At 42.1% G+C, this 124,628-nt stretch overlaps 4 protein-coding genes and 1 pseudogene across 7 annotated transcripts in view; 1 reads left to right on the top strand and 4 right to left on the bottom strand.

Moving 5' to 3' along the window:
* Positions 1-8,769: 8,769 nt before the first annotated feature.
* On the bottom strand, positions 8,770-38,792 carry LOC308317664 (endoplasmic reticulum mannosyl-oligosaccharide 1,2-alpha-mannosidase-like). 3 transcript variants are annotated; one of them, XM_080766852.1, is made up of 15 exons: positions 38,522-38,792; positions 38,183-38,307; positions 36,874-37,003; positions 33,860-33,968; positions 33,266-33,429; positions 32,949-33,091; positions 31,467-31,594; positions 30,406-30,585; positions 29,736-29,884; positions 28,324-28,512; positions 27,328-27,518; positions 12,288-12,408; positions 11,432-11,626; positions 10,000-10,131; positions 8,770-9,181 (listed from the first exon to the last, which is right to left on the bottom strand). In XM_080766852.1, exons 3-15 carry the CDS (start codon positions 36,985-36,987, stop codon positions 8,969-8,971), a joined length of 2,028 nt encoding a protein of 675 aa, XP_080622978.1. In that variant the 5' UTR covers positions 36,988-37,003; positions 38,183-38,307; positions 38,522-38,792; the 3' UTR covers positions 8,770-8,968. The 3 variants fall into 3 exon arrangements, with proteins under 3 accessions (XP_080622978.1, XP_080622980.1, XP_080622979.1); XM_080766854.1 differs by having other exon boundaries at positions 30,406-30,582; XM_080766853.1 differs by having other exon boundaries at positions 36,874-36,999.
* Positions 38,793-41,044: 2,252 nt separating this feature from the next.
* Positions 41,045-67,470, bottom strand: LOC308317014 (uncharacterized protein; the record flags this gene model as incomplete). Its single annotated transcript, XM_080765804.1, has 35 exons — positions 41,045-42,869; positions 43,717-43,899; positions 44,269-44,349; positions 44,719-44,828; positions 47,073-47,238; positions 47,732-47,794; positions 48,143-48,196; positions 48,302-48,319; positions 51,957-52,010; positions 52,226-52,279; positions 53,644-53,697; positions 53,818-53,871; positions 54,087-54,140; positions 54,338-54,391; positions 54,484-54,537; positions 55,219-55,269; positions 55,401-55,454; positions 55,956-56,009; positions 56,651-56,758; positions 57,453-57,506; positions 57,610-57,663; positions 57,801-57,854; positions 58,035-58,088; positions 58,760-58,870; positions 60,539-60,592; positions 60,692-60,799; positions 61,497-61,550; positions 62,571-62,624; positions 63,542-63,595; positions 64,285-64,392; positions 64,707-64,751; positions 65,166-65,210; positions 65,722-65,775; positions 66,232-66,327; positions 67,459-67,470. The coding sequence occupies 35 exons, from the start codon at positions 67,468-67,470 to the stop codon at positions 42,714-42,716; spliced, it is 2,487 nt and encodes an 828-aa protein (XP_080621930.1). The 3' UTR covers positions 41,045-42,713.
* LOC308317013 (uncharacterized protein) lies at positions 67,466-101,203 on the bottom strand. The gene is made up of 26 exons (XM_080765803.1): positions 101,165-101,203; positions 99,370-99,423; positions 97,067-97,120; positions 96,793-96,900; positions 95,202-95,255; positions 92,938-92,991; positions 91,801-91,845; positions 89,580-89,633; positions 88,634-88,678; positions 86,338-86,391; positions 85,866-85,910; positions 85,684-85,737; positions 85,005-85,049; positions 84,853-84,906; positions 77,954-77,998; positions 76,454-76,507; positions 74,562-74,669; positions 73,764-73,817; positions 73,232-73,285; positions 73,021-73,142; positions 71,992-72,045; positions 71,774-71,818; positions 70,130-70,183; positions 69,377-69,430; positions 67,886-67,939; positions 67,466-67,512 (listed from the first exon to the last, which is right to left on the bottom strand). Exons 2-26 carry the CDS (start codon positions 99,421-99,423, stop codon positions 67,488-67,490), a joined length of 1,443 nt encoding a protein of 480 aa, XP_080621929.1. The 5' UTR covers positions 101,165-101,203; the 3' UTR covers positions 67,466-67,487.
* Positions 80,472-84,326, top strand: LOC308317779 (bifunctional UDP-N-acetylglucosamine 2-epimerase/N-acetylmannosamine kinase-like; annotated as a pseudogene). Its single transcript has 2 exons — positions 80,472-81,026; positions 82,741-84,326. The product of its transcript is annotated as a bifunctional UDP-N-acetylglucosamine 2-epimerase/N-acetylmannosamine kinase-like (transcript).
* A 7,144-nt stretch (positions 101,204-108,347) lies between the features above and the next one.
* The window catches only part of LOC308317012 (uncharacterized protein), a gene marked incomplete at its 3' end in the record, with an annotated part of 52,568 nt that continues 36,287 nt past the window's right edge, over positions 108,348-124,628 (bottom strand). Inside the window, exons 7-12 of the mRNA XM_080765802.1 lie at positions 115,847-116,383; positions 114,118-114,162; positions 112,804-112,923; positions 110,250-110,267; positions 109,358-109,415; positions 108,348-108,454 (exon numbers count right to left, since the gene is read on the bottom strand). Of these exons, the coding sequence (XP_080621928.1) occupies positions 108,348-108,454; positions 109,358-109,415; positions 110,250-110,267; positions 112,804-112,923; positions 114,118-114,162; positions 115,847-116,383 (885 nt within the window). The remainder of the gene's footprint in view (positions 108,455-109,357; positions 109,416-110,249; positions 110,268-112,803; positions 112,924-114,117; positions 114,163-115,846; positions 116,384-124,628) is intronic.

Raw genomic sequence — 124,628 nt, 5'->3', positions numbered from 1 at the left:
TGTCACCATTATTACACACATTCTAGGGCTATAATCTGCCTTGTGCAACCATTTCTTTTATGAAGCCTAAAAGCTAAAAAGTTCTGTATGTAATTACCATGGGGGGCCTTCCGTCGCTCGGTTGAAGATAGCCGGTATTAATAGAGCCGCGTAGGTTGTATGGCACAATACGTCCCGAGCACCGTACGCCTCGTAATCTCAGGGAGCGTTCGTTGACACCGTTATTCGTTTCAGCTCAGCCGAGTAGACACTCTATTATCAATACCAGCTATCTCCTGAAGACTGCAGCCAAGGTCACCGCATGACACCAAGGTCACATGATCAACCTGTAAGACACAAACATACACCAACATTACTCTTTATCCAGATATTATACATTGTAGAAAACACATCTTTAGGAAATTCTTGCATTTTTCTTTTGCAACCAGATCTTATTTTAATGATGTTAGAGACAAAAAACACTTTCCTGGGGTTTTTATGCGTTTAGATATTTCAGTATTTCAAAGAGTCCATGATGTCATCATGGACACTGGGCTCACTTCCTTCCTGGACTAAATGTTGTCTCAGTAAGACAGCCCTCCCCCCATCCACAAGGAGGAGCAGTGGCCCAAAGCATTGTGGGAATTGTAGTTCAGGAAGGAAGTGAGCCCGGTGTCCATGACATCATGGAGTCCATGGACACTTTGAAATACTAAAATATCTAAAAACACATAAAAACCCCAGGAAAGTGTGTCTCAAAAATCATTCAAATAAGATCTGGTTGCAAAAGGGGTGAAGTGTCTGAGCCACAGTTACAACTTGTTTTACCATTATGTACTAAAGTCAAAGGGTATGGCATCAAAATGCACTTAAAAAATGACCAAATGTAGCTCATTACACAGAAATGTCCCATATCAAATGTTTGAAAGAAAGATTAATCTGAAAATAGCAGAACTACAATCTCACAATGCATTGCATCACAATGCATTGTGAGATTGTAGATCAGCTACTTCCAAATGGCCAAAATGTGGTTGTAGCTAGCCCAGTGGTAAATGGTGTAGCCAATGTAGCCAAAGGGATATTTTTTTTAAATAATCCAAATCTACAAAACAACTAGTAGTGTCCAAATAAAATATAAAAGTACAATATATTGTCCACAGTACTTCAGTAGATGTAATTATTTACTTTCCACCTGTTTGTTTGTTTGTTTGTTTATTTGTTTGTGTCTCAAAAAGTACCAACACATTCCTCATATTGTTGTCCTTTTAGAGTCACAATAAACAACCAACAGTCCTTCTAACAACACTAATATTAAAAAAAACAACAGAGTTAATGTTGGCTAACAACCATGCGGTTCTAAAACAAACCTTACCTTGTTGCAGCTACGCCCCAAACACACTGCTACGGAACGCGTGCGGTTCCATTTTAAATCATAAGCCCCGACTACTGTATCCGGGTCTAGACCGTCGGTCATTGGTCCGTCAGAGTGTATGGATCACAGCTGTGTGGAAGGAAGCCGCACGCATGCGCGCGCACACACGCACGCACACACGACTGACAGACAGACAGACAGACAGACAGTTGATGGACAGTTCAACATAATTAATCGGTTCACATTGCTGTCGGTCGGAGGAGGAGGAGGAGGAGGAGGAGGAGGAGGAGGAGGAGGAGGATTTGCTGTGGTGAACGGAATGTTAGTCAAGTCAGTTACAGTTCCCACTGGGATTTCCTGACAGTGTGGGAGGGTGCCCCACTCCTGGGGAGGGAGTTGGCTGAGATCCAGGAAGGTGTTGCTGGCTGCAATGAATAAAGGTTGGGTTTTGGTTGGTATGTCTATCTATTAGTAAAGTAAATGAGGTGGTTGAATGGAGTTTTTTCATGATTTTTCTATTTTTTTTATCGTTGAAAATCATGAAAAACAACATAAGTATGTAGGCTATATTAAAAAAATGATGAAAATCTGTTTTTTCGGCGACATATACGTCGAACCAATCATGATCGACTTAATACTACTCATGTAGGCCTATAGCTTAATCGAGAAGCACATCTTTGGAGGTTATACATCAACGAAAATCACACCTGTGTGAACCAAGTGGTGCAATTCCCCCCCCCCCCCCCCTCTCTCTCTCTCTCATTAGAGACACAGCACTACCCCTCTCTCTGTTTCTGGCGCCACCTTCTGGTATAAATAAGTAACACGCACACACGACTGACAGACAGACAGACAGACAGTTGATGGACAGTTCAACATAATTAATCGGTTCACATTGCTGTCGGTCGGAGGAGGAGGAGGAGGAGGAGGAGGAGGAGGAGGATTTGCTGTGGTGAACGGAATGTTAGTCAAGTCAGTTACAGTTCCCACTGGGATTTCCTGACAGTGTGGGAGGGTGCCCCACTCCTGGGGAGGGAGTTGGCTGAGATCCAGGAAGGTGTTGCTGGCTGCAATGAATAAAGGTTGGGTTTTGGTTGGTATGTCTATCTATTAGTAAAGTAAATGAGGTGGTTGAATGGAGTGATAATAGTAGGCTATGTCTTCAGGTTTTTTCATGATTTTTCTATTTTTTTTATCGTTGAAAATCATGAAAAACAACATAAGTATGTAGGCTATATTAAAAAAATGATGAAAATCTGTTTTTTCGGCGACATATACGTCGAACCAATCATGATCGACTTAATACTACTCATGTAGGCCTATAGCTTAATCGAGAAGCACATCTTTGGAGGTTATACATCAACGAAAATCACACCTGTGTGAACCAAGTGGTGCAATTCCCCCCCCCCCCCCCCCTCTCTCTCTCTCTCTCTCTCTCTCTCTCTCATTAGAGACACAGCACTACCCCTCTCTCTGTTTCTGGCGCCACCTTCTGGTATAAATAAGTAACATACTCAGGCTCAAAGACACACACAGGTACACAGGTAGGTACATGGACAAAGCTGGATGTAGAAGTGGTTGCACCACTTAAAAAAAACAACAGAGTTAATGTTGGCTAACAACCATGCGGTTCTAAAACAAACCTTACCTTGTTGCAGCTACGCCCCAAACACACTGCTACGGAACGCGTGCAGTTCCATTTTAAATCATAAGCCCCGACTACTGTATCCGGGTCTAGACCGTCGGTCATTGGTCCGTCAGAGTGTATGGATCACAGCTGTGTGGAAGGAAGCCGCACGCATGCGCGCGCACACGCAAGTCAGTTACAGTTCCCACTGGGATTTCCTGACAGTGTGGGAGGGTGCCCCACTCCTGGGGAGGGAGTTGGCTGAGATCCAGGAAGGTGTTGCTGGCTGCAATGAATAAAGGTTGGGTTTTGGTTGGTATGTCTATCTATTAGTAAAGTAAATGAGGTGGTTGAATGGAGTGATAATAGTAGGCTATGTCTTCAGGTTTTTTCATGATTTTTCTATTTTTTTTATCGTTGAAAATCATGAAAAACAACATAAGTATGTAGGCTATATTAAAAAAATGATGAAAATCTGTTTTTTCGGCGACATATACGTCGAACCAATCATGATCGACTTAATACTACTCATGTAGGCCTATAGCTTAATCGAGAAGCACATCTTTGGAGGTTATACATCAACGAAAATCACACCTGTGTGAACCAAGTGGTGCAATTCCCCCCCCCCCCCCCCCTCTCTCTCTCTCTCATTAGAGACACAGCACTACCCCTCTCTCTGTTTCTGGCGCCACCTTCTGGTATAAATAAGTAACACGCACACACGACTGACAGACAGACAGACAGACAGTTGATGGACAGTTCAACATAATTAATCGGTTCACATTGCTGTCGGTCGGAGGAGGAGGAGGAGGAGGAGGAGGATTTGCTGTGGTGAACGGAATGTTAGTCAAGTCAGTTACAGTTCCCACTGGGATTTCCTGACAGTGTGGGAGGGTGCCCCACTCCTGGGGAGGGAGTTGGCTGAGATCCAGGAAGGTGTTGCTGGCTGCAATGAATAAAGGTTGGGTTTTGGTTGGTATGTCTATCTATTAGTAAAGTAAATGAGGTGGTTGAATGGAGTGATAATAGTAGGCTATGTCTTCAGGTTTTTTCATGATTTTTCTATTTTTTTTATCGTTGAAAATCATGAAAAACAACATAAGTATGTAGGCTATATTAAAAAAATGATGAAAATCTGTTTTTTCGGCGACATATACGTCGAACCAATCATGATCGACTTAATACTACTCATGTAGGCCTATAGCTTAATCGAGAAGCACATCTTTGGAGGTTATACATCAACGAAAATCACACCTGTGTGAACCAAGTGGTGCAATTCCCCCCCCCCCCCCCCCTCTCTCTCTCTCTCTCTCTCTCTCTCTCTCATTAGAGACACAGCACTACCCCTCTCTCTGTTTCTGGCGCCACCTTCTGGTATAAATAAGTAACATACTCAGGCTCAAAGACACACACAGGTACACAGGTAGGTACATGGACAAAGCTGGATGTAGAAGTGGTTGCACCACTTAAAAACTGCGCGCTATAGTATGCCGTACGATATGGGCTATAGCCCACGGTCCAAAATGATGAGAAACGAGGCTAACTTTTTTTTTCAAAATTTCAAAAAACATGGGCTATAACCCATCGTTTTTGTCATTTCGTCATTTTTTTCAAATCCTCAAAAATGATGAAAAACTGCGCGCTATAGTATGCCGTACGATATGGGCTATAGCCCACGGTCCAAAATGATGAGAAACGAGGCTAACTTCTTTTTTCAAAATTTCAAAAAACATGGGCTATAACCCATCGTTTGTCATTTCGTCATTTTTTTCAAATCCTCAAAAATGATGAAAAACTGCGCGCTATAGTATGCCGTACGATATGGGCTATAGCCCACGGTCCAAAATGATGAGAAACGAGGCTAACTTTTTTTTTCAAAATTTCAAAAAACATGGGCTATAACCCATCGTTTTTGTCATTTCGTCATTTTTTTCAAATCCTCAGAAATGATGAAAAACTGCGCGCTATAGTATGCCGTACGATATGGGCTATAGCCCACGGTCCAAAATGATGAGAAACGAGGCTAACTTTTTTTTTCAAAATTTCAAAAAACATGGGCTATAACCCATCGTTTTTGTCATTTTTTTCAAATCCTCAAAAATGATGAAAAACTGCGCGCTATAGTATGCCGTACGATATGGGCTATAGCCCACGGTCCAAAATGATGAGAAACGAGGCTAACTTTTTTTTTATTATCAATTTTTTTTGAGGATTTTCCATACAATGTAATATTTATTTAACAACTAATCACATGAAGGAAGCACGCACACACTACACACACACACACACACACTACAAACACGCACACACTACAAACACGCACACACTTGCACGCGTAGCACTTTCTTTTACTCAAGTGAAGTACTTTTAGCGCCCTTTGTTTTTGAGAAATATGTCGCTATGGTAACGGAAAACACCAAGAAAAGTACACAAGAAACAAGACTGCAATTTGTTTTTTCAAGTGTAATTAAGACCTGATCAACATTCAAAGAGTGCTGTGACCATTCAAAAGCTGAGACACAAAATCACGTTTTACTGTTTCACTATTTGCCACTGTTGGGCTAACCATACAATAAAACAATACAATTCACCAATTGCATTCTAAAACTACATTTTGACCATTTTGTTTTGTTATTGGGTTTGGTACAGGATATCAAAAGCGCTGAGATTTTCTCCTTGGAAATTTTTGGGAAAAATGGCTTTGGAAACATGGCTTTTCCATTCAACAATCCAAACTAAACCTAATTGTGCATGTTTATGGATTGTCAGCATATCTTTGGCTCAGGAATTATGCTGACAAAATAGTTACGAATTTCTGAGAAGCAAGCAAGGTATTAGTGTAAAAAAAGTTTGTGAGAAAAAGCCCTTGTTGGCAAGATATGTTGCTACATTGGTTGAGATGTGTAACCCAACGATTGTTACCAGGCATTATTGAATCCTCACGTCACCTCATGAATATGTAAAAATATGCATCTTTGCACATTAACCATAGAAACTTAAAAATAGCAAAGTATTGACAAAATAGCCTGAATGTATATAAATGGATGTCCATGTGGATAGTAAAAACATGTATGCATTTTATGTTGGCTGAAGCAACACTGAAGGCACACGTGACTTGAGTCAATGCCTAGAATAGTTCTGGTTCTCAACCTGGGGGATCGGGACTCTTCAGAGGGTCATGCTAATGAAATCTGAAAATATATGTAATATACAAATGTATTATCTTCATATCTGACTCAGATATACAGGTATGCCCTCGGACATTTTTTTGGGGGGGAAACAAAGCAGTTGTAGCTTCTACTGTAGGTGTCTTTCAGTTAATTCAAGCAACTTCGAAATGAGATCATTTAACGTCACAATTTCACTGTTCTGTTTATATAGCTATGCACAAGTAACACGGTTTTAAAAGTATGGCTTCATTTTTGAGAGGTGGGTTGCACGATTTAAAAAGTTTGAGAAGCGTTGCAACAGCGAGAAGAGTCAGACGTCCCAGGAGAGTTTACGGACCCCACCACATCATACACTTAGGATGGATAGTTTGGTCTCAGTATAAACATTACAAATAAAACTACTACAAATAGAGCTACTATAATGTTAACCAGTGATGTTCACAGGAATGATGATGATAGCGACATCTGCTCTCTGTGACTACACATTCAATCCTCAGTCTTAAATTAACACAAATTAATGAAAAGGGTCCGTTTTGGTGAATTTTCACAGTTACACAGTAACACTGAGGATTGTATTGTGTACTTAAATGTATGTAAGAAACCCCCACAATGGTATTTATCTTGACCGACATAATTATCTATAATTAATTACTAAAACGTCATATACACTACGAATTAAGTTTAAGTTACATTACATAAAAAATAATTGTGAAAGTAAATTTCTCTCACTATAAAAGGAACACAAAATGACAGTAAACAAACAAAAACAATGGAACATTCAATAAAGATAATAGCAGCTGATAATCCCCCCCACCCCACCCCTCCCCATTCAAGTGGGGAGGGAGGACACTTAAAGACCATACAAATCACAAAAAGCTTCACAGTATAGAAGTCAATCAGGCCGCTCCATGACCAATGAACCGGGACCCCTGCACGCCATTTGGTCCCAGCTGAAACACGAGACCTGAGGTGGCGAGGTGAGGGTGCATGGAGATAGGAAAGAGCTCCTCAAGGGCAGCTCAGAGAACAGCTGGTGCACATGGTTCGGGTATCGAGTGCCTTGCTCGAGGACACGTCTGATAGGGATGGACGAACTGGGCTGCATGATCTCTCTTGAGAGAACACGTCAGCCCCGTTTAATTCTTATAGGCGTGATTCAAACTCCAATTTTAGAGCTGAATAAAAGTCGGTTCGGCTCTGTAGAGCCTACAATGTGACGTCATTTGAGGTTCGGGGGGCTCTTCGGCTCTTCGGTGCTACTGAAAATTTCTGACGAGCCGAAATCATTTGGGCACTACAGCGGTAAAATAGGAGTATGAATCGGCCCCATGCCCCATGATGATGTGTGGCGAAAACAGACGAACTCCACGCTCGACGAACTCATCTCTAGCAACGGATGCAGATCTGCTGTGATTCGCTATTTTTTTAAGGATGAAAAAGTGGTTATACCTGGGACCACCATGCCACTCAACCTGGCTCCTGCCACTTTCCTCAACGACCGTTTAAGACAGGTTAGATTCAACCTAAAGCCCGCCACTTTCCTCAACCACCGTTTAAGTAGCCTGGGCAGCATTCCATTTCGGGTTTATGATCCGGTCGAGGGCGGATGATATAGTTACGTCACGTTGTAGTCATCGTTTTGTAGTCATAGTTTTGTAGTCATCAGGCTGGAACTTACTTTCCCTCAAACCGATTTTCCCCAATAAAAGCCGCAGTCTACGATAGAACGAGTCACGCCTTTAACAACATGACGTAACGATATCATCCACTCCTGACCGGATCACATGGAAATTTTGTAACACAGACCAGGCTTTCCTCCGAGGTGGAAAGCCTGGTGACGCGAGGTTACCGCTTAAGACAGGTTAGATTCAAGTCACATTCAGGCTAGAACTCGGCACTATACGGACCAAGCCAGGATGCGGATTAACCACTTACACCCCAGCATCCGTGTTGTGGGGAAAGCTTTAGCAGTAAATAGAAGATCGACAAGCACACATAAAGCAAAATACATTTGCACAACTGAAACATTGTGTCTTAAATTTGTAAAACAATTTGAGGAGCCACGCAAAGTAGCGCCCTTTCCTAAACAATTAAGACAATTATGTAAAAAAAAAGAAAAATGTTTTAGCATCATTCCTGCTGTTCTGGTTACTGCCAACCAGGTGAAGAAATCACAGATTGAGACTTTAATATGTCCAAAAAGTAACAGTTTTGGACATATGAGGTTTCCACCCGACAGACTGTATGCATGAGTTCGGCTCTGCTATTTTTACATCGTCACAATCATTTTCTTACCGAATTTTTTGTAAAAACAAAAACAAAAATAAAAAAAAAGTTTGTTCCAGTAAAGGTCAAAGAGTTGCAAACATTTCAGTCACTGAGGGCGACTAAAAGGAATTGTATTATTGCAAATAATATTTTGTCATCCAAGCCCTGTTCTTGGTGTCAGCCAAGCCCTGAGATGTACTCACACAGACACACTACTGTGTGTGTGTGTGTGTGTGTGTGTGTGTGTGTGTGTGTGTGTGTGTGTGACTGTGTGCGTGCGCCTGCAAATAGTAACTGGCAACATCCAGGTTTGCCACAGACGTGGCACTCTGCCCCTGCCCCCCCCCCCTTAGAACTGGTTCCGTTCTAGATTCTTGGAACCTTTGGTGTTTTCACGGAACCGGCGGCCATTTATTTGGTTCCAGTTCCAAACCAACTGTTAGGCCTCTGAACCAGTGGAGACACTCTGCACCGGTTCCATATTAGGCGGGGAAAGAATGACTGAACCAGTTCACCCCGCGAAGAAAAAGGGGTGAGTGATGTGCCTGTGTTTCAGTCGGTGGTAGTAGCAGGCCATATGGGCAGGGGGTGGGCCTCTGTGTTGAACACGTATTGGTCCAGGCTGAGGAGCTGGGGGTCGTCGGAGAAGAGCAGGTACAGGTACTTCAGGGTCTCTCCCAGGAAGAAGCTCTCCATCTTGTCTCGGGGACTGGGGTACTCCGGGTCACGCACGTTGTTGATGGACGTGTAACCGCCGGAGGATACCTGAGAGAGGGCAGAGAGACATGTCGCACACATTTAGGGCTGCAACAGTTAGACTGCTCAACATGCACGGTACAGCCCCCCTCCCCAGGCAGCGTACAATTTACAATTTAGGCATTTAGCAGACGCTAAATTTACAGTTAAGCAAGAACAACACATGGTAATACATCAAATACATAGAAATAGTTAAGGATCATAAACAAGAACATAACATCTGTCTAACATGTAGAATATCTGTACGATGAAACTGAGTATACACAGGATGCACACGCAGATCCGACACGCCAAAGGTCCGACGTGCGGAAATCACCCGTCGCTCCCGACAATGCGTTGGTCCGACATGCGTTGCGCCGTGCTTGCGGTTAGGGTTTTTATGTATAGGGTGTCTAATGACAGTCGGACCATTAGTATGTCGGAACTAAAGCCTGTAAAAAGTACCCACATTTTTGTAACAGAGTGAAAGTAGCAATACTGCAATGTAGGTAGAAGAACTATACTATAGAATGCTATATCTACATAATATCCTGTGTAAATGACATGATTTTGCCTTTGAATACGCCCGCAAGGTCGTCGAGACTAGGGCAAGTGCTGCAGGCTACGGTGGAGTCTGAACAGGTCGGTTTTCAGACTACAGCAGAAGATTGGGAGTGAGTCTGCAGTTCTGATTACAACGGGAGGTTCATTCAGCGTACAGAGAAGTTCAGGGGGTGATACTTGATTACTGACATATTGACCATGGTGGTATTGACACGATATTATACCGACATGATACTGTACTTACATGGTACTGACCACAATAGCCTACTGATCATGATACTCACCTTGGTGTACTTATTGAAGTTCTTCAGAATCTCCCAGCCCCAGTCTCTGTACTTCTCATCTTTAGTGAACCTGTACAGGTAGAACAGGCTTTCCACCGTCTCTGGGCGTAGCAGGTTGTGTCTGTCTGCAAGCTGAGACACAAAGCCACGAGACGAACAATAAAAGGTCAATATTACACGTCGGGTATAAAAGTAGAGCCCTGCACCGCGAGCGGGATCCTGCGGTACCCTCGGGTCCAATGCAGCTAATCTCGCGGCCGGTATTTAAATACCATTGGTCGGGGACAGGCGGTCAAAATAATAATGAGTGGTTGTACCACTCAAAAATTGCAGGCTCCTGCTCCGCCCGGCAATAAAACAGATATAGAGCACGTGGAGCATGTATCGCCATGCTTTACTTTACTTAAGCAACTTATAGCAAGGTATGAATGAATCTTATGGCTACATTCAGAGGAGAACATCATTTCCAATCCTGTGTCGTGGAATATCTCCAACTATCCCTGTTCGTTCAATATATAGAGCAATATAAAAAACCTCAAACAGACCCTCTCTCATTCTGTTATGTAATGCTTTTCAATCTCAATGGAGGATAGAGAAGGAGATCAGCCGGAGAAAAAGTTGAGCCAGAAGGCAAAGCTCTCTGTCTACCGAGCAATCTTCGTTTCTACTCTCACCTGTGGTCATGAAGTGTGGGTCATGACCGAAAGAATAAGGTCACGAATACAAGCGACAGGGTGGCTGCCATCTCCCTTAGAGATAGGGTGAGTTCATTCACACAAGAGAGACTCGAGTAGAGTCGCTGCTTCTTCGCCTGGAAAGCAGCCAGCTTAGGTGGTTTGGACATCTAGTTAGGATGCCTCTCGGGCGTCTCCCTAGGGAGGTCCTCAAGGCACGTCCCACTGGGAGGAAACACCAGGACGTCTCAGGATTCCCCAGGAGGAAGTCACTGAGCTCTCTGGTGGAGCTGTTGCCCATTCAATAAAACGGCCACGTATGTCAGAGCCACGGGTGAGTCTTAACACTTTGAGCGAATAACCCGCCATACGCGACATTTATTCCATTGTCTTTCCACGTGTAATATGCTAAACCCGCTATTTGTTTTATGTGTTTAATTTGCAGACATTGTGACGAGGCGTAATCGTAAATCAACCAACCGCCGGCTTGCAAGGGCTTCTGGGAAACTGACTCCAATGCAAAGTGAACAAGGTTTATAGACGATCTTAGCCCGCTTTGCTCTTTGTCTGTGACCCGGATCGCGGAAGTGGCTTATGTGTCGGCTCAATAACAGATCATGGGACTATTTTCAAGCGGATTTTCATGGATCAAAGGCATGTCAATTTTACTACGTACAGTGCCACGTACAGTATGTCGGATTATTGGTACGTTGGACTAACATATGACCCCCCCCCCCCCTATGTGGTCTCCAGCTTACCTTGACATCCACGTCACGCACACTGCCCTGATGCATGTTGAAGTGGACGATCTCCGGGCTGAGGCCCGTCTCCATCTGGGCATACATCTGGTAGCAGGTCTCCATCAGCTGCTTGGCCAGGTCCATGTGGTCAGCGGGCAGGCCGTTGTGGGCACCCAGGGCCAGGGTGCCAGGCAGGAAACACACCAAGTGGTCCTAACAAAAAAGAAAATAAAAGGGGCGGGAGTCAGCGGGAGCACTAGAGATGTTTGAGGGAAGGGTTCTATTACAAACATGCAACAGTAGGGGTGTCAAAAAAATCGATTCGAATTAGAAGTGCGATTCCCGTTATGAACGATTCAAAAATCGATTCATTATTTCCAAAAATCAAATTGTGATATGAAATGTAAGCTTACCCTAATCACAGTAAACATCATGTCTTCAGTCATTTTCAAGTTACTGTAGTATAGTCACTTCAGTTGGCTGGAGTAGATTGTGATGAAATCCTATGTATTGAATCGATAATCGTCTAGATTCTCCCGGCGGATCCTGCCAGGAGCTGCCTATGCCATAGAAAGCATAGGTGGACCCCAGGCTAGGGCATTAAGCAACTAGTTGACTATTCAACTAGACTAGTAAATCCACTAGTCGACCTTGTTGGTAGTAGTTGACTTCAGTACTAGAAAAAAAAGTTGTTTTTTCCCCCCGATTTTGTAGGTCTCAAGATCATGTATATTATAGTTATAGTCACCAATGTACATTTTTAAATGTAGTTTTTTTTTTTTACATAATAGGTACAGCAGTTAAACAACTAGTCGACTAGTAAACTAGGCAACTAGTGAATGCCCTACCCAGGCTAGCTACAGTGGATACATACCATTTTAGGGCTGAATTGACCATGGGAGACCTCCCCGACAAAGGTGAGGCCGTTAGGCGAGGACTTCTGCAAAAGGTTTTTCTTCACGCCCTCGATTGCCTGCAGGTAGTCGTCCCGAAACCTAAAGAACACACAGAGAATGGATGACACCAGGCTAGGAAATGTGATCTGCTTCACCAACGCCTTCCTGTACCTGAACAGGCAGGTTGGCTTCCAGGACCGAGAAGAAGACAAACGGTGTTTGATTTCCTACCAAAGTGACCTATTGAGTTGATCAATCTATTACCTAGCGATGGGTCCGATTAATTAATTAATTAATATTATTATTTATATAAAAAGAATATCTGTGCACTCGGAGTGCAATATAGTCATCAAGCATGTGTTTATTGTCATTATTGTAAGTTTCTTGGTTCGTTTGTTTTTCTTCTTTTTTTGGACGGTTTTGTTTTTTCTATATTCTTTCATCCGTTACATGCTTGATGAACGTTTTTGAAATGCCATGTCAATTTAAAAGAAAATCCTAAATAATAAACAGATGTTAAAATCAAAAAGAAAATCTGTTTGCAAAGGATATATTGTCATCCAAACCCTGTCCACAGTAACTACAATTTAGAAGATACCATACATTTTGTTAGTTTAGGCCATTTTGGACACTTTTACACATCCCTACTATTACCACCCACTGACAATAAGTACCAGCATATTGGAGGTAGGTGGTGTTAATTCCCAAAGTTCAATTCCAGAGCTTGTACAATAGCCAACAGCAAGCTCTTGCTTTGTCACAAGGAATCCAGTGCTGCTGCCAACTAAACTAATCTAAGCCAAGAACCTGAGGCAACGCAAAAACACAGACTCAACAAACACTTGAAACACTTATTGAAAGCAGCTTAAAACCCTGAGGCCAATTCTACAGATGCCTTCTAAATTCTCACACTTTCAAGATTTTCAAAAAATGTTTGTGCGGCGCTGTGAGGCGCTGTGAGCTTATATATCTTTCATTTTTGAATAGCCAACGCTGAAATCAGAAAATAATGATGATTCTTTCCCGGTTTTAATCCTGAGCCCAACCACTCCTCTTTCTTTCTGTCTGTCTGTCTGACTGCAAAATCAATCCGTCAAACAGTTTGACGCTGTTACGGAGTAGTCATACATCAATATGTCAAGGACGAATGCCTGTGGCTATTCCATTTGGAGAACAAAGTGATTTCTATCCTGAACTGAGATTGTTGCTCAATGTATGTTTCCCAGAGGAAAAAAGGACGCAAAATACAGTAATAAATGAGTAAAATAAGTGATGATGAAAGCAAGAGACATGGCAAATACTTCTTGAACTTGAACAAGAGTCTGTGTGCTGGCAAGTATAAGCATGCGGCAGAGTGAAAATAAAAGTGCAATAAAAAGCATTTATGTGTGTGAGTCAGAGACTGTTTGCGCGTGCGCATTGCGTGCATGTGTGTGTGTGTGGGTTTGTGTGTGCGCGTGTGCGTGCGCAAACAGACAGATCAAGCAATATGACTTTCAGCTATGACAGCATAGAATGGAATAAGCCAGCTGCATGACACCGTGGCTTGGCTGAAAACTTGGGACTGTGTGTTCCAGATTGACTATGGAACCCTAAGTATTAAGAGTCAGACTGTGTGTTCCAGATGGACTATGGAACCCTAAGTATTAAGAGTCAGACTGTGTGTTCCAGATGGACTATGGAACCCTAAGTATTAAGAGTCAGACTGTGTGTTCCAGATGGACTATGGAACCCTAAGTATTAAGAGTCAGACTGTGTGTTCCAGATGGACTATGGAACCCTAAGTATTAAGAGTCAGACTGTGTGTTCCAGATTGACTATGGAACCCTAAGTATTAAGAGTCAGACTGTGTGTTCCAGATTGACTATGGAACCCTAAGTATTAAGAGTCAGACTGTGTGTTCCAGATGGACTATGGAACCCTAAGTATTAAGAGTCAGACTGTGTGTTCCAGATTGACTATGGAACCCTAAGTATTAAGAGTCAGACTGTGTGTTCCAGATGGACTATGGAACCCTAAGTATTAAGAGTCAGACTGTGTGTTCCAGATGGACTATGGAACCCTAAGTATTAAGAGTCAGACTGTGTGTTCCAGATTGACTATGGAACCCTAAGTATTAAGAGTCAGACTGTGTGTTCCAGATGGACTATGGAACCCTAAGTATTAAGAGTCAGACTGTGTGTTCCAGATGGACTATGGAACCCTAAGTATTAAGAGTCAGACTGTGTGTTCCAGATTGACTATGGAACCCTAAGTATTAAGAGTCAGACTGTGTGTTCCAGATGGACTATGGAACCCTAAGTATTATGAGTCAGACTGTGTGTTCCAGATGGACTATGGAACCCTAAGTATTAAGAGTCAGACTGTGTGTTCCAGATTGACTATGGAACCCTAAGTATTAAGAGTCAGACTGTGTGTTCCAGATGGACTATGGAACCCTAAGTATTAAGAGTCAGACTGTGTGTTCCAGATGGACTATGGAACCCTAAGTATTAAGAGTCAGACTGTGTGTTCCAGATTGACTATGGAACCCTAAGTATTAAGAGTCAGACTGTGTGTTCCAGATGGACTATGGAACCCTAAGTATTAAGAGTCAGACTGTGTGTTCCAGATGGACTATGGAACCCTAAGTATTAAGAGTCAGACTGTGTGTTCCAGATTGACTATGGAACCCTAAGTATTAAGAGTCAGACTGTGTGTTCCAGATGGACTATGGAACCCTAAGTATTAAGAGTCAGACTGTGTGTTCCAGATGGACTATGGAACCCTAAGTATTAAGAGTCAGACTGTGTGTTCCAGATTGACTATGGAACCCTAAGTATTAAGAGTCAGACTGTGTGTCCCAGATTGACTATGGAACCCTAAATATTAAGAGTCAGACTGTGTGTTCCAGACGGACTATGGAACCCTAAGTATTAAGAGTCAGACTGTGTGTTCCAGATGGACTATGGAACCCTAAGTATTAAGAGTCAGACTGCGTGTTCCAGATTGACTATGGAACCCTAAGTATTAAGAGTCAGACTGTGTGTTCCAGATGGACTATGGAACCCTAAGTATTAAGAGTCAGACTGTGTGTTCCAGATTGACTATGGAACCCTAAGTATTAAGAGTCAGACTGTGTGTTCCAGATGGACTATGGAACCCTAAGTATTAACAGTCAGACTGTGTGTTCCAGATTGACTATGGAACCCTAAGTATTAAGAGTCAGACTGTGTGTTCCAGATGGACTATGGAACCCTAAGTATTAAGAGTCAGACTGTGTGTTCCAGATGGACTATGGAACCCTAAGTATTAAGAGTCAGACTGTGTGTTCCAGATGGACTATGGAACCCTAAGTATTAAGAGTCAGACTGTGTGTTCCAGATGGACTATGGAACCCTAAGTATTAAGAGTCAGACTGTGTTCCAGATGGACTATGGAACCCTAAGTATTAAGAGTCAGACTGTGTGTTCCAGATGGACTATGGAACCCTAAGTATTAAGAGTCAGACTGTGTGTTCCAGATGGACTATGGAACCCTAAGTATTAAGAGTCAGACTGTGTGTTCCAGATTGACTATGGAACCCTAAGTATTAAGAGTCAGACTGTGTGTTCCAGATTGACTATGGAAACCTAAGTATTAAGAGTCAGACTGTGTGTTCCAGATGGACTATGGAACCCTAAGTATTAAGAGTCAGACTGTGTGTTCCAGATGGACTATGGAACCCCAAGTATTAAGAGTCAGACTGTGTGTTCCAGATTGACTATGGAACCCTAAGTATTAAGAGTCAGACTGTGTGTTCCAGATGGACTATGGAACCCTAAGTATTAAGAGTCAGACTGTGTGTTCCAGATGGACTATGGAACCCTAAGTATTAAGAGTCAGACTGTGTGTTCCAGATTGACTATGGAACCCTAAGTATTAAGAGTCAGACTGTGTGTTCCAGATGGACTATGGAACCCTAAGTATTAAGACTATGGAACCCTAAGTATTAAGAGTCAGACTGTGTGTTCCAGATGGACTATGGAACCCTAAGTATTAAGAGTCAGACTGTGTTCCAGATTGACTATGGAACCCTAAGTATTAAGAGTCAGACTGTGTGTTCCAGATGGACTATGGAACCCTAAGTATTAAGAGTCAGACTGTGTGTTCCAGATGGACTATGGAACCCTAAGTATTAAGAGTCAGACTGTGTGTTCCAGATGGACTATGGAACCCTAAGTATTAAGAGTCAGACTGTGTGTTCCAGATTGACTATGGAACCCTAAGTATTAAGAGTCAGACTGTGTGTTCCAGATTGACTATGGAACCCTAAGTATTAAGAGTCAGACTGTGTGTTCCAGATGGACTATGGAACCCTAAGTATTAAGAGTCAGACTGTGTGTTCCAGATTGACTATGGAACCCTAAGTATTAAGAGTCAGACTGTGTGTTCCAGATGGACTATGGAACCCTAAGTATTAAGAGTCAGACTGTGTGTTCCAGATGGACTATGGAACCCTAAGTATTAAGAGTCAGACTGTGTGTTCCAGATTGACTATGGAACCCTAAGTATTAAGAGTCAGACTGTGTGTTCCAGATGGACTATGGAACCCTAAGTATTAAGAGTCAGACTGTGTGTTCCAGATGGACTATGGAACCCTAAGTATTAAGAGTCAGACTGTGTGTTCCAGATTGACTATGGAACCCTAAGTATTAAGAGTCAGACTGTGTGTTCCAGATGGACTATGGAACCCTAAGTATTATGAGTCAGACTGTGTGTTCCAGATGGACTATGGAACCCTAAGTATTAAGAGTCAGACTGTGTGTTCCAGATTGACTATGGAACCCTAAGTATTAAGAGTCAGACTGTGTGTTCCAGATGGACTATGGAACCCTAAGTATTAAGAGTCAGACTGTGTGTTCCAGATGGACTATGGAACCCTAAGTATTAAGAGTCAGACTGTGTGTTCCAGATTGACTATGGAACCCTAAGTATTAAGAGTCAGACTGTGTGTTCCAGATGGACTATGGAACCCTAAGTATTAAGAGTCAGACTGTGTGTTCCAGATGGACTATGGAACCCTAAGTATTAAGAGTCAGACTGTGTGTTCCAGATTGACTATGGAACCCTAAGTATTAAGAGTCAGACTGTGTGTTCCAGATGGACTATGGAACCCTAAGTATTAAGAGTCAGACTGTGTGTTCCAGATGGACTATGGAACCCTAAGTATTAAGAGTCAGACTGTGTGTTCCAGATTGACTATGGAACCCTAAGTATTAAGAGTCAGACTGTGTGTCCCAGATTGACTATGGAACCCTAAATATTAAGAGTCAGACTGTGTGTTCCAGACGGACTATGGAACCCTAAGTATTAAGAGTCAGACTGTGTGTTCCAGATGGACTATGGAACCCTAAGTATTAAGAGTCAGACTGCGTGTTCCAGATTGACTATGGAACCCTAAGTATTAAGAGTCAGACTGTGTGTTCCAGATGGACTATGGAACCCTAAGTATTAAGAGTCAGACTGTGTGTTCCAGATTGACTATGGAACCCTAAGTATTAAGAGTCAGACTGTGTGTTCCAGATGGACTATGGAACCCTAAGTATTAACAGTCAGACTGTGTGTTCCAGATTGACTATGGAACCCTAAGTATTAAGAGTCAGACTGTGTGTTCCAGATGGACTATGGAACCCTAAGTATTAAGAGTCAGACTGTGTGTTCCAGATGGACTATGGAACCCTAAGTATTAAGAGTCAGACTGTGTGTTCCAGATGGACTATGGAACCCTAAGTATTAAGAGTCAGACTGTGTGTTCCAGATGGACTATGGAACCCTAAGTATTAAGAGTCAGACTGTGTTCCAGATGGACTATGGAACCCTAAGTATTAAGAGTCAGACTGTGTGTTCCAGATGGACTATGGAACCCTAAGTATTAAGAGTCAGACTGTGTGTTCCAGATGGACTATGGAACCCTAAGTATTAAGAGTCAGACTGTGTGTTCCAGATTGACTATGGAACCCTAAGTATTAAGAGTCAGACTGTGTGTTCCAGATTGACTATGGAAACCTAAGTATTAAGAGTCAGACTGTGTGTTCCAGATGGACTATGGAACCCTAAGTATTAAGAGTCAGACTGTGTGTTCCAGATGGACTATGGAACCCCAAGTATTAAGAGTCAGACTGTGTGTTCCAGATTGACTATGGAACCCTAAGTATTAAGAGTCAGACTGTGTGTTCCAGATGGACTATGGAACCCTAAGTATTAAGAGTCAGACTGTGTGTTCCAGATGGACTATGGAACCCTAAGTATTAAGAGTCAGACTGTGTTCCAGATTGACTATGGAACCCTAAGTATTAAGAGTCAGACTGTGTGTTCCAGATGGACTATGGAACCCTAAGTATTAAGACTATGGAACCCTAAGTATTAAGAGTCAGACTGTGTGTTCCAGATGGACTATGGAACCCTAAGTATTAAGAGTCAGACTGTGTTCCAGATTGACTATGGAACCCTAAGTATTAAGAGTCAGACTGTGTGTTCCAGATGGACTATGGAACCCTAAGTATTAAGAGTCAGACTGTGTGTTCCAGATGGACTATGGAACCCTAAGTATTAAGAGTCAGACTGTGTGTTCCAGATGGACTATGGAACCCTAAGTATTAAGAGTCAGACTGTGTGTTCCAGATGGACTATGGAACCCTAAGTATTAAGAGTCAGACTGTGTGTTCCAGATTGACTATGGAACCCTAAGTATTAAGAGTCAGACTGTGTGTTCCAGATGGACTATGGAACCCTAAGTATTAAGAGTCAGACTGTGTGTTCCAGATGGACTATGGAACCCTAAGTATTAAGAGTCAGACTGTGTGTTCCAGATTGACTATGGAACCCTAAGTATTAAGAGTCAGACTGTGTGTTCCAGACGGACTATGGAACCCTAAGTATTAAGAGTCAGACTGTGTGTTCCAGATGGACTATGGAACCCTAAGTATTAAGAGTCAGACTGCGTGTTCCAGATTGACTATGGAACCCTAAGTATTAAGAGTCAGACTGTGTGTTCCAGATGGACTATGGAACCCTAAGTATTAAGAGTCAGACTGTGTGTTCCAGATTGACTATGGAACCCTAAGTATTAAGAGTCAGACTGTGTGTTCCAGATGGACTATGGAACCCTAAGTATTAACAGTCAGACTGTGTGTTCCAGATTGACTATGGAACCCTAAGTATTAAGAGTCAGACTGTGTGTTCCAGATGGACTATGGAACCCTAAGTATTAAGAGTCAGACTGTGTGTTCCAGATGGACTATGGAACCCTAAGTATTAAGAGTCAGACTGTGTGTTCCAGATGGACTATGGAACCCTAAGTATTAAGAGTCAGACTGTGTGTTCCAGATTGACTATGGAACCCTAAGTATTAAGAGTCAGACTGTGTGTTCCAGATGGACTATGGAACCCTAAGTATTAAGAGTCAGACTGTGTGTTCCAGATGGACTATGGAACCCTAAGTATTAAGAGTCAGACTGTGTGTTCCAGATTGACTATGGAACCCTAAGTATTAAGAGTCAGACTGTGTGTTCCAGATGGACTATGGAACCCTAAGTATTAAGAGTCAGACTGTGTGTTCCAGATGGACTATGGAACCCTAAGTATTAAGAGTCAGACTGTGTGTTCCAGATTGACTATGGAACCCTAAGTATTAAGAGTCAGACTGTGTGTTCCAGATGGACTATGGAACCCTAAGTATTAAGAGTCAGACTGTGTGTTCCAGATGGACTATGGAACCCTAAGTATTAAGAGTCAGACTGTGTGTTCCAGATTGACTATGGAACCCTAAGTATTAAGAGTCAGACTGTGTGTCCCAGATTGACTATGGAACCCTAAATATTAAGAGTCAGACTGTGTGTTCCAGACGGACTATGGAACCCTAAGTATTAAGAGTCAGACTGTGTGTTCCAGATGGACTATGGAACCCTAAGTATTAAGAGTCAGACTGCGTGTTCCAGATTGACTATGGAACCCTAAGTATTAAGAGTCAGACTGTGTGTTCCAGATGGACTATGGAACCCTAAGTATTAAGAGTCAGACTGTGTGTTCCAGATTGACTATGGAACCCTAAGTATTAAGAGTCAGACTGTGTGTTCCAGATGGACTATGGAACCCTAAGTATTAACAGTCAGACTGTGTGTTCCAGATTGACTATGGAACCCTAAGTATTAAGAGTCAGACTGTGTGTTCCAGATGGACTATGGAACCCTAAGTATTAAGAGTCAGACTGTGTGTTCCAGATGGACTATGGAACCCTAAGTATTAAGAGTCAGACTGTGTGTTCCAGATGGACTATGGAACCCTAAGTATTAAGAGTCAGACTGTGTGTTCCAGATGGACTATGGAACCCTAAGTATTAAGAGTCAGACTGTGTTCCAGATGGACTATGGAACCCTAAGTATTAAGAGTCAGACTGTGTGTTCCAGATGGACTATGGAACCCTAAGTATTAAGAGTCAGACTGTGTGTTCCAGATGGACTATGGAACCCTAAGTATTAAGAGTCAGACTGTGTGTTCCAGATTGACTATGGAACCCTAAGTATTAAGAGTCAGACTGTGTGTTCCAGATTGACTATGGAAACCTAAGTATTAAGAGTCAGACTGTGTGTTCCAGATGGACTATGGAACCCTAAGTATTAAGAGTCAGACTGTGTGTTCCAGATGGACTATGGATCCCCAAGTATTAAGAGTCAGACTGTGTGTTCCAGATTGACTATGGAACCCTAAGTATTAAGAGTCAGACTGTGTGTTCCAGATGGACTATGGAACCCTAAGTATTAAGAGTCAGACTGTGTGTTCCAGATGGACTATGGAACCCTAAGTATTAAGAGTCAGACTGTGTGTTCCAGATTGACTATGGAACCCTAAGTATTAAGAGTCAGACTGTGTGTTCCAGATGGACTATGGAACCCTAAGTATTAAGAGTCAGACTGTGTGTTCCAGATGGACTATGGAACCCTAAGTATTAAGAGTCAGACTGTGTGTTCCAGATGGACTATGGAACCCTAAGTATTAAGAGTCAGACTGTGTTCCAGATTGACTATGGAACCCTAAGTATTAAGAGTCAGACTGTGTGTTCCAGATTGACTATGGAACCCTAAGTATTAAGAGTCAGACTGTGTGTTCCAGATTGACTATGGAAACCTAAGTATTAAGAGTCAGACTGTGTGTTCCAGATGGACTATGGAACCCTAAGTATTAAGAGTCAGACTGTGTGTTCCAGATGGACTATGGATCCCCAAGTATTAAGAGTCAGACTGTGTGTTCCAGATTGACTATGGAACCCTAAGTATTAAGAGTCAGACTGTGTGTTCCAGATGGACTATGGAACCCTAAGTATTAAGAGTCAGACTGTGTGTTCCAGATGGACTATGGAACCCTAAGTATTAAGAGTCAGACTGTGTGTTCCAGATTGACTATGGAACCCTAAGTATTAAGAGTCAGACTGTGTGTTCCAGATGGACTATGGAACCCTAAGTATTAAGAGTCAGACTGTGTGTTCCAGATGGACTATGGAACCCTAAGTATTAAGAGTCAGACTGTGTGTTCCAGATGGACTATGGAACCCTAAGTATTAAGAGTCAGACTGTGTGTTCCAGATGGACTATGGAACCCTAAGTATTAAGAGTCAGACTGTGTGTTCCAGATGGACTATGGAACCCTAAGTATTAAGAGTCAGACTGTGTGTTCCAGATTGACTATGGAACCCTAAGTATTAAGAGTCAGACTGTGTGTTCCAGATGGACTATGGAACCCTAAGTATTAAGAGTCAGACTGTGTGTTCCAGATGGACTATGGAACCCTAAGTATTAAGAGTCAGACTGTGTGTTCCAGATTGACTATGGAACCCTAAGTATTAAGAGTCAGACTGTGTGTTCCAGATGGACTATGGAACCCTAAGTATTAAGAGTCAGACTGTGTGTTCCAGATGGACTATGGAACCCTAAGTATTAAGAGTCAGACTGTGTGTTCCAGATTGACTATGGAACCCTAAGTATTAAGAGTCAGACTGTGTGTTCCAGACGGACTATGGAACCCTAAGTATTAAGAGTCAGACTGTGTGTTCCAGATGGACTATGGAACCCTAAGTATTAAGAGTCAGACTGCGTGTTCCAGATTGACTATGGAACCCTAAGTATTAAGAGTCAGACTGTGTGTTCCAGATGGACTATGGAACCCTAAGTATTAAGAGTCAGACTGTGTGTTCCAGATTGACTATGGAACCCTAAGTATTAAGAGTCAGACTGTGTGTTCCAGATGGACTATGGAACCCTAAGTATTAACAGTCAGACTGTGTGTTCCAGATTGACTATGGAACCCTAAGTATTAAGAGTCAGACTGTGTGTTCCAGATGGACTATGGAACCCTAAGTATTAAGAGTCAGACTGTGTGTTCCAGATGGACTATGGAACCCTAAGTATTAAGAGTCAGACTGTGTGTTCCAGATGGACTATGGAACCCTAAGTATTAAGAGTCAGACTGTGTGTTCCAGATGGACTATGGAACCCTAAGTATTAAGAGTCAGACTGTGTTCCAGATGGACTATGGAACCCTAAGTATTAAGAGTCAGACTGTGTGTTCCAGATGGACTATGGAACCCTAAGTATTAAGAGTCAGACTGTGTGTTCCAGATGGACTATGGAACCCTAAGTATTAAGAGTCAGACTGTGTGTTCCAGATGGACTATGGAACCCTAAGTATTAAGAGTCAGACTGTGTGTTCCAGATTGACTATGGAACCCTAAGTATTAAGAGTCAGACTGTGTGTTCCAGATGGACTATGGAACCCTAAGTATTAAGAGTCAGACTGTGTGTTCCAGATGGACTATGGAACCCTAAGTATTAAGAGTCAGACTGTGTGTTCCAGATGGACTATGGAACACCAAGTATTAAGAGTCAGACTGTGTGTTCCAGATGGACTATGGAACCCTAAGTATTAAGAGTCAGACTGTGTGTTCCAGATGGACTATGGAACCCTAAGTATTAAGAGTCAGACTGTGTGTTCCAGATGGACTATGGAACCCTAAGTATTAAGAGTCAGACTGTGTGTTCCAGATTGACTATGGAACCCTAAGTATTAAGAGTCAGACTGTGTGTTCCAGATGGACTATGGAACCCTAAGTATTAAGAGTCAGACTGTGTGTTCCAGATGGACTATGGAACCCTAAGTATTAAGAGTCAGACTGTGTGTTCCAGATGGACTATGGAACCCTAAGTATTAAGAGTCAGACTGTGTGTTCCAGAAGGACTATGGAACCCTAAGTATTAAGAGTCAGACTGTGTGTTCCAGATGGACTATGGAACCCTAAGTATTAAGAGTCAGACTGTGTGTTCCAGATTGACTATGGAACCCTAAGTATTAAGAGTCAGACTGTGTGTTCCAGATGGACTATGGAACCCTAAGTATTAAGAGTCAGACTGTGTGTTCCAGATGGACTATGGAACCCTAAGTATTAAGAGTCAGACTGTGTGTTCCAGATTGACTATGGAACCCTAAGTATTAAGAGTCAGACTGTGTGTTCCAGATGGACTATGGAACCCTAAGTATTAAGAGTCAGACTGTGTGTTCCAGATGGACTATGGAACCCTAAGTATTAACTCATAGAATGCTGAAAGCGTTTTTAAACGTTTTATTATAGCCAAGCGCAAGAAGCGCATAACGTTTTTATACGTTTTATGGTCCAAAAAACGTTTTTTTATTGATTACTATAGTTCAACTATATTTGCGCCCGGACAACTCATAATGTAACACCGATCGGCTCTAAAAAGAGTTAAAACCCCCCCCTGCTGAAAAGAGGTGTTGGTCTGAGAAGCGTCTGGCACCGCCTATTGGTTGGTCTATGCGAGGACGTACGACGTAATGGATACGGCCGTCCGGCATAGACCAACGCAGATGTCAGGGGATCTAAAATGGATGGGACAATGCTCTTGTTTGTGTGAATACACTCGATTCCCCCTCCCCTCCTGTTTCTACATGGTTTCTCCCGAGGGAGAATGGTGGGGGGGGGGGTCTCTTCCTCTTGGATCGCATTGGCAGTTCCCCCCCCACTCCCGAGTCCCCACTGCTTTCAACTGCAAGGCTTGCGCTCTCATTCTCGGAACAAGATACAACGCGATTTGCTCTCTGCCCGTATATAAACCTGCAACGATCGGCATTTGATTTCATAACGTAACGTTTGCCAGACACATGTGGAGTTAGTCATGGACAGATTGCACATCATTATCGAGGGCCCGCCATGATACGTTGGTCGCTGATCGCAAGCCGTACTGCTGCTGCTGCTGCGCTGCTGCGCTGCTCGCATCCAACCATCCAATCCATCCCCCTTTCTCGTTACAACAGGCTATTATAAACTCACCGTCGAGCAGCCTGCCCTGCACCTAATGTGATAAAATGAACGGCAGGACAAAATCGGATCGATTATTATCTGTCTATCAGCAACATACGGGTGTTTGTCTTGCAACGACAGGTGGTGCTTTCTCGTTTTTTTTCTTCCAAATACGTTGACGTGCTGCTTCTGCTGCTGCCGCATCCATCTCGTTGTTTTTCTTGTTTTTTTTCCCAAACATGTCCAGACACAATCCGATCCAGTCTCGCGTCTCACCTTATAGATACGCGAGACTGGATCGATGAGGTTAGTGGTATGTCTGGACATGTTTGGAGCGGCACACGACAATCGACAATAATGTTGATTATGCAAGATCATTTCCTCAAAGCCTAGTTGCCCCCCCCCCCCCCCCCGTTACTGCGATTGTTTGTAGCTCGAATCACAGAATGAGTTCAATGAGCGTAGGGAGAGGGCACATATGGGGCTACGATTGAAGAAAGTTTCCAAGTCCGTTTTATGATCAGATAATGTGCATCAAGACTCTCTGCTTTCATAAGAAAAAAACTAATACTGTAATTGCGAATGCAATGAGCACTTACTATGAGACCTAGCAGATCACGTCTGTCTGTCTGTCTGTCTGTCTGTCTGTATATGTGGACCTGGCCCTTTTGTGCCCATATATGGAGCTGAGTGATTTGTGAGTCATGGTGACATGAGTGTGATGGCGTGGTCCTGCTTTGGGGACTCCTTATATGGTTATGGCTGAGTCATGGTGACATGAGTGTGATGGCGTCTTTTGTGACCATATATGGAGCTGGCGTGGTCCAAGCACTAACTATGACACCCTGCAGATCATGTCTGTAATTTATTCTAATTGTTATTGCAATTTACGATCTGCGTTCGCCTTCCGCGTTCGCGCGTCTTACTCGTAATAATAAAAATCACACCCCTGTGAAGTGAGCAGTGCAATGTTGTGAAGTGAGCAGTGCAACATTGCACTGCTCACTTCACTGGGGTGTGATTTCTATTATTATTACAGTATTAGTATTTTTCTTATGAAAGCAGAGAGTATTCTGTTTCATACGGTATATAGTATGTACATGTCGCTATAGGCCTTATTTTGTGAATATTTAGTTGTTAGGTCCATGCTCTCTAAAATTATCTTTTTCAGAGAACTTTAGAGATGGCATGGGCCTGAATAACTATTATTCACAAAATAAGGCCTATAGCGACATGTACATACTATATACCGTATGAAACAGTCGACTCTCTGCTTTCATAAGAAAAATACTAATACTGTAATAATAATAAAAATCACACCCCTGTGAAGTGAGCAGTGCAATTGCACTGCTCACTTCACAGGGGTGTGATTTTTCTGGGTGGTATTTTTCTTATGAAAGCAGAGAGTCTACTGTTTCATACGGTATATAGTATGTACATGTCGCTATAGGCCTTATTTTGTGAATAATAGTTCTTCGGGTCCATGCCTTCTCTAAAGTTCTCTGGTGGGCGCAAGCTGCATTCAATAGCCAATTAGTGACAAACTGTATATGTGTACAATGTGTACTGTTTTCCTCCTAAAAGTAGACATTCAGGGCTTTCATTCGGTATATGGTTTGTATAGGATATTATTTGTGCTCAATTTTATATCGGTCTTTTGAACTAAAAAAACTGAACTGAAATGTCTGTCAACTTCAGGCCTCCATATCTCTGTTGTTTTTTTTCACAAGCAGCGTGCAGGCAAAAGCAGGTGTTAGAAAAAGGTCAATATCTCCAGAATGGAAGATGGTAGAATCATAATTTTTTTTTAAATTGAAGTGGACAAGTTGGGCTTTCTTTTTATTTATGCGATTGTGATTCTCGCTATAAGAGGCCCCTCGCTGTGGGCCCCCCAAAAAGTTCAAAAAGCCCATGTTAAGCCTTCAGCACCAGTAAGCCAGGGTCCGCTAGAACCTGTAGCAGTCTATGTGTTAAGAGTCAGACTGTGTGTTCCAGATTGACTATGGAACCCTAAGTATTAGGAGTCAGACTGTGTGTTCCAGATTGACTATGGAACCCTAAGTATTAAGAGTCAGACTGTGTGTTCCAGATTGACTATGGAACCCTAAGTATTAAGAGTCAGACTGTGTGTTCCAGATTGACTATGGAACCCTAAGTATTAAGAGTCAGACTGTGTGTTCCAGATTGACTATGGAACCCTAAGTATTAAGAGTCAGACTGTGTGTTCCAGATTGACTATGGAACCCTAAGTATTAAGAGTCAGACTGTGTGTTCCAGATGGACTATGGAACCCTAAGTATTAAGAGTCAGACTGTGTGTTCCAGATGGACTATGGAACCCTAAGTATTAAGAGTCAGACTGTGTGTTCCAGATGGACTATGGAACCCTAAGTATTAAGAGTCAGACTGTGTGTTCCAGATGGACTATGGAACCCTAAGTATTAAGAGTCAGACTGTGTGTTCCAGATGGACTATGGAACCCTAAGTATTAAGAGTCAGACTGTGTGTTCCAGATGGACTATGGAACCCTAAGTATTAAGAGTCAGACTGCCAGTACTGTGGCAGCATTCACGGAGGAAGTTGAAAACGTGGAAAAACAAACAGGGAGGGTTGGAGAAGGGAAGCCGATAAAGAGAAGAGGAGCATTCTAGGCACATGAACGTTTCAGCAAACCAAAGTAAGAACCTTACTCACTGGCTCTCTTTCTTGCCTCCCTGGATCCACTGCTTGAGCAGGTATTCGTAGTAGCTGTCGGCCCTGGCGCCCAGCGTGTACATGCCCTGATGAGTGAACTGCCCACTGTTGGTGTTGATGAACATAGGAACCAGACCGTCCAACTTGGCGTCCAACTTGTGGACCTGATTCGAGACCTCCTCCACCGCCGCCTGTAGGAGAGAGAGAGAGAAGACAGACGTTGACTTTTATTGATTACCGCCAATATTAATTAACCCATTTAGACCCGATGTCTTCTAAATCCTGACAGTTTCCGGAAAAACCCCATGTTTCTATGTCAGTCGTTCTCAAACATTTTCATGTCAAGGACCCCCAGAACTGTATGTAATTGGCAGCCGACCCCCCCCCCCAGGTGAAATGATGTTGTTCCCAGGGAGCGACCCCTCAGAAGCAAAGATTTGAGTTAAAAACGTTCACCGTGAAAGAATATAATATTCAAAGATTTGCTCCACATTTTCACGACTTTTCAAAACAAATAGCAGATCTACAAGCTCCGAGTGCCACGCTACGAGCTTGTAGGTCTGCCATCTTTTCAATAGCTAAAGTATAACATAATGCTTTAAAACAACAAGAGGGGGAGTAGCAGCACATGGCTGCCTGAGTTTTCAGCTCCCTCCGGTAAAATACATAAACCTCTCTAAAATCGAATTTAAATGTTTTAATTGCAAATTTCCTTTTGGAATGAACGAGAGGAGACAAACAAGGAGTCATACAGTGAGAAATATACGGGAAATAACCACGGAAATCAACGAAATGGACGAAGAAAGACACGCGGGTCAAATGAGGGAGCAACAGGTGGCTTACTCCAGAAGGCCCCCAAAGAAATAAGATACTTTAAAAAGGACCTGACCAGTGAGTTAAGCTCTTTTAAAGAAGATTAAAAAAAACAACAAGAGGGGGTTCCCGGTGCCCAGAATGGATTAAGCAATAAGACAAGAAGAGTGTTGTTTTTCTGGCCTGGTACTGAGGGTCCTGCGTGAGTCGGCTGAGCTCTCGGAACTCCAGCTGGATGCTGGTGACCTCGGCCACCGTGCTGTCGGAGGTCCAGCGGGGAGGGTGGGCCGTGCCCTTCCCGATGTTCACGTCCGAGTAGGGGATCTTGGACGGCGTTTTGAACGCCGGCATCAACCGCGAGCCGATGTCTTTCTGTTGGACAGAGAGAGAAGAGAAGAGCCATTTTGACGAATGAAGCGTATATAGAGCAACAGGATTGGGGCAGTGGACAAATATAAACTAGGGTTGTCAGGATGCGATCACGTGATCGGGAATCGGATCGGGAGCACACAAAGAAAACGCGATCGGGACATCCCTAATAATCATATGTGACCAGATTTGACTGAGAGCCTGCCTTCGCGCAAACTCCAGCTAATAGCACAGGCAGACTCTTCACATACTAGAGCATGTCTGAAATAAGTGACATGTAAATAAGAAATAAATGCTTAAACATATAGCTAGGTGTAATGCTAGAGACCACAGAAGTGAACCTTTCAAGCCAGTTTTCTCAACTCGCTGTTTCTCTGCAAGACATTACTCTATAAGCCATATCTCCAAAACTGGTGGGTCAAACTGAACAACCAATGTCAATTTGAAGCTATGATTCCCTGCTTTGACAAAACGAAAATTCAAAATGGCAGTCACATATATCCATATTTCTGGAGACTGGATGTTGTCTGTGATTTTGGATATTATACACCATTGTGATGCGTAAGTGTTCTATGAAAATATAAATATCTAATCGGGAAAAATCGGTATTCAGCAGATACTCAAAATCAAATGATCGGAATTGGATCAGGAGCAAAAACACGTGATCGGGTCAGCCCTAATAAATACATGAAGAAAACAGACGCATTGAGTGGCAGATGCAGAAGGGGTGTTGCAGCTAAAGTCTCAGCAGAAACAACCGCAAGTGTGTGCATGCGTATGTGACTGTGCGTCCGTTTACATTCAATCAGCGCGTTCAGGTTTCGGTGTCCAGCATTAGAGAGTTATTGCGTGGGTGAAATAATCTCTCTCCGCCTCACACTGAGCTCACTCTCTCTCTCTCTCTCTCTCTCTCTCTCGGAGGGAGTTCTGGTCTGACATCATCGCACAAGTTGACACAACCTCCCTGTCTCTCTCTGAGAAAGGGGGAGGGAGATAAGAGTTGACACAACCTCCCCGTCTCTCTCTGAGAAAGGACAACCTCCCTGTCTCTCTCTGAGAAAGGGGGAGGGAGATAAGACTGTGCATGCATGTACAATGTACACAAATGTGATGATTGTGTTGTGTCATGTCTGTGTGTGCTTGCTCATGTGTTTTGATCTCATCGTGTATGTGCGTGTGCGTGCGTGCATTCATATTTTAATTCCGTGTCTGCATGTGTGACTCACCGCCTTGTCCAGGAACATGACATCTCCCGTCAGATGGTAGGTGCTCAACAGGCCTCCCAGGATACGTATGGTGCTCTCAAACAGGTTCACGTCCACATTCTTGTTGAAGGACAGCTCTGTGGACACCCATGTCTTTGCTTCCTCAAACTCTGATTGAATACGTCACAAATACCAAAATGATTCGAGTGGTTTAGCTACAGGGAAATTGTCAGCAAAAAAAGGAAAAGGGCCAACTTCTGATATTTACAAACTACGGCATAGCTGGCCCATTAAGACCTGGAACGCATCTGTGTCACCTAACCTTTTAATCACTTTAACCATTATTTTAAACTGTAGTTATTGAAAAATAGCAGATCTACAAGTTCAAAGTGCCGCATCGAGTGCCGCGATACCAGCTTGTAGATCTGCTTTTTTATTTTTTTAACTCATGAAAATGTGTGCAAATCTTTGAATATAGATTATTTCACAGCAAACGTTTTTGGAACTACATATTTCCGGATGGGGGAAGACATTTTGTAGAACCTCGACTCAGGTCTCAATGGGCTAGAGACAACATTTCTTTCAGTAAAAAATTGACTTTTTCAATATACACTATAATTTTCCACAGCCGAAAACAAATCAACACAGTCAAGCATCCATCCATTGAAGGAAAAGGTTGAATATAGTGCACCTTGTTTCAAGCCGAGGATCCACATGGTGTCCAGGGCATCGATGAGTGTCAAGCCCAGACCAAACCACTCCCCGAACGACTTGGAGACGGGCCTCAGCTCATCGTGGCCCCAGGCAAAGTCTTTGTAGCCTTTCCATGCATGTCTGAAAGCTTCCCGCACCGCCTCGAGCCTACTGACTTCTACAACGCACGCACGCACACACAGTCAAACACAGACACACACAGACACACACACAGTTGATTCCGTTGACTGAAACTAAGACTTTCATCGACTACCTTTTTCCACTGACAGAACCTAAACGGAAACTGAATGAAAACTAAGCTATGACTAAAACTAAGACTAAATATACTGACAATTTCGTCAACAAATAAAAACTAGACTAAAATGTTAGGAAGGGACTAGTGGACAAGAGATCCACTAGAAGTAATTTTACACTTGGTTGCATGCTGAAAATAGTAGATCTACAAGCAAAGCGTCGCAAAGTGTAAAATCTGTCATTACGACGGCATCAAGGCCCGCCAAAACACATTTTAGTTGACTAAATGAACTGTAGATTTAGTCGACTAAAATCTTATGACATTTAGTCGACTAAAACTAGACTAACACTAAAACATTCCAGGTGACTAAAATGTGACTAAAAGTAAATGAAAACTATTGACTATGACTAAAACTAAAATCTAATTTTGCTGACAAAAACAACACTGACAGGCACACACACAATTACAGTCTTACCCTGGTCTACAGAGCGATTCACTCATTTGTTTTGTTTTGTTTAGTTTCCTTTCTTTTTGTTACAGGAAGGAGTCAAATTAGATACAGTATATAATTGTGCTCCATGTCTGTGACATAAAAAACATATCGAATCATGTGGATCTTGAGATGGAACGGTTCGGCTCCAATATGGACATACGTTTGACGTACAGTACAGTATGACTCCAAATTTAGACACGATTTCAGCCCGATTAGAACCCCATTGACTTCCATCCATTAAAATGGAAAATCAAAATGTGCTGCCAAAAACAACACTGGTCACAGCACAGTAGAGGAGGAGAAGCGATACCTGACGCCGCGGTGGGTGGTTTGCGTTGTGGATCGGCAGGTGGATCGGCCGGCGGTTCCTCTCCGTTCTTCTCTCCATCCTTGGTGCCTTCGGAGGCCTGTTCAGCTTCAATCACTGCTCCACGCCAACTGCACACAAGCCAGGAGGACACTTCCTCGGTTAAAACAGTTTGACTGCATAACCCCTGAAATGTTCCACGCTATTTAACCCATTTAGACCCTGAGAACGATGCCTTCTAAACCCCGACAGTTTTCTGAAAAACCCTATGTTTCTATGTCAGTGGTTCTCAAACATTTTCATGTCAAGGACCTCCAAAAATATATGGATTTGGCCGTCGACCCCCATCTGAAAATGTTGTTCCAGGGACCCCGTCCCAGAAACAAAGATTTGAGTTAAAAATGTTCGCTCTGTGGCCTGGGCCGTGGCTCAGCGGTTTAGGCACCTTGGCCGGTAGACCAAGTCTGGCCAACTCAAGACCCAAGTCTTGAGTTTAAAAAAAAGAAACATCACACTCGTGTGAAGTGAGGGGCGCTCTTATCATCATACATCACATTCTGTGCTCAGCCAATCAAATCATCACAAATGTCATTCTGGCCAATCACTTTTGGCGTCTTCACTTTTTGAGGGGCGAGGTTTATTGTTTGTTTTATAAAATGTACGTCATATTGTCCCTCATTACATCATGTTGTCTCTTTATTGTTAACACATTTAGTACCGGAACTGCATCAAAATAAAGGCGCTGCTTGCGCCAGAGTAATCGCCAGAGTAGTGATCGCTTCTATTTTGAAAGCCATGAACCGGAAATACGTTCTTAAAAAAGTTGACTGACAAAGTGACCTCAAAATCTCCGATCATCTTAATATATTTATATACGCTTCAAAAAGAGTTCATATTTTGCGGGAGAGACGGATGAGGAGCAGAAACGCAGCGCCAGCATATCGATCCATTCATCACCACGGAGAGCGCCCTGGATCAGGAGATACGAGTCATTCTTTCCGCCGCGCTAACATGGGAGTCAATGACAAGCTAATATTTGCACAGAGCGTTAGCATACGGCAAGCGAAAAGCGAAATGCCAAAAAAAAAAAAAGGGAATAATTCTGAATATTATCATCTCGCCCCACGTCGTTTGGACGTCGCTAGGACGTCCACAGACGTCTAAGGCACCTCTCGGTTCCAATCCTTATGACGTTTCAGGACGTATTATGTACAAAATGTGTTAATGGCATTTAATGTTTGTGTCGGCACCGTTTGTTTTACATTACCATTACATCACCTAATCAACATGAGTTAGACTTTAACAGACAAAGCTGGGCATAGAAGGGGCTAGCGCCCCTCAAAAATGTTTAGACCTCGGGAATAAAAATATATATAAATGCACGACGCAACGCATCGCGACAGGTTTTGAGCCTTTAGAGCTGTGGACAAAAAAAAAAAGGTACTGTGCTGGTCTTTAGGGAATACTGTGAAATGTATCTCTCACCTGATCTCTCCACCTCCCTCCCCATCTTTCTTTCCCTCGGCTGCTCCCTTGGCCTCCTCCAGAGTTTCGGAGGCGTTGCCTTTCTTCTGCAGGCGATTCTGCAGCGCAGGCGGCCCTCGCTTGTGGGGCAATCTCTTCGGTTTCTACGAGAAGGCCAGATTAGATTACAAAAGTGCAAGTTGCCTGGCATTTGAACCACTTTTAACTCGGTGTCCCTGTTTTAGGCATGTCAATGTGTTAGTCGTTTTTCCAAATAATATATTGAAATAATTGTGAATTAGAGCCTATGTGGTTTAAGATTGGAATAAGGAACATACCGTATCAACATCTGAAGGAACCTCGAGCAATGGAGGTGGGGCTTCTTTCTCGGGAGGCGGGCCTTGGTCTTTCTCAAGCTCAGGTAATGCACCGGGTATAGCAGGCCTCGGGCCGGGGTCATTTCCTCCACCTCCATCTTTGTCCAGTTGTCCCCCACTATAGCCTGAATAGACATTCAGCAGGATAGAACGGTGTTTGAAAGGCTGAGATGCTTCTAAAGGTGCGTTCAGACTTGAATTTAAATATTCGCCTCGGGTTCGTCGCGTCGGCGCAGCACAAACTACTTTATATGACTTTATATGTAAGCCGCGCCGCTCAAACCTGTCTGGCACTGTTGACACTTGTCTTAACCGATTTTGGGCGGCAACCCCTTTTGGTGTTAGCATTATGTTATGCTTTAGCTATTGAAAAATAGCAGATCTACAAGCTCATAGCGCGCCACCGAGTGGCGCGCTAACGGGATGTTTGAAACATTGTTGCCCCACTGCCTTATGTTTACATTGTGATTCGCAGGACTTTCGCTTAGTAATTTGTGTCACAAGCCGAGTGATTGACATTGGGTCCAGTCTGGACTCACTGACCGGCTGCCTTACCTCGGAGGTATTCGGTGACATTGGCATGGGAAGAAACCCCACAGATCAACAGGAGAACCACCGTGAACAGGATGAGGCTGCGCTGCAACCTCGACAGCTGCTTCCATTTCTGAAGTCACACAGTAACAAACAAGCAGTCAACCGGGGGCATAGAATAGGGATGCTTGCTGTGGGTTCAAGTGGTTAACAAAAGTGTCCCTTTTAAGTTTTAATCCTATTTTGATTATCACAATAATATCATTAATCACAATATTTTTTGCCACAATTATCGTGACATGTCATTTCCATATCATCCCAACCCTAATTAAAGGACCACTTCACCACTTTTCAACCTATATTCATATAATAGGTCCTCACTAAAAACTTTTTTTCTACTCAAGTCTGTGTTTCATAGGAGGGCTGTGGGCAGTTCAGAAACGCTTCCACCAGTGACATCATCGATGGGGAATGCAAGCTAATAGAAACTGCAGGCTTTCTAGTCCTGACAAGTTGCAACGTCAAAGTGTTTAAAAAATATATCTGCCTAACAATGATGTCACTGGTGGACAGGTTTCTGAACTGCCCACAGCCCTCTTATGAGACACAGACTGAGTAGAAAAACTGTGCCATTTTATCATGATTATTAGTGAGGACCTATTATATGAAGAAGAAAAGTGGTGAAGTGGTCCTAAGGGTTACGACACATCAAGTTTGTGTTAGGTACATGAGAGTAAAACTTATTTTAGCTGGGCTTCCTTCAGACAATGCATCAGCATAGCATAGGCAACAACAACAACAACAACAACAACAACACATTCTACTAAATCAACAGCGTTCCACACAACAGTCTTCCCAGTTTCTTGCTTTAAAAAGTGCTTATTCAAATGTATTGCACACTGTAACATAGCACCATTAATGCATCTTTCTAAATGAAGGAGCTCCCTTTAAGTCATTTTGTCACCTGCGGTGAAGTCAACATGGTAACCAATACACTCCTTTCAAATGTTTTTCATATTTTCTCCACAGACAATTATTGCAGCTATAGCACAGTGTTCAATTTGATGCTCGGGGTGCACATGATCTACTTACTAATACACCATTAACTCTTACAGTAGTTACTGTATAGCAATACATGTATACTGCTAGATCTTACCTTACCCCTATAAACTTCTTTACACATTTTTGAAAAACCTTTTAAAATAGTTTAAATAGCCGAGCTTCCACCCCTGCGTGAACCCCTACTGCAAGCTCACAACGTGCCGGCATCGATCAGCTATAGTTGAACTATTTTAAAAAGGTTTTTCAAAATAGTAAAAAATGGTAAATACATTTAGGGATAAGGGGTGGCACAAGATGGGGCCCTGGCTTGCAGTCAAGAACTTTCTCCCTCAATGCATGTGGTCCTGTCTGTGCAGGCCGTGGTCTTTATTAGGCTGTGTTCCGGTTTGTCTGGTTGATTATTTTATTCACGTTATGCAGCTGATAATGAAGTACATCTGATCTCATGTGTGCAATTGTGCATGCAGTTGTATGTTTTGCAAGACATAAACTAAAAATTTAAATAAATTCTTAAACAATCAAAGAAATATCTCACTGTCCACTCAGCTCAGCTATATATGCAAACAATCGGAAAGCAACAAACGGAACGACATAATTCCGATTTGTAATTAAAGCCTTTTCCCACACTGCCGGGTTGTGAAAAGCCATTGATAGTCATACACAATGTTGTACCATATCACTTTACAGTGTGAATGGACTGGAGAATTATGACACCATTGAACTGCCCATATCGATATAGCAATATCTGTATCAGCTTTCTGCCTGATTCAAGAAAAGTTAAAGACACAATAAAAGGTTCCCAACTTCCTAGTTTTGCTCCAATATAGAAGAGCAGCTTAACTAACCTTTGACTGTACTGTATTACTACCTGTCCTATCATCATTTAGGCCTGAGTCCGATTCTAAACGCCTCTAAATCCTGACCTAGGTTTTCTGAAAAACTTCAAATATTTATATAGCAGCGTCATTTATTTTTTTAAATGAATACTGCACAGAACCCTAAAATGGGTTCCCGGCCTGAAGGGGTAAAACACCAAAAGGGGTTCCCGCCCAGAATGGGCGGGAACAATTCAATCAAGCAAACAAACAAGCTCATCGTCAGCACACCACTAGTTTCAGTGATCCAAGCATGACAACACTCAAAACAATTCATGGCATGATTGTACTAGTATGCAACAAACACCGTAGTGCGAACAGTGGGTCATGCGAGCTGCTGTCTGCCAGTCAGTGTCATCTTCTAGCAGCAGGTCTATCAGGTTGTGTCAGTGTGTATAGGAGGAGGAAACATGACCACAAATAATTAGGCACTGTTTTTTTTACAATAGGCTTAACCCATTCTGACCTGAGATCAGATTCATACAAGGTTTCCACTGGACACACACTGGTCTGATGAACCCATTCTGACCTGAGATCAGATTCTAAAAATGTCAGTCGCTCTTCGATTTTTCAAAAATAGCAGACCTACAAGCTCGTAGCGCGCCACTCGGTGGCGCGCTATGAGCTTGTAGATCTGCTATTTTTCAATAGCTAAAGCATAGCATGATGCTGACACCAAAATGGGTTCCCGTTCAGAATGGGTTAAATAATTAAGCCTATCATTTAACACATTCTGGACGGAACCCCTGCAGGTGTTTTAAGCATTATGTTATACTTATCTACAAGCTTGTAGCTTGTAGATCTGCTATTTTAGAAAAATCATGAAAATGTGGTGCAAATCTTTGAATATAATATTCTTTCAGAGCGAACGTTTTTAACTCAAATATTTGCTTCTGGGGGCGGGGGGTCCCTGGAATACCATATCTTGAGATTGGGGCCCGGGGGCCAATTACATATATAATTCTGGGGGTCCTTGACATGAGATAGTTTGAGAACCACTGACATATAGAAACATAGGGTTTTTCTGAAAACGGTCATGATTTATTAGACATTTGTAAACTCGTCCTCTCGGGCTAAAAGCTTTACTTAAGGTTTCCGTACCCTCCAGCACGACTGCCTCCTCCACTGCTTGCCATTGTTGTAATTATTAGGGCTGGCTGGCTCAGCGAAGGTGACTGCTACATAGTCCTTCCTGTTTGGTGGTGGTGGGTGCATGTCTCCGAGAGCCTGCCTGTCACACAAAATAACGCTCATTAAAGCATGCAGGCGAGGCGACAGACTGTTGACAGCAAAATAATGCACCAGTGGTGATGGTGGAGCCATGCATTTCAGAACAACAAAAACACCTGTGGTCTCCAAGGCAATGTATACATTTCCAGACCAACTACAGTTACATTATATCCATATCCCCAACCATAGCAGTTTTTAAAAAACATTTAACATTGTAGTCCGGCAGCCAAGATGGACGGGTGGGAAATTTGAGTCTTTTTATTTGCCTAGAATATTGTCTATATACATACATTCATGAATCCACTTGCTGACCGGCTGTTAGAATTGAGCAAATAAAATTAGGCCTATAGGGGTTTCTTGTGACCCTACCATTAACATCCTATGGCAGGCAAACATTTCAAAAATGTCAAACTTTCCTTTAAGTAGCATGTCAAACTAGAGGGTTTCCATGATTCTGAATCCATTCCAAGCATTAGTTTTGCACAAAATACACTTCCTGGGCTAAAAAACAGCCATAGCCACTTGCCCAAATGTGCCCAAACTGTGCTGACCTCATCACATTTGTCATGACGTCTAATGTCGTTTTTAGCCCAAGGAGTGTTTGCCTGGGCTTTTAACTGTGCTGTCACTTTCTATTATTTATTTTATCAAAAGGTGGGACTGTATTTATATGCTCCTTTATCTTATTTTAATTGTAGCTATATTCTCTGTTCAAGTGCATTATTTGTTTTTATTCTGTAAAGCACTTTGAATTACCTTTGTGTATGAAAGGTGGCATATTCATAAAATTGCCTAGCCTTGCAATGTCTTTTTTTGTTTATATATGTTGCTGACTTTGCTGTATTGATTGATCGGAAGTTCTATTTTTTTTACAGTATGCATAATGGATAGCCTACATTTCAAACGAAAGCACAGGTCAATGAAAAAACTGTTTGTGGACGAACCGTGCATTAAGCCTGACGCTTATTTTACAACAGGGTCCACCATTTTCAATTAATTAGAAAACATCTAAACATCTGCCCCTCTGGGAGGTATAAACTAAAGTGACCTCATTCATTCATCATCAACAGGCTTTTTTTTTCACCTTCGGTCACGGATTCGTGGGTCTGATTTGAAGCAAACACATCAACAAATACGAGTAAACAACAACAATCGTGAAATCAAGTTGGGTTTGTTTTACCTTTCACGCTAGTATCGAGCCTTTCGCACGTCCGCTCTGCTCTGACAGAAAAGTCCTCTCTCTGGCGATAGGCCTCTCGTTCCCCGGCTCACAGCGTGACTACAGACCGAGGCATGGCGTGAGGCCTATATAAACACACACACACACACACACACACACACACACACACACAACCGCTATAGTACTACCGTATATAAAAGTAACAGCTCGAGCTCTTTCTGGGAGGACACATGGGAGACATATTCCTCAATGGCAAAACATAATGTGTGTTGTTTTATTGGAATATCAATGTATAGCAGCATATCAAGCAGGGATCGCATCAAGAAAACGTTCATATACCTTATGGCGATTTTTTTTTAGTGAATAGCAACAGTCTTATCACTCGTTGATGGTGTCCATTCACTTCAACCGTCAGCCAGTACGTCCGCCGTAAGCCATATAAGCGATGCTGGAAACTGCACAATTGTGTGTTGTCATTCTGTAGATAGATCGTGTAAATATTACACGAATTATGAAGAAAAAAATATCGAAATAAGTCCACTTGTGGCTTAATGGGGATGCAAGGCTGTTTATGTCCCGATCGACTCCCGTGACATGTATGTTCAGTCAGTGTCTGAGTGTTGCTTGTAAGTAACTGACACACAGCTGGGTGGCTTGCTCGCTTACTACTGGTCCTGCCTCTAGACGACAACAAATGCGTCTATGGACAGTGGTTCTCAACCAGTGGTCCGGGGACCACCAGTGGTCATTGAGGGGGTTCCAGGTGGTCTCCAGCTAGATGAATTTACATGCAATGCAAACACAAACTATTTACATTACTTCGGTCATGGTGGACAGATGTTACGCTCAAGAGTTACATTATTGTTCATACTTCATTTGTTCATACTTCATTTACAAGTAGAATTGTTATTTTGATCGTTTGCCTGTTATGGTACCAACATCAACACAGCGTCAGCATATGGAATTGTAAAATAGTATCCAACGATAACAAAATATTCTTATAGTTTTGGGTCTGAGAGGCTGCTAAATCTCAAATGGTGGTCCACCGTGGCTCAAATGCAGAATAAATGGATCTTGATATGAAAGGGTGGATGGTGGCAACAATACACCCCACCCCTGCTTATACCCCCACCCCTTTCTGTCTTCTTTTGATGAATGGCTGCTACAGTTCTAAGTTCTAAGTATATTACACCCCGACAGTGTGCCATGGTAAAGAGCTGGAGTCATAATTTAATGTACAGTCCCTTCATTTATTTATTGATTAATTCTTGTGCAGCATCAGCAGGAAAGTAAAAAACACAGAGAAAGGATCGAGCATCTTGTCAAGTAAAAAAGTCAAATACACAACTTGGGCTCAAGACAGAAATGAACACCATTAGATACAAATACTTAAAGGTGTTGTATTAGTGATATTTTTGGTTAGAACAAGCGTTTGGTTAAAAAGTTTAAAGCTCTATATTCTGATAGATAGGCTAGTAGTACGTTTGCATCTTTGTTGTGTGTTCACCAATTTTATCAGGAGAGAGTTTGTTTTTATTTCATCACATCCAATTTCACGTATTTATCCTGTATGAACACGCATATGAGCGTCGCACCTGTCACAGACATGCCCAAAGCAAGTTCAGTCAGGAAACTCAGTGCAGTTGGGCCACCTCAGCATCACGTTCTCATTCACATGATTAACTTCATCCAATCACACACTCATTCCATCTTCATACCGGCTATTTAAACTGGAAGTTTGCACTGCTCATCATGCTCGCTTGCTTTGTGCTACTGCGCTGCTGTCTGCTTAAACTTCTGCTGCTCACCCTCCTCCACCCCAGCTACCACCTGTCGTTTTGGATCTGCCGTTTAGGTACGGGTGCGCTTGATCAGAGTACCTATAAAGCAGATCCAATTCATCGCCAAACCATAATATATATTGCTCATTTTATACTCAATAAATATACATTTCATCCATTCATGAGTTGTCCCGACTGAAATAGTAATGATTACAGAATCCAAAATATAGAGCTATTTAACAAATCAATGATCATATCAGTTACACCCCTTTTAACAGGGAAGCTAAGGAAAACTGGGCCAAATACAGGATTGGGATTCGAACCAGTGACGCGCTGTCAGGCTGGATTAGCACTAGCCTACGTGAGGTTTTGCCAGATAGCTGTCAAAACATTATTAAAATGTACATGCAATGCAAACACAAAATCAACAAAAAAAATATCTACAACAGCTGATCATCTTATGTATGTATTTAGGCTACTATTTACATTAGGTCATGGCGGACAGATGTTACACAAAGACATTTTAACTGTTGGTTTCTAACAGGCATGTAATGTAGGATAGTTATTACTTATATGCTTCTAGATGAGGTTGTGTCGCAGTGAGGTGTCCAAATAAGCACTGCTCGCCTATTTCGGGAAATGGGGGGAGCCCTTTGTATCCATAACTTTTGGTTACTCGTAATCTCAGCGATCTAGATTTTGACCTCAATATATAGTAAGGCTATATACTCGGGAAACAAGTGTGAGCTCACAGGCTTAATATTGTGTCTTTGTGGAACAGTTATCTGCTTTCCTTTCCTTTTGAAAGAGAAAACCCTTTGCCAAGGGTGTCCCAAAATCGCACAATTGATTGCACAATTGATTTACTGTATTAAGTGCTCTGGATGTAGACCAAAGTGAAAAATGAAATTGAGTAGGGCAACAACTATTGATTATTTCCATATCAAAGCGATTATCATATTTTTAACAATTTCTATATATATATATATATATATATATATATATATATATATATATATAATATATATCAATGAATTGACAGATTTGACTAAATTGATAAGTCGCATTAACCACTCACTGGTAAGCCTGTAGTCATACAACGGTGTCACCTAAAATAGCAGATCTACAAGCTCACACTGGTGTGGACCCTTCTCCATCGGGGTTGAACCGGTTCGGTTCTTTTACCCCGCCTAATATTGGAATGTTTCCACTGAGAATGAATCGTTTCAGAAACCGGAAAGAAATGGAGAAAAAATTATAATCAGTTCTAGAACCAAAGTTCTTTTGGTGGAAAAGGGGCCAATGAGTCTCACTGAGACGCGTTGTAGCTTCAGAAGAATCAGGTGAGGTACTAAACTGGATAACATTGTTGAGTGTGCCCAGTGACACATCTTGACACAATTAGTAGCAGTGTCCTTGGAGGCAGTAAGGTGGTCTGAAGAGGATATATATTAAATACATATTTCCCATTCAAACATGTTTCTAATTTCACTTATTTGTTTAAGGTAGGGTAAGTGGTTTTATTTGGCCTAAAATAAGTGTCTATATTGTGATAGTACTCATTACTATATAGTGTTTGTTCAGTAACAGGAGTCTCAATGTCTCTCCAGCTTTTTATTAAACAGAAAATGCATTTTCCTTTTTCTTTTAGTCTTTTTTTTTAAACTTTTAACCCACAATTTTGCAATCCATTTTTTCACCCAGTGTCAATTATCTAATTGTAATCCTGGGCGCTACACTTCCTCTGCCAACCTGGGGGAGGGCAGAGGACTGACCTCATGCTTCCTTCTATGCACGAGGAGTCCAAGCTGCTTCTTTTCAACTGATGACGCAGAGGACAGAACACGCCCCCAGCACCCACAGCGTCCCCAGCAGGAATCGAACCCAGGAGCTTCTAGCTGTGAGGCGACAGCACTACCAACTGTGCCATCGTGCCACCTGAAAATGCATTTTCAAGGCGGGATACAAATTTTATCCGTTCAGGATATAGATTAAACAAGTAGAATTGTAAATGATGACAAAGAAATGAGCAGATACTACAAAAAATAAGCTGATAAATGGCTACTTTCTCCTGATTGGCTGAAATGTTGTCACATACTGTACCTGGAAATGTATTTTCTGTTTCTTAGAGAGCTGGAGAGACAGGGAGGCCCATGTTACTGAACAAACAGTCTATAGCAATGATTACTATCAGAATATAGTGATTTAATTAAAATTCTTTTAACAAAAAACAATCACTTACCCTACCTTTAATGTTTATTTTATTTTAAAGTGAAATATCCCATTAAGCCTGATTTATACTTAGTTACACGCTGGTGTCGCTCGCTTGTATATCGGCTATTGCGTGACATGATACACAACCTAGTGTAATCGGGCTTCAGCTACTCTGTCTCCAATGTGGACACATTGCTGAGCTATACAGTACAACGGACTGACACTTTCCCACAGTGATATGGTTCAAGATAAACCTGAATAAAAGTTTGTTTTTTATATGCCTAAAATGAAACGCGTAACTAATTACATAAATAAGCACCGGTTTCAACAATACAAATACATGTAAACAAAATGTACACAAGTTAATTCATCTCAAGAACGTCACGTTCAAAATATCCTTGGTTCTTAAAAGGTGGACATTCAAACAGTCTGTATCAAAATTTGCAAATCTTTGAGGATCTTTAGGCTCCTTGACACTCCTTCATTGAAAGCTGTGCCCATGTCTTTCCTGAGAGTCACTGGTGGTCCACTCTCACCTAGCTGAAGCATACAGGCCCTATAGTGAAGCCAAACTCCTGTGCAAGTTCATGGTTGCCAAACACGGCTAGGTCCCTGAGGGGTAAAAGGGAGAGGTCTTCACTCTCAAACTGAAAGACGGATTCCCGAGGTCCAGATTCCAGCTCGTCTGCGGGCTGTCGGGGAAAGGGGTACAATATTGGAAAAGTTCACAACATGATGGAATATGATGCGTTGTGAGCTTGTCAATCAGCTATTTTTGCAACTTTGGTCAGTTTTCTTTTTAATATATTTTTTATCCCACGATTTTGTAACCCATTTTTCACCCCTGTGTCAATCATCTAATGTGATCCTGGGCTCTACACACCCTCCACCAACCTAGTCCCCATATATGGGGGACAAGGGGAGAGCAACGTACTTGAACTCATACTTCCTTCATGCCAGAGTGTCCAAGTTGCTCCTTTACACCTGAAAGGGGGGAGTTTCCCTGGTTGGACATAGCGCGTGGAAGGAACACGTTATTCCAACCAGTTCCTTTCCCCTCCATCAGGCACCCCGGCTGGCCAGGGGGGCCAAAACCTTTGTCAGTTTTGTGTGACACTGCAGTATGATTAAGTGCACGGTGAGGTGCACTTCATCTTTCATGTTTTGCTAAAAAACATTTAGCAAAAAGTTGTAATATGGACTGGAGATATGAGTTTTCTGCCTGACAGCAACGATATCTCTAGCCATTTGCACGCCCTTTCCACTCAGTACTCGCCCTTGTCCTAAGTCATTTTTTTTCCCCTGTTTGTTTGAGAAATATTAGTATTCATTGTACTGACTTCATCCTATACCGACTCCATCAACTCCACAGTAGTGGAGTTGATTTAGCGGCCTAGGCTTAGATTAGAAGACTTTTTTACGTTTATAAAACTGCTAATCAACGCCAAACTTCCATTTTAAGACAATCTTTCATCTATAGATGACTATTGCTCAGTGGGGTACCACGCCTTGGAGACTGCAGGCGTTTTGTTTACTTACCACACAATCTCGCAACGTCCCTAAGTAACTCTGTCTCCGTGTATCAGCCATGAACTTGACGTCTCTCTCCCGGAGGCTCTGTCGGCTTCCGGGCTGGCAGGAGTAGGTGACATTCTGGATGGAGGACCTGCTGTTCATCCTCAAGAACCTCATCTGCACCACGTCTGCTCCCACGTACTCAAACTGATTGGGAGTTGGAGAGTCACAGATTCACAATCAACGAGTCATTGCCACATCATTGACTTTTATTTATTGAGTCATTGCTTGAAGTCTGTCTTTTTATTTTCTTCTTTTTTTTAAAGATATTTTGGGGCTTTTTCTGTCTTTATTTTTGATAGTTTAAGCTGACAGGAAATGGGGGGGGGAGAGATGGGGAGTGACACAGCAAAGGTCGTCGGGATCGGGAGTCGAACCCACAGCAGCCACAATGCAAATTACAGAAAGACTGCAAACAAGCTGGAAGCAAAAAGTATATGTGAAACAGGAAATTAAAACAAAACAAAACCTTTCCTGGACAACAAATAGAGCTCTGTGTTTTGGTCTGACACTTACCTGGAAGCCCTCTGCAACTGTACTCAGCCAATGAAATGTATCGTTGGTGCCAGAGTCCTTCAGCCAAGGTTTTACTGGAACCTGTAATGATGATGTTAAGCAGGTAAGAGATGTACAGTGAGCCAGACGGTCATTATTAGAAAATAACCACTGTGGTTTATTTAAATAAACCCTTTATTATAATAAATTATCCAATAATAAACCAATAATGAAAACTTTCTACATTATCCTGCTTATTATGGGGCTACTTCTGAACAAACACAATTTATAATTTTACAAGACAGAAGGTGGAATTCTTTGAACGACCGATCAGAATAGAGTAGTAAACAAAGGCAAGACAATACAATACAATACACATACAATATGATCTCAAGTTGCAACAAAATACTACTCATTATATTCATTCACAGATTCTGTGCCTATATTTACTAGATATCTGCATGGGAATACCTGAGGCTGGTGTGGAGATAGGCAGGTCTTTGGTTCTGCTTCTGTGAAGTCACAGTAAACCAGAAGGGCATCTTCTTGGCTACCCTGGTTAGGATCAATGTAATACCTCCCTAAAAACCAAAGAAAATAGACAGATACTGATTGTCTACTTGGCTGATACTAGTCAGAAACTGGATTGTCTACTTGGCTGATACATTCTGGAAGCTAATATAAATGTTTGACATTTCTAAAGTGGCATATTATGTTAGAAAAAGGGGAGAGGGTGAGTGGAGCCAACCATCGTTTTCAGTGCACTGCAGAACCAGTGGTGGAAAGTACTTTTACTTAAGTACAATTTTGAGGTATTTGTACTTTACTTGAGTATTTTAAATTACCAGTACTTTTACTTCTACTCCACTACATCTCAGAGCCAAATTTTTTACTTTTACTTCACTTATTTAAAAACTTTAGTTACTAGTTACTTTGAGATTTTAAATTTGAAACCATACATTAACCACTTCAACCATATACATTTCAGCCATTTGAAAATTTTGATGCCGATACTTTTGTACTTTTACTCAAGTACATTTTCAATTCCGTACTTTTACTTGTAACGAAGTACTTTTAAATTGCAGTATTGGTACTTTTACTTAAGTAAAACAATTGAGTACTTTTTCCACCACTGTGCAGAACAGAGGCCTGCATTTGAAGCAACATAACTTTCTGACATAAATAAGTCACATCTAGAAAGGGCAGCGTCACCAAAGCCTGATTGCACTCAATCATCTGACCGCTCCTAATATAACTGTGCATGTTCAATATCCCTCCTCTTTATTTCTATTCTGTACACATTTTCCCTTTTTTCAAACAGTGTATTTCATGATTTTTTTGTGTGTGTATAATATAAACTGAAAACATTTAAAGACATATACACATATTATTTGTATTGTCTTTAAATGTTTGGTCCTAGTGCTTTTTTCTGGTTTTATCCTCTTAGCAGATTTTGTATTGACCTGTACTTTCCTTGAACTGTACCCATCTGCAAACTGTTCATCAATCAATCAATCAATGGCTATATATCTGTCAGACAGACAAACGCGACAGCAAGCGACAAAGCGGCCGATAGCTGTACTACACTGAGCAATATGGAGTGTCAGGAAGGAAAGCTGTGAAAAGTTATATTTTATGTAAATGATCAGCAAGAGAGTTCTAATCAGAGGGCAGATGTGTTCACCTATTAGAACCACCAGAGACGGTACTGACTAACTGTCGCCACTTGTCCTATCCACCTGTGAGCTCTGCTGTCGTGGAGCTCACACTGGAGCACAACTTATTAACCGCTTTTATGACGCTGTAAATATAATCTAATAAAGTATGGCAAAGCACACTGTGGTGAAACTATTATGACAGGAAGTCACTTAATCCACATAATGTTTCATCAGCACAAAAAGTACATTTTGTTTCTCCATACAGTGGTTGAAATAGAATATTATGCATTTATACAGAGGATAGACATAGCCTGAAGAAGGCAACTCGTTTGTCGAAACGTTGGTAACCCAATAAAAAGTATTTTTAGCATCATGACTGTTATAATCATGAGTTGCCCATGTCTGTGTACTCTGTGTACTTGAGATACAGTGTATACTTGATATGTATTGTGTACTGCCTGAACTGTAGCATACTTTATAGTTGGGCTACGAGAGACATCTCAAGGTCAGCCTTGCTGCAGTAGACACGTTGTTTTGTCTCATAAGATCCAGAACTATATGTTCCTGTTTGTGTAATAAACTTTGTGAACCTTTAGCGTGATACTAGTGCTGGATCATAATGACGTGACAATACGATATGAGACAAAATAACGTGCCTACTGCAGCAAGGCTGACCTTGCTGCCACTGAGATGTCTCTCGTAGTTTATCTATAAATTATGCTACAGTTCAGGCAGTACACAATACATATCAAGACAAGAACCCCTGCTCTAGAGGACCCCCAGACCCTCAGCTTGGGGAGTCCCCCCCCCCAGACCCCCTGCTTGGGTAGTCCCCCACCCCACCTCCCAAAACAATCTCCTGGATTCTCACAGTCCAATGTTGGCAGCCCTGTGTACAGAACGTGACTATGATCGGTGGTGTTAAATTGTAAATGGTGCATTTGCTTTACATAGTGCATTACATTCACCCATTCACACACACATTCATACACCGATGGCGGAAGAAACCATGCAAGGCACCAACCAGCACATCAGGAGCAATTAGTGGTTCAGTGTCTTGCTCAAGGACACTTCGACACCAACTCTGGGGGGAGCCCGGGTTCGAACTGGCAACCTTGAGGTTACCATCCGGTCACTCTACCCCTGAGCCACCGCCGGTGTTCTGACCATTAGGGGAGTCGGGGTGTGTGAGCCAGAGTTCCAGGCAGGTGGTGGCTGGGTGCTCCTTGGTGCCATCTGGTGGATCCAGGAACCAGCGCAGGTCTCTCTGGAGGGAGTCCAGTAGAGTTTGGACCATGAAGTAATTAGGCTTGTCTGCCATATACATCAAGTCCTTAGGAAACAGAAGAATGTGTTTTAGAAACATTATTTCCCTACAGACAGCCTAATCTAAAACACGTGGCCGTGTGGGTTTTCATTCATTACTTTTCTGCAATTTCCCTTTACAACACTCTCCATACACCCAGAGTGAAATGAGAAAGAAGTTATGCGGCCTGCTCGAGGACATGCCTGCTGGTTTAGAATTTAACTTTTGAACTTTCAGTCACTGAACAACAGTGGTGTAAACGAGTGCATATACTGCAAGTACTGTACTTGAGTTCAATTTGGATTGTTACTAAGATTTACACATTTCGGTACATCTCAGCGGCAAATATTAAACTTTTATACAATTTGAAAACAAAAAGTTTTGTACATTTTTATTTATATATATTTTAAAGAAAAATTACCGTTTAATTTCAATGAATCGATTCATATCGTCGGGATGAATATCGATATATATCGATATACGATATATCGTTACATGCCTAGTACAAACACTTAATTACCTTCAGCTGAGTTAGAGTGATGTTCAGTGAGTCCCCACGAGGCCCAGGGAGACCGGGAGCACCCTGAAACAAACAAATGAAATATCATTCATCATGAACATAATCTCCAAGCTAGCAGGCCAGAAGAAAAAAAAAAAACAATATTACTATTTTGCATTGAATGACAAATTTGTATTCATTCATTCGTATGTTTCCATTTCACTGCAATGCAAGTCGTTTGAAAAGATTCTTGTGGAACTGCATTGGAATCAGTTGAACTTGTATACCACCACCACATTCTTTCAGTCATTTAAAGAAACCAGACTGTGTTTAAAGACTGACCACAGATTTACGGCCGTATACTTTGCCTTGTTCAAATGCAATGTTTTCTCTTAATAATCTCAAATAAGAGGACATTTGTACAGTACTCACAGGTACGCCTTTCTTTCCAAGATGACCCGGTTGACCAGGAAAACCTTTTAGACCCTGATAATGATACAATTATTATTTAAAATGAATGAACAAACTAAGTAGGCAACAAGTATTATGTTAATTAAGCTCTGTGTTTAGTTTAGTTTCTTTGACACTCACCTTCTGTCCAAACAAACCCTGTGGGGAGAAAAAGACAGCTATTGAGTTGATTCAGTGTACTATGTCTTCATATGTAGCACCAGATGATACAAATAATTATCATAATTATTACTAATTAATAATAAACTTTATTTATATGGCACCTTTCATGCCAGAAATGCATCGCAAAGTGCTTTACAAGGCAGAGAACAAACAATCATATCAAATATACACAAATATACATCAGCAAACAAACAGAAACAAAATAAGGTTCAATTAACAATAGCAAAGGGCATAAAACCGGCAGCAAATCAAGCAGTGCAATATGACAATAAAACAATAGCATAAAACCGGTGAGTTCATGAATAAGAACACTCAATTTAAAGCAATAGTGAAAAGGTGCACTGAGTCTTGATAGTGTGGTACGAGGTTTATTTCCGTAGGATGTTTTTGCTAAAAGTGATTTTTTTGCTTTGTTGGCTTTCATAGGGACCAAACTGTCAGAAAATGATGGGGTTCAAATTTTCCCGACCCCCACCCCTTATTTGGGGGGTCATATATTTTGGGACCTCCCATAATATTACGCCAGACAATTAATGTCCGATTTTCATAATATTAGGGTTGTTTTATAGGTTTTTAAATATTCTGAGTTGATTTATTATTATTACACTTTGAAAGTAGCCAGAATAATCTTTTCTGACTTTAGGTTGGGGTCTTTCTTCACCGGGACCCCCCGGACTCATCTCAGTACTCATTACATTCCTCGCTCTGCTCCTGTTCCAGAACAATGTCAAATTAGATAATACTTAAAGCATTAAAAGCTTTTGTAGCTGGGCACTGATTACAAAAATGAGTAGTAGTTAATACAGGGGGTCTTCCACAGGGGGCCGGGACTAGTTTTTCCCCTATTCTTGCACCCATATATACAGATTTGCAAGTATTTCGAATAGTATTAGAATATCTTGCGTTTATGTAAAGTACTTTGATAGTTTATTAGTATTCTACCATTATTGTTGACAGATGTTACTGCAGGTAATAAAGGTATTGCAACTTCTCACTTTGGGCACGCAGAATGTGTCCATTTATTTCACACACTGCACTCACACTAACAACACACACACACACACACACACACACACCTATCCTCTTAAAGAGCCCATGGTCAATTATGCCTACAATACATTATTTGTACCCAAGTTCCCTCAGCCCTATGTTCCCTCAGCCCTATGTTCCCTCAGGCCTATGTTCCCTCAGCCCTATATGTTCCCTCAGCCCTATGTTCCCTCAGCCCTATGTTCCCTCATTCCAAAACAGAGGGGGGGGGGGGGTGGGGGTGGGCTGTAAGGCATCGATTATACTATAATGCTACCCATACAGTAGTTCACCCTGCAGCAACAGAACACATTACAGATACCAAGTTACAGCAATGACACTACTGCATGGGGTCTAGTCTATCTACTTTGTTATAGCAAATGCTCCACAACAACACAGTGAAACAGTGAACAGTGAAACATTCCTTAAACAGTAGTTAATTATCTGTTTTGAATCTCAGGTATGTTTCCATTGCATAGTTGTCTCATCAACCTAGAGTACACACCTTAATGAACTGACACCAACTATTTAAGCTACGTTGACAAACACAAAACTAGTTTAGCTTGTAGAACATCCTGTCTCCTCATGTCCCCAAGTAACACTGTCCTCTGAAAGGCCATCTGCAATAACCTAATATTAAGTATACTGCGCACCCATTCACCTTTGCAGCTAAGTGTCCCTTTCTCGGACTGCAACTGTAGCCTACTTACTGTATAAGACGGAAGACCCATTTATTGAAATCCCAAACATGGAATATACTTGGACCATGCATTATGCCACATATAATGCCTGTCTGGACGGCCACCTGCCAGTATACAGTGGATAACTTCCCAGTCTTTCTGGGTAAGTTGGGTGACTATATAGCTATTTTTACCCTGAAATCCCAATTTTGGGCCTGTCATTATAGGCTAAGAAGAAAGGACAATTGCTGATCTACAAGGTCACAACATGCCGTAATGTGTTGTGAGCTTGTAGATCGGCTTTTCCCCAAAAATAAGTTTTGATAAATGACTTATTTTAAAATGTGTAGCGCAGTGGAATAGAGTAGACACTATGACACGTCAAGAGTCAATTAGTACTATAGGCTATACATTTGTGTTCTGGTAATATCATTGATCACTTGTTTTGCATGTCCGTGGCAAAAATAAAATATTAATGGAAATGTCCATCACATTCACAAGCTGGCAAAGTGATTTCCCCGAGTGCAGATAGCTGCTGTATTATCATTGTTATTGGTGGTGGTGGCAATATTAATAATTTTAGTCTGAATATATCAAATCCTGTTTTGAGGATCACACAAGAATAGCATCACTTTATGGACAAAATAACACCCAAAAGGGTAATTTCAGTCTGCTTGAGGTGTAATGCAGCTTTAAACAAAATAGCAGACAGTGGCACTGGTACATATCTGAACTCATCTTCTCACAGTGCGTGTCAACCACATAGCCGACATTTCTCAGCTTCAATTATGTTTTTCATACCAATCGTTGCATAAGCATCATGGTTTTGTTATGCGTACACACCCATGGTACTGTGCCAAGAGAACTCACAAATCAAATGCACGTACAGTACACGCAGTAAAGTTGTCTACAGTCTACCGATGTTAACCATCTCAAACCCACACCCTAACCTCCCACGGGGAAGCACACCTAAACTGCGGTCATCCTGTTCAAGAGCGTTCATTTGGGCAAGATAGTTGAGCATATTTAAGGAGATCACGAGCAAAGAAATACTTGATGAGTTCCTCTAAGGATGACAAGTAGCCCTCCCAGTCACCTGACCGACAACAGAAAGACAAAGAGAAAAGAGAAAGACAGCAGCAGCCTGGCTGATCTTGGCTGATCTTTATTTAGCAGCAATATTTGCTACACTTGGGTCTGAGGCACCTTACTTTGAAAATAGCTGATCTACAAGCTCAAACTACAACCTTGTAGATCAGCTATTGTTGGCTAAAGTTCTCCTTGGAAAAGGGATGCTATGGTTCAAGTGGTTTAATGTAAAAAAAAAAGAAAAAAAGTTCCTATCCCACAATGATTTGGTGGGCCCCTGTATAGTAACTCTGAGGACCCCCTAGGGGTCATGGGCCCCCTGTGGAAGACCCCTGGTATTGGCTACTACCATTTTTTTTTATATCAGAGCCCAGCTACAAATACTTTTATGCTTCATTTATGATCTAATTTGACAATATTCTGGAGCAGGAGCAGAGCGAGGAATGTAATGAGAACTGGAATAGGCCCAGGGGTCAGTCCGGGAGGTCCCAGGTGAGGAAACACCCCTACCAAAAGTAAAAAAAGATTCTTCTGATCACTTTAAAAGTTTAAGAAATCAACTCAGAATGTTTTAAAACATACAAAATAATTAACTGGCTGGCATACTGTTCTGGGAGGTCCCAAATAGATGACCCCCCCAGAAACGGGGTGGGGGTCGGGAAAATTTGAACCCCATCATTTTCAATTTTAGCACAAAAATCCTACGGGAGCTGTTTTTTTGACGCCTCGTACCACACTATGAGCTGTGCTTAAAAAATATCTACCGTCTAAGCTGAAGCGGAAGTTTTATTATTATTATTATTATTATTACTTACAGGCAGCCCTGGTAGCCCTGGGCCACCCCATGGTCCTGGTGGTCCGATATCCCCCTGAGGACACAATCAATTCTATGATCAGTACCTTATGGACATAGTGTACGGCCAGCCAGGGACTGGCCGTACACAACACCAAATAGGTGTAAATATACAGTATTCATGAGATACACACTTCTAGGGGTGGTTAGAGAGGCATTTTGAATAAAGTGGATGTATGTTTCTAGAGGTGGTTATAGAACAACATTAGAACAAAGTGGAAATCAATTCACCTGCTCTCCCTTTGGTCCAGGTCTGCTTGGCTCTCCCACGGAGCCTTGTAACCCCTGACAAAAGGGGGGGGGGGGAAGGAAATGCTTCAAAGACTCTCCGCAAAGTATGAGAACATCATGTTCTTAACCCATTCTGACCTGAGATCAGATTCATACGAGGTTTCCACTGGACACACACTGGTCTGAATAACCCATTCTGACCCGAGATCAGATTCTAAAAATGTCAGTCGTTCTGTCGATTTTTCAAAAATAGCAGACCTACAAGCTCGTATCGCGCCACTCGGTGGCGCGATATGAGCTTGTAGATCTGCTATTTTTCAATAGCTAAAGCATAACATGATGCCAACACCAAAATGGGTGCCCGGTCAGAATGGGTTAATCTTGACTTGAATGTCAAATGTAGCAGAGTAGTCCAGCCTGAAGCCAGATAACTAATATACAGTACTGTGTTAGCCTTGGGAGGTTCTCCTTTGGATAAGCGTTAGAATGATGTTTGGTTTTTTTCCACACAGGAGACTAGGTTTCGGATTCAGGTGTTACTCTCACAATTATCATACTGCAATTAATGATACACTGGATGGAGTCACAATTATCATACTGCAATTAATGATACACTGGATGGATTTACAGTATATACTGTATGTCTGTTTAGCTACTTTTTGTGAAAATTAAGAAAATGCCTAATATAGTGATGAAGAGCATGTAACTCGAAACATCAGGCATGCACGTTTCTTCCTTTTGCAAGTCATTTTATTTCCTGGCCAGCACCTGCCCGAGTGGAGGTTGGATGTGCGTGTTCCCTCTTCTCATCAGTGTGCCGATCATTTCAAAACCACTTTCACCGTGTCATTCCCAAAAGCGTCCAAAATGGAGAAAACATGCAGCTGTACAAGAACATCGACAAGCTTGCAGATTGGCCATTTTCCACTATTCGTCGTAAGACAAAGTATACATAAGTGGCCATGGGTAGCCTTTATAGGAAAGGAACAGTCATGATTAGGGGTGTAACGATACATTTTAACAGCCATGCAATACGTATCACGATACATGGTAGACGATACGATACATGGACGATGTTGGTTCATTATGGCGATACGATCCGATATGATTCAATGATTTGAAATTGATACAGTAACTATTTAAAATACATTGACATTATTTTAAACTACAGTAAGTAATTAAACCCTAAAAATTGCTAAATGCCACGCACAAAAATGTAGTATTGAATATTGATACAATCGATTATCTGCATAGCAAAACGATTCGATACCGATTATTTGCATTTCAAAATGATACGATACGATACAGTTAATGTTGCCGTTTTAATTTCGATATACTGTACTTGGATTCTTTAAAATCGATGCAGTTACTATACAGTTACACCCCTAGTCATGATCAATGTGTCTGGTTTGGTATACCTTGAACCCTTGGCCGCCAGGAGGCCCAGGCAGGCCAGGCATTCCTTCCTCCGCCTGCACATTTGGAGAAGAGAACAATTATTTCTCTAATAACAAAGATACTGTAAATTTACAATCAATGTCTAATGGGAATCCCTTAAAATGGGAGTCAGTCTAGACTATAGAGAGACTTGCCTTCAGGCCCGGAGGACCCATTTCACCCGTTGTTCCACGTGTTCCAGCAACACCCTTCAAAGAGAGACTTGGAGTAAGTAGGCCTACTGTAAACTATACAGCCCTCAGTATTAAGTCAACAATGTAAAAACACCACCAAATAATAGACTTTGACTCAAATTAACTTTCACAGTTTTGACTGTGTAAATTAGTTGCTAATGCATGCATTAGTTAAGACCTTTTGGCACAGAATGCCCAAACACACTGATGAGACTAAAGATATATCTTACATAAAGACCCTGTCTTCCTGGAAGGCCGACCGGACCAAATTCTCCCCTCTTTCCCTGCAGGCCAGAAACAAATCAAACCTTTGTTAAATTTAAATATGATGATACCTCTCTTGACCTTTAATTAGCTCGTCATGGAAGCTCAAAACACTAGAATTGTTGTATTAAAGGTCAACTCTAACGCTGGTAATGGCTGTATGGTGGCAGCTAGGTAACCAAGTCAGATTTTCCGATTGTCAAATGTCGGAACTAACCTTTTCTCCACGTGTTCCTCTTAAGCCCCTACTTCCGGCTTTTCCTCGTTTACCCTTTGTGTGGGAAAAACACAGATTTGAAGTTAAATTCAGAATCTTAAAAGTATCAGTTCAAATTGCTAAGCTACAACTGTATGTAATCCTACCCTCTTTCCAGCGTGCCCATTCTTTCCTGGGCTTCCACTTTCTCCGTCATCTCCCTGAAAAAAGTGATATATGAATACTTTTAGTACTTTAAATACATTTTGATGCAGATACTTTTGTACTTTTACTCAAGTACATTTTCAATTCCATACTATGAAGTAGTTCTAAATTGCAGTATTGGTGCTTTTACTTAAGTAAAACAATAGAGTACTTTTTCCACCACTTATATGCTTATTATTTGACCATATATGGACACTCGTGCTGCTAATAGACAGACCTGTGCTGCTACACACATATATTGGACCACAATGGAAACAAGCTCCCGGGGCTGTTTGTGTTTGACATAACCTTTGACTGTGCTACTTGTACTGCTAACAAACATAACCTTTGACTGTGCTACTTATACTGCTAACAAACTGAAACATAACCTTTGACTGTGCTACTTATACTGCTAACAAACTGAAACATAATCTTTGACAGTGCTACTTGTACTGCTAACAAACATAACCTTTGACTGTGCTACTTGCCTACTTGTACTGCTAACAAACTGAAACATAACCTTTGACTGTGCCACTTGTACTGCTAACAAACTGCTAATGTTAGTTAAGTGATCAATCAATCCATCAAGATATGTTATTGCTGAAGAGTGACATCATTGTACGATAACGTATTGAATGGGGCATAATAATTGGTTAATTTCAGATATTATTAAACAAGTGGACGGTGTCCGATGTGACCTTTTGACCTTTCGGCCCTTGTCCAGGTATACCAGGTTCCCCTCCTGGCCCCTGAAAAGAAAAGTACAGGTAAATTGACGATACATTCATGAGAAGAGTCTGGTGTGTGTGCACGTGCGTGTGTGTGTGTGTGTGTGTGTGTGTGTGTGTGTGTGTGTGTGCACACTGCATGCAACACTGACCTGTGGTCCTGGAGGGCCAGGGGTCCCTGTGAGTCCTACCTCCCCTGCCAGGCCCTATACGTACATGCAGAGATACAGTAGGAACAGTCATAAGCTGCCATAAACAGAGATATGCGCTCATGGCATGTTTTATTTCCTGTAACCAGAATCAAATGTAATATGTATGTCATGTAGGCCAGGGTGATACCGAAAAACATATATAAATTGAAATTCATATAAACATGTGTAGGCATAGGTTTTGTTTTTGTAATTAATTTAACAGTGATTAGAAATGTTAAATAAATGTCAGGACACACGTGCGTGCATTGCGCTAGGTGGCAATTAGGGGATTCCACCTGGGCCACACCAGAGCACTGAATGATTTCTCAATTATATTTGTATTCCCTGAGCATCATTCTTTGTTAAATAAAGAATATAGAATGGTACACACATACAGCTACAGAGCATGGTGGACAGATACACCAATAGAGTCAGAAACTGTAATAACGTTTGGTGCATAGATACGGTAACACAATAATGTGGTGGTACAATGCATCAATGTCGTCCAGATCTTACCTCTAACCCGTCCAGACCTTTAGGTCCGTTGTCACCTGGCAGACCTTCGGGACCCTGGAAACAGAAAGTGGAACTTTAATTCCAGTGGTGGAAAAAAGTACTCAATTGTTTTACTTAAGTAAATACTAATACTGCAATTTAGAACTATTTTGTTACAAGTAAAAGTACGGAATTGAAAATGTACTTGAGTAGAAGTACAAAAGTATCGGCATCGAAATGTACTTAAAGTTCTATACGTAAAAGTACTCATTGTGCAGAATGTGCCATTTGACAAGTTCAAAATGTGTACAAAATCTATTGAAAATAGCATATCTACAAGCTCACAATGCGACGCATTGTGAGCTTGTAGATCGGCTATTTTCAAATGGCCGAAATGTAAATTATTTTATACTATGCATGTAACGATATTTGATACATCAATTAAAATCGATTCACACATGTGGCAATTTGAATCGCGTTTAAAAAAAATAGAAGAAAATACAGGATCTTTGTAAGAGGATAAGAGAAGAAAATTAAATACTGGATTCGTGTAAGAGGGAAAAAAAAGATTCTTCAGTCATTTGTCTGGAAAATAATTTTGTGTCAAAAAGAAAATCGTGAAAAATCATATCATGAAACCACTATTGTGATTCGAATCGTATTGTGAGTTGAGTAAATCGCTACATGCCTATTTAAGACCGTCTATTCATTCTCACCTGTCCGCCTGGCTCCCCCTTTTCTCCTGCATCTCCCCTGGGACCATCGGTCCCAGAAAAGCCCTTTCGACCAGTGTCACCTTGTCCTCCCCTGACTCCTGCTGACCCCTGGGGTCAAAGGAAAGTTCATTCAACACTTGTACAGTAAGTCCAGCATTGTAACTGCACGTCTCCTGAATCATCAATATATATATTCAAAATTTGCGCCACATCCGACTTGTCATAATCACATTGTTTAAAACATATTTACAATATTCCTGGAAACTCAAACTACCCAGTACAAATAGCAAATGACTCGACTATTGCAAATTGGGAGTGCCTTGTTCACGGGCAATTTTCAATGGTGGTTTCTGAGGGATTTTTAATTCACATTTCCGGGATTCAAACCAGGCAGTGACCTTTATTGTCACAAACTTGCGTGTTTGACGCTTCAGGCTCTATGATGATGATGATGCCATCTTCAATGTAAATCTACGGTTGATTTAGTCGACTAAAATGTATTTTGGCTGGGCTTGATGCCGTCGTAACAACTGCTTTCACACGCGTTGTAGATCTGCTTGTAGATCTGCTATTTTCAGCATGCAACAAAGTGTAAAATTACTTATACTGGATCTCTCGTCCACTAGTCCCCGTTTAACATTTTATCCTAGTTTTTATTTGTTGATGAAATTGTCAGTATATTTAGTCTTAGTTTTAATCATCATGGCTTAGTTTTCATTTAGTTTTCGCCAGCGAAAAAAGGGAGTCGACGAACATTTTTCGTCAGAGTTTTAGTCGACGAAATCAACACTGATGTACTCACCTTTGGTCCAGGCTTTCCCATGTCACCTTTGAACCCTCCGCTCCCTGCGACCCCCTGCCCACACAGAGACAGCATGATAAATCAGACACCAATGAAACCGATTCTGCCAATATATTAGTGAATTATCGAATCACTAGTTGTGGTTCCTGTGGTTTACCTTGAGGCCTGTTTCTCCGATGATCCCAGTCAGACCGACATGGCCGCCTTCTCCCTGGAGAAAAGGCAATTCTTAAGATACTCACCGACACCGACATAATATCACTGAATTGTATCAAACTGTTATTGGTGTTGGTTCAAATTGACCTAATAATAATAGTCTAAGAATATAGTCTCAATGAAATGTTCTACCTTCTCTCCTGGTGGCCCATCAATACCCGACATGCCAAAAGGTCCTGGAAACCCCTGGGGGAAAAAAAGACAGCTCAACTCAGCCATACATCTATGAGACAAATCTGACCCCAGAGGGGAATTCTGGTAAATGCAGTAGCCAGCAACAGAAATAACAGACCGGTGAACATGATGAACACAGAATAGTTTTTGTAATAGTGTAATATTTACATACATTCAACAGCAAATTCTTACCCGTAGTCCCATCAAACCTGATGGTCCAACTTTCCCCCTCAAGCCCCCTTGGCCCTGTGGAAATAACCAGAGCTAAACTGTAGCAATGTAGCATTCAAATCAAATCAAGCTTTTTTATATAGCAGATTTAAAACAATCAAGATTGACCAAAGTGCTTTACACAATAACATCTAAAATATCAGACACATTTATGCATATGAAAAAACAAAAACAAAAACATCAACTGACAACAAAACAAACCAGGAATGATCAAAAGCCATAGAAAAAAAAGATGAGTCTTAAGATGATACTTGAACACTTAAATGGACTGGGCACTTTTGATATAAAAAGGGAGGCTATTCCAGAGCATGGAGGCACAAAGGCACGATCACCTCTAGATCTTAACCCATTTTGGGCGGGAATACATTTTGGTGTTAGCATTATGTTATGCTTTAGCTATTGAAAAATAGCAGATCTACAAGCTCATAGCGCGGCACCGAGTGGCGCGCTACGAGCTTGTAGGTCTGCTATTTTTGAAAAATCAAAGAACGACTGACATAGAAACATAGCTTTTTCAGAAAACTGTCAGGATGTAGAATACATTTTTTGAATCTGATCTCAGGTCAAATTAAATGGGTTAAATTAGATGGGGGGACAGTCAAAAGCAGCTGGCCGGCAGGCATTGGATCACTCAGTACAATACTGTAGAGATGAGAAGCAGCAGCAATGCATTGTGGGTAACTCACCATTAGTCCGGCATAACCATTCTCTCCTTTTGAACCTCTTTGTCCTTGTTTGCCCTGTAGTAATCCAGGGGGGCCCTCAGACCCTGAAACTCCAGGATTTCCTACATCTCCCTTTAAAAAAAAAGTGAAACAGTATGTCTTGTGAAAAAATAGCAAAGAAATCTAGCCGATAGTCACCGATGCCGATGTTTGTATACCGTATTTTTCCAGATGGTAGCCCGGGCTGTTAATATGCAAAATCGATTTGGAATTTTGGACCCCGTCGTTTATAAGGAACTAGACTGCCATTTGCAGTAGACAGTTATTTATTTTTGCATACATACATACATAGCAGTCTTTTTTTATTTAATATTGAGAAGAGGGGAGCTTATATGCAGTTACTGCTGCTTCATTTGACCCAGATTCGTGCAAACAGACTGGTAGCACAGCTGTGTAAAATTATAATATTATATAGATTTTAAAAGGCTGTCAGATACTCTGAATATATTCTTTCAAATGAGGTTTGGCCTTATACTGTAGACCAAAAATACATGTGCTCAGTTTTTTAATGAATACATTTGCAACTATTTGAATAAAGGTTGTACACATCAGTTAAATTAACCGCTGGGAAAATCCCTGATTGAGAATGTGCAGGCCTAACAAGCCACCACCACTCATGATATATAGGCTGCATGGCTAACCGGGCTTAGTGCTTACCCTACCATCTCTCCCCTTTCTCTGGCTCTATGACTTATACACCCATGAAAAATTGAAAATATAAATTTCATGGAGTATAGACCTATCATATCAGTATCATTTATAGTTAGATGTTTTTTCAAAATAGAAAAATAAAAGGCAAATAAGTTTAGGGATAAGGGACTTGCGAAAATAGGCCCCATCATGTGCACCAAATGGCACCAATGGAAATATATATAGGTTGAAATACAAGGACGGGGAGCTGAATTACATCGTGTGCGGACATTCCACTTTTTCTACATTTGATTTGGTCCAGCACTGCATTTAAAAACTGGGATGTGCATATCGTTTTCCTCCTTTACCAATGGAAATGTACCCAACCTTAACTACTACTACTAAAGCTGCACAATGTAACTTTCCTGTTCTACCAGAGATTTCAACCCGGGTCTCCTGCATTATATACTGTAAGCGCTGACATTTTTACCACAGAGCTAATAATAGAGCCTGCCTGCTTGCTCAGGGGCAACATTTATTGTTGTGTCAAAGCTTGTGTCAAAGCTTAATTAAGGTCATGTCCAGCTTATACACAGGAACTGAATGTCTCAATGAAAGATGAGCATACAATGAATACAACCACCCCAATGTTATACTCGATATATGGTATTAAAACTCTTTCTGTGCCGCTAGGTGGTAGCATAACCTGTGCCAGCGGCTGCGTTCACTTTAAGAGGATCATTTTCACCCCCACTGTAGCCCGCTGCACACTCTCACTAAGGATTGGCTATCATTGGCATTATAGCGCACACTGGTGAATCGTGGTGATCACCTATCTATCGCCAGAAACGTTTACATGTCGGGGGCGATGCGAGACAATGCTTTGAACCGAGGTTTTAAAGATCCTAGCTGTAAAGATACGTACATAGCTGGGGGGTACGAATATATATATATTAAAAAAAAGAGCTAACAAGGAAGTGGTTCTTCCTGGTGGCCGAGAAGTGTAACTACTTTCCTTAGTGAAATCACAGTCTGCGTTTCCTGCAAATGCACACATCCCCTGGCACACATCTCATCTTTTACAATAAGCATATGACTTTTCTTGTTTACCTTTTGTCCTTTAGGGCCTAGATCCCCCACAATGCCTGGTTCCCCCTCTTCTCCCTATATGATAGTAAAGAAGGAAAACACGTCATCGTCACCCGCCAGGCGGCCATAGTCATTGAACAAAGGCTGTGTTACGTGCAGTAATGTGCGGCTGACCTCTTTGCCGCTTGGCCCGGGCTTTCCCTGCGTCCCCTGGGAGCCCTGTGACCCCAATTCTCCTTGTGGCCCCTCGGTCCCCTGGTGCCCCTGGAGGCCTCCGGCTCCCTGTCTTACCAGGAAGGAGATCGTCCAGTCAGTTAGTGATTCCTTCGTGTCACTTTAATGTGCATGTGACAGTGTTCTGTCACCTTTAACTCATTTTTAAGACCTTCTTCTGAATATGTCTTCTAAATTCTAAAATGAAAGCCTATGTTTCTGTATTCTCACATTTTTTCATGTCAGGTACCGCCAAAATGATATGCATTTGGCCGCTTTGTAAAACAAACGGTGCCAACACAAACATTAAATGCCATTAACAATAAAGAGACAATATGACATGATGAGGCACATTATGACATAAATTGTCCCTTCATTGTCAATGGCGTTTACAAAACAAACATTAAACCTGCGCCCCTCAACAATTATAAAAAAGAAAAATATATATATAACTCATTGCCAAAGGCCCTTTCAGTGAGGTGCCTTATTCAAGGTGAAAAAATTACACAGGGTCTTGAACCGGAAGTTAACCAACGGCTGAATTTTGTAACCATAAAATCAACATGATTATTAGAAAATAAAATATCGTCTCGGTTCGATACCAAATATGATGACCGATGCATTGCCCATCCCTATAAATTACAGTAGTTTTTCATGCATAGTAATAGAATAGTGCAGAAAAGTGCATCTGTCTGGCTATTACAGACATGTAATTACGATAAAGTTTGATCAGTTTTAATGTTATTACTAATAAACAACCACAGACCTGGTTGCCTTTTGCTCCAGTAGTCCCCTCTTCTCCAGGTGGTCCAGGAGCACCCTAGATACCACACACACACACACACACACACACACACACACACACACACACACACACACACACACACACACACACATACATACATACACACACACACACACACACACACACACACACGAGTATAAGACGTGACTGATTTAAATGGAGCAGGTCACTGTCAGGAAAAATAAAATAACTTGTAGCATCTCCATATTTCATCTGTTCATAATAAATATCATAAATGAATGACCTAGTTTATACTTTGCCACATGACAGCACAAAAGTTGCGAAAATAGGCCATCTACAAGCTTAAAGATTAGCGTTTATTTTCGAAATGTCAAAATGGGGATTATGGACGCCATGCAGGTTTTAAACTATTAAGTCTGTCTGGGGATTTTGTGAAAAAATAACCAATGAAAAGTATTAACAAGAGCTTGAGACAAAATAATAACATTTTTCCTGAAAAGTGTCAGTAGACAGTCCGACAGTGACCAAGCTGCTGCACAAATCGAAATCAAATAAAAAAGCTTTTGTCAGTGTTGTCAACGGTGTTGTTTTTGGCAGCAAATTTCTGTTTTAGTTTTAGTCACACTTTTGTCACCTGGGATGTTTTAGTGTTAAGTACTAACTAAATATCATGAAATCTACAGTTGATTTAGTCGAACAAAATGTATTTTGGCGGGCCTTGATGCCGTCGTAATGGCTGGTTTTACCCTTGCTGAAAATAGCCAATCTTTTCTAAGCTTCTAAGCACAACAAGCTCACAACAAGCTGGACATTTTCAGCATGAAAAAAAAAGTGTAAAATGACGTCTTTTATTTATTATTGGATCTCTTGTCCACTAGTCCTTTCCTAACATTTTAGTCTAGTTTTTATTTGTTGACTAAATTGTCAATATATTTAGTCTCAGTTTTAGTCATCATAGCTTCGTTTTCATGTAAGCTTCCATTTAGTTTGTCAGTGAAAAAAGGTAGTATTATAGTTGATGAAAACAACACTGCCATGTACTGTACAATGATTTGTCAGTGTTGTCAAACACACCTGCTGTCCATCCAGACCTGGTGCTCCAGCATCCCCTGCAGACCCACGCTCTCCCTACCAAAGAAGAACACTCAGTCACGTCAGTGTCGAACATCGCTCCGATGCAGTAGCTCTCAATCTCTCTACAAATGTCTTCTAAATAATGACAGTTTTCTGAAATGTCACATGTTTCTATATCAGCGGTTCCCAAACTATCTCATGTCAAGGACCCCAAAAATGTTATGTAAATCCCCCCCCCCCCCCCCCATCTGAAAATATGCTGCTGATCCAGGGACCCCTGGAAGTAAATTCAAGTTAAAAGGTTTGCTGTGAAAGAATATATATATTCAAAGATTTGCAGAGAGACAGATTTGCACACGAATGAGCTATGAGCTTGTATATCTGCTATTTTTCAAGCTAAAGTGTAAAATAATGGTTAAAGTGGTTAAGCTAATTGGGTGACACTGGCTTAGAGTATATATGAATAGAGAGAGGAGGAGGAAACCCTGAGGCGAAATGGACATAGTGGCCGAATTTGGTATTGCAGTGAGGGCCCAAACACATGAACGCGCTGGTCCGTTGACTATCATTGTGCCCGTTCACGATGACACGTGAACGCTGTTTCATACGTGAATGCACGTGAACGCGTGCAATGATAGTCAACGGCAGCGCGTTCATGTGTTTGGGGCAAATCCGTCCCAGAATGCACTTTGTTCCTACCCGGAAAGACCCGGAAATCGCCTCATGAGCAACTTAATGCAAGTGGATGGGAGGAGAACTTGGGTGCCATCTCTATTCATATAATTATACTCTAAGGGTGACACACATTCCAGGTCTTAAACAGGAACCAGATTCTGAAAAAAGGCAGATCTACAAGCTCACAAACATCGCAGGCCTTGCAAGCTTGTAGATCAGCCATTTTTTGGTGAATGGTAGTGTACAGAGCCCTGGGGGACTGTTAGCGATAGTGGATGTATGTGTATTATTGTTACCTGCTGTCCCTTTTCTCCAGTGTGACCCCTCAATCCATTTAGCCCAGTTGGGCCCTGATGGAAGAAAACATTGGCATTATACGCAGACACTTACATTACTATACATTTTTACACTGTAAATCAACGTGCAATGTATACATGTAGAACTGTACCGCAGTCTGATTTAGATTATGGTGACACATACAGCCTAATCTCACAGAATATAGTATATACATAACTGCTGCACTTATTCCAATTTATTTGTATTTAAGTTAATTATTGCTCGCATAATGTCTTATTCATTGCATGTCTAAGTCAGACCGGAAGTGCCATTGTTTGGCTAATGCGGAACCCTTTATATGGCCGTCTGGTGTCAGGTAGACGGGAGACATGGTTGCACACCTGTCATTTGACAGTGTGATGCAGAAGTTCAAGTTTATGTGTCGCTGTGTTCATGGCCATGGCATGGGCACTAGTGATTTTCTCATTCCCTTATGCTTGTAGAGCAGCCAGTAAGGTATGTTGAATACTGTTTGAAAGTTATTTTGGACTGTATTTTCTTTATTTCATTCATGATTATGTGCAGTATTATGTTTATGCGATGTTATTCTAAGCATCTGTGTATTTTTATGTTGTTTACCAGTTCGATGTTGGTTTGTTTGCTTCAACTGCTTCACAATAAATCCACCAGTATGCAGAACAACTGATTGAGTGATAGTATATATTAATGAAATTGCAATTTATACAAAAAAGTACCCACTCACTGGAAACCCTCTTGGTCCGACGGGGCCCGTCGGCCCCGGAGGCCCCTGGCTCCCTGGGGGGCCGGGGTTTCCCAAGCCCCCCTCTGGACCCGGCTGCCCCGTAAGGCCCTGGAACCATTCATAGAAGAGACACCTTTCAGGACACACCTTTCACCTTATAGCATTTCACTCCAAATCCCATTTTCATGCTTTATTAAACTCGGCTTAGATCTCTTGCTGCAGTTATTGAGCCCATTATAAAGACATTTGCTCTTTGCTACAGAATGTGAATAATCTGCATATTTGTGTAATTTAAACAGGGGCTCATGCTTGCCCTGTACAATGCTTCACCAACATGGATTCATACAGCACTTTAAAAATTAAAAGCTACGGATTTGAACCCATGTATCCTGTAAACGGGTATTAATAAAGTTATTTCTTACAAGGGGTCCCGGAACACCTTTAGGTCCAATCTCTCCTTGACGTCCCTGAGAGAGAAAAGACAGAAGACAATACTGTGAAACTGTACCCTTGGAAGCAGTTCTCCTTCTAACCAGTGTTGATTTTGTCGACTAAAACTGAGACGAAAAATGATCGCATTGTGAGCTTGTAGATCGGCTATTTGCAGCCGTCATTACGACGCCATCAAGGCCAGACAAAATGCATTTTAGTCGACTAAATAAACTGTCGACTAAAATCTTATGATATTTAGTCGACTAAAACTAGACTAACACTAAAACATTCCAACTAAATGTGACTAAAACTAAATGAAAACCATTCAAAAGAATGGTAACTAACTAACTATCTAACTACCGGTAACTAACTTTTGCTGCCAAAAACAACACTGCATCTATAACGCTCTGGACCAGAGCTCTGTGGTCATTTAGCATCAACCTTCTCACCTGAGGTCCTGGTGGTCCCCGCTCACCACTGGAGCCTGGCAAGCCCTGTAAATAATAACTCGTCATCATCATCTGTCAGAATCAGAATCATCCGTCATTGTCACAGCACAGTTTTACGTAAAAGCCAGGCTTTCTACAGAGACACCCCTGCATGATTGAACAGCCAGGCTACAGAGACACCCCTGCATGGTTGAACAGCCAGGCTACAGAGACACCCCTGCATGGTTGAACAGCCAGGCTACTGAGACACCCCTGCATGGTTGAACAGCCAGGCTACAGAGACACCCCTGCATGGTTGAACAGCCAGGCTACAGAGACACCCCTGCATGGTTGAACAGCCAGGCTACAGAGACACCCCTGAATGGTTGAACAGCCAGACCACTGAGACACCTCTGCATGGTTGAACCGCCAGGCCACTGAGACACCCCTGCATGGTTGAACAGCCAGGCTACAGAGACACCCCTGCATGGTTGAACAGCCAGGCCACTGAGACACCCCTGCATGGTTGAACAGCCAGGCTACAGAGACAGTCCAAAAATATAACTCAAATACTCACTGGAGGCCCGACCTTTCCTCTGAGACCAGGAGATCCTCTGATACCAGCTCCCCCCTTCAAGCAGACAGACAGAGGACAGAAATCATTTCAATTAAAAGTACTCGTATAACCAGAATATACCTACATTCATTTTATCTAACAGATTAGGTCGATCTTATGTGTTATATGCGAGTTCAAACCAGTTCTGTGACTTTCTCCACAAACAAAAGCAGAGACAACAAACTGAAATCCCACAGTTACAGTACCCGACACATTGGAAAGAATCAACCAAAAAGCTTATACACTAGTCTTGATTTACGCTTGTATTGATTCATGTTTGTGTTGGCAATGTAAATGGTAAAATAAATGGTGCATTTATATAGCACCTATATCCAAGGCGCTTCACATAGAGATTGTGCATTACATTCACCAATTCACACACACATTCATACAGAGGAAATACAAGGCACCAAATTGCACATCGGGAGCAATTAGGGGTTCAGTCTTGCTCAAGGACACTTCAACACCGACTCTGATGGAGCCCGGGATCAAACCGGGAAACTTCCGGTTGCCAAGTGGCCACTCTACCAATAAAGCCGCTAAAAATTGAATTAAATGTAATGTCTCCTAAAGCACAAGTCATACAAGACACAGTTATAAGAGCTTAATCTCTTGCATGTCCTCGGGGACAGGAAGATCGGCTTTACTCTGCCAGGTGTGTGAGGTGCACTAGCTTAGCGTTTTGCTTGGGAGAAAACACTCAACATCTGTGTGAAGGAAACCGTTCTACAATAGCATCTACTCCTGCTTCACGGTTGACGGAACCATGCCACCTCTCTCTGGATTTACATTTTATATTCTGGAACAGCTATATTGAACAAAACAGCATCACGTGGGACGGGCTTATATAAAACGATAGTTTCCACCCCATCCGAAGCAAGAGTTGCATGTCAAAGTTGAACTGTATGTGAAAGAGTTGGTCCACAAGATTCGATACACCACCAAGATACCCATGTACCCGTCTAGATACTTCCTTAATGTAAACGAAGTCCACACCCACAACACCAGAGAGAGTGCAACAAACCATGTACAACCCAGATTCGGCACAAACAAGGGACTCAATTATTTTCGCTCCTATGCCACCAAAATGTGGAACGCCCTACCAACAGTCATTAAGACATGTGAATCCCTTGACTCCTTCAAAACCTCTCTCAAAGGGCACCTAGGGACAGCTGCAATTCGAAACTGGCCCCTGTAAAATCTGCATCCCCCCCACCGCCCACCCCTTTTCCCCTCACTGTATATGTTTCTTTTCCCTTTTTGCTTCCTTTATGATGAATTCCTGTTCTGTTCTTTAACTTAACTATATAGAAGTGTCTATTTGTACGTCTCTAAATGTTTTGATTAATTGAACAAGGTGGACCCTGTTGTAAACAAGTGTAATGCTTAATTGGGTCGTCCACTCACAGTTAACATCCTTTGTATTGAGTTTGTGCTTGAAATGTACTGTAATTCTGCAAACTGTTAATAAATATTTCAATCAATCAATCAATCCGGGCCACTCTACCCCTGAGCCAGCGCCCCTGTCTGCCCCTGTTGCGTTGCGACGTAGCCTGAACCTCGCTCAAGGGGTGGACGACGTCGCTGCACGACGCGTTGTCGTCGCTGTACGTCAGTACAGTCTAATTGAAAAACGTGTATTCATCGCTCGCTCGCATCGTGGATGGGGGTGTTACGCAATAGGGGATCACGCCTTACCCTCTCCCCCATATGACCTGGCCTCCCGGTCAGGCCCAGTGCTCCAGGGTAGCCCTGCGGAGGAGTTGAAAATTCACAGGTTACAATTCATACACGATCCTTGTTGAACAGAACGATTAGCACTTCTTTCAACCTGCCTGGAGGAACAGATGGGTCGGTTTACCAAATCTTACCGATTCTCTCGTCTACTAAAATCTACTAAAATCGGTTGTAATACTATGGCAATATTGTGAGAAAAAACTTAAAATGTATTATCAATTATTAGTTGTACTACTTGAACATTTTACAGTAAATAAATCCGCTAAGGCTTGTAGTAAAATTGCTTTGATTGAGATTAACTCTCAACAGGAAAGTATAGCATTCTCGCAAAAGTAAAAGTAGCAAAAACACAATATACAACAATGTACAGTAGAAGAAGGTCACTTACATACATGCCCACCGGGCCCTGAGGGCCAACCACACCTGGTTTCCCAGTGAGGCCCTTCAATGGAGAAGTTAAGACAGGTGATTAATATTCAATAAATATAAAACTGATAGGAGGAACAGTATTGCATGCGTGTCAATAAAGTATTGTGTACCTGAACTGAATATGATTTATTTCACACATACTTTTCTAGACCTGTACAATATATAAACGTATCAAGACCTGTAAATAATCAAACTTCAGCCACTTCATACCTCTATAATATCCTGTTTCTACGAAGATTTGCGCTAAATAAAAACGGTTGATTGACACCTGGTACGCTTCTCTGGTTGCACAGCGTGATTGTGCATTACAGTACAGTACAGTCTAGCCATCCATTCATAAGAGGAGTTAGTAGTAGAAGTATTTCCTGTGCATTCTGCCAGACATACCACCACTAATGCTTTTTTTCACCCGGGCATGACTGATGGTCAGAGTGACGGTCAGAGTAATCTCAGCCTCAAGAACAGATTCCGAGCTGCGATACTGTATCTGTCAGCAGGGGCATTCAGAACGTGTATAATATTGCCGTTAGTGGGAATGAAAACATAGGCGTTCCCCCCCCCGGAAGAGGAGGAATGAGGGCGGGACCAAACAGGCCAACAACCTGTTAATACATAGCCTATTCTTATAAAAAACATAATAGATGCCTCACTGGCGGCTGTAGTTGATTGGACGTGTCTCCATTGAAGGCAGGAAGTCAAGCGGAAGTGCTGAAGGCACGCTGTGTTGCTGCCCAAGTGCGACTCCACCATGTCTCTCGCTGTCACTCAAGTGACTACTGGGCTGGCCAATCATAGCGCGTCTTTTCCGGGACTTTTCGTTTTACGAGGAATCTCTGAAAAATTGTGCCTTCAATTTTGACTCGCGCCCCAGAGCCGGAAGAGGCTCATTCATGTCAATGGAAACAAACAAACAGCAGAGGGCACAGTTATTTGTTTTTTTTTGCCGTTGGGTTTTTAGATTGAGGTCCGATACGTTCCATCTTTACCAATACATTTCTTGTAAGTGATGAGTGTGCGGGACTCCCCCTTTTCATTTTTCAAGTTCATTGCTCTGATGCACCAGTCCATCTCTGTTGGCGCAAAAGGACTTTTTTCGTCACTGTAAGATACTACAAATGGGTCTGTCTGTTCAGGGAATCTCGCAATTTATTTCCATTTCTCCTTGAACTCTGGAAGAGCTTCATGCCAGAAAAGGGGCGGAAACTTTGTGCACCCATGGGTGTCATGTTTTCATCACTACCAATTGGAGCTGGAGTCAATAAATGCTGTTGACAACTGCAGCAGAGTCATTTGTTTTCCGGGAATGAATGCCAATTGTAACCATTCCACTAAAGACAAAAGCCAGACGTTAGTGTGTCAGTTGGTATTTGTCCAGTGGCAAGGGTACTTAAGACACTTTGTAAAAGGTGTCTGAATACCATACCAACAGCCAGGGTTCAAATCTACTTACGCTCTCACCAGGTGGTCCAGTGATTCCGTCTTTGCCTGGCTTTCCTGGTGGGCCCTATTGGAGACAAAAAAAACCAAATTAACATAGATACTTATAAAGGAGTATGACTTCTGGCTCCAAAACTATGGAATGCACTTCCCATTGCAATCCGAACTGCAGACTCTCTCCCAATATTCAGCCGTAGTCTGAAAACCCACCTCTCCTCTTAGCCTGTAGCAGTTTGCCCTAGCCTTGACGACCTTACAGGCGTATGCAAAGGCTCAATTTATGTAACTTAGATAGCATTTTATGTAGACATAGCACTCTATAGTTAATCTACGCATATATTACAGTTCCACTGTTATGTTCTTATAGCATACGTATGATTCTTGATGACTATGCTTATGTATTTGATGTATTACCATGTGTTGTTCTTGCTTACTGTAAATCGCTCTGGATTAAGAGCGTCTGATAAATGCCTAAATTTTAAATGGACTTATTTTCTATCATTTACACACCCCATGAAGCCTTGAATTCACGGAGATATTTGTTTTTGTCGCATTCAGACGCCAATAATTTGATGAACTGCGGAGACTAAAAGAGTCTCCATTGAGTCTCCTATACTGGCCGATGACCAGACACATAAATATCCATAAATTCATGTTTTCATGGAGTGTGTAATTGATAGAAAATAAATAACAAAATGTAATTAAACTAACAAAATTACAAATTGGATTACTGTCATCCTAAAAAAAAACAAAAAACATACAGTACCTGAGAACCCAGAGGGCCCCTCTGCCCTGGACCACCCCCCACACCAGGATGACCCTAAATGTCAACATACAAATACACAGAAACTCGAATTCACATTTTATGTATAGATATTAGATCAGTAGTTCTGAAACCTACTACTGTAAACATTATTCAAAAGTGGCTGATCTACAAGCTCACAACGTGTCATGGCATTGTAGATAGGCTATTTTCGAATAGCGGGAAGGGAAATAAAAGGGTTTCAACCGTTCCTGGTTTGCCGGGGACCTCCTGGAACCCTTCTCAAGAACGCATGGGGGTCCCAAGACCCCACTTTGATTAATATAGAAAGTCGTTTCAAAGAAGAGGTTATTTCAGCATTTGCTCGTAACTTTTCACCACAATTCTAAAAATCTTTTATTGAGCTGTGAGAGTACCAGTAGGTCATTTCTTTTGGTATAGCCAAACAAAGTTGAGCACAAAATCACACTTGTGTGAAGTGTTGATGTTCTCCTGTACATGAAAAATGAAATTAATTTATTACAAGATGTTTTTATTATATCAGCGAGATGGCATCTTACATTGTCATTTTCTTTACCTTTATTTAACCAGTAAAAACACATTGAGATATTTTACAAGTGGGAACTGGCCAAGAGGCAGAAATAAAATTACACTTCAATACCACATCGTCAAGTCACCAAAGTCCTACTTTTTAGTAGCAGGGCAAAATACACACGATCTGAACAGACATAATAAATATATAGGCCTGAACATGTGTTAGTACATATCCAAACATGTGCAAGACTGTACAAGATGATCCTTTTGAAACTTCTCAAGGGAACTTTCAAAGCCAATTTTAGTCTGGACTGTAGATCGTTCCACGACCAAGGGCCAAAGAAGGCCAGACATTTTTTACACCCCTCGGATTTGAATGCTGGTACTACACACCGCAGCCAAGCGTTTGACCTGAGGTTGAGGCCATTTTGGACCAAGTCGAATTTGGATGGACGGCAGGTCACCCAGAATGGCTTTATAAATTAAGATATGCCAATGCTGAAGCCTGCGAGATGCCAATGAGAACTAACCGACTGCAGCATACAATGTGCAATGATGTGTTCTGAAAGGTGAATTAGTTATGAATCTCAATGCAGCATGGTACAAACAACAGCAAACAAGGTCACTCGTGTAGAGTGACCTTGTTTGTACCTACGAGAGTTGGGCTAAAAGCCCTGGGACATTTCTCATGTCATGTGTTCTTTTTGGAAAATTATGGTCCCATTTATTTAAAAAATGATAAAAGTCGTACCATGTGAGGGGCCTCTCTGGTACTTCCACCACACGCGCGTTCTCCTAAACGGCTTGCTCTCCTACATGACATCTTGACACAGCGGAAAATCAACACTGTGAATCACTTCCACTTTCGCAAAGGTCTGACTCCCGCCACAAATGCACGGGAGCCACACTGCTATTGGCTGACCATTGGGCTAATGGATTTGGACCAATGAGTGGAGGACCAGTCCACTTTTGGACCAATGAGTGGAGGAACAGTCCACTTTCACATGACACTACTGTATATGCAAGTGGACTTGCATATACCTGTGAGTGAGAGCTTTACACATAATGATACTCTATGGTCAATCTAATTTGTTAAAAAAGTATGTTACTCACTCTGTCTCCTTTTGGTCCGGGGCTGCCACCTGAACCAGGAGCACCCTGCACATCAAACAAACAACATATTATTTGATATAGTTATAACATTGTATTGTACATATACTAAAACACATTACACCAGAGAAAACACATAATGAATGAGAATTATTGTGGTACATAGGTATAAGTAAAATATGTGTAGCACAATGGAAAAGTATGAGTCATAAAATGGGAACCTGTGTACCAGGCTTTCCTTCTGCTCCCTCAATCCCAACATGTCCCCTAAAACCCTGCAATAAATAACACACAAACACACAGACATCAACATGTCCCCTGAAGTCTGCAGTAACACACAGACATCAACATGTCCCCTGAAGTCTGCAGTAACACACAGACATCAACATGTCCCCTGAAGTCTGCAGTAACACACAAACACACAGACATCAACATGTCCCCTAAAGTCTGCAGTAACACACAGACATCAACATGTCCCCTAAAGTCTGCAGTAACACAAACGCTGCGTTCCGTGATTTGTATTGTCACTCCGCTAGTCGCTATACTCAGTCTGGATAGCCTCCCATCTCCAAGGTAGGCACAGGACACGCCAAAAGTGAGAAATCGACCCGAGGCTTCCGATTGGTCTGTGGTGCGGGTTGGGACAAAAATATCAGTTTGACGTAATATCAATGCGCAGCTACTGCTTTTGCCCTGCAACGTCCCCTTATGATTCAATAAACTCACCCCACACAGCCTTTTTTTAATCTGACACAGTAGACTATACTGAATCAAATGAATGTTTACTTTTTACCATACGTTTTACTCTCATGTCTCAAACTGGTGCACATTTTTTTCAACAGTGAGAAAAGCATGGCGCTCGCTGTTGACGTATCAGCAACAACATCGCTGCGTAACTTTGAAATACGAGTCAAACGGGAGGCTGGCCAGACTGAGTAGCAAAGTGACAAATCTAATCGTGTTCAACATTCAATGGCAATACACCACATACTGTAGTGTACAGTATGGCTCATAAATATCACATAAATAAAATGATTAATTATCAGGACTTGTAATTCATTTTGTGTCATCAGCATACTGAAATGTCAATTACAGTTTTCATAATGTGAAAAATAAAAACCAAATAGGAGTAGGAATACACTAATACAGTGTTGAACCGAATACATTGTCAACCATCAACCTCACAAAGCACTATATGATGCACATTCTTTTATTGTGATTGCCTGAGGGCCTTTTGTGTAATTTCTTACCGGCATTCCAGGTAGACCAAACATCCCAGTAAGTCCAGTGCGACCCTGGAAATAGACATAAGGAAGCCAGCAAGCATTGGAAGGGTTTTGTTTAAAAACGAGACATCATCCATTTGAAAGAACTGTGACATAATGTGCTCTCACAAAATAAAAGCACATAATTATCCAAATTAATTAATGAAACTCGTTAAAAACTAATGATGAAAGTTACCCTGGGTCCTTTGGTTCCCGCCTTCCCATTTTGACCCAGAGCACCCCTGTTGCCCTTCAACATAAACGAAAGCCAAAACAAAGATTAGGAGCATACATTTTGACCCAGAGCACCCCTGTTGCCCTTCAACATAAACGAAAGCCAAAACAAAGATTAGGAGCATACATTTTGACCCAGAGCACCCCTGTTGCCCTTCAACATAAACGAAAGCCAAAACAAAGATTAGGAGCATACATTTTTTTTAAATTTTGCACTTGGCTGATAAGACATTTTCACCTCACAAAGCACAGCATGGCCTCCAAATATCTGTGAGAAGCCATAATGATCCATGCAAATTATTCTTAGCAAAGATCATCTTAAATATGAAGCCTTCTAAATCCTCCGTAAAGTGGAGCAGACCGTGTTGGCTTGGCAGGTGAACTGTATCAGAGTCATGCTGCATGTGTGAATAACAATATAAGGGCTGTTACAATGTAAAATAACAGCCCTAATTTATAGTAATCACTTTGACCAGACAGGAGTAAACTCTGACCTTTGGCCCCTCCATCCCCACTCCTCCCTGGAGGCCCGCCTCTCCCTCTTCACCCTGGAAAAGGATACGCAGAGAAACTGATGCATGAAAAAACTAACACAGAAACAATTCGGCCAAGAAACTAACTACGCAACCTGGCTTTGTCGTATGATGGTGTCAAAATAGCCAGTGTAGATTTTATTCTATAATGACATGATACATTTGGATGCCAGTTTTAAAGGACAACTTTGTTTTTTTTTTCAACCAAGGTTCATGTTTTCGGTTGTTATTAGAGAAAGTAAAAGATGAGTGTTCATTTATTTTCTTTGCTGCTTGCTTTCGTTTTAGGGATTTTAGCTGTTTTTGACAGGGGGGCGGGGGCATTCGAGCATGGGGCTAAATATGTATTTGTTAACAAAATAGTATAGAGATTTATTTTTTTATTATTTACTAGTCCTACTAGACCCCAAGAAATTACATCTGGCCACAAAAGATCACAGGATCTATTGAATGTGTCAAACTAACATATTGAGCCTATGACACACAGTGTGGCTGCCCCCCAGTAGGCTACCTTCACATTCAGTAGATCCTGTGATCTTTTGTGGCCAAATGTAATTTATTGGCGTCTAGTAGGACTATAGTAAATAATAAAAAAAAAGAAATCGCTATAACATTTTGTAAAAAAAATACATATTTAGCCCCATGCTCGTATGCCCTCCAATCCCTGTGGAGTGATAACTTCCTCCAACGTGTCTGACCTTTATGTCTATGACTCAACCAGCTGAGAGAATAATAAGGGCATGATTAGTACATGGTTACCTGTCTTCCTTGTGGCCCGCGTTGACCTCTGACCCCTATGAGACCGGCAGGGCCTTGCTCACCCCTGTACCCTTGACGGCCCAGAACACCCAGAGCACCCTGTAGGCCCTGAGGAGAGAAACACAGATACCCAGATCAATACCCAGAGCACCCTGTAGGCTAAGAGGAGAGAAACACAGATACCCAGATCAATACCCAGAGCACCCTGTAGGCTAAGAGGAGAGAAACACAGATACCCAGATCAATACCCAGAGCACCCTGTAGGCTAAGAGGAGAGAAACACAGATACCCAGATCAATACCAAGAGCACCCTGTAGGCCCTGAGGAGAGAAACACAGAAGAAACACCCCCCCCCAATGTATGCAAAAATACAATGATAAATTAACACATTTGTTTTCAATTATAAATATTTTTAAATTAATACGTAGTGGTTTAATTTCATACAAAGCTAGAAAATGATGAACCTGAACACATTTCAGTTACCTCTAGTTTGGTGCTGTAGAATAAAACAAGCACTTTTTTTTTCTAATATATTTTTTATCCCACGATTTTGTAACTCATTTTTCACCCCTGTGTCAATCATCTATTGTGATCCTGGGCTCTACACACCCTCCACCAACCTCACCACCAAGCTCTCGAGCTTGTAGATCTGCTATTTTCAATAGATTTTGTACACATTTTGAACTTGTGAAATGGCACATTCTGCACAATGAGTACTTTTACTTTTAGTAAAAGTTACAGTTCTACATTGCAGTATTGGTACTTTTACTTAACTTTTTCCACCACTGCGAGGCGCCCCGGCTGGCCAGGGGGAGGCAGTTTAGTGACCAGGATTACTGCATGTTTTTTGTGAGGGTACCTACCCTATGAAACGAGCTTTTAACTCAGATCTTAATCAGCAGTGAGATTATCTGTTCCCGTTGTGTAAAACGCTGTTTGTTTATTTACACGTGTCATGACAAAGTAAGTCAGTAAGAAAGCCTTGCATATAGGGCAGGAGCCTATTTCCTGATTCTGAGTCTTTGGTATGACCTGGCCGGGGATCGAACCCAGACCTCCCAGTCTCAGGGCGGACACTCTAGGCCAGCGGTTTTCAACCTTTTTCATATCAAGGCCAATTATGTATTTGGCATTTCAGCCATGGACCACCATTGAGATGAGATTGAGCCCAAAACTAAAGAAGATTCTGTTATTGTTGGATAAGACTTTGTCCACAATTCCATGCTGTATTGATGTGGTACCATTATAGGAGAGACAACAAACAGGCAGTCGTTGATAAAAAAAATAATTGTGTAGACTATAACTACAATTTAACTCTTGTGTGAAATGAAACCAAATCCATTTGGTTTCATTTTACACTCATGAGTTAAATATAAGGGTCCATTTGGTTAACAACTTTCCATCATTTAGCTAGGGACCACCTGGAACCCTCTCAAGGACCACTGGTGGTCCCCAGACCACTGGTTGAGAACCACTGCTCTAGGCCAGTGGTTCCCAAAGTGGGGTACGGGGACCCCCAGGGGTCCTTGAGGGAGTTCCAGGGAGTCCCCCCAGCTAAATGATAGTTTGGAACCAAATGGACCCTTATGGGTCTGTTACTCTGAGAGTGCACAAATGGAACCAAATGGACCCTGACCGGTCCATTAGACTAATATGCATGTCAAACTGGGGGGGGGTACCTTGAAATTAAACGGGTTGAGAATCACTGCTAGAGTCGTAAAAATCTTCTCTTATGGGAGTCTCTGGCACATCTTTTAAAATGGGGGTCCGTGGTAGCTAGGTCCATGGGGTAAATAGTGTCAATTTGGGGGTCCTTGACATGAAAAGGTTTGGGAACCACTGAGCTGGTACTCATGATGACAAAGTAGTAAGTACTAAATGTATATTCCTACCCCGTCCCCTTTGGGTCCAGCGTCGCCTCTGTCCCCATCCAGTCCTCTGTGTCCCTAGACATTGAAAATCACACATCAGTGGTGGAAAGTAACTAAGTACTGTACAACTAAGTAAAAGTACAAATTTGAGGTATTTGTACTTTACTTGAGTATTTCCAATTTCCAGTACTTTTACTTCTACTCCACTACATCTCGGAGCCAAAATTTGTACTTTTACTTCACTACAATTATTTGAAAACTTTAGTTACTAGTAACTTTGGAGATTTAATTTTTTATTAGAAAACATACATTAACCACTTCAAACCTATACGTACATTTTGGCCATTTGAACATAGCCGATCTACAAGCTCACAATGCGTCGCATTGCGATGCATTGTGAGCTTGTAGATCTGCTATTTTCAATAGATTTTGTACACATTGTGCAGAATGTGCCATTTCACAAGTTCAAAATTAGTACTTTTACTTTAGTAAAAGTTACAGTTCTACATTGCAGTATTGGTACTTTTACTTAACTTTTTCCACCACTGCAAAAGCCTCACTGTGATGTTTTACTCTAAACATAAGAGCTCAAATGTTAAGAATGTCTCGCCATGAGCAACCTCTTATATCGTTTCTACAAAGAGATACTAAACAATGGGGGCGCATTCCAAACACATCCTGCGGTTTCAGGTCTGGATCAAGACCCCATGTTGCATTCATACCCCTTTCTTTACACTTAGAGTTGTCAGAGCATGGATTATAAAACCCCATGTTGCATTCATACCCCTTTCTTTTTTTTAATATATTTTTTATCCCACGATTTTGTAAACCATTTTTCACCCCTGTGTCAATCATCTAATGTGATCCTGGGCTCTACACACCCTCCACCAACCTAGTCCCCATATATGGGGGACAAGGGGAGAGCAACGGACTTGAACTCATGCTTCCTTCATGCCCGAGTGTCCAAGTTGCTCCTTTACACCTGACAGGGGGGAGTTTCCCTGGTTGGACGTAGCGCATGGAAGGAACACGTTATTCCAACCAGTTCCTTTCCCCTCCATCAGGCGCCCCAGCTGGCCAGGGGGAGGCAGTTTAGTGACCAGGATTACTGCATGTTTTTTGTGAGGGTACCTACCCTAGGGGACACAGGGAGAACATGCAAACTCATACCCCTTTCTTTACACTTAGAGCTGTCAGAGCACGGAAGTCCAGGCTCCTTTAGTCAACACTTTTAAGAATAGACTTGACACATTGAAATATTAAATATTTTTTGTATAACTATAGGGCTGGCTTGTAAGGTCATAAACTGGTAAATATGGGACTTTGTTTTTTTCTTATATCTATACATAATACAGTTACAGAGTGCGGGTCCACATGAACTTTGTTTATTTTAAAGTGTAAAAAAAAAAGAAAACTAAAAGAAAGAAATATGAATGCATGTATGTACTAAAAATATGTTAAAATAAATAAAACAATCCTTGAATGAAAGCCGTATTAATACAAATATTATAATGATCTTACCGTGTCTCCTCGAAACCCTCTTAGGCCCGGCATTCCAGTCATTCCCTGAAACACAGTTTTGGTGTGAGAAAACGAACAAGCGATTTGAAACATACTCCGAGGGACGATATTAAAAACGTAAATGTGTACAAATTCAAAGCAGACATCGACATCAATTGGTCATTTTGGTAGAGAGATGGTTTGTTTACTGTTGTGGGTAAAATGGGGACACCTGGTGGACTCAAAAGTGGACATTCTTGTATGTCAATAGGGGGAAACCCACAACAAATCATTGTTACTTTCATCCTTACGGACATCACACAAAACCAGAGGTTTGTAAATGCAACGGAAAGAGCGTCTGGCAGCGCGATATGAATGGTTAGAAGAGTGGAGCAGTCAATAATATGAGCCATATGGAGAACAATCTTTAGATAGTCTTTATTGCTCCACAGTGGCAATAATTCAAACAACAAAGCAGCCACTGGGACCTTATATTGACATGATTCAGATACTCAAAACGCTCTGTGCCGAAAGCTCAGGTTCACTTGAAGGGCAACTGTTGTGATTTAGAATTCTCTGTTGTGATCCTACAAAAGCTCTCCTGATCTGATGGTCATTCAAGTTTAATTACAAATCTGTAAGCATGAGAGCTTGGAGAACAAGATGATACTAATAGCATATGGTGTGCTCATGTGTTTTGCAAACGCATCACACACACACACACACACACACACACACACACACACACACACACACACACACACACACACAGATTATAAGTAGACAATTGAGTAAGATATGAATAGGATTAGATTGAAAACGCCGTCATAATGCCTGATTTTACACTTGGTTGCACTCTGAAAATAGCCAATCTACAAGCTCACAACGCGTCGCGTCTGAACACCGTCATTAAATTGTAAATTGTCCGCTAACATTGCTGTACGATGACAAGAGCGCCCGTCACAAGAATGGGACAGAATATGTGAACATCAGTGGAAAATGAGTAGTTCCCCCACATGGAGAGAATTCAGCTGGAAAAATGTGAGTAGTTTCTTTTGCACTCCAGATCAGAAAAGACACTACACGCATCAGTCGGACTGTTGGAGACTCTGTGGGGAAACATTGGCGAATCATTTTCATGTATTCTGGAGTTGCCCTTCTGTGGTTCCATTTTGGAGAAGTGTCCACAGTGTCCTGGAAGCAGTCTTTGGTGTTGACATTCCTTTTGATTTTAAAACCATGTATCTTGCAGATCTGGGAGGACTTCACTTTGCAAAGCAGGATCAGTATCTAATGAGGGTATTGCTGGTGGCATCCAAAAAAGCCTTAACAAAAAAGTGGCTTACAAATGTTATACCAACTATAAATGAATGGATTGATTTAATCTATGGTATATTTATAATGGAAAGAATTACATTCAGCTTTAGAGGCCAGGTTGAAGTCTTCACAGATAACTGGTTTAGATGGATTGCTCATATCTCGACAATGAGACCTGATTTTGTTTAAATTATTTTGTTTAACCTGTATAAGCAGATACACCTGTTTGAGGTATTTTTGATCATCATTAGAGAAGAGACAGTTTTCCCCCCTTGTGTGTATTGTATGTATATTAGCTTGTGTATGTATGTATATAGCTTATATGTATAGTTTCATTATGTAGATATTCCACTGTTACTTTCTTAGCTTACGCATGTTTCATGATAAATGTTTTTATGTGATGTATTCCCATGCTTTTTTGTTCTTGCTTAATGTAAGTCGCTCTGGATTAAGAGCGTCTGCTAAATGCCTAAATTGTAAATTGTATATTGTCTTGTTTTGTATTGTCAGTCGTTTCGTTTTCATGTTTGTCTGAAAAAAAAGAAAAAAAGAGCGCCCGTCATACCCTCACGGGTGTGATTTGTATATGAATGTCATATAAAAGCTTATATAAATATGCAGACGTCTGACATTTATAACAAACCAAGCCGTTTGAAAATCGGTTGAAAATTGAGTAAGTTGTGGTTATTTAAAAAGTACATGGCCCATAGACACAATGTTATGCTGCACCTCAGTAAGATGGCCGCCACGTAGCGACGTCGCTCTCCATTGGTCAGCAGCACGGGTGAGCCACCTAGCCTTATACCTTATCTATGTGTCTGTGTACCACAGAAATTATTTGATTGGCTGAGCACGGAATGCGATGATGATGATGTATAATCATCATCCTCAGCTCCTCTCAGCATGGTGTGAGTATGACGCCACGCTGTTTCCAAACCCACCATTGCTTACAGAATCTCCGTTTCCTCCTCCTCAGTTTCTATCCACGGCCAGCTTCGTTGCTTGGATACCAACACTACATACAAGGTTCTCCTCCTCCGGAGGCCCCGATTGGACAAGGGACAGTGACGTCACACAGCCTGGCTGTGCGTGATCTAGTATGAGGGCGACACTATTTTCATTTTGTTCCATTTCAGGATTTGTAACATTCTGACGGAGGGGATCCTAGGGATTAGGGTTCAAGAACTTGACAATGCCGGAGAAGCGACGCCAGTCGGCCCCCATGAGAAAGCTCAAGGTGTGTGTGGCGACCTGCAATCGCGCCGACTATTCCAAACTGGCCCCAATAATGCTTCGGATCAAATCGGAGCCGGAAGCGTTTGACCTGCAGGTGGCGGTCACGGGGTCCCATCTCATTGACGATTACGGATACACGTTCCGCATGATAGAGCAGGACGGTTTTGCCGTCGACGCCAAGCTGCACACCATCGTGCGGGGGACGAGGCGGCCATGGCGGAGAGTGTGGGACTGGCCCTGGTCAAGCTGCCCGACCTCCTGCAGAGGCTCCGGCCGGACATCCTGATCGTCCACGGGGACCGCTTCGATGCACTGGCGTTGGCGATCGCCGCCGCTCTAATGAACGTCAGGATACTGCATCTGGAGGGAGGAGAGGTGAGCGGCACCATCGACGACTCCATCCGCCACGCCGTCAGCAAGCTGGCCCACTACCACGCCTGTTGCACGGACACCGCCAAGCGGCGACTCGTCGCGATGTGCGAGGACCCCTCGCGCATCCTGATGGCCGGATGCCCCTCCTACGACAAACTATTCTTGGTGCGTGACCGAGACGACTACCAGTGTTGTTTTTTTCAGAATATTTAGATTTAGTCTTAGTCTTAGTCTTTTGAATAAGACACATTTAGTCTTTAGTCCCATTTAGTCTTCTGAAATTCTTTTTTGTTTAGTCTAGTCTTAGTCGACGAAATATCAAAATAATTTAGTCTTAGACTAGTCTTAGGGCCGTTTGCACCAAGAAAGATTAAATAAAGTTTAGTTTAGTGTTAATCAGGGATTTGTTGATCAAGGATTAATTTTAATTCGAGTTGTGTTGCACCACTTCATTTTAAGCATTGCTCAACAGATCTGTGATTAAATCCTTAACCTGTGATTAAAATCCATTAAACTGTGATTAAAACTTTAAACTGTGATTAATTCATGGATTAAACTTTGTTGTGTGTCCGCCATCTTGGTTTTGCGCTGTAAATAAACAGCAGCAGTCGTGAGCATCATTAGCGTTACTATTTCATTCATATTTGAGAATGTTTAAATTATAGTGCCTGCAGCAAAAATATATATAATAATAAAAGTCGTCTCGCTCGCAAAAAAAAACAACAGACGTATGGTCACTCCGTGGTGCGTGGTAGGTTTATAGATCTGTTCCGTCGATCACACACACCACCACTTCCTCCGATAGTTTCCCAAACAACAACAAACATGTAGAGGTATATATGCTGCCATGTTGTTTTCAATTAAACCTCCTCTCCTGCTGGTTTAGAATTAATCCCTTATTGATACTTAAATCAAAGTTTAAAGTAGTGGTGCAACAGGATTGACATTAATCCAGGTTTACTGTGAAAATTAAAACCAAGATTAAAAAAACAAAACCAAGATTAAAAGGATGGTTTAAAACTAAACCGGATTAGTGAAAACTAGGTTTAAAGTTTGGTGCAACTGGATTAATAGATGAACCTTGATTTAAACCAGATTAAGGCTTAATCTTTCTTGGTGCAAATGGCCCTTAGTCTTTTAGTCTTAGTCTTAGTGGTTTAGTCTTAGTCTTGCTTTTTTAGTCTTAGTCTTTTACTAAGGGGGGGGGGCACTGTCTGGGGAGGCACTGGGGGGATACTGGGGGGGCACTGTCTGGGGAGGCACTGGGGGAAACTGGGGGGGCACTGTCTGGGGAGGCACTTGGGGATACTAGGGGGGCACTGTCTGGGGAGGCACTGGGGGGATACTGGGGGGGCACTGTCTGGGGAGGCACTGGGGGAAACTGGGGGGGCACTGTCTGGGGAGGCACTGGGGGGGCACTGTCTGGGGAGGCACTTGGGGAGGCACTGGGGGGATGCTGGGGGGGCACTGTCTGGGGAGGCACTGGGGGGGCACAGTCTGGGGAGGCACTGGGGGGCACTGTCTGGGGAGGCACTGGGGGGGGGGGGAACTGGGGGCCCCCACTGTCTGGGGAGGCACTGGGGGGCACTGTCTGGGGAGGCACTGGGGGCCAGTGGGGGACACTGGGGGGGCACTTGGGGGGTACACTGTCTAGGGAGGCACTGGGGGGGGCACTTGGGGAAGACACTGGGGGGGCACTCAAAATTGAAAATACAATGTTCATTAGTCTTAGTCTTATGATTTAGTCTTAGTCTTAGTCTTTTGAAAACGCACATTTAGTCTTTAGTCCCATTTAGTCTTCTGAAATTCTTTTTTGTTAGTCTAGTCTTAGTCGACAAAGTGTGAAAAACCTTAGTCGACTTAGTCTTTAGTCTTAGTCTTAGTCGACAAAAACAACACTGACGACTACGCGGACACCATCAAACGCCACCTGGGAAGCGAGGTTCAGACACGTGGCTACGTAGTTGCGCTGCAGCATCCTGTCACCACGGACATCCCGAACTCCGTAAAGCTCTATGGTTTGATGCTGGACACTCTGCTGTCCTTCAACAAGAAGACGCTCCTTCTGTACCCCAACGTAGACACCGGCAGTAAGGATATGGTGCGTCTGATCAGGGAGAAGGGCATCGAGAGCCACGCCAACTTCAAGGTGGTGAAGCACGTGCCGTTCGATGATTTCGTCCAGCTGGTGTCTCGCGCCGGCTGCGTGATCGGAAACAGCAGCTGTGGCGTGAGAGAGGCCGGAGCCTTCGGAACGCCCGTCGTCAACCTGGGCACCAGACAGACCGGCAGAGAGACGGGTCAGAACGTTCTGCACCTGAAAGACGCCGACACCCACGGTGAGATCTACAGCGCACTGGAACGGCAGTTTGGAAAGAACTACGACTGCTCTATGATCTACGGTGACGGACGCGCGGTGGAACGCATCCTGGGGTTCCTGCGGAGCATCGATCTGGACGAGCCCCGGGGGAAGTCCTTATGCTTCCCCCCCGCGGCCCGGGACCCCCACTGTTCCCAGGACATGGACCCCATCCCGGGGATACGCAGCGCTCTGGCCGTGGACCTGGGAGGGACCAACCTCCGAGTGGCCATCGTCAGCAATGATGGTACCATAGTGAGCAAGTGCACGCGCCCCAACCTCGAAAAGTACGAGGACAGGATCCAGCTGATACTGGTTTTGTGTAAAGAGGCCCTGGTGGAGGCTGACCGCCTCAAGTGTAAGATACTGGGCGTAGGCGTGTCCACGGGAGGGATTGTCGACCACCAGAAGGGCGTGGTCCTCCAGTCCACCAAGCTCATCCCGGCCTGGTCGTCGGTGGACCTGCGGACCATCATCTCCAAGAAGCTGCACCTACCCGTCTGGGTGGACAACGACGGAAACTGCGCCGCGCTGGCCGAGAGGACGTACGGACACGGCAAGGGAGTGGAGAGCTTTGTCTCCGTCGTCACCGGAACGGGCATCGGAGGAGGCGTCGTCCAGCGCAACCAGTTGGTCCGTGGCAGCGAGCACCGCGCCGGAGAACTGGGTCACGTCAACGTGTCACTGCTGGACGACGGCCCCGTGTGCTCGTGCGGCGGCCGAGGATGCGTGGAGGCCTACACGTCCGGAATGGCCCTGCAGAGAGAGGCGGAGAGGCTGAAAGTGGGCGGGACGGAGCCGCTCAACGCCGATCACCTCATACGCGCTGCCAAGCAGGGCAACTCCGACGCCGTGGCTGTCCTCGACAAGGCCTCTAGGGCACTGGGCACGTGCATCATCAATATCGTGCATATAGTCAACCCGTCCGTGGTGATCCTGTCCGGCGTGCTGGCCTCCCACTACCAGGGTCCAGTCCAACGCTTCGTCTCCCAGAGGGCCCGTTGCTCCAGCACCAAGGTTCTCACCTCTGACCTGGACGAGCCCGCTTTACTAGGAGCTGCTAGCATGGTGTTTGGAGCGCAGAGCACTGGCTCAGTAGAAAAACACTAGCATGGTGTTTGGAGCACAGAGCACTGGCTCAGTAGAAAAAACACTTAGTGTAGTAGTGTGTGTTTATTATGACAGGATCACAAAGAAAAATTATATGTGTTTCACAAAAGTTGGCCTCCTGGTGGCGCTCTAAAAGGCAGAATTTCATGGAAATCACAGTCTCTGGCAACTACACTGTGTTTCTGTTTAACAGGTGGGGCAGATTGGGTTAAATAAAATATAAATACATAGGCTTTATGTTTGTTCAAATATCACTTTTGGCGTCTTCACTTTTCTGCCCTCGCTCACTTTAAACTTCAATATGTACTTTGCTCAGCCAATCAAAATCATCGCTATGGGGTGATGAGCCAATCATCAGCCAACGTGTTTGTGTTCACGCAGAACAAAAAAGGAGCATTCGTAACTGCACATTCAGATGACAGATCCATTGCATACAGACCAGTGTTGTTTGTAGATCGGCTATTATCAGCAAGTGTAAAAACAGTCATTACGACGGCATCAAGGCCCGCCAAAATCGTAGACTCACCATGGCCCCTTCGATCCCTGGAAATCCTTTTGTTCCCATGGGCCCTATTGCACCCTGTTAAAAGAAAGCAAGGACATTGGTGTCAGTGTCATTTTGAAACTGAAAGGACTTTGATCAAAATGTAATTTAGGAGATTATATAGCGTAACTTACTGCATCCCCTTTTGGACCAGATGGGCCATCATCACCTGGATGGCCCTGAGAAGAATACAAATCACAACAAAAAATAAATCACATTCATGTGAAGTGAAGGGCGCGCTTGCCTAACATTATATGCCCAAATTAAGGACACCACAGTTAACACCTTAAGGGCCCGGGGTTATTTAATCCATTAATAAAATGTGGCCATCGTTTATAGCGCCCGCTCCACAGCCTAGATGCGCTTGTTGAGCAATCCTCTGTGTTGCAATAACCTACTCACCGCGGTGGTTGGAAAACTACAACATGACGTTACTGAGCCGCGGTGATAAGCCACTCACTTTTGTCTTCAATGTTTGTGTTTACACAGTGTTTGCGTTTACACAAACCCTCAAAGCTAGGCATAGGAGGGGCTGGCGCCCGTCAAACACCACACCTGTGTGAAGTGAGATCATGTCTCTTCATCCTGTTATTTTGAGGGGGCCATGATTCCTCAGAGCAGTTGAGAATGGCAGTGTTCCCTCCTACTGTATGTCCCCTCACTTAGTGCCGATGCTAGGCATACGCAACAGTACACACTGTGCCGACAGAGCCCCAATCAAACAGAGTAAGTAGCCGATCTGCATGAGGAAAGGCGGTGCTCTCGCTTTGAGGGAACATTCGAGAGAACCATGGCTTGGGCGAGTAGTCTCACCTGGGGCCCTCGAGGTCCAGGCGATCCTCTCTCTCCTGGCAGTCCCGCCGGGCCCTAGTGGGGATTACAGGAGGAAACACAATGACCAGGTTGCCTGACATTCACTGCATGCAGCATCTTGCAGCTGACGTTTGGACTGATCGGTCATTCAGTGTAATAAAAAGGTCAAATGGGGGACATACCGCAGGGCCTCGGTGACCTCGTCGACCAGCTGGTCCTGGATCTCCCTACGAACGGTGCAGGAAACAATGTTAAAACACTTCCAGTGCGCCAGAATATTAAAAAATGAAGGCGCTAGCAGACAGTGGCGTGCACAGATAGACACTAGGGGGTGCTAGAGCACCCCCTGTGCCCTTTTCCCTCTGGACAAAATTAATGTGCCCTTTTGATTATTATTTTTTTCATATTTTTTGTACAATATGTGGACCATGGTGAAATTGATCAATTCTTGATAAAAAGCTTCTAATATATTATTTAGGCCCCAAAATATATAAATCTCATACTATTAGCACTTCCTGTGTCCAAGACGTCCTGAGAATTACCGCTTTTTTGTTGTTGTGAACAACATGACATGATGGCTGTAGCGTAAACTAAAGAGTTGGCCGATTGGTGGATAATATCTTCAGTGTCATGAAACTCTTCATACGGACTCACCTCGGACCCGTTGGCCCCCTGTGGTCCAATCATACCGGTGGTCCCTGGAGCGCCCTGGATGAAAGATACAATCACATGAACACTACTAGTACTCCCTACTCTATAGCCTGGTTTCACCACATGAACACTATAGCATCCCTACTCTATAGCCTGGTTTCACCACATGAACACTATAGCATCCCTACTCTCTATAGCCTGGTTTCACCACATGAACACTATAGCATCCCTACTCTATAGCCTGGTTTCACCACATGAACACTATAGCATCCCTACTCTATAGCCTGGTTTCACCACATGAACACTATAGCATCCCTACTCTGCCTGGTTTCACCACATGAACACTATAGCATCCCTACTCTATAGCCTGGTTTCACCACATGAACACTATAGCATCCCTACTCTATAGCCTGGTTTCACCACATGAACACTATAGCATCCCTACTCTGCCTGGTTTCACCACATGAACACTATAGCATCCCTACTCTATAGCCTGGTTTCACCACATGAACACTATAGCATCCCTACTCTATAGCCTGGTTTCACCACATGAACACTATAGCATCCCTACTCTATAGCCTGGTTTCACCACATGAACACTATAGCATCCCTACTCTATAGCCTGGTTTCACCACATGAACACTATAGCATCCCTACTCTATAGCCTGGTTTCACCACATGAACACTATAGCATCCCTACTCTATAGCCTGGTTCACCACATTAACACTATAGCATCCCTACTCTATAGCCTGGTTTCACCACATGAACACTATAGCATCCCTACTCTATAGCCTGGTTTCACCACATGAACACTATAGCATCCCTACTCTATAGCCTGGTTTCACCACATGAACACTATAGCATCCCTACTCTATAGCCTGGTTTCACCACATGAACACTATAGCATCCCTACTCTATAGCCTGGTTTCACCACATGAACACTATAGCATCCCTACTCTATAGCCTGGTTTCACCACATGAACACTATAGCATCCCTACTCTATAGCCTGGTTTCACCACATGAACACTATAGCATCCCTACTCTATAGCCTGGTTTCCAGCATGCATTCCGTTTTGTCACTCAAGCATAGCAAATCACGGAACGTAGCAAATCAGGCTGGAAACCCTCTTCTGGCCATGTAATAGTAACTGAACATTGGAAACCTGGCTACCCTCTTCTGGCCATGTAATAGTAACTGAACATTCGTCTGCTGATCTGCTATTTTCGCTATTCGATGCATAACAAAGTAAATAAGGTTAAAGTGGTTACGCTACAGCGTTTCTCCTCGTCTCTTCTCACCACGGGGCAGTCAGTGGTGGAAAAATTACTCAATTGTTTTACTTAAAGATGGAGTGGCACCCTAAAACATGATCATCAGGTATTATTATAATATAAAGAGGAAGATTCTTTTCAGAAAAGTGTACAGTATTTTTTGTTAAAATGTCGTTTTTATGTGGACACGCCCACCAGTTCAGTAAGTATGCCTGCTTTGCCTGGTGGGTGGTGATGGGTGGTGATCCACCTGAACTGAAGCCGCACCCACAGCTGTTGTTGTATGATAAAGGAGGAGGGGTTAGGGGAGGGGATGATATTGTGATGTCCCTATATCACAATATGAAAACTATAGTTTTTTTCATTGGCACGTTTGACTGTCAAGGTTTCAGCCTCCAGGAAGAAACCCTAAATACAAAGGGAAGACATCATTGCACATAACAACCGCACCAAGGGGTCTAATGAAGTACTTTCACCTCATAAACACATGAAAAAAAATCACACCCGTGGGGCCATGTGAAGTGAGGGGCGCTATATTAAAGTCTAACTCATGTTGATTAGGTGATGTAATGGTGATGTAACAAACGGTGCCAACACAAACATTAAATGCAATTAACAATAAAGAGACAATAAGACGTAAACGACGTGCATTTTCCCTTCATTCTCAAAGGCGTTTTTAAAACAAACATTGAACTAAAGACAAACATTAAACCTGTATATACTGTAGGAGGGTCTAAAAAATTAAAAAATGACGGCACTCCATATTTTTGTAAAAGTATCAATAATGCAATGTAGATCGAAGTTACAAGTTAAAATCCGGAATTCAAATGTGTCGCAGCTTGTAGCTCTGCCATTTTCAAATGAGTAAATGTCCTTAGTTACTTTACACCACTGCAAGGCAGTCAGTCATACAGCTGTACTCTTACTGTATGGTACAGTACATTATGGGACAACAATGCAGTGAATAATACAGTATATGACGTTGGTATTTATTGACTTTATCGGATATTATATTGCATACTCACAACTGGTCCTTGTGGCCCCTTCTGTCCGTCATATCCAGAGTCTCCCTGGTCAAACACACATTCATAGAGTTCAGCAGGCAGCAAACAAAAGACGAATGGGAGGAATTACGACCACATTACAACAGTTTTCTAAAAACAAATGTATATATACAAATAAAATGAGTTTCTATATCAGTGGTGCTAAAACATTTTTACATTATATATTATATACAGTATATTTGGCCGCGGACCCCCATCTCAAATATATTTGTTCCAGTGACCCCCAGATATAAAAATATACATATTCTGAAATTCAAATATTTGCACAAATTGTCACGATTGTTTTGCTATTAAAAAAAAGCAGATATAATTATAAGCTCATATTGCGCTATTAACTTGTAGATCTGCTATTTTTGAATGGCCAAACAAATCTAAAATGACATAAGATTCTTTCTCGGTTTTAATCGGTTAATGAAGAGGATGACCAACAATAATAGAGTGAATGAAAGTGAATCATTGATGGATGTTGAAAGGTATCCCTTTTGTTGTGTAAGTCAATTCTTTTCAATGGACGTTCTGTCAGATAACAGATAACAGATTGAACAAATATTATTATAGAATGAGAATTGGCGTTAGGCTCTGCTACATCTTTCTGCCTGCTCGGCACAGTTATACAACCATCATTAACCATTAAGAGCAGGGAGATAGATATCCCCCCCATGGGGAACAGAAATAGCAAAGCCCACCGGTGGTGCTGGGGTGGCGGTTGCAGCCTTGGGTGAGCTTATATACCCCGCCCAAGTGGTGCATAGCACTGAATGAGCCCCTCGAGTATATCTGCCTGAACTAAATCCACAAGCTACGTATCATTCCTGTAAAACATTTAGTCAGCAGGCAGTATACCTACCAATAAATGATAATAATTATGGATGAAATGATCACCATCTGTGGTGAGGAGGTACCGTACCTGTGGCCCTGGAGACCCCTGAGGCCCCTGGATGCCTCTTTGGCCAAGCGGACCCTGGGAGAACAAACTGAGGTTTAACGCATATAGAGAGAACATTTTTTATGAAAACAAATCAAAATAAAATAATATACTGTATGCTTTTTAAAAGGTGTGGAATCACCCCCCTCTACACACAAAATATATACGTTGTTGTCTCCACCAGGCCGAAGGCATGGGGAAAGAATATGTTTTGCACTCCGTCCGTGTGTGTGTGTGTGTGTGTGTGTGTGTGTGTGTGTGTGTGTGTGTGTGTGTGTGTCCGTCCGTGTACAGCTAATCTTACTCCTCCAGATTCTGTCCAAAAATCCCGCAAATCGTTACACACTATCTCAATAGTCATGTGTTCAAGACGGATCTGTCCAATATTTCATATTCCATCCGAATTGTCTAACATTGGCTTTCAAAGTTTGCAGGATTGGCCCATATTTAGCAGTGTGCAATTTACGTGAAATCTTTCACAGACAGTCCTACTAGGCTGAGGAATATATCCCACCCTTTTCACATTGGCCTGTTATAGCGCCACCAACAGGTAGATTTTTGCAAAACATATTTTTGGAAGCAAATGCCTCAAATCATCCAATGGCCATCCAAGGCATAAGAAGAAATGGCACCCTTTTCACATTGGCCTATTATAGCGCCACCAGGAAGCCACAAACTGACCTGCCCTGGTGGATCTAGTTTGTGATGTAATCATTGTAATAATACTGACAGACCGTAAATGTATGAAAATTCTGTTCACCGTTTAAGCTGACGGACACCCTTATCCATGTGTGCATGTGAGTAATTTACTTTCACAATAATGCTTTTTCTTTTTCTTCTATAATTAATAATAATAATGAATGCATTTTCAATGGTGCAAAATACATAATTGTTGCCTTATAGACGTGACGGGAAAACTGTGAACCTTATGCCACAGAGGTGTTACCGTGTATAAGAGGGTCGCTCTTATCATACAAATGTAATCTTTGTGTAGGACGAAAATAGCCGGTTTGATGGGCTACATATGGCGTAAATTCTCCATTCATTGTCAATGGCATTTAATGTTTGTGAATCTACACTATAGATGAATATAGGAGGGGCTAGCGCCTCTCAAAAATACAATGAATAGAGCACCTAGTCAATATCACTAGAGGGCGATAAGTCCACAGGTTCGTGTACTTTTTTATTTGTATTATAATCTCCATAGGGGGATTTTAGAAGAACTGTGTTTGAAAATAAACAAATCATCCCGGCCGTTTCACTTATGGATATGAAGAATCAACTGACTGAGAGAAAACTAATGTTACTGCTGCAGAATTAGTTAAATCTTCGCTAGAAAGACATTATCAAATATGACTGACTGTCCTAAACGATAATATCAATATCGCCGAGACAGCTTGTTTACTTTTGGACCACAATTCTTATACGAGACGATTCTAAGATGATGTGATTCTCCATAGAGAAAAAGGAGGATGAGCGAGTGACGTCAGGACTTCGGCGCTCTTCTTCTATCCATCTATAAATGCCCCAAGTCTCTGTACGTGTGTGTGTGTGTGTATGGATGTATGGAGCTGGCCTGTACTGAGATCACAATGATTTTCCGACATCCCAATGATGCGCGACCTTACGCTTTATTAGCCAATTAACCCTTTGTCAGCCTTCTGATTGGTCCCTGACTGACTAACCAGCAGGCTCTTTCTGCCTTGTTCCGCCCTGGTTCCACCTTGTTTATGTTGAATTTGCTAAAACATAATTTTTGGAAAAAACTAAAAACAAACATGATATGCCCAGTCACCATGCTGCACCTGTTTTGTTCCTTTTTACTGACAAATAACAATTGAGTGCATAGAATATCAATATGAAGCAACTGAAAAACATGTTATTTCAATGGTCGTGGATGGAGAGAGGGGATTTTTGTCCAACCACGAAACGGCAACCAATGGGTGCGAAGAGGGGCACAACCACGGGCGGGACTTGACAAAGGGCGAATTGATCACACCTGATCACCCCCCAACGAGCACTGTTCTAGTTAAATAAATGGTAAATGGTGCATTTATGTAGTGAGAGAAATAATCAAAATAAATACATTTATGTATTATTTGGACCAATTAGGAAAAAGGTAAATCAAACTTCTCTATATTCTTCAGGGAGACCATGATGAAAGCATGTGAAAATGTTCTCCATAACATGTGTTTGTTCTTACTGGAAGGCCGTCGGGGCCACTTTGTCCTTGTTCCCCTTTGGAACCCTGCAGAGAATAAACAAGCTTTATGTAAACATTAAAATAGAAGAGTTCGCTCTTAGCTGAGACTAGAGGCACAATGCGATTACCCATTAAGACCCGAGGACCGGATTCTATACAAATGTCTTCTAAATCCTATAACGGTTTTCTGAAAAACGTATGTTTCTATTTTCTATATCAGTGGAGCTTAAACTTTTTCCATGTCAAGGACCCCAAATGCATTCGGCCATCGGATCCCCATCTGGAAATTTGGTTTATTTCGGGGAGCAAAGATTTGAGTTAAAACGTTCCCTGTGAAAGGATATATATGAAAGAATTATATATACTGTAGGCCTAGTATTTACACTTTTTTTAAAATCTCGAGAATAGCAGCTCTACAAGCTTGTAGCGCGCATCTAGATGCGTTCCGGGTGTTAATGGGTTAAACGCAGATTGCCGTTCAAGCCACTAGATGGCAACGTCATCAAAGCTGTAATTGCAGCTCAGTGTGAGGGCCAGAGTCTAGAGAGCAGGCGTTTCAGTGTGCTTCTCAACAGGAGAAGAGGGTTTAGTGTGCTTCTCAACAGGAGCAGAGGGTTTAGTAGTGTGCTTCTCAACAGGAGGAGAGGGTTTAGTGTGCTTCTCAACAGGAGCAGAGGGTTTAGTAGTGTGCTTCTCAACAGGAGGAGAGGGTTTAGTGTGCTTCTCAAAAGGAGCAGAGGGTTTAGTGTGCTTCTCAACAGGAGGAGAGGGTTTAGTGTGCTTCTCAACAGGAGGAGAGGGTTTAGTGTGCTTCTCAACAGGAGGAGAGGGTTTAGTGTGCTTCTCAACAGGAGGAGAGGGTTTAGTGTGCTTCTCAACAGGAGGAGAGGGTTTAGTGTGCTTCTCAACAGGAGCAGAGGGTTTAGTGTGCTTCTCAACAGGAGGAGAGGGTTTAGTAGTGTGCTTCTCAACAGGAGCAGAGGGTTTAGTGTGCTTCTCAACAGGAGGAGAGGGTTTAGAGTCTAGAGAGCAGGCGTTTCAGTGTGCTTCTCAACAGGAGGAGAGGGTTTAGATTATTCACAATCGGTGTGGATGTACAGTATGTGTACAGTATGTGTAAAGATCTGTACTACCAACCTTCTCCCCAGGCCTGCCTTGGACGCCACATGGTCCTGGTTCACCAGGGAAACCCTGGAGGTATAAAAGAAAATGTTATCATTAAAATTGTATTGTATTAAAATTATTTTACTCGTATATAACGTTCTCGATGGTCTCGCTGGTATAGGACGGTGCGAGACTCTCGCACCGTCCTATACCTACAGTACTTGACTGCCTGCCTAGGATATGTCCCAAACCCCCTCCCCCTCCCTCAGGTCCTCCACTGCTGGCCTGCTCGATGTGCCTAAAAACGGCGTGGAATAAACTCCCACTATACCTTCGACAGGCATTTTCTAAGCACAGCTCAAGACCTTCTTTAACACACTCTTGCTTTTATTTGAGCTTTTAAAATCCTTATTGTTATTCATGTCCTCACTGTATTGCATTACTGCTATAATTTTAAAGTTTTACGCCTTTGCTTTTCTTTTTTTCTCTATTGCTCTGTAAAGCACATAGAGCTGCATTTCATGTCATGAAAGGTGTAATTAATTATATAAACCGATCACAGCAATCCCATGAAATGAGTTGCAAATTGTTCAGCATTATTGTGACTGATATTGAGACTGCTCTCCTCTCTCATTCATTTAGATACAGACAGTCACACCTTAGATGCTAGAACCACCCCAGTCGGCCTAGAGCAAGCCTCTCTTCTGGGTTTAGATGCTAGAACCACCCTAGTCGGCCTAGAGCAGGCCTCTCTTCTGGATTTTTAAAGAACCACCCCAGTCGGCCTAGAGCAGGCCTCTCTTCTGGGTTTTTAAAGAACCACCCCAGTCGGCCTAGAGCAGGCCTCTCTTCTGGATTTTTATAGAACCACCCTAGTCGGCCTAGAACAGGCCTCTCTTCTGGGTTTAGATGCTAGAACCACCCCAGTCAGCCTAGAGCAGGCCTCTCTTCTGGATTTTTATAGAACCACCCTAGTCGGCCTAGAGCAGGCCTCTCTTCTGGGTTTAGATGCTAGAACCACCCCAGTCGGCCTAGAGCAGGCCTCTCTTCTGGGTTTAGATGTTAGAACCACCCCAGTCGGCCTAGAGCAGGCCTCTCTTCTGGGTTTAGATGCTAGAACCACCCCAGTCGGCCTAGAGCAGGCCTCTCTTCTGGGTTTAGATGCTAGAACCACCCCAGTCGGCTTAGAGCAGGCCTCTCTTCTGGGTTTAGATGCTAGAACCACCCTAGTCGGCCTAGAGCAGGCCTCTCTTCTGGGTTTTTTCCAGCTGGTGGATGGAAATGACACTAGTGCGCAGCTTCTAAAAAAAACGTCAACACTTTGCCAACGCTACAAGTGTAATTAGTTACTATCCACCACTGAGAATTAGGGGTGCACGAGTATGAAATCATGACCTCCGATTATTTGCAGGGTCATATCTGCCGATACAGATTCTGACCGATTTCCGATATTATACAGAGGACCACAATGGGAACAAGTCTAGGCCCTATAGGGGCTTGGCCCAAAGCCTGTTAAAAAAAGTATTCAATCAATCAATAAATAGCCTATACATACTCTTTTCCCTGTGTCTGTTTTCACAAATTAATGACTACTAAATGAGATGAGTACACAAATTAAATGTAGAAAAATGTGGCTTTTGTTCTAGACTAGAGGTATAGACACTCTTGATTTATATTGAACATTGATGATATTTTACATTTTTACTGGTGAATAATCTGTAATATTTTGAGGAAGTTCCGATAAAGCATTTTTATGGCCGATATGGCCTATTCTGATTATGCTACCAATTTAATCATGCATCCCTACTGAGAATGATTCCTTTCTACAAAAGCTGGACAATTTAGCGAAAACATATCAGAACCCATATTTAGAACCGATCAATTTAGTAGTAGTCATTTAGTGTGATTAGTCTGATTAACCGAAGATTAATTCTACCTATTTTGGATTCTGCCAATGCTTTTCAATGGGAATGGAGCTTTGCTGTTTTTTACGAAATCCACAAATGGCAACAAACTGCTCCGATTCCATTGTAATGCATTTGCAGAATCTACACTCATAGGTAAAGTTCCAGTTCGGTGTGACTGCGCCCAATTAAGCCCCTAACCCTGCAATATACTTTGTGGTACAATGGTGTGTGCAGAAATTGTGAAAATAGCCGATCTACAAGCTCACAATCCATCACATCACAAGCCGTCAGAGAGAGCTAGGTCCGTTAATCGTAATCGAGGCAAAAGGTTTGAAATAATCGTACTAGTACTTACACCATTCAACAGCAGTACAAACAACAATCTCTCACCTCATCTCCTTTCTCGCCTGGTGGGGCCGAGTCCCCCTTAAAACCTCTGGGACCCTGGAAGAGAACATGAGGTTACGTTGTGTGATGTACAATAGGAATGTAAGATGACTGGACACAATCACATTCATATTCATATTGTTACTTGTGCAGGCAGAGCACGCAAGTACTGCGATCGGCTGGGTATGTACAGTATGTATATATGTGTATGTATGTGGTTAAAATGGGTAGGGTTTTAAAAAAAAAGGCAAAAGCATGCTCTGTTGCACTGGCCTAAAAGTGGGTCCTTAAAAACTGCTTCAACTTCTGAGATGTATGTACCAGTATGTAGGTACATACGCATTACGCAATGTGTTGACGGCTGGGCGTGACGTATATTAGCAGCAACATTGCCTTCATATGTAGTTTCAAGGCTTTTGCGGCCACATTAATTCAATTTTCTCCAGAAACTGGCTGTATCAAATATTAATGAACATCATTAACGACACACAGCCACTCCCCTGACAGAAAGGCCGGGATGGTCGGTTTATTTTTCAAACATTGTTCTTATATGAAGCGATCTAAAATCCCCCTATGGGGATTATAATGCAACTAAAAAAATACATGAACCTGTGTACTGGTGCCCTCTACTTAAAGTGACGTCAGACTTCGGTGCTCTATACATTACAGGTTGTCCACCATTCGACCTTGAGGCTTAATCAGGAGTTGTAGTAGCCACAGGATAATCTAGTAAAATCTAAGCGGTGGATATTGCTCTCGTCTTCATGTCTTTATGTATGTAAATTGTCTTGTTCTTTGTGTTATGTCAAATGTGTGTATATGTGTTCTGCATACTTGGCTGCTGTGTCGCAAGACACATTTCAGTGTAAACTGACAATAAAATACTATCATATATCCAGGATAATGAAGCTAATAATAATAAGCTAATGCCTTTACTGCAAGTTGCTCATTACTTATACGGTCAATGACATGCTATAGGTAGTATAGGGCATGAGTTCTTAAACATGTTTATGCCTAATTCATATGCATTAGGCCGACCGTTTGAAAAGATGTTATGCCAGGGACCCCATAAGAGAAGATTTATCAACATTTTCAATGGACAAAAAATAAATATAATAGGGCTTATGTGTTCAAACTGTTCCTCATTATTGCTTATTATACTTTAAGCTGTTGAAAAATAGTAGATCTGTGTTTTGTATGAAGCGCTTTGTACTACTTTTCATTAGGTCAATATTTTCTAAACACACAGACGTAAAGGGTGTAATAGCACTTATTTATGCAAAATGGTAGTTTTCTCCCAACAGCAAATGTTTTTTTACTTTTTTTTTTTTTTAACCATTTTCAGATGGGGGTCGGCAGCCAAATACAAATACTTTTTAATTTTTTGTTCTTTCAGAAAACTGTCATGATTTTGAAGACGGTGTGTAGGATTTGTACTGTAGATGTAATATTAACGTGTAAATGTAACGATGCATGTGCAGATGTAAAGGTTACCGTCATCACACATGCTTTGTGTGTACAGTAGATGTAATGTTATCATCACATCGTTGTGCTTCAGTGTTTAGATGTTCATGTCATGGTTGTTCATCCTCACCTGCAGCCCTGGTAGCCCCGGCACTCCTCGCTCTACATCCACGCCACGACCGCCATCTCTGCCCGCAGTCCCCGCTCGGCCAGCAACGCCCTTTGGCCCCGTGTACCCCTAGTGTACAGTACACACACACACACACAAACACACACACACACACACACACACACACACACACACACACCCCCTTGAGATTGAAGGTCTCGAGAGTGCATGGTATTAGTAAAAACCCGGGGCAGGAAAGCTCTAGGAAGGAAGGAGGTTGGTTTTCAATATCTACCGTGTCTCCGCTGTGTCCGCTCCTTCCTGTGGGTCCAGGCTCTCCAGGAATGCCCTGTTGTCAGAGCGAAGCCATATCAGTCTGGTTCACGCCACATATCATAACAATAATACAACATCAAGCTTGGTTTTTAAGGGATATATATCGCTTATAAAAAAATTAAATCTACAAAGTACACATGGTACAGTATGCTCAGCTTGATTGAGCCATAACTTAAACCCCAGCATGCCTAGCCTGACACTCAAGTTTAATTTCGTTTCCTGAATGCGAGATCAGCTAGAGATCTGCTAGCGATTCAGCGGCTGGAGCCAGCCAGGCTACAGGCAGCATGCCTATTCTGGGGGAACAAATCTCTCTCACCAAATATAGTCGATCTACAAACTCACAACGTGTCAGTCAAAGTACGGTTCTCTAAGACCAGAGGGTTTCAGTGCAGGTTAAACGCAAAGACATCAAAATAAATACTATTATTAAGTGAGGAAAGACTAAAGATTAAAGGAGTTACAGTATATATGATTGAAAGCTATTAAAAGTAAAATAAAAACTTAAAGCAAGGCTTTTGCAGGTGCGTAGGAGACAGCCAGGTGCCTGACTTGAAAAGTTTATTCAAATGCATTTGAAAAGGTTATTAAGGGAACAGGCAATGTTTCGGACTTTCGGTCTATTCGACCTTCATCAAATAAAAGCTCAATTCTGACTTGAAGTAGCCATAACAGAAGGAAGTCTGAAATGGCTAGTGATCTCTTCTTCGCGATTTTTACGGGGTCACGTTAATGCCGGGGGAGGGGGGACACAAGCAACCTGAACACGCTGGTCACGTTAATGCCGGGGGAGGGGGACAAGCAACCTGAACACGCTGGTCAGGAAAGCTGGCTCCGCCGACTACCCTGAATGGGGTGGACGGAGGTGGTGAAGGGGCTTATACCAATAAGGAAGCAGTGGTGGAAAGTGTACTTAAGTACAATTTTTAGGTATTTGTACTTTACTTGAGTATTTCCAATTTCCAGTACTTTTAGTTCTAATCCACTACATCTCAGAGCCAAACTTTTTACTTTTACTCCACTACAATTATTTGAAAACTTTAGTTACTAGTTACTTTGGAGATTTTAATTTTGATTGGAAAACATACATTAACCACTTCAACCCCATTGCTTTTGGCGTTGCGTTGCAACGCATTGTGAGCTTGTAGATTTTCAATAGATTGTGTACACATTTTGAACTTGTGAAATATGAGTACTTTTACTTTTAGCACATTTTGATGCCGATACTTTGGTACTTTTACTCAAGTACATTTTCAATTCCGTACTTTTACTACGGGATTTGAACCCCAGTCTCCCACTCGCCAGACCGACACACAACCTGTCGTGACATTATAGGGCTGAGCCTGATTGGCAGGGCTGTTGTGGGCCGGGTCCAAACACTAACACCCCCTCCACATGGAGATCTTGGGGCATTTGAGCAGGGGTGGGTGGTTAAAGTTCCCATCTACCCCCAAGGGGAAATGCAATAGACTTACACTGCTGCGTTCACAGTCACACAGGCAGCTACAAAGATAGTCTATAGCATTCATTTTCACCGGAAGCCAGCGACGTGAAGATAAAAAGCTACATCCCACATTCATAGCTGCTACAAAAGCTATACAAAAAAATAAAAATCACACCCGTGTGTAGTGAGGAGCGCTATTATCATGCTATGATTAGGTGATGTAATTGTTGGGGAGGGACACCCAATGTACTTATATGTACTTATGTTCTCTAAACAAACATTAAGAATCCCAAAGACTTTGCTGTCTTTGGGATCTTTGGGATGACGTAATTACAACACACACACAAAAAGCCATGCATTGAAGGGGCTAGCCTAGCGACGCTCAAAAAGTTTTGAAATAAATCGTGAAAATGTGTGCAAATGTTTTAATGCATATTCTTTCCCAGCCAACGTTTTTAACTGCTTCTGGGGGGGGAAGTTTGAGAACCACTAACATAGAAACACAGGGTTTTTCAGAAAACTGTCATGATTTAGAAGACATTAGTAGAATCTGGTCTCGGGTCTTAATGGGTTAAACTAAAGTAAGTGATTTCCCTCGTGGGTTCAATAAAGGTCTTAATATTAACTCATCTTATCTTATCTTACATAACAAAAACAATGAATGAAGCCTCTTGACAGAATGTGCAGAATACACACCATATATTGTTACTGTTAATTTAATTGTATCCACATTTTGCTTACATTTGTACACAATTGGGAGTTAAATTAACACTCAGTGTTTACTATTGTTATAACAATGGATGGATGGTGGGTCTCACCTGCCGGCCGGGTCGGCCCGTTTCTCCATGCGGTCCTGGGGGTCCTTGTTCCATCTGACGAGGCCAGAGAGGAGGAAGCTGATCAGTGACATCACACTCGGACAGATTCAGTCCACAGACTAAGCAGAACAGTGACATCACACACGGGCAAATGAAAAAGATGCAGCCTACCATTCATTGTCGATGGAAGCCAGCAGCGACATGACGCAATGTGCGTCTTTGCATTGTGTGATCCCACTGATCCGTGTGAACGCACCAATCATGCTGCGTTCGCACGCGCAAAGATCACAGCATAATTTGCGGCGTTGTCAGCTACATGCCCATCATTGCATCTTGGCATCGTCGTGTCGCTGCTGGCTTCCATTGAAAATGAATGGTAGACTGCATTTTCGCGTCTGCCTGTATGAACGCAGCTTATTGTTGCGTTCACGCGGGCATGCAGACGCAAAGATTCAGTCTACCATTCATTGTCAATTGTCAAAATGGGGCGTGTTCTCTCCGCTAATATGGCCCATGGGCAGCGGTGGGGATCTATGACGAGGACGAGAGTCCGACTGCCCTTGCCCTCGGCTACCTAAGATGAGTAGATCAGCTATCGCAGACGTAGAAAGTAGACCGTAGGCTCAGGATAGATATCTCGTGACTTCTCGTCCACCCTCAATAAGATCCAACCTAAGGAAACAGTCTAGAAATAGACTCTCAAAGTATTAGACAGGCTACCTCAATTAGGCCTCCGACTGGATTGGCCTCGGCTACAGGTAGCAGTGTTGATTTCGTTGACTAAAACCAAGACGAAAAATGTTCGTCGACTACCATTTTTCAATGGCGAAAATTAGATAGAAACTAAATGAAAACTAAGCTACGATGACTAAAACTAATTTCGTCATAAAAGAAAAACTAGACTAAAATGTTAGGAATGGACTAGTGGACAAGAGATCCAGTACAAGTCATTTTTCACTTGGTTGCATGCTGAAAATAGCGGATCTACAAGCTCACAACATGTCGCAGCGTGACATGTTGTGAGCTTGTAGATCCGCTATTTTCAGCAAGTGTAAAAACAGTCATTACGACGGCATCAAGGCCCAAAGTCCCAAAATACATTTTAGTCGACTAAATCAACTGTAGATTTAGTCGACTAAACTATGATATGATATGTAGTCGACTAAACTAACACTAAAACATTCCAGGTGACTAAAATGTTGACTGAAACTAAATGAAAACTATTGGAAGAGACTATATGACTAAAAACTAAAATCTAATTTGCTGCCAAAAACAACACTGACAGGTACACCGACAGGTAAACAACACTGACGTGTGTGTGTGTGTGAATGCAGCGTCAGACAGATATTCAGGCTACAGAGGAAGCCGATGAGTGACATCACACTCAAAGAGATTATACAACAGGTCGTTTCGAGGAGGCAATCTGATTGGTTGAAACGGCCTTTTAGTCGTGGTTCAAAGTACGAGCGCCACTCCACACCTAAACAAAACAATGAATCCAGCTGCTCTGTTTTCCCATGAGCACAGCAAACTCGGTGGCTATAGGCTAGTTAGGTTCTTGGGACATTTGTGGTCGTAGTGACTACAAAATATGTTTTTTTTTCAGTTTTTAAGGGTAACGGTTGTATAATTGCAATATTACACTCGAGGGTGTGGTTTAACGTGATTATTGCCACTTCAGTGATGCTTGCGGAACTCGACTACATCTCGTTCCTGACCGCATCACTGTCGTGGCAATAATCATGTTAAACCACACCCTCTCTCGTGTAATGGAAGATGATGATGCAACACTTACCGGCCAGCCTTGCCGCAACAAATGATAGACGTTGGATCTCTGGAAAGAATGGAAAGACCATGGTTTGAAAAGCATCTATTTAAAATCAGTGGTTCCCCAAACTCTTTTTCAGGGGATAAAAAAAAAAAAGAAAAAAAACACAGACAGACAGACAGACAGACAGACATACAGACAGACAGCGTTTCTGTAGTTCTTACTTGCGTAAGCACAGAATATCCTAATTCACACGTGTATGTGGTTGTAAAAGACATAAGTATAGGAAAATGCTTGCTTTACTTATAGGAGACGATATTCAGATGATATGCTACTTATCCAGAACCAGGCCTGGACTGGCCGGGCCTACCAATGAATTGGCGACCCAGACTTTAGGAAACAATGATCTATTCACGCTAAATTAAATAAAAATACAGACATACTAGAGGTTCGGACCACAACGCTGCCCTCAGCCCCTCACATTAGAATTGGCAATATGCTCCCATTGTATTCATCCTCATTTTTAGAGCCAAAAACGACAGAACTTCAAACACACTCATAGACACACACATTAGACTCATCACTCCACGAATGAACAGTCAAAGACTGCTTTCATCTTTTATGGCATGGACAAAATGGAACCAAACTCCAGGACTCTGAAACTGGATAAACTGGTCTCTAATAGACATTTATGGAACTACTTGATGATGCATTACATAAGGACTGCACCTGCTTTGTGGAGCCTGTGTATCTGCATTGTGATGTTTCTTTTTTTTTTTTTTTTAATAGTGTTTATTATATTTTAATAGTGTTCATTATATTTTAAACTTTTTCGAAAAGCATATCATCATATCGGCCATACACAATACCATATCGGTATCGGATCGGTCTCAAAATAATCCAGATTATTTTCACAGATAATGATGGAGCAAGAATAATGTGACAGTTAATGGTTCTGTCCCTTTTGTTTTGCGTATTTCTATTGTTTGAAGGCAGCATAATCCTTATAATATTGGAATCGGTCAGAATCAGTATCGGGAAACAATAGGAGATCGGATAAAAGTCATAATTTCATAATCGCGCACCCCTAGTTTTTTGGATATGTTGTGATCGTGTTGTACTCAGGGTGTCCTTGAAAAGCTCTTAATGTTCTTCCCTGAATAAATAAAAAGGTCAATAAACGCTGTCACTACGATGCAGCCATAACTTGAACCGATTACATGCTACCATCTGGTGGCTTAACTCGGTACTGGTGCCAGAATCCTGAGGAAAAACTACAAAACAGCTGTGAACGCTTTCGTTGAACCGGAAGTGTTTGTGTGAAGAGTCATAGCTTCAGTCTGTGCCGTGTTCTCTCAGTGTAAACAATGGTTTTCCACTCGCGAGGTGGGATTAAAGTCATATTAAGCTCTAAACATAGCCTTTTATCTGAATCTGAGCACTACGAATGCTTTAGATCGCGTGCGTGCGTATGAACAAGGATATTTTGGATATTCGATGACGTCATCACAACATGGATGCCACCGGAGGCTAGTATGGATGCTAAAAAAAGTGAGTTTATCATCATACATTATCATGACGTAACGTGTCGATTTGCTCAGACACTACGTTAATTCTCCTTTCATTGCCATTGGCATTAAATGTTTGTGTTAGCACAAAAAGCCGATTTTCTTAGACATATATGATGTAAATTCTCCTTTCATTGTCAAGGCAAATGTGACACGAGTTATAGGACAAAAAGCTGTATATAATAGGGGCTAGCGCCCCTCAAAAATGGTAAATAACATACTATTATTCTGGATTAAATGACATTAATCAAACCAGAGATTTCTTGGGTTGGCAAAGGAGGTAAAAAAGGATTAAACCCGAGAAATCGTAGGATCTGCAAATATTGTGTTTTAAATGGTCTTAATTTGTAATTTAATTTCAATGTTGTTGAATGCATTGTATTGCTCAATGACACCGTATATACCGTATAACCCATTCTCCCAGTGGAACTCCTAATTGCCAATTGAAAGGAAGCGGCTGGTGACTTCATGTACAAAGGAGGAACTAGTACTAGTAGTTCTCAAATGTTTTATTTGCAAGGACCCCTTAACTCTGAGAGTGTACAGATGGACCATTACGGGACCATTTGGTTCCATCTGTACACACTCAGACTTACAGACCTGCATGGTCATTCAGGGCTAGTTCTTTGTGTTTCTGGTAATTTTATTGTCCACTCTTTTGTATGTCCATGGCAAGAATGGTATTTTGACCAAATGTCCACCACAAGCCATACTTGGCGATGACCAGTGGCGTGCACAGACATTTTTTTTTAATATATTTTTTATCCCACAATTTTGTAACCCATTGTTCACCCCTGTGTCAATCATCTAATGTGATCCTGGGCTCTACACACCCTCCGCCAACCTGGGGAGAGCAACGGACTTAACACATGCTTCCTTCATGCTTGAGTGTCCAAGTTGCTCCTTTACACCTGACAGGGGGGAGTTTCCCTGGTTGGACGTAGCGCGTGGAAGGAACACGTTATTCTAACAAGTTCCTTTCCCCTCCATCAGGCGTCCCGGCTGGCCAGGGGGAGGCAGTTTAGAGACCAGGATTACTGCATGTTTTTGTGAGGGTACCTACCCTAGGGGACACGGGGAGAACATGCAAACTCCACACAGAAAGGCCCTTTCGCCAACCCCGCCTTCGGATATGGGCACTGATGACGCGTAGGAGGAAACACGCCACCAGCACCCACAGCGCCCCGAGCGGGAATCGAACCCAGGACCTTCTAGCTGTGAGGCGACAGCACTACCAACTGTGCCACCGTGCCCCTGCGTGCACAGACATTTAGAGGGGCAGGTGCTCAAGTGAAAAAATGGCACCTTGTGCAGTGTGGAACCGGCCGGTTGCCTTAATAGTGTGAGATTTATTTACTTTTTTTTAATATCAAGAATTGATCAATGTCACCATGGTCCACACACTGTACTTGTACTTTTTATCACTTAAAAATGTATAATTTTTTTAAACGATGACAAAAGACACATTAAGAAAAAAAACGAAAGAAATAAAATAAAATCGACATTGCGTTTCAAACCTTGCATGTTACATTACATAATTCTAGACATTGCTGTTGATCCTCATTCCCCCATATCCATATTCTGTTCAGTATTAAATGATGCCCATTTGGACCATTACCTCCATTTTCTCTTCCTGTAGCCTCAGACAGTGTGTCCACACTGTACATTTATTTCTTTATTTATTTTTTCAAAAGGGCACATTGCTGTCCAGAGGGCACGGGCAAGAGGTGCTCTAGCACCCCCTAGTGTCTATCTGTGCACGCCACTGGAGATGACCCTTGGAACCGACACGACAACTACATGTGAGGGGAAAAAACTGGGAATTGGCATAATGTAGGAGAAAAAGGGGAAAAAAGGAAAATCGTGTATATGCTTACTAATTTCTTTCCACTGTATAACATTGTGGAAACCAACTGCCTGCAACATGAATGCAGCATACATTCAGGGATGAATGCAGGACGTGGGACAGTTACGGCCAACCCCTGTTTAACCCATTCTGACCTGAGATCAGATTCATACGAGGTTTCCACTGGACACACAATGGTCTGATTATAACCCATTCTGACCCGAGATCAGATTCTAAAAATGTCAGTCGTTCTTCGAATTTTTCAAAAATAGCAGACCTACAAGCTCGTATCGCGCCACTCGGTGGCGCGATATGAGCTTGTAGATCTGCTATTTTTCAATAGCTAAAGCATAACATGATGCCAACACCAAAACGGGTGCCCGGTCAGAATGGGTTAATAGATCATACTGTATACTGTAAAAGGACAGATTATAACGGGCTGCAATAGAGAACCAAAGTTCTCTTGGTATACTCGCTCGCTCGCTCACCCCTACTGGTTTACGGACGTTTTTCTCTGGGGAGAATAACATTGGGTCATCTTAAAATCGTCTCATATAAGAATTGTGGCCCAAAAATAAACAAATTCACTCATTATTTGTCCGTTTCTAGCAAAAATTTAACTAATTTGGCAGCAGTAACATTAGCGTTTTCTCTCGGTCAGTTGATTCTTTATCCATACGAGTGAAACGACCAGGATGATTTGTTTATTTTTCAAAACACAGTTCTTATATGAGGCGATCTAAAAAATTCCCCTATGGGAATTACAATGCAAATATAAAGTACATGAACCCGTGGACTTAGCGCCTTCTACCAATATTGACGTCAGACTGGAACCCTTACCGTTCCATTTGGTTTAATTTTACACTCTCAAGAGAGAGAGAGAGAGACGGTCAAACTGCAGTACGGATGAGAGGATGGAAGCCAGTGCATGGCTCGAGGCAATCTCTCACACTACAGGCTGTGTGCCCACATACATGTTACATGGCCAAAGGAAATGAGCCGCGCGGGGACAAAGTGTTGAGAGCCCCATGCCGAGGGTCCCATGCAGAGAGGAGGACCCCATCCCCATAGACAGAGCTCACTGTCACTACGCTCCAAGGGTGCAAGAGGAAGTGGTGGGAACCTGCGCACGCATGCACGCACGCACGCACACACACACACACGCACACACTTGCGCGCACACAGGCCTCAATGTTTTCTCAAACCACCCAGCTCTTGCTGAACCAGGCAACGTTTGTCTTGGCCCTGCATGGGCACTCACTTACACTCTCTCCTCTCGGGGTAAAGGGGGATTGTACAGTTTGGGATGGGTACTTTCACAGGCAATCCGATTACCCGTTTAAAGTAACGTGGCTAGTACGCGGAAAGTAACTTGGATTTCAATTTGCAGGCTGTAAAGTGATTTGTACTTTACCATCATCAAGCTTTTACAACCATAATCATCTACTGCTCTAAGACTGTTAACAGTACACGTTCAGCCCATTCACGAGTTACACAAGTTAATTGATAAAGACCGCTTTCCCTCCCGAATGCAAGTTACCCGAGTGTTTTATTTATTTATAAGTGTTTTATTCACTTTTTTTGTGTGACTTTTAAGACATACAAGGTCTTCCGCAGACAATGGGATACAATGCAGTCCCAATGCAATGCCTATGGAGTGTCATGGCAGCCTCCTCCTTCTCAGGGCTTCTGGGTAATCTAGTCCCAATGCAATGTGTCATGGCAGCCTCCGTGTCGGTCTGTTCTCACTTCTTCTTGTTGATTGCGGTGTTGGAATATTTTTGGACACTATGAGAAGCGATGGCGCCATTTAAGGCGGACTCTCGTGAAATGGAAAAGTCCCGCAGTGAAGTTATTTTCCCGATTGAAAACTTCCGCAGTCAAACTGTTAAGATGTTTGCATATCTAATGCAGTCATACCAAAAAAACATTTTTGACATGACTGTAACAACACATTTCACCCCGTTTTGTAATGACATTACATCAATCCCATTACATTTGTACCTTCCCTCCCTGCAAGCACTTTTAAGGTGAAGCTCAGATAGGAGGAGGAGGAGGGGAGCCCTTTCCAAAGTCCAAACCCTGTGTGGTTGTGTCTCTCTCTCTGTGGGTCATGAGGGAGAACTGAGTGAGGTCTAGCAGAGAATCAGAGCCCTCAGTGTGCTCAGAGACACAGGCTAACACTGGGGCCATTCACGGACAGCTCCAACGTCCACCGGGGGGGCTATAGACGGACACAACAACCACCACAACCCGACGCAAAGAGAGTGGGTCTGCTGCTATAGCCTGGACCCGGTCTGCCTGCCTGGCAGCCACAATGCAGGCATGGCATCAGCTCTCATCGCTGTGCATACTGTGAGAGCGCCACAAGCCGCCCGAAGTCTGCCTGGCCCCCCCTCTCTCATCCACCTAAAGTACACGCCGTAAACACATGGTTAAAACGGATTACGCACACCAGGCTTTAAATAGAAAGCCCCACACTTCTCTCTGTGACGGGGTCACGGCGGGGGAGCATGGCGGTCTGTGGGGGGAAAAAAAACTAAAAACAAACAACGTACAGAGCATTTACATATGCAGGGCCACACAGGTTGCACTCCCGCTCGTCTGCAACACGTCTCCGGTCAGACCAAGGAGATGGATTTCTGTCTTTCTACCTCGACTCTCACAGGTAGGTCTCTTTCCTAGTCTCGTAAATCATTCTAGGAAAATCATGCATGATATTCTTAAGGTCAGAGGAGTAATTCTAGGATCAGAGGAATATTCTTTTGTCAAATGTCTTGTTGTAAGGGCCATGCATGGGGCTCTGACCCAAACTTCTCTCTACTTACTGTGAGTTATGAATGTTTCTGATACGTACTGCGTACGGCAAAACATACAGTACCCCATAACGTATTTTGTTAAGCTTTTAACCACATTAACGGAGACATGAGCAAGTTCATTTTAAGCGAAAATGTTCAAAAGTAAAGATATAATAGAAATTCAAAATGTTCAAAAACGTACGGACCAAATAATGAAAATAGCAGATCTACAACCTCACAATGTATCAATCAGGCTTGTAGATTGGCAATCCCCCCCCCTATTCGTTGTAAGTTATGTTAAGTGGTTAAATAGATTTAAGCATGGAAAAACAATTGTTAGCCAAATGTAAGGTAGCCAAATGTAAACTCTCAACCCCATGTGTGTCAAATTCAACATCAGCATATTACTATAAGCAATAATATGTCAAAATTGTAATGACCATTTTTTTATTATTTATTCAGACAGCCAGCAATGGGTAGAATGCTCCCAAAAATAATTTAGTCTCTGTGACACATCTAGGGCCCGCAATCTGCATTCAAAGATGTTCCTAGAAGCTGTGTCATTGGTCAAATTATTGCTTATAGCAGCTTTAATGTTCTACACTGGATGTCATCATCATACAGCAACTTGAGACAAAAACATTATGCAGCAATGCTATGATTTTCCAAGCAAAGTCTCAAATTACCTTCTATCCTTTGAGAGGTATCATGATTTATTCTAGTCTTCAGTACTATATTACGCCATGGACGACAGGATAAGACAAGAGAAACTAGCTGGAGGAACTGAACCTATGACAGTCTATCACTAAACCTTGCGTGCTACCCTGACTTAATTCTATCTCCTGGCATTTTTCACTGCATGCAGTCCGAAAATGAAAGCGTATTATGTATTCACCATTCACGGGATCAGATTAGTATAGACATTGCCAGCGGCAACTGTTTTCAATCATGGAAACCGTGCTGAGAGCAGAGGAGTGTGGCATTGCTGCAGGGGGAAATTAGCAGTCAAGAATAGACCAGAGTGACAGCCGGGGTTGAGGAGGAGGACGGTCAGCCAGGTCAGCTGTGTTGGTCACCCTCTGAGTCAGGCTCATGGTGACCACACCTGGAACCGTTGAAGACAGACACACATTTTGACAGTGCCATGTGCTGAGTCTGAGCTGTGGTACATTCAAGCCCCTTTCCCAGGGTTGCATAATATAAAGAGTACACTTTACTGTTTTACTACTATCTGTACTGGTCTACGAAAAAAATAAAAAATAAATCACACTTGTGTGAAGTGAGGTTGCGCCCACTGTATTTACGTCTTACGTCGTCATTCAGTGCCCTAAACAAACATTAAAGTCCATAGACTTGGCCGGCAAATGATTTACGTCATAAGCAAACATTTAAAATCCCATAGACTTGGCTGCCATATATGACGTAATATTGGACCTCAAAAAGGCCTGCTCATCATTCTTTCTGTCTCTGCACAGGATCAAAATAAAATACCTATAGTAGGCCTATGTACTGTATGTATGCATGTCCCTACAAAAGAAGACCAATAATAACACAGATCAGCCGACGCTGCTGTGCCAAACACAGCTCAGCAACTTTAGCTCATCATTGGTGAGGTTTAGTAGGCATCGTTTGAGATATATGATGTGTAGGCACTGATCACGATATATGGATATCACTGTCCATGCTGTTCTCCCACTACAATACGTTTTCAATTCATATTTTAAGATCTCTCCGTTAGTATGTTCGCACATCATTAGCTGCTGTGTCAAACACAGCTCAGCAACTTCAGCCGATCATTGGTGTAGCATATTGTTCAAGATATACTGTATGATGTGGCAGACTAGGCACTGTTCAAGGATGTCACCTGCAGCCCAATGTTCTTCCACTACGATGAGCCAGAAGAAATGTTTTCAATTTATATTTTGAGATATAGCTGAAGCTCATAGTATGTTAGCACATCATTAGGGATGTACAGGAATTGTTCAACATATGCGTATCGCTAAAGTACCCGTGTACTGCAGCCTGGCTGGGCAGCACTTGCAACCCAAGGTCATAGGCCAACGCTGCTTTGATATATCAAGTGGTAAGAGATAAGAACTTCAGAATTCTCCATGACAGACAAGCATTCTGTCGTGCTTTCGAGGGGCGCCCCGGACGAGCTGATATGGATCGAATTTGATTCATGATATAACAGGTCGTATTTACTTTTACTCATATTCATATAGCTGTTCCATTCATTTCAGGGGAATTCCCCCATGTAGTCAATAAATATATGCCAGTCTGAGGCTAATCGGTACCACTGAGTTCGGCCTATCATTATACAGTGGACTGATTTTAATAGTTGCAAGCTTTGGGTAGGGGGTAATCTCTGTGTTTGTATTTGCCACCGGACTTTAGGATAAACAGAACACACACATCACTACTCACGCCCTTGTATTGTACGTGCTTGTACTTGTATTGTAGAAGCGAATCGACATCATGCGAGGTTGTTGGAGGTGCAAACAAAGGTACTTATTGGATTTGGCTGCTTTTTGTTGTCAAGCAATGGCACACACAGACAAATTCTAAAATACCCGTATGTGTGACTCAGAAAATACATATTTCTGCTTTGTTCACAAAATGCACACCTAGAAACGTGCCGTCATGGCTACAGATTTCACAGGGAAGCCATCAAGCCACAGCGATATTGGATCCAGTCTCTTTTTTTGGGGGGTCACAATCCCAAGCCGTGGGAGCGCCATTACCCTTTAGTTGTTGATATTCATTGATCAAATGACTTTTACCACAGGACAGGAGGGGGACTAAAAGATTAGCCTGGTTTCCAGCCTGATTTGCTGTGTTCCGTGAATTTGTTTGTCACTTCCCTGTGACAAAACAATTCAGGCTGTTCACCACCTCACACTAAGTTCAAACTTAGCCTAGATATAGATAAAAAGAGATAGATAAAAAGAGAACTAGAAAAAGTGCCCTTCTGGGCACAGGTCTCCACCAGATGTTTGGCAAAATGTTTAGGAGTAATATAAACACGTTTTTTTTGTTTAGTTTTTTGCAACAATTTTCTTCATTTTTTTGAGGAAATGCAGAGCCAGATCACTCATATCATCTCTGACGATAGAATTCTGGATGAGCAGGACATTTTGTACAAAACGGGCCACTCCTGAAAACTTTGGAAGGCAATCTTTGCCAATCAGTGTAGAATATGATAAATCCTTCTTGACTCGTCTTGATCACATGCATGACTACAGAGTGTACCGATTTGCGTGAGATCTGGATGAAATATAAACAATGACTAATATAAACAATGTTTATTCGGCCTGGTGGAGACAAAAAGAGAGAAAAAAAAGAAAAAAACTAGAAAAAGTGCCCCTTGGGGCACAGGTCTCCACCAGTCCAGGTCAGGTTGCCTCTATAATAGGCCAATGTGAAAAGGGTGCCATTTGTTCTTACACCATTAATGGCAATTGGATGATTTGAGGCATTATGTTCCAAAGATGCGTTTTTCAAAAATCCACGCGCTATAACAGGCCAATGTGAAAAGGGTGGGATATATTCCTCAGCCTAGTAGGAAAGTCTGTGAAAAATTTCATGTAATTTGCACGCTGCATTCATGATTTGAGGCGTTTTGTTACAAAGGGGACAATCCTGCAAACTTTGAAAGCCTATGTTAGCCAATTAGGATGGAATATGAAATATCGGACAGATCCATCTTGAACACGTGACTATAGAGATAGTGTGTAACGAATTGCGGGAATTTTGGACAGAATCTGGAGGAGTAATATAAAAAAATATGTTTATCAAAAGTCGGCCTCCTGGTGGTGCTATAACAGGCCGTTCTGGATTTTTTTAGGCAGAGGTTCATAGTTGGCATCCAGGGAGTGTGTGCGCAAAATGTGGCATCGACCGGGTTAACGGTGCCGGAGATTAGCTGTTCACGGACGGACGGACAGCAAAACATACTCTCTCCCCATGCCTTCGGCCTGGTGAAGACAAAAAGAGAGGAGCCGGGCACTCATTTAAAAAATTAGGATTTCTTTTAAACTTTGAGTGCCCGGATCCTATTTTTTATCTATGTCTTGATCCCGTTTTTGATCCGTGTGACTGTGAGCACCTTTTTATCATTATCACGTTTTGCTATCTCCGTTGAGCACCTGGTTAGTTCTCTCTAATTTAGCCTAGTTAAAGCTTAAATGGCTTTTTTTTAAAGCTATAACTAGGCTAAGTTTGAACTTTAGTGTGAGGTGGTGCAAACCCCTACGCCGACTAAAATATACTTTGGCCTCCACAAGTCTTAATCAGTCCTTGGCCACAGATTGCATTTAATTTTATTAGATAATCTCTTGAATCTGAGGAGTAATGCTATATGTTTTATACAACAGTTGGTTCGGATCAAGCAATCTGATTGTCTGAGAGCAGTGTGTACTTATTTCCCATATATACATACTGTAACAGCTAGGAGTCGCTTAGCAATGCACATAGCCTAAACAGAGCAGAACTAACTTTTCATCAATCCGTATCAGTATTTATTCCCAATATGAAATTAGATATATACAAAAAAAACTGTTGTATAAAAGAAATGGAACACTTGAGGTCATGTTATTGGCCGAATGGCAAGCAAGCCCGTGCCTGCGATCACAGCCATCATGTTATTCAAAATAACACTCCCTCTCATATTGCAGGTCCTTTGGTCTGATCCATGCTTGTTTATTGTATTAGTATTCATATGATACAGTTGATGATGCTGCTGCGTGTTTGGTCGTGTAAACTAATTTAAACTTTTAATTTGATTTATTTGTATTTGTATTTGTTTATCTTGTTCTTGTACACTTTGTATTTCTTTTATCTGTATTGTATTGTGTTTTTGTATGGACGTAGTGTTGGGTGCTTGCACATATGCACACATGGCATCAATGCATGGTGTTGTGTGCAGGCACACTACACTTTGTCCTTTTTATCATTCATTTTTTAAGAGCCTGCCCAGGGACTACAGATGAAATTTAGCTTCGGCTAACTGGGGCCCATTTACATTGATGTGAAAACTCAACTGACATGTTGATTAATGAGCTTTGTCCCTGTCAAATAAAAAAATAAATGAATAAACTCGAGTTGTGACAAATCATGACAACAAACAAAAAATTTCGGGGCGAACAAAAAATTAGAAAGAAGAAGAAAACGCCAGGTTACAACACTTTTTTTGTTGTTTTTCTTCTTTGTAATTATTTGTTCGGTCCAAAATGTCGTGTTTGCAGTCATGATTTGTCACAACTCGAGTTGGCTTTGTCCGCGGCGTAAATGTCTTTAAATACTTTTTGAAAAGCCTATGGAGAAAATTAATGGAGAATTCACTTCTGGGGCTCACGTCGTCATGACTGCGCCGCTCTATTAGGCATACCAAACTAGTTAAAAGAAGTTGAGAATCTCTGTTCTAGTGTACTGCATGTTTGCACTCAGTCCTACCCTGAAGGCTGTCCAGTCCTCTACAGAGTTCTTCCACAGATATAGTGAGGGCAGTCCTGGGGGTCCTGGAGGCCCTGGCTCTCCTCTGCTGCCCTCCCGGCCCGCCAACCCCCGAGGGCCCTGTAGACGGGTATAGGTTAATGGGTTACTGATGTACAGACGGGTATAGGTTAATAGATTACTGATGTACAGACGGGTATAGGTTAATAGATTACTGATGTACAGACGGGTATAGGTTAATAGATTACTGATGTACAGACGGGTATAGGTTAATAGATTACTGATGTACAGACGGGTATAGGTTAATAGATTACTGATGTACAGACGGGTATAGGTTAATGGATTACTGATGTACAGACGGGTATAGGTTAATAGATTACTGATGTACAGACGGGTATAGGTTAATGGATTACTGATGTACAGACGGGTATAGGTTAATAGATTACTGATGTACAGACGGGTATAGGTTAATAGATTACTGATGTACAGACGGGTATAGGTTAATAGATTACTGATGTACAGACGGGTATAGGTTAATAGATTACTGATGTACAGACGGGTATAGGTTAATAGATTACTGATGTACAGACGGGTATAGGTTAATAGATTACTGATGTACAGACGGGTATAGGTTAATAGATTACTGACGTTACAGACGGGTATAGGTTAATAGATTACTGATGTACAGACGGGTATAGGTTAATAGATTACTGACGTTACAGACGGGTATAGGTTAATAGATTACTGATGTACAGACGGGTATAGGTTAATGGATTACTGATGTACAGATGGAAAACCCATTAGAGGTGCTCCGATCCAAAGGCCAGGGATTTAAATCGGCCGATGTTCACTCCAAATGACTCGATCGGTGATCGGCAATTTACCGGATCTGGAGAAACCGATCTTTTATCCCATTTAAGTCAATCAGATAATATCGTTTAGCATCTTTGTGACAGGCCTAAACATTCTCCCCACATATACAGTTTTGATGTGGGTTTTGTCGGTATCAGCATCGGCCAATGGGGAGGACAAAAGAAAATCGGTGAACGGTCCCAAAAAACGTGATCGGAGCACCCCTAAAAATCCATCGCCGAAATCATTGCACCTACTATATGCAACGATCAAACATTTTATAAATTGTTACCATCTTGCTATTACTGTAGCCTAATGTTTCTTTTTGTTAATTCGTTGTTGTAATTACAAACATACGTATATTATGCATTCAAAAATATATTCACGAATATATATTATTCATTCAGATATACTGTAAAATACACAGGACATAAATAATGGTCATAATGAATTGATCATTACCGTGTCTCCTTTAAAGCCCAAATAGCCTTGTCTCCCAGCACATCCCTGTAAAACGCACAAAGCCAGAAGAGAGCCGTTTGTTACTATACACTTATAGACTATTGGCAGAACCTGGAAGAAGAACTGTTGTTTACTTGGCAATGTCACTAGTACGCAGATCTTTGAAAAGAGAGGGCTGTGTAAACCACACGCAGTACATTATTAATGCCATTACAGTTTGAAACATCTATTTTGGGTCTGTAATTTCTCAGGTTGGTCTGAAAAATCAGCGTGAGTCAGTGTCTCGAGGGTGGATTCGACCACATTGTTTGCACAGCATTTACTATAACCTTCAATTAAAATATAGGCAGATTAAAGACGAGCGGTTTTAGGGTATTACATAATCTGCCAGGGAAAACTTTCTAACGTGAAATTTCAGAGTTTTACGCCAATGCCGATGCTTGGATGTCTCACCGCTACTGTATAGTGACAAAGACTATCTGTTCGAAAGGCTTCCTAACAGAAACCTGCTTGTCCGCTGGGAAACTTGCTTTACCATTCTGGATCAGTGTTGCTTTTGGCAGAGAATTTAGATTTTAGTTTTAGTCATAGTCTCTTCAATAGTTTTAATTTAGTTTCAGTCACATTTTAGTCACCTGGAATGTTTTAGTGTTATTCTAGTTTTACTCTAAAATGTATTTTTGGCGGGCCTTGTTGCCGTCGTAATGAAATGAAAATAGGCGATCTAGAAGTTCACAACTGTGAGCGTGTAGATCTGCTATTTTCAGCATGCAACCAAGTGTAAAATGACTTATACTGGATCTCTTATCCACTAGTCTCATCTTAGTAACATCTTAGTTTAGTTTTTATTTGTTGACGAAATTGTCAGTATATTTAGTCTTAGTTTCAGTCATCATAGCTTAGTTTATTTGGTTTCCATTTAGTTTTCGTCAGTGAAAAAAGGTAGTCGACGAACATTTTTCCTCTTAGTTTTAGTCGACGAAATCAACACTGTTCTGGATGTGCTTTTTTTCTCTCAATGAAAACGGATTCATTAGGACGGGCAGATGTTTCCCCCATCCACCCAGAAATGCCCCACAGCAGGCAATGCACAGGGAGATGTGAGGGTGAAACCGGAAGGTACTGTTGCAATGTTGGGTGTCATCTATAAAGGTTTGCCTATAGATACAGTACATCCAGCATACAAACAATGAACTATACTACTTATTAGTTTTGCCTTGCTTTACTTTATTTCCTTCAGTCATCTATAACACTCCAAGGAACAGCAATGTCCGTGTTCACCTATGGGTTGGTTCACCTATGTGACTACCTACAGTATGTGACGTTAATGAGCACCAGTATGACAATGAGTACCAGCACTGTTGTGCCAGAAACAGAGAGAGAGAGACAGTGCTGCACTGTTGCCTGCTAACAAGAGAGAGAAAGAGAGGAGGGGGGGGGGGGGGGAGTTGCACCACTGAGTTCACACGGGTGTGATATTCTTTTCTTTGTTGAGGTTGCAACTGAATTATCAGTTGCAACTTTAGTGTCTGGGCTTTGTCTGAAGGGAGTTCCACTATCTGCTACTTTGAAAACTCCTGGAGAAGAGTTTAACATATTTTAGAGCCATGTGAAAAAGGTTTAATCTTTTACCAAAAAATACGTCACTTCAAACAGGTTTTCACTTGGCTTGTGCACTAAACTGCACAAGCCTCTGTAACAAATAAATAAATAAACACAGTAGTCTTACTCTTTTTCCCCATATCCCAGAACGTCCGGGAGGACCCCTCAGGAGCCGGTACTTTCTGTTGTCAGAACCAATAATGACATCACCTTCTTTGGGTCCCAAAGAGAGCGTACTGTGTCTCTGCTTAGGAGGACTAGGGGGCATCTCGTCCACACGGTTCCCCTCCGTTATGACTGGGGAACCGCCGCTGGCATCTTTTCCATGTTCCTTCACGAAAGCTATCACGTTCTCCTCCAGCAGAAAACTAATGTTGTGAGAAGAAGCCGCCTCCTCGTCAGACGTGTGTGGAATGGAATGGCGGGATGGGATGTCCAAGTTGATGATGTTGTTACGTGTAGCCGCGGTGTAAGCCCCGTCGCCGATCTCTGCGGCACTTTTTTTAGCAGAGGTGTTTTCATTTAGGATTTGGACGGGCGGCGGGGATTCATCCACAGACTGTCTCACAGTCTCCAGAATCTCAGGTTCATCAACAAGCACGAGTACGTTCTCCTGTTCAACGGCAGCGCGGGAGGCTTTGTCTTCGTGTTCTGATAGAGCATCCTGAGAAGAGACAGAACATTTAATCAATGATATATCAGGTCAAATGACCAGGAAACGGGCAGCAGGAAGCGGGTAACAGAAATCTTTAGAGAAACCCAATGTTATGCAACGCAACGTCATGATTGAGAGGAACGTTCGTTACTAATTAAAGAAACCAGCGCTTCTTTCACCTGACAAATATGACTGTGATCATTTCTTGTTTTTGAGTTTTCTTCTTTCTAATTATTTGTTCGGCCCAAAAAATGGTTTGTCGTCATCATTCGTCAACTCGGCTGTTGACTTTGTCCGAGGCTTACAGGTCTTTAACCCATTTAGACCCGAGGACGATTCTACAAATGCCTTCTAAATCATGACAGTTTTCTGAAAAACCCATGTTTCTATATTAGTGGTTCTCAAATTATTTAATGTCAAAGACCCCATAAATGTTGTGAAATTGGCTGTCGACCCCCCCATCTAAAAATGATGTTGTTCCAGGGACCTCCCCAGATAAGAAGCAAAGCTTTGAGTTAAAAATGTTCACTGTGAATGATATATTCAAAGATTTGCGCCACACAAAAAATACCAGAGCTACAAGCTCATAGCGCGGCACATAGCCGCTCTATGAGCTTGTAGATCTGGTATTTTTCAATAGCTAAAGTATAACCTACCGTAATGCCTAAAACACCAAAAGGGGTTGATCCCGCCCAGAACGGGTTAATACTAATAATAATAAACTTTATTTATATAATAAATACGTTTTGAAACGTCTATGGGAAAGATGAATGGGAAATTATCGCTCTATAAGGGCTTCAAATAATAGACAAGAGAGATATTACAAACAGAATTATATACTACGTACAATTGAAAATAAATGCATTTAACAGACAAACAAAACAAGCAGACAAAGATTATGGCTCTAAATGTCGATAAAAAGGCTAATCTATAAAGATGTGTTCAAAAACCTTGGACCACTGTCACACAGTGACAATTCATAAGTTTGCCATTCCTTTATATTACACCTAGTGTGTAAACTTGTGACGATAAAAATGAAAGATCAAGTTGGGAGACGTTTCCATGGGTAGTATAGGGGGCCAAAAAATGCCTTGGCCAGATCATTCCAAATGGTCTCATCTTAGTGGTGGATGGGCTCAACAGCTCTGTCATGTACTGTAAACAGGCACGGATTAACAATGGAACTAGGCGGAGCTTAAGCGCCAGGGCCTTGAGAGGGGTTGATCCGTCACTAAATAGGCCAGGCACAGCCTTGCACTGGAACAATGTATAGAATAAGGCTAATATAATTGAAAGAATACTAAGATGTATCTTGATCCTTAAATATTGATCCTTAAGATGTATCCTTAAATCCTTAAATCCACACTCGGGGACATGAGAAGATGAGGGTACCGGTATGTGGTACAATGTACTGCTGCTGACTAAAAAAAACTTTCTATAACCCAATATATCCCTCAAGCACATACAGCATTCTCCAGTCACTCAATGCCTGGGCAGCATCACCATTATAAAACCAGGCCAGTGTTCTACAAGTCTGGACCTGATCAACTTCAAAGTCTGCGTCATACCGCTATATGCTCAGTATGAAGCAGATCGCAGCAGCATGCAGGTGAGCTGCACAAAGATGAAACGGAATACATGCACATTATAGACACATATTTCCCCCGTGGGTTATAGCTTGAAAATCAGTTTGTCGTCGTCAAGATACACCGCCATACTACGGCGTATAAATTAGTCTCTATACATGGACAATGCTCCTTTATCTGGGCCTTATAGGCCGACATTGTTGCCGTCCTCTTTCACAGAGAGCAGCAGACATTTGATCTCTCTGCACCTGAGTGCATTTTGTTGAGCCTATCCGAGGTGCTCACTATACTATATGGCTAATCGCTATGGGTGAGGTCTGGAATAGCGGTAAGCCATTTAGAGTGGCAGGTGCTCAAGTGAAAAAAGGGCACCTTGTGCAGCGCGTGGAACCGGATGGTTGCCTTAATAGTGTGAGATTTATAGATTTTGGGGCCTAAATAATATATTAGAAGCTTTTTGTCGATAATTGATCAATGTCACCATGGTCCACATACTGCACAGTGTACACTGTACAATTTCTTTTTTTTCTCAAAAGGGCACATTGCTGTCCAGAGGGAAAAGGGCAGGGGTGGCACCTCCTAGTGTCTATTATGTGCACGCCACTGGCGGTAAGAAAATGATGAATGTACGATGACGGTCCATGGCAGAGGAAACCTTATACCACTGTCCGTTATCGTGGTTGATAGCACCATGTGCTCTTGATCTAAACTCACTCATCATATAGCCCCACTTTGCCACTTGAATTACAGTAGCTGCTATTTTCAGATGGAAGTGGTTCTGTCCTTGGTTCTGGACATATGTGGCCAAATTTGACTGAGGGAGTTATTTAGAGCGGTTCCCCTTACACCGCGGCTACACGTAACAACATCATCAACTTGGACATCCCATCCCGCCATTCCATTCCACACACGTCTGACGAGGAGGCGGCTTCTTGCAGAAAACAGCGAGTTTGAGAAAACAGGCTTGAAAGGTTCACTTCTGTGGTCTATAACATTATACCTAGCTACATGTTTAAGCATTTATTTCATATTTACATTTCAGCTCTGGCATTTATTTCAGACATGCTCTAGTCTAGTATGTGAAGAGTCTGCCTGTGCTATTAACTCATTTTGGATAAAAAATAAACAGTCTTGGCGCCATGGCAGGCTCTGTATCAAAAAGTCACATATCATAATAACGGCTTAAATAGGTGAAGAGATTTAGTGTGGAGGGAATAAGGAGGAGATCAGGAGATTGCTGTATGGAACATACAGTAGCCTCAATTTCACTTTCTTAAACTAAATTGTGTTGTATATACTGTATGGAATATAACCTACTGTGAAGCTGTTCACAAAAAGGTTTACCCAACTTTGCTACTACTGGGAAAACATGCACATACAGTACGTACAGTAGACTACACGTTACTCTTTCTTGCACCCTTTATTCTTTGTTTGCTGAGCTTGCTGTGTTTTTGTCGTTTTGAATGTTACGCTATGCTGCTCAGCTGCATTGTCTGAAGGAAAACAAACAAAAATAAGTTTTACTCTTATGTACCTGTAGTCAAGATGTAACAGTAAAGTACAAGCTTGAACCTTGAATCAAGTGCAGACCCCTGGCAGACCCCTGGCAGACCCCGGTCAACAGAGCATAAAGACCCCTGGCAGACCCCTGGCAGACCCCGGTCAACAGAGCATAAAGACCCCTGGCAGACCCCTGGCAGACCCCGGTCAACAGAGCATAAAGGCAGACCCCTGGCAGACCCCGGTCAACAGAGCAGACCCCTGGCAGACCCCGGTCAACAGAGCATAAAGAGTACGGCGTTGTACGACAAAGTATAAAAAAGGGGCTGCACAAGTGTCAGGAGGTGACGAGGACAAACAAATGCTGAATGTAATCTGCCCTCAGATTTATAACAGGCGACAGCTATAACACCCATCATTGCATACTGTACAATAATACTGTTGGTTGGCCCTCCCTTGCGACAAGGAGAGACCAACACTGGTTATTATTTGTCTATAAAGCTCTAATTGGGAATCATACACGCTCTCAAGATTATTTGATGCTTGAGACCATACATACCTCCACTACATCTGGAAAATCTGGTTTCAAGTGCGCTGCCCCACACACTGGGAACACCTTACAGACTTCTCTATATCGCTTTCAACTTGATATATCAACGTTGGTAAATATCAACTGTACCCGTTTTAATTGATGTTGATCACCATGTAATGTTCCTTTATTATTACCAGTAATTTACTTTATTCATCCATGTTTTGTTTTCTTTGTCTCAACCCCCCCCCCCCCCTCCCCCCATTGTACATTGTTGATGTGTTGTAATCTTTTTAAATATGCAAATGAGGCATTATATAGGAAAATGTGCAAAAAATTTAAAATATGAAAAGCCTGGCCAGAGATTAAAATAGGATGCATTCTGTATCCCAAAACACAGTTTATAGTTAAAGGACGCAATAAAACACAACCTCTACCACTACTATACTAAAAAAAAAAAAATCTTCTGTTTTCTACATGAATATAACCACATTATATAACCATATAAAATGACAGTTAAATGCTGCAATTTGTAAAAAAAAAAATGGCAAAATATGACTCCTGCATGGGACTCATCTAAAAGACCATCACTGCATCCTGGGACTCATTACATTGAAAACCTATTTACATCACTGGGCCTGGCTGTAGTAGAACACATACATACAACCAGATGCTTTGATCTCTGCGACGGGACCATAGCAGACCGTTTCCCCATTCACTTCAGCCACTGTAAATGTAAATGCTGTGAAAAGCCATAAATCTAAATCATCAAATGTGCACACACCCACCCACGCATGCATACATGCATGCATGCATGCACGCACGCACGCACACACACAATCCTGTAGAGGATTAAATGTCTGGCGATACAAATAACACATTACCGGTTTCAGCACATGATTGATTGTAATTGTATATATAATATACAATAGCCTGGACACAGTATTGCATGATGAGTAGTAGATAACGTCAGGTCTGAATGCACAATATAAACGAGGCATGTACACCGTACTGTACAAGCCAGGAAAAAGGTCTTTCTTTAGGTCCCGACTTGTTGCACGGCAGGCTGGAATTCACTGAACCTTATTTGGTATTCAAGTACAGTACAGTCATTTTTCCTGTCGGTTGAATTTGTAGCTGACACACATGGAACCGTATACACTCTACACTGACATTCTTTTGCCCCTTATATAGGGGTCAATTTCTACACCCTCAAGAGTTTGAATCAATCAGGGGTTTTGCAGCGAAGGGGGAGCGTAACGTAAACAAAATGATGTCACTCTGGGACATTAACATGCCTGACTGATTACTTTACAAGCTCTCCGATATCACTGCTGCTGTCTGGGGGGGGGGAAACATGCATCTCCTTTTTATGTCGTTTTGAAAAGAATTGTGCTATACAGTACTTTGTCATTATAGTACAGAGTCACACAAAAGTAGCAAATAATTGTGTATTTTTGTGAAAGTAAAAGTGAGTGGAAGTGAGTGTGGGTTCTATAAATATTAGGGCTGTCAAACGATAAAGAAATTGTAATCAGATTAATCATAGCTTAAAATGTATTAATCATGATTAATCACCTTTTGAACTATGTCCAAAATATCACATGACTTTCTGTATGTTGTTGTGGTAAATGTTGTATTATTTGGATCCATCAGCCATCAGATACCAGAGCGATGACTATAGTGCAGAGTGGATGGGATTACGGGAAGTATGGGGCAGGTCATCTAAAAGCATGCATTAAAAATGTTAATCTAATTAATTTCACAAATTAACTAACTCAGTTATTTTTTGACAACCCTAATAAATATTCAACCAATGAAAAGTATTTAACACAAGAGCTTGTGACAAAATACAGTACATTTGGAACAAAGTTTATGGTTTGTTTTTTCTGAAAACAGTTTTGGACATCGTGAGGTTTCCACCCGACAATGGCGACACGCTGGCAGCAGGGCCGACGTGACTGCACTACAGGATGACGTTTAAAGCACACTAAAACACTCAAGGCTGAAGAACTGCAACGCTGAGAGACGGTGTTAGGGGGCTTCAATAAATTATGCAACCTTTGTGTCTGGGTAAAGGAAATGATCTCTGTTGAAGAATGTGCCTTAAACCACAGCTGGGCAAACACATTCCATCATCTGAGGCTCCATAATGAGGAGGGAGGCTTTGAGGAAGCACCCTGGGCTTTGGTGGATGAGACGAGAGGAGAGATGGTTGGAGGAGAGGGAGGAAATGACAGAGAGGGGAGGGAGGACAGCGATGTCGGTCAAAAGTCATCAGCAGCATGTTCCTGAAGGTCTACACGTCAACGCCGTTATTGTTACGACAGACTTTTCGCAGAAGACCATCAAGGCTGCTGTACAAGCGCTGTCACCAAGTCAGTCTTGGTGAAATACGGCATTTATGAGTTGACATTATGATACTATGAATTACTGTACACTCCATTGCACTGCTGAACCAGCGTCATCTCTATGCACAAACTTGCATATTTGCAAGCTAAGATGGTGCTTGACTTGGAAAATAAACTATAGTGTTGTCTGTTTTCACAAGAGACAGACTTTATGCCTCATTTTTATTTTCTATTTTAACCATGCGCCTTATATTTGACATTGTACCTTGTTATCCGACTTTAGTTTCGTTTCCTTCCGTTTTCTCTATAATGACTATTTTTTAAACTGCTAAATGTTGGGATTTTGTACAAAAGATATACAGTATTATCATCAAATATATATATATATATATATATATATATATATATATATATATATATTAATGATTTTATTGTGGCTTTCGCCTTTATTTTATATTTTTATGGAGGGACAGACAGTAGGCTGACAGGAAATGGGGAGAGAGATGGGGGGGGGGGAAGACATGCAGTAAAGGCCGTCGGGATCGGGAGTCGAACCCGCGGCACACTGCCAGACTGGATTACCAGCCAAGGTGCCTGGACCACTGAGCCATGGCCCAGTCCCATCAAATATTTCTTAAGTTCAAGTTGTGGTGGTGTCTGTCTGTCTGTGTTTCTGAGATACTGCTGTCAGCACAAATTGGTTATGCCCAAATAAATGCTATGGGCCAAATGAATTAATGTTATTACCTTCAGCTGTGTTTACGCATGAATCATGATATGTCAAAATGATGTGAGTGCAATCTGTGTTAAACAGATTTCCATTCACAGTCAGCAGCCAATGGTGGATTTTTACCTGCATGTCAGCTTGAGGGTGCTACTCCATCTAATCTATGTGTGTGTGGCTGGCTGGCTGGCTGGGTCTGAGCATACATAGACAGATAGATAGATAGATAGATAGATTATAGCAGTGACTGACTGAGACATCGAGCGTGCGTGCGCAACTGGTTGTGGCCCCCATCAAGTGACCTTTTGACCAATGCGGCCCTCGCCCCAAGTTGAGTTCGACACCCCTGATCTAAAACATCTAGTCGGTTGGCCTTGGTCGGCCTACCGGTCAGGGCACCTATAGGCTGCTAATACAGCCTGACAGCGTGTCGCGGGTTCGACTCCAGATCCTGACGACCTTTGCTGCACACCCCATCTTTCTCCCCGCCATTTCCTCAGCTTACTGTACAGTGTACAAAATCAAATAAGGCCCAAATATATATAAATGTATATTAAAAATAATAAAAAATAGAGAAAAGCGCATTTAAAACCAGGGATGTCCCCCGCTATATGGTTGGTGGATGACAAAACATGCATCTTGTGCTTACATTGTTGTTTTGCTGAGGATGGACAGTTTATTTTTAATGCCAAGCTTTCCATTCAAATCCCATTTCACACGCCCTTTAAAATCATCATGCACCCTTTAAAATCATCAGACAGCGTACAGTATGACGAGAAACCAAGCTCCAGAAGTGCCCATGTGTGCTGGCGAAGAGAAGCATCGCTTCATATGGATCTATTTAAAGGGGCCTCAATGAATAGAGGGCGTTTACAAACTGGCTGCAATACAGAAGAACCATGACAGAACTAATGAGTCCAATGAACTCTCACTGTAGCCTACAGTATGGGAAGAACAAGAGTGTCATTTTAGGATACACGTTGGATGTTAACCATGTCCTAATCAGAGAATCCATAGAAACATACAGTATCCCCCTGAGATGCATGTCAGCCTGAATGATCCATTTCTTATATTTTATTCCAATCGCAATCAGCATTTATTATTTATTATTATTATGTATTTTTTACAACCACAGACAACATAGAAACACCATGGTCCATTCCATCTCTTAACCCATTTAGAACTGAGGACGATTCTACAAATGCCTTCTAAATCCTGACAGTTTTCTGAAAAATGTCAGTGGTTGTCAAACTATTTCATGTCAAGGACCCCCAAAAAGATATGCAATTGGCCGCCGATCCCCATCTGAAAATATATAGTTCCAGGGACCCCTCCAGAAGCAAAGATTTGACTTAAAAACGATCGCTCTGAAATAATATATATTCAAAAATTTCCACCACATTTTCACAAAGAAAAAAGAAAAGCCTATCTACAAGCTCGTAGCGCGGCACAGAGTGCTTGTAGATCTTCTATTTTCCAATAGCTACAGTATAACAATGCTTTAAAACACCAAAAGGGTCCCGGGGGTTCCCGTCCAGAATGGGTTAACATACCATATGATTGT

This window comes from Protomyctophum bolini (genome assembly GCF_963924005.1).
Source record: "Protomyctophum bolini genome assembly, chromosome: 6".
NCBI lineage: Eukaryota > Metazoa > Chordata > Actinopteri > Myctophiformes > Myctophidae > Protomyctophum > Protomyctophum bolini.
This window is presented reverse-complemented; position numbering and strand designations above follow the sequence as displayed.

What these genes read in the sequence shown, in the direction of transcription:
- LOC308317664 (XM_080766852.1), bottom strand. Translation starts at nt 36,987, where the DNA reads ATGCACCCACCACCACCAAACAGGAAGGACTATGTAGCAGTCACCTTC. An exon ending in TTCCTTCAGATGTTGATACG is followed by an intron (nt 33,092 to 33,265) that starts GTATGTTCCTTA and finishes GCCTTCTCGTAG; the next exon opens with AAACCGAAGAGATTGCCCCA. An exon ending in GTCAATTCAGCCCTAAAATG is followed by an intron (nt 11,627 to 12,287) that starts GTATGTATCCAC and finishes CTTTTTTGTTAG; the next exon opens with GACCACTTGGTGTGTTTCCT.
- LOC308317013 (XM_080765803.1), bottom strand. Translation starts at nt 99,423, where the DNA reads ATGGAACAAGGACCCCCAGGACCGCATGGAGAAACGGGCCGACCCGGC. An exon ending in GTGGCCCCGACGGCCTTCCA is followed by an intron (nt 89,634 to 91,800) that starts GTAAGAACAAAC and finishes TTGTTCTCCCAG; the next exon opens with GGTCCGCTTGGCCAAAGAGG. An exon ending in GGGGCCCTCTGGGTTCTCAG is followed by an intron (nt 69,431 to 70,129) that starts GTACTGTATGTT and finishes TGTCTCCAATAG; the next exon opens with GGCCCACCAGGAAAGCCAGG.